At 43.1% G+C, this 143646-nt stretch overlaps 6 protein-coding genes, 5 non-coding genes and 1 pseudogene across 16 annotated transcripts; 8 read left to right on the forward strand and 4 right to left on the reverse strand.

The window, feature by feature from the left end:
- Positions 1-1530: 1530 nt before the first annotated feature.
- LOC121570895 lies at positions 1531-1649 on the forward strand. Its single transcript, XR_006001631.2, has one exon. It is a non-coding gene; the product is annotated as a 5S ribosomal RNA (ribosomal RNA).
- Positions 1650-3345: 1696 nt separating this feature from the next.
- LOC121570896 lies at positions 3346-3464 on the forward strand. Its single transcript, XR_006001632.2, has one exon. It is a non-coding gene; the product is annotated as a 5S ribosomal RNA (ribosomal RNA).
- Positions 3465-12504: 9040 nt separating this feature from the next.
- On the forward strand, positions 12505-12623 carry LOC121570768. The gene has a single exon (XR_006658256.1). It is a non-coding gene; the product is annotated as a 5S ribosomal RNA (ribosomal RNA).
- Positions 12624-14325: 1702 nt separating this feature from the next.
- Positions 14326-14444, forward strand: LOC121570762. Its single transcript, XR_006001522.2, has one exon. It is a non-coding gene; the product is annotated as a 5S ribosomal RNA (ribosomal RNA).
- Positions 14445-16142: 1698 nt separating this feature from the next.
- On the forward strand, positions 16143-16261 carry LOC121570876. The gene has a single exon (XR_006001613.1). It is a non-coding gene; the product is annotated as a 5S ribosomal RNA (ribosomal RNA).
- A 1694-nt stretch (positions 16262-17955) lies between these two features.
- LOC121570771 lies at positions 17956-18064 on the forward strand (annotated as a pseudogene).
- A 6231-nt stretch (positions 18065-24295) lies between these two features.
- On the reverse strand, positions 24296-37778 carry LOC121568837 (cerebellar degeneration-related protein 2-like). The gene is made up of 7 exons (XM_041879284.2): positions 37477-37778; positions 35617-35729; positions 31266-31414; positions 30925-31101; positions 26169-26474; positions 25809-26085; positions 24296-25573 (listed from the first exon to the last, which is right to left on the reverse strand). The coding sequence occupies exons 1-7, from the start codon at positions 37556-37558 to the stop codon at positions 25304-25306; spliced, it is 1374 nt and encodes a 457-aa protein (XP_041735218.1). The 5' UTR covers positions 37559-37778; the 3' UTR covers positions 24296-25303.
- Positions 37779-37875: 97 nt separating this feature from the next.
- On the forward strand, positions 37876-43303 carry LOC121568836 (transmembrane protein 180-like). The gene is made up of 8 exons (XM_041879283.2): positions 37876-38422; positions 38858-39172; positions 39298-39594; positions 39753-39875; positions 40085-40239; positions 40486-40569; positions 41104-41247; positions 42567-43303. Exons 1-8 carry the CDS (start codon positions 38210-38212, stop codon positions 42706-42708), a joined length of 1473 nt encoding a protein of 490 aa, XP_041735217.1. The 5' UTR covers positions 37876-38209; the 3' UTR covers positions 42709-43303.
- LOC121568839 (immunoglobulin superfamily member 6) lies at positions 42985-49245 on the reverse strand. Of its 3 annotated transcripts, none has more exons than XM_041879287.2 (6): positions 48365-49245; positions 44970-45311; positions 44708-44796; positions 44499-44549; positions 44040-44150; positions 42985-43795 (listed from the first exon to the last, which is right to left on the reverse strand). In XM_041879287.2, exons 2-6 carry the CDS (start codon positions 45304-45306, stop codon positions 43745-43747), a joined length of 639 nt encoding a protein of 212 aa, XP_041735221.1. In that variant the 5' UTR covers positions 45307-45311; positions 48365-49245; the 3' UTR covers positions 42985-43744. The 3 variants fall into 3 exon arrangements, with proteins under 3 accessions (XP_041735221.1, XP_041735222.1, XP_041735220.1); XM_041879288.1 differs by lacking the exon at positions 48365-49245 and adding an exon at positions 47311-47391; XM_041879286.2 differs by lacking the exon at positions 48365-49245 and adding an exon at positions 45550-45656.
- LOC121568838 (ER lumen protein-retaining receptor 2-like) lies at positions 47438-54575 on the forward strand. The gene is made up of 5 exons (XM_041879285.2): positions 47438-47681; positions 49295-49395; positions 52489-52647; positions 52789-53041; positions 53312-54575. Exons 1-5 carry the CDS (start codon positions 47591-47593, stop codon positions 53344-53346), a joined length of 639 nt encoding a protein of 212 aa, XP_041735219.1. The 5' UTR covers positions 47438-47590; the 3' UTR covers positions 53347-54575.
- Positions 54576-56667: 2092 nt separating this feature from the next.
- Positions 56668-61434, reverse strand: LOC121570371 (lipid droplet assembly factor 1-like). The gene is made up of 5 exons (XM_041881831.1): positions 61317-61434; positions 58689-58857; positions 58362-58500; positions 58200-58265; positions 56668-58068 (listed from the first exon to the last, which is right to left on the reverse strand). Exons 1-5 carry the CDS (start codon positions 61410-61412, stop codon positions 57996-57998), a joined length of 543 nt encoding a protein of 180 aa, XP_041737765.1. The 5' UTR covers positions 61413-61434; the 3' UTR covers positions 56668-57995.
- A 25312-nt stretch (positions 61435-86746) lies between these two features.
- On the reverse strand, positions 86747-93338 carry LOC121568835. 4 transcript variants are annotated; one of them, XM_041879278.2, is made up of 11 exons: positions 93133-93338; positions 92105-92191; positions 91725-91760; positions 91349-91482; positions 90796-90932; positions 90609-90702; positions 90393-90492; positions 89380-89639; positions 89049-89235; positions 88640-88767; positions 86747-88482 (listed from the first exon to the last, which is right to left on the reverse strand). In XM_041879278.2, exons 1-11 carry the CDS (start codon positions 93146-93148, stop codon positions 88165-88167), a joined length of 1497 nt encoding a protein of 498 aa, XP_041735212.2. In that variant the 5' UTR covers positions 93149-93338; the 3' UTR covers positions 86747-88164. The 4 variants fall into 4 exon arrangements, with proteins under 4 accessions (XP_041735212.2, XP_041735214.2, XP_041735213.2 ...); XM_041879280.2 differs by lacking the exon at positions 92105-92191 and having other exon boundaries at positions 93133-93337; XM_041879279.2 differs by lacking the exon at positions 91725-91760 and having other exon boundaries at positions 93133-93337.
- Positions 93339-143646: the final 50308 nt, after the last annotated feature.

Consider the following 143646-nt stretch of genomic DNA (forward strand, 5'->3'; position numbering starts at 1 on the left):
CATTCAGCCTTTGTTTTTAGTCTAGGAGACTGTCAATGTCTGTAGTCCCATTAGGGCACTATAAAATCCCTTCGATATTTTGCCTGATTCCGTTTTTTCCCCAAGTTCCCTTTTCTCCTTTTAGATTTCCCCGTTGACCGCTTGTCCCTGTTTTTGCAGGTTTCCGCTCTCAAAAGTACACATTTTTAATAGAAAAACAGCACAATTGGATGTTCTATGTCCACAACAATGTTTAAACCCTATCAGGAGGCCATTTTTGAGGTCTGGGAAAAAAGGAAGACATTTAGATTTTGGGGTGTAGTTACCTTTAAATGCAAGCGTGCACCAGGAAGAGACCTTTAATATGCGGAGGCAGTGAAGAAAGTAGACGAAGAGGGGTCATTGGGGGGAGTGGTGAGAGTAGGAGATATGTACCAGTACAGAGGGATAGGCAAGAAAGTGATATATGTTTCTGTAAGATTGGATTTTTAGCGTTTATAGCAATGGTTATTAATTGTACTGCAGGGATGGAACGCAAGTTGAAGAAAATGGAGGTTGTGGTGGCAGCTGCAGAGAGGTATTTGGGTGTGCGAGACTTGACATCAGAAGAGTTACAGGGAGTGTTAAGTGGTGATGTCCCATCATTTCAGGTTGAGGGCATGAGGTAGGAGTAAATATATTTAAATAGTGGAGAAGGGTGGGGGTTAATTATTAGTAATAATGTTGAATTCGTGAGTGTAGTGTTAGATGGTAGGTTGTTTTATTTTTCAAGAAAAAGATAAGGGAGTTGTACTCCAGTCTAGTAGGTGGCGGTAATGCAACAAATTGGATGCCAACCGCAGTTAAACGTCATTGAAGAAGAAGCAGAAGAAGAAGCAGAAGAGACTTTTGTTTGGTTAAGCGGTGTTGCTGTAGCGCTCATGTGATTGCAGAGTTTGCCAGACAAATGGCCACTGGATTGATGTATATTATCACTGTATAATTTTGCCAGGCAGACATAGGCTGCTTTGAAGTTAACATTTACTTGAGAAGGTTTTGGGGAAAGCCATTCCTTCCCTACCAGAAGAAGGTTATCATTAGCATCATCGCTAACGGCTACACAAAGTGTAGACATGCGCGCCACCGCACACATGCACACAGACAGGGGCATTCCTGTGCCGTTTCAGAAAGTTTTATGGAAATACGAATCCCTGATGCATTTTGTTCATGTCTTATGATTCACTTAGGCAAATGAATGCGTTTTCTAACAAGTTGAATAGATTTAGTTGATTTCCTACTAAGTTCAATACATTTTTGAATATTGTTGAATTTCGGTTGAATGTCTGGATTCCGTCCGCAACGCCTATTTTATAGGGCCCTAGTCCATGAACTTGTCATAAGTCAACATAAGACATGCCCTCTTTCCCCCCCACAAGACTCAAAAATATAGACTGGAAATGTAAGCAAGGTTAGAGCTTCTTCAGTGCGTGTCACAGTGTGGATACTTATCTGCGTCCCGTTCAGCGTGAGTGACACATTGACTTTATATAGTGTACCAAGAGTTGTTCCCTAGCTTACGGCCATACCAGCCTGAATACGCCCGATCTCGTCCGATCTCGGAAGCTAAGCAGGGTCGGGCCTGGTTAGTACTTGGATGGGAGACCGCCTGGGAATACCAGGTGCTGTAAGCATTTTGTTCCAGTAGGGTGTACTCTTGTGTCATGGAGCAACTACCTTTTATTTATCACCCTAATAATATCATGTATTTTTATTGGACTAAATGCAGTTTGTATGTGCTGCCCTGCCCTGATCAAATGAAATAATGGACAGTGCGTTTCCCTCAAAATGTAGGCAGTACATTCAGCCTTTGTTTTTAGTCTAGGAGACTGTCAATGTCTGTAGTCCCATTAGGGCACTATAAAATCCCTTCGATATTTTGCCTGATTCCGTTTTTTCCCCAAGTTCCCTTTTCTCCTTTTAGATTTCCCCGTTGACCGCTTGTCCCTGTTTTTGCAGGTTTCCGCTCTCAAAAGTACACATTTTTAATAGAAAAACAGCACAATTGGATGTTCTATGTCCACAACAATGTTTAAACCCTATCAGGAGGCCATTTTTGAGGTCTGGGAAAAAAGGAAGACATTTAGATTTTTGGGGTGTAGTTACCTTTAAATGCAAGCGTGCACCAGGAAGAGACCTTTAATATGCGGAGGCAGTGAAGAAAGTAGACGAAGAGGGGTCATTGGGGGGAGTGGTGAGAGTAGGAGATATGTACCAGTACAGAGGGATAGGCAAGAAAGTGATATATGTTTCTGTAAGATTGGATTTTTAGCGTTTATAGCAATGGTTATTAATTGTACTGCAGGGATGGAACGCAAGTTGAAGAAAATGGAGGTTGTGGTGGCAGCTGCAGAGAGGTATTTGGGTGTGCGAGACTTGACATCAGAAGAGTTACAGGGAGTGTTAAGTGGTGATGTCCCATCATTTCAGGTTGAGGGCATGAGGTAGGAGTAAATATATTTAAATAGTGGAGAAGGGTGGGGTTAATTATTAGTAATAATGTTGAATTCGTGAGTGTAGTGTTAGATGGTAGGTTGTTTTATTTTTCAAGAAAAAGATAAGGGAGTTGTACTCCAGTCTAGTAGGTGGCGGTAATGCAACAAATTGGATGCCAACCGCAGTTAAACGTCATTGAAGAAGAAGCAGAAGAAGAAGCAGAAGAGACTTTTGTTTGGTTAAGCGGTGTTGCTGTAGCGCTCATGTGATTGCAGAGTTTGCCAGACAAATGGCCACTGGATTGATGTATATTATCACTGTATAATTTTGCCAGGCAGACATAGGCTGCTTTGAAGTTAACATTTACTTGAGAAGGTTTTGGGGAAAGCCATTCCTTCCCTACCAGAAGAAGGTTATCATTAGCATCATCGCTAACGGCTACACAAAGTGTAGACATACGCGCGCACCGCACACATGCACACAGACAGGGGCATTCCTGTGCCGTTTCAGAAAGTTTTATGGAAATACGAATCCCTGATGCATTTTGTTCATGTCTTATGATTCACTTAGGCAAATGAATGCGTTTTCTAACAAGTTGAATAGATTTAGTTGATTTCCTACTAAGTTCAATACATTTTGAATATTGTTGAATTTCGGTTGAATGTCTGGATTCCGTCCGCAACGCCTATTTTATAGGGCCCTAGTCCATGAACTTGTCATAAGTCAACATAAGACATGCCCTCTTTCCCCCCCACAAGACTCAAAAATATAGACTGGAAATGTAAGCAAGGTTAGAGCTTCTTCAGTGTGTGTCACAGTGTGGATACTTATCTGCGTCCCGTTCAGCGTGAGTGACACATTGACTTTATATAGTGTACCAAGAGTTGTTCCCTCGCTTACGGCCATACCAGCCTGAATACGCCCGATCTCGTCCGATCTCGGAAGCTAAGCAGGGTCGGGCCTGGTTAGTACTTGGATGGGAGACCGCCTGGGAATACCAGGTGCTGTAAGCATTTTGTTCCAGTAGGGTGTACTCTTGTGTCATGGAGCAACTACCTTTTATTTATCACCCTAATAATATCATGTATTTTTATTGGACTAAATGCAGTTTGTATGTGCTGCCCTGCCCTGATCAAATGAAATAATGGACAGTGCGTTTCCCTCAAAATGTAGGCAGTACATTCAGCCTTTGTTTTTAGTCTAGGAGACTGTCAATGTCTGTAGTCCCATTAGGGCACTATAAAATCCCTTCGATATTTTGCCTGATTCCGTTTTTTCCCCAAGTTCCCTTTTCTCCTTTTAGATTTCCCCGTTGACCGCTTGTCCCTGTTTTTGCAGGTTTCCGCTCTCAAAAGTACACATTTTTAATAGAAAAACAGCACAATTGGATGTTCTATGTCCACAACAATGTTTAAACCCTATCAGGAGGCCATTTTAAAAAAAAGGAAGACATTTAGATTTTGGGGTGTAGTTACCTTTAAATGCAAGCGTGCACCAGGAAGAGACCTTTAATATGCGGAGGCAGTGAAGAAAGTAGACGAAGAGGGGTCATTGGGGGGAGTGGTGAGAGTAGGAGATATGTACCAGTACAGAGGGATAGGCAAGAAAGTGATATATGTTTCTGTAAGATTGGATTTTTAGCGTTTATAGCAATGGTTATTAATTGTACTGCAGGGATGGAACGCAAGTTGAAGAAAATGGAGGTTGTGGTGGCAGCTGCAGAGAGGTATTTGGGTGTGCGAGACTTGACATCAGAAGAGTTACAGGGAGTGTTAAGTGGTGATGTCCCATCATTTCAGGTTGAGGGCATGAGGTAGGAGTAAATATATTTAAATAGTGGAGAAGGGTGGGGTTAATTATTAGTAATAATGTTGAATTCGTGAGTGTAGTGTTAGATGGTAGGTTGTTTTATTTTTCAAGAAAAAGATAAAGGGAGTTGTACTCCAGTCTAGTAGGTGGCGGTAATGCAACAAATTGGATGCCAACCGCAGTTAAACGTCATTGAAGAAGAAGCAGAAGAAGAAGCAGAAGAGACTTTTGTTTGGTTAAGCGGTGTTGCTGTAGCGCTCATGTGATTGCAGAGTTTGCCAGACAAATGGCCACTGGATTGATGTATATTATCACTGTATAATTTTGCCAGGCAGACATAGGCTGCTTTGAAGTTAACATTTACTTGAGAAGGTTTTTGGGGAAAGCCATTCCTTCCCTACCAGAAGAAGGTTATCATTAGCATCATCGCTAACGGCTACACAAAGTGTAGACATACGCGCGCACCGCACACATGCACACAGACAGGGGCATTCCTGTGCCGTTTCAGAAAGTTTTATGGAAATACGAATCCCTGATGCATTTTGTTCATGTCTTATGATTCACTTAGGCAAATGAATGCGTTTTCTAACAAGTTGAATAGATTTAGTTGATTTCCTACTAAGTTCAATACATTTTTGAATATTGTTGAATTTCGGTTGAATGTCTGGATTCCGTCCGCAACGCCTATTTTATAGGGCCCTAGTCCATGAACTTGTCATAAGTCAACATAAGACATGCCCTCTTTCCCCCACAAGACTCAAAAATATAGACTGGAAATGTAAGCAAGGTTAGAGCTTCTTCAGTGTGTGTCACAGTGTGGATACTTATCTGCGTCCCGTTCAGCGTGAGTGACACATTGACTTTATATAGTGTACCAAGAGTTGTTCCCTCGCTTACGGCCATACCAGCCTGAATACGCCCCTTTCGGTAATTGAGGAAGTGGAAACAGGTGCGGTGGTATTGGAGGAGAAGGAGAGGGAATTGGTTGCTGCGTTTTGAAATCTTTTTTTGTTTGGTTATTTATGTGGAATTTGATTTTTGTTTTTGATTTATTAGTAAGAGTTGTTTCTCCCCTAGCAGCTTTTGCTGGGGGGGGAAGGAAAGGAGGGAGAAATACAGATATAATTAGTTAATCGGACGGACAACAATAGATACAACGACCTACGCGATGGAACAGACAAAGAGTACTGGACATGGAGGAAAAGTTCCTGATGCACCATCATCGAGGGAAAAGTCCTATGATAAGACTTGTACGGTGGCGGTGGATATCACTGGGGAAAAGAAATTAACGATGATGGAATTGCTGAGAGGGATAAAGGAGGCGTGTGGAACGGTGATAGGGTGCAGATTTAAAGGTGATCAGAAGTATGAGATTACGATGTCCCATGTCCATGGGAAGGAGAGGTTAATGGATGGACTAAAAATCAAATCGTGCACGGTAATGGCGAGGGACATTTCAGCGGATGAGCTGGTGGTGTCCTTTATGAATTTACCAGTGTATATTAGTGACGATACTATCGTGGCAAAATTGGAAGGATGGGGTGTGAAGGCGGTTTCTGGGATTAAGAGGAGATTATGGCCAGGAACAGAGATCGCTGATGGCACAAGATTCTGTAAAGTTCGGTTTACAGACGTGGTGCGCTCACTACCATATTCTACCAAGTTTGAGACGTTGGAGGGGACTGAGTACTTTCGAGTGATACATGACAGGCAAGTTAAAGTGTGCCGAATTTGTATTCAGTCTGGCCACGTAGTACGGGACTGTCCTGATTTTCTATGTCGGAGATGCGGAGCACAAGGGCACTATGCAAGAGAGTGCGTCGAGAGAGGAGAGACCATGTAATGGATGTGGGGAGAGAAGAATGCGCTGTACGTGTACTGGGCCAACAGATGGTGAAGACATGGAACAACAGGAGGAGGAGATGGAAGAAGAGAGAGTGGAGGAGGGGGACGTGATGGAGGACGGGGAAAAAGGAGACAAGGATGGTGGAGGAGGAGGAGATGGTGAATCTACTGCGACAGAGGGGGATGGAATTGGGGCGAGCATGGATGTCGAATTCCTAGATGACTACTGCACAGATGGAAAGGAGCCTGATGGTGGAGAAGGAGGAGGAGGTGAGCAGGAAACGGAAACATCTGAAGGTGAGGGAGATGAAGATAATGGAGGGGTTGTACCTGACACTATTCCTGAAAGTATGGATGTGAAGGGGGAATCCGCGAAGAGGAAGGACTCTGAGAGTGAAGTGTCCGCGGGTGAAGTCAAAGGGTGAGGGAAGAAGCAAAGGAAAGTAGGAAGAGCAAGATCAAGAAGAAGAAGAAAAAGACTGGGTCTTGATGATGGGAAAAATCAACATATTAATTGTACTTATGGTGAGTGTTGTATCTGTTAATATTAATGGACTAAGGAATATGGGAAAGTTAGAACAGACAGTGAGTCTACTACAGGCTGATATTTTATGCTTCCAAGAGACACACTGGACTGACAGTATGATGGATGGAGTAAGAAAGAGATGGATGGATTTGATTTATTATAATAATGGTGGGGAGAGGACGTGTGGGGTTGCTATATTAATTAAGAGGGATAGTGTACAGAATATTAGGCAAGTGTATGCGGATAAAGAGGGTAGACTTTTGAGTGTTAAATTTGAATTTCTAAATGTGCAATACACTTTATTGAATGTTTATGCACCTAATAATGAGAGTGACCGAGAAGTATTTTTTAAGGCACTTGAGCAACATTGTGTGGGTAACTGTATATTGGTTGGGGATTTTAACGTTAGATTGACAAAACTGGACACGTCAAGGAGTACTTTGTTGCGCTCTGACATGTCTAGGCGAGTATTGTTGGGGATAATGAAGGATCATTGTCTGAGTGATGTATGGAGGGGAATGCATCCAGGTCAGAGAGTTTTTTCAAGGAGGCAGGTTGTTTTGAAGGTTCTCAGGCAAAGCCGCATAGATTATTGTTTAGCGGCGGAAAATATAGTGCAATATATACAAAAGATTAGGTATGATTTTAATACATTAAGTGATCATGCCTCTCTTGGTTTCCTGCTGGGTCCTAGTGTGCCTTCTAGAGGGGGTGGTGTATGGTGTTTGAATGCTGAGCTACTAAAAGAAGGAAAATATATTGATATGATTTCTGATTGTATAAATAGAGAAATATTGAGTGATTTTAAAAGTGTTAATATTGGTTTGTGGTGGGAGGGTCTAAAAGAGAAGATTAGAGGGTTGAGCATTAAATATGCAAGACGAAGGAATTTTCTTTTAAAGAGGGGAGAGGATAGCTTTGAATAAAAGACTAGACATTGAGCTGGGGAAAGTTGATACGGTGGAGGGTTATGATATGGCAGGTTTTATGGAAGCTCAGGCTGCGGTACATAACTTTGAAAAGAGTGCATGTATGGGGGCAATAGTAAGGAGTAGAGTACAGTATGCCATAGAAGGAGAGAAATGTACATCCTTCTTTTTAGGGTTAGAAAAGAAGAAGCAGGCTAGAAACTATATTACAGAAATCGAGAATGAGAGGGGGGAGACAGTGAATGATCTGGTGGGGATTTTAGATACAATAGAATGTTTTTATAGTAATCTTTTTAAAAAAGAATGCAATGATCAAGGATGTATAGAAGAGGTGTTGAGCTATGTAGATGCCAGAATATCAGAGGATGAAAGACTCATGTGTGACACAGACTTGGCGGTCACAGAGATACGGGAGGCGATTTTGTCTGCTCATAGAAATAAGAGCCCTGGCTCTGATGGGCTGACAAGTGAGTTTTACAAAACATTTGTGGATATAATGGCACCTGTTTTATTAGATGTGTACAAATATATGGAGCAATCTCAGGAAGTCTCGGAGTCGATGGCGACTGGCTTAATAACTATAATATATAAAAACAAGGGAAGTAGGAAAAGATTAGAAAATTTTAGGCCATTATCTATTTTAAATGTAGATTATAAGATCTTAACTAAGGTGCTGGCTAACAGAATTAATAAAGTAATGGGAAGTATTATTTCAGAGACACAGGCTTACAGTGTTCCTGGTAGAGAAATAGCAGACATTATTTGCACTTTAAGGGATGTCATAAGACATATGAAGGGTGAGGGAGGTGTAGTATTGAGCATTGATTTAAATAAAGCTTTTGATAGAGTAGAACATTCATTTCTAATGCAGACGCTTAAAACTTTTGGATTTGGGAGCAGAATGGTGGCCTGGATACAGCTGCTATACGGTGCTGCAGTAAGTAGAGTAAAATGTAACGGGTTACTTACTGATGCTTTCCCATTGGAGAGGTCGGTGAGGCAAGGATGTCCATTGTCTGCGGCCTTATATTGTATGTCGGTTGAGCCTCTGGTGGCTCTCCTTAAAGCAGACCACCAGATCCGAGGCGTTTCTATTCCAGGGGGTGGAGTCAGCATTGTGCAGCAATATGCAGATGACACTACAATTACTGTTAGAGATGTGGAAAGTGTAAATAGAGTGATGGAGTGTTTTGAGCTCTTTGGGAAAGCATCAGGTGCTAAGATTAATGTAGAAAAGACTGAGGTTTTGTATGTGGGGCTAGTGAATGATAATGGGTGTAGGTATCATTTTAAAAGAGCTAATGGCTATTTTAAAGCGTTGGGAGTTATTTTGGGTATTGATGAAAAGGAGGCATGTGATAGGACTTGGGCAGGTGTATTGAATAAAATCAAACAAACTATGGCATTTTGGAGATGGAGGAATTTAAAATTGAAAGGAAAGGTAGTGGTAACAAATTCTTTACTAATATCTAAATGTGTATATGTCATGGATGTGCTTCAGATGCCAGAGTGGGTTTTAAAAGAACTTAATTCTATTGTTTCTAACTTCTTGTGGGATGGCAAAGGGGCTAGAATATCTAGGTCTACACTTGCTGCAGAATATAAAGATGGGGGGTCTAAAATTAGTGGACATAGACGTGAAAAGAAAAGCATTAAGAATTAAAATTATACAGAAGTATTTATATGGGGAGGAAGAATATGGGTGGAAGAGGTTCTTTAGGAATTATTTGTATAATAATGGAGGATGTGAAGAGAGTGGGTTATTAATGATATGGAAAAAGCCTATGTATGAACAAGTTCCTCTGTTTTATCAGGAAGTGTTACGTGCATGGGGAGAATTTCTTCCTCGTGTAAAATATGTGTGTGAACATAAGGATATAATACTGAATCAACCTGTGTTTTTAAATCCCAAAATTATGTTCAATGATGAAGTGTTGTATAATCCCCCTTTTTATGAGGGCTGGACTGAGACTTATTAAAGACTTTGTATATGAAGTTATTCCTGGGTTTCTAAGAGGCCAGGCCATTTATGACAATGTGAAGGATGTGGATGATACAGTTTGGAAAGGTACTATATTGAATGGATTTGAACGGGTGAAAAGTAGCATTCCAGCAGAATGGGTTTCTGTCATTAATGGAGATGGAATTTGGGAAGATTTATATGTATTACCGAATTTATATATTGACAATGGGGATAAATGGAAAACATTGGCTAGTGTCAGAACAAATGTTTTTTATAAACAATTACTGGTTACTGACAGGCCTGCTGCTGAGAAGAGGTGGGTAGAACTGTTTCGAAGATGGATCGAAAAGTATTATGGAAAAACTTATACTTACATGGGAATAAATTGGAATGTGAAAATAACGATTTTAAAATAAGACATAATCGGATATACACAAAAGTAGTGCTGCATCAAATAAATAAAGAAATAAAAAGAGAATGTGATATATGTGGTAAGGCACCAGAAAATTTATTACACTTATTTGTAGAATGCGAGGATTTAAAAGATATGTTTTGTAAAGTAAAGGAAATAATATGTAAAAACTGGGGGAGTGGTTTGTTGGAAAAGAATGCGTGGGAGGAATTGGTTTTATTTGGAGTGGGAGATGAATGTAAAGGGGTTAATGTGAGGTTGTTGAATATTGTATTGAGTTTTGTTAGGTATGCTATTTTTTGTGGGAGGAATTATGCTTATTTTGAAGGGAGGAGGGTAAGGGTGTGGGGTATTTTTGTAGCTTTGTTTAAGAAGCACATCGATATGTTTTATAGTTATGGATTGGAAGATTTTGATGAACTTTTTGTAGAGGGGAGTGGGTTAATTGCAAGGGTGGATGGTGGAGGAATCACTTATAATTTTTGAAAGGAATATTTTGATATTTTCTATGTTTATTTTTATTTGACAGGGAGATGCTTTTAAATCTGCCTATTTAATATGTGGAATTTGATATGTCTTAGTCATGTCTGGTTTTTGTATACTAGGTTTTTGTTTTTATTTCTTTGGGTTCTTTGATTTGATAGGGGGTGAATTGTTCGCCTGCCTATGGTAGAATAGTTTCTAGTGTATGGTTTTTTGTATATAACACTGTACATGGTATAATATAAGTGTATTTGATGAATATTTTACAATAAAAAAAAAAAAAAAAAAAATACGCCCGATCTCGTCCGATCTCGGAAGCTAAGCAGGGTCGGGCCTGGTTAGTACTTGGATGGGAGACCGCCTGGGAATACCAGGTGCTGTAAGCATTTTGTTCCAGTAGGGTGTACTCTTGTGTCATGGAGCAATTACCTTTTATTTATCACCCTAATCATATCATGTATTTTTATTGGACTAAATGCAGTTTGTATGTGCTGCCCTGCCCTGATCAAATGAAATAATGGACAGTGCGTTTCCCTCAAAATGTAGGCAGTACATTCAGCCTTTGTTTTTAGTCTAGGAGACTGTCAATGTCTGTAGTCCCATTAGGGCACTATAAAATCCCTTCGATATTTTGCCTGATTCCGTTTTTTCCCCAAGTTCCCTTTTCTCCTTTTAGATTTCCCCGTTGACCGCTTGTCCCTGTTTTTGCAGGTTTCCGCTCTCAAAAGTACACATTTTTAATAGAAAAACAGCACAATTGGATGTTCTATGTCCACAACAATGTTTAAACCCTATCAGGAGGCCATTTTTGAGGTCTGGGAAAAAAGGAAGACATTTAGATTTTGGGGTGTAGTTACCTTTAAATGCAAGCGTGCACCAGGAAGAGACCTTTAATATGCGGAGGCAGTGAAGAAAGTAGACGAAGAGGGGTCATTGGGGGGGAGTGGTGAGAGTAGGAGATATGTACCAGTACAGAGGGATAGGCAAGAAAGTGATATATGTTTCTGTAAGATTGGATTTTTAGCGTTTATAGCAATGGTTATTAATTGTACTGCAGGGATGGAACGCAAGTTGAAGAAAATGGAGGTTGTGGTGGCAGCTGCAGAGAGGTATTTGGGTGTGCGAGACTTGACATCAGAAGAGTTACAGGGAGTGTTAAGTGGTGATGTCCCATCATTTCAGGTTGAGGGCATGAGGTAGGAGTAAATATATTTAAATAGTGGAGAAGGGTGGGGTTAATTATTAGTAATAATGTTGAATTCGTGAGTGTAGTGTTAGATGGTAGGTTGTTTTATTTTTCAAGAAAAAGATAAGGGAGTTGTACTCCAGTCTAGTAGGTGGCGGTAATGCAACAAATTGGATGCCAACCGCAGTTAAACGTCATTGAAGAAGAAGCAGAAGAAGAAGCAGAAGAGACTTTTGTTTGGTTAAGCGGTGTTGCTGTAGCGCTCATGTGATTGCAGAGTTTGCCAGACAAATGGCCACTGGATTGATGTATATTATCACTGTATAATTTTGCCAGGCAGACATAGGCTGCTTTGAAGTTAACATTTACTTGAGAAGGTTTTGGGGAAAGCCATTCCTTCCCTACCAGAAGAAGGTTATCATTAGCATCATCGCTAACGGCTACACAAAGTGTAGACATACGCGCGCACCGCACACATGCACACAGACAGGGGCATTCCTGTGCCGTTTCAGAAAGTTTTATGGAAATACGAATCCCTGATGCATTTTGTTCATGTCTTATGATTCACTTAGGCAAATGAATGCGTTTTCTAACAAGTTGAATAGATTTAGTTGATTTCCTACTAAGTTCAATACATTTTTGAATATTGTTGAATTTCGGTTGAATGTCTGGATTCCGTCCGCAACGCCTATTTTATAGGGCCCTAGTCCATGAACTTGTCATAAGTCAACATAGGACATGCCCTCTTTCAACCCCCCCACAAGACTCAAAAATATAGACTGGAAATGTAAGCAAGGTTAGAGCTTCTTCAGTGTGTGTCACAGTGTGGATACTTATCTGCGTCCCGTTCAGCGTGAGTGACACATTGACTTTATATAGTGTACCAAGAGTTGTTCCCTCGCTTACGGCCATACCAGCCTGAATACGCCCGATCTCGTCCGATCTCGGAAGCTAAGCAGGGTCGGGCCTGGTTAGTACTTGGATGGGAGACCGCCTGGGAATACCAGGTGCTGTAAGCATTTTGTTCCAGTAGGGTGTACTCTTGTGTCATGGAGCAACTACCTTTTATTTATCACCCTAATAATATCATGTATTTTTATTGGACTAAATGCAGTTTGTATGTGCTGCCCTGCCCTGATCAAATGAAATAATGGACAGTGCGTTTCCCTCAAAATGTAGGCAGTACATTCAGCCTTTGTTTTTAGTCTAGGAGACTGTCAATGTCTGTAGTCCCATTAGGGCACTATAAAATCCCTTCGATATTTTGCCTGATTCCGTTTTTTCCCCAAGTTCCCTTTTCTCCTTTTAGATTTCCCCGTTGACCGCTTGTCCCTGTTTTTGCAGGTTTCCGCTCTCAAAAGTACACATTTTTAATAGAAAAACAGCACAATTGGATGTTCTATGTCCACAACAATGTTTAAACCCTATCAGGAGGCCATTTTTGAGGTCTGGGAAAAAAGGAAGACATTTAGATTTTGGGGTGTAGTTACCTTTAAATGCAAGTGTGCACCAGGAAGAGACCTTTAATATGCGGAGGCAGTGAAGAAAGTAGAGGAAGAGGGGTCATGGGGGGGAGTGGTGAGAGTAGGAGATATGTACCAGTACAGAGGGATAGGCAAGAAAGTGATATATGTTTCTGTAAGATTGGATTTTTAGCGTTTATAGCAATGGTTATTAATTGTACTGCAGGGATGGAACGCAAGTTGAAGAAAATGGAGGTTGTGGTGGCAGCTGCAGAGAGGTATTTGGGTGTGCGAGACTTGACATCAGAAGAGTTACAGGGAGTGTTAAGTGGTGATGTCCCATCATTTCAGGTTGAGGGCATGAGGTAGTAGTAAATATATTTAAATAGTGGAGAAGGGTGGGGTTAATTATTAGTAATAATGTTGAATTCGTGAGTGTAGTGTTAGATGGTAGGTTGTTTTATTTTTCAAGAAAAAGATAAAGGGAGTTGTACTCCAGTCTAGTAGGTGGCGGTAATGCAACAAATTGGATGCCAACCGCAGTTAAACGTCATTGAAGAAGAAGCAGAAGAAGAAGCAGAAGAGACTTTTGTTTGGTTAAGCGGTGTTGCTGTAGCGCTCATGTGATTGCAGAGTTTGCCAGACAAATGGCCACTGGATTGATGTATATTATCACTGTATAATTTTGCCAGGCAGACATAGGCTGCTTTGAAGTTAACATTTACTTGAGAAGGTTTTGGGGAAAGCCATTCCTTCCCTACCAGAAGAAGGTTATCATTAGCATCATCGCTAACGGCTACACAAAGTGTAGACATACGCGCGCACCGCACACATGCACACAGACAGGGGCATTCCTGTGCCGTTTCAGAAAGTTTTATGGAAATACGAATCCCTGATGCATTTTGTTCATGTCTTATGATTCACTTAGGCAAATGAATGCGTTTTCTAACAAGTTGAATAGATTTAGTTGATTTCCTACTAAGTTCAATACATTTTTGAATATTGTTGAATTTCGGTTGAATGTCTGGATTCCGTCCGCAACGCCTATTTTATAGGGCCCTAGTCCATGAAGTTGTCATAAGTCAACATAGGACATGCCCTCTTTCCCAACCCCCCCACAAGACTCAAAAATATAGACTGGAAATGTAAGCAAGGTTAGAGCTTCTTCAGTGTGTGTCACAGTGTGGATACTTATCTGTGTCCCGTTCAGAGTGAGTGACACATTGACTTTATATAGTGTACCAAGAGTTGTTCCCTCGCTTACGGCCATACCAGCCTGAATACGCCCGATCTCGTCCGATCTCGGAAGCTAAGCAGGGTCGGGCCTGGTTAGTACTTGGATGGGAGACCGCCTGGGAATACCAGGTGCTGTAAGCATTTTGTTCCAGTAGGGTGTACTCTTGTGTCATGGAGCAACTACCTTTTATTTATCACCCTAATAATATCATGTATTTTTATTGGACTAAATGCAGTTTGTATGTGCTGCCCTGCCCTGATCAAATGAAATAATGGACAGTGCGTTTCCCTCAAAATGTAGGCAGTACATTCAGCCTTTGTTTTTAGTCTAGGAGACTGTCAATGTCTGTAGTCCCATTAGGGCACTATAAAATCCCTTCGATATTTTGCCTGATTCCGTTTTTTCCCCAAGTTCCCTTTTCTCCTTTTAGATTTCCCCGTTGACCGCTTGTCCCTGTTTTTGCAGGTTTCCGCTCTCAAAAGTACACATTTTTAATAGAAAAACAGCACAGTTGGATGTTCTATGTCCACAACAATGTTTAAACCCTATCAGGAGGCCATTTTTGAGGTCTGGGAAAAAAGGAAGACATTTAGATTTTGGGGTGTAGTTACCTTTAAATGCAAGCGTGCACCAGGAAGAGACCTTTAATATGCGGAGGCAGTGAAGAAAGTAGAGGAAGAGGGGTCATTGGGGGGGGAGTGGTGAGAGTAGGAGATATGTACCAGTACAGAGGGATAGGCAAGAAAGTGATATATGTTTCAGTAAGATTGGATTTTTAGCGTTTATAGCAATGGTTATTAATTGTACTGCAGGGATGGAACGCAAGTTGAAGAAAATGGAGGTTGTGGTGGCAGCTGCAGAGAGGTATTTGGGTGTGCGAGACTTGACATCAGAAGAGTTACAGGGAGTGTTAAGTGGTGATGTCCCATCATTTCAGGTTGAGGGCATGAGGTAGGAGTAAATATATTTAAATAGTGGAGAAGGGTGGGGTTAATTATTAGTAATAATGTTGAATTCGTGAGTGTAGTGTTAGATGGTAGGTTGTTTTATTTTTCAAGAAAAAGATAAGGGAGTTGTGCTCCAGTCTAGTAGGTGGCGGTAATGCAACAAATTGGATGCCAACCGCAGTTAAACGTCATTGAAGAAGAAGCAGAAGAAGAAGCAGAAGAGACTTTTGTTTGGTTAAGCGGTGTTGCTGTAGCGCTCATGTGATTGCAGAGTTTGCCAGACAAATGGCCACTGGATTGATGTAAATTATCACTGTATAATTTTGCCAGGCAGACATAGGCTGCTTTGAAGTTAACATTTACTTGAGAAGGTTTTGGGGAAAGCCATTCCTTCCCTACCAGAAGAAGGTTATCATTAGCATCATCGCTAACGGCTACACAAAGTGTAGACATACGCGCGCACCGCACACATGCACACAGACAGGGGCATTCCTGTGCCGTTTCAGAAAGTTTTATGGAAATACGAATCCCTGATGCATTTTGTTCATGTCTTATGATTCACTTAGGCAAATGAATGCGTTTTCTAACAAGTTGAATAGATTTAGTTGATTTCCTACTAAGTTCAATACATTTTTGAATATTGTTGAATTTCGGTTGAATGTCTGGATTCCGTCCGCAACGCCTATTTTATAGGGCCCTAGTCCATGAACTTGTCATAAGTCAACATAGGACATGCCCTCTTTCCCCCCCACAAGACTCAAAAATATAGACTGGAAATGTAAGCAAGGTTAGAGCTTCTTCAGTGTGTGTCACAGTGTGGATACTTATCTGTGTCCCGTTCAGAGTGAGTGACACATTGACTTTATATAGTGTACCAAGAGTTGTTCCCTCGCTTACGGCCATACCAGCCTGAATACGCCCGATCTCGTCCGATCTCGGAAGCTAAGCAGGGTCGGGCCTGGTTAGTACTTGGATGGGAGACCGCCTGGGAATACCAGGTGCTGTAAGCATTTTGTTCCAGTAGGGTGTACTCTTGTGTCATGGAGCAACTACCTTTTATTTATCACCCTAATAATATCATGTATTTTTATTGGACTAAATGCAGTTTGTATGTGCTGCCCTGCCCTGATCAAATGAAATAATGGACAGTGCGTTTCCCTCAAAATGTAGGCAGTACATTCAGCCTTTGTTTTTAGTCTAGGAGACTGTCAATGTCTGTAGTCCCATTAGGGCACTATAAAATCCCTTCGATGTTTTGCCTGATTCCGTTTTTTCCCCAAGTTCCCTTTTCTCCTTTTAGATTTCCCCGTTGACCGCTTGTCCCTGTTTTTGCAGGTTTCCGCTCTCAAAAGTACACATTTTTAATAGAAAAACAGCACAATTGGATGTTCTATGTCCACAACAATGTTTAAACTCTATCAGGAGGCCATTTTTGAGGTCTGGGAAAAAAGGAAGACATTTAGATTTTGGGGTGTAGTTACCTTTAAATGCAAGCGTGCACCAGGAAGAGACCTTTAATATGCGGAGGCAGTGAAGAAAGTAGACGAAGAGGGGTCATTGGGGGGGAGTGGTGAGAGTAGGAGATATGTACCAGTACAGAGGGATAGGCAAGAAAGTGATATATGTTTCAGTAAGATTGGATTTTTAGCGTTTATAGCAATGGTTATTAATTGTACTGCAGGGATGGAACGCAAGTTGAAGAAAATGGAGGTTGTGGTGGCAGCTGCAGAGAGGTATTTGGGTGTGCGAGACTTGACATCAGAAGAGTTACAGGGAGTGTTAAGTGGCGATGTCCCATCATTTCAGGTTGAGGGCATGAGGTAGTAGTAAATATATTTAAATAGTGGAGAAGGGTGGGGTTAATTATTAGTAATAATGTTGAATTCGTGAGTGTAGTGTTAGATGGTAGGTTGTTTTATTTTTCAAGAAAAAGATAAGGGAGTTGTGCTCCAGTCTAGTAGGTGGCGGTAATGCAACAAATTGGATGCCAACCGCAGTTAAACGTCATTGAAGAAGAAGCAGAAGAAGAAGCAGAAGAGACTTTTGTTTGGTTAAGCGGTGTTGCTGTAGCGCTCATGTGATTGCAGAGTTTGCCAGACAAATGGCCACTGGATTGATGTATATTATCACTGTATAATTTTGCCAGGCAGACATAGGCTGCTTTGAAGTTCACATTTACTTGAGAAGGTTTTGGGGAAAGCCATTCCTTCCCTACCAGAAGAAGGTTATCATTAGCATCATCGCTAACGGCTACACAAAGTGTAGACATACGCGCGCACCGCACACATGCACACAGACAGGGGCATTCCTGTGCCGTTTCAGAAAGTTTTATGGAAATACGAATCCCTGATGCATTTTGTTCATGTCTTATGATTCACTTAGGCAAATGAATGCGTTTTCTAACAAGTTGAATAGATTTAGTTGATTTCCTACTAAGTTCAATACATTTTTGAATATTGTTGAATTTCGGTTGAATGTCTGGATTCCGTCCGCAACGCCTATTTTATAGGGCCCTAGTCCATGAAGTTGTCATAAGTCAACATAGGACATGCCCTCTTTCCAACCCCCCCACAAGACTCAAAAATATAGACTGGAAATGTAAGCAAGAGAGCTCAGTGTGTGTCACAGTGTGGATATTTATCTGTGTCCCGTTCAGCGTGAGTGACACATTGACTTTATATAGTGTACCAAGAGTTGTTCCCTCGCTTACGGCCATACCAGCCTGAATACGCCCGATCTCGGAAGCTAAGCAGGGTCGGGCCTGGTTAGTACTTGGATGGGAGACCGCCTGGGAATACCAGGTGCTGTAAGCATTTTGTTCCAGTAGGGTGTACTCTTGTGTCATGGAGCAACTACCTTTTATTTATCACCCTAATAATATCATGTATTTTTATTGGACTAAATGCAGTTTTTATGTGCTGCCCTGCCCTGATCAAATGAAATAATGGACAGTGTGAACCCTTGAATGAGTAGATGTGTCCAAACTTTTGACTTGTACTGATTCCATATCTGTTGTTTCATATTTTTGATGTCTTCACTAGTATTCTACAATTTAGAAAATAGTAAAAATAAAGAAAAACCCTGGAATGAGTAGGTGTGTCAAACATTCGACTGGTACTGTGTATAGGAGTGCCATTGATAGGCTATAGCCTAGCCTACATTTCAGTCTCTTCTTCGTTTGTGTTGCAGGAAAATGTGCATTGAAGTTGTTACAGGACTACAGAGAATCAAATCAAATCTTATTGGTCACATGCGCCGAATACAACAGGTGCAGACATTACAGTGAAATGCTTACTTACAGCCCTTAACCAACAGTGCATTTATTTTATTAAAAATAAAACAACAACAAAAAAAGTGTTGAGAAAAAAAGAGCAGAAGTAAAATAAAATAACAGTAGGGAGGCTATATATACAGGGGGGTACCGGTGCAGAGTCAATGTGCGGGGGCACCGGCTAGTTGAGATAATTGAAGTAATATGTACATGTGGGTAGAGTTAAAGTGACTATGCATAAATAATTAACAGAGTAGCAGCAGTGTAAAAAGGATGGGGTGGTGGGGGCAGTGCAAATAGTCCGGGTAGCCATGATTAGCTGTTCAGGAGTCTTATGGCTTGGGGGTAGAAGCTGTTGAGAAGACTTTTGAACCTAGACTTGGCACTCCGGTACCGCTTGCCGTGCGGTAGCAGGGAGAACAGTCTATGACTAGGGTGGCTGGAGTCTTTGACAATTTTGAGGGCCTTCCTCTGACACCGCCTGGTATAGAGGTCCTGGATGGCAGGAACCTTGGCCCCAGTGATGTACTGGGCCGTACGCACTACCCTCTGTAGTGCCTTGTGGTCGGAGGCCAAGCAGTTGCCATACCAGGCGGTGATGCAACCAGTCAGGATGCTCTCGATGGTGCAGCTGTAGAATTTTTTGAGGATCTTTGGACCCATGCCAAATCTTTTCAGTCTCCTGAGGGGGAATAGGCTTTGTCGTGCCCTCTTCACGACTGTCTTGGTGTGTTTGGACCATGATAGTTCGTTGGTGATGTGGACACCAAGGAACTTGAACCTCTCAACCTGTTCCACTACAGCCCCGTCGATGAGAATGGGGGCGTGCTCAGTCCTCTTTTTTTCCCTGTAGTCCACAATCATCTCCTTTGTCTTGGTCACGTTGAGGGAGAGGTTGTTATCCTGGCACCACACGGCCAGGCCTCTGACCTCCTCCCTATAGGCTGTCTCATCGTTGTCGGTGATCAGACCTACCACTGTTGTGTCGTCGGCAAACTTAATGATGGTGTTGGAGTCGTGCCTGGCCATGCAGTCATGGGTGAACAGAGAGTACAGGAGGGGACTGAGCACGCGCCCCTGAGGGGCCCCCGTGTTGAGGATCAGTGTGGCAGATGTGTTGTTACCTACCCTTACCACCTGGGGGCGGCCCGTCAGGAAGTCCAGGATCCAGTTGCAGAGGGAGGTGTTTAGTCCCAGGATCCTTAGCTTAGTGATGAGCTTTGAGGGCACTATGGTGTTGAATGCTGAGCTGTAGTCAATGAATAGCATTCTCACGTAGGTGTTCCTCTTGTCCAGGTGGGAAAGGGCAGTGTGGAGTGCAATAGAGATTGCATCATCTGTGGATCTGTTGGGGCGGTATGCAAATTGGAGTGGGTCTAGGGTTTCTGGGATAATGCTGTTGATGTGAGCCATGACCAGCCTTTCAAAGCACTTCATGGCTACAGACGTCAGTGCTACGGGTCGGTAGACATTTAGGCAGGTTATCTTAGAGTCCTTGGGCACGGGGACTATGGTGGTCTGCTTGAAACATGTTGGTATTACAGACTCAGTCAGGGACATGTTGAAAATGTCAGTGAAGACACTTGCCAGTTGGTCAGCACATGCCCGGAGTACACGTCCTGGTAATCCGTCTGGCCCTGCGGCCTTGTGAATGTTGACCTGCTTAAAAGTCTTACTCACATCGGCTACGGAGAGCGTGATCACATAGTCATCCGGAACAGCTGGTGCTCTCATGCATGCTTCAGTGTTGCTTGCCTCGAAGCGAGCATAGAAGTGGTTTAGCTCGTCTGGTAGGCTTGTGTCACTGGGCAGCTCGCGGCTGTGCTTCCCTTTGTAGTCTGTAATAGTTTTCAAGCCCTGCCACATCCGACGAGCGTCAGAGCCAGTGTAGTACGATTCAATCTTAGCCCTGTATTGACTCTTTGCCTGTTTGATGGTTTGTCGGAGGGCATAGCAGTTTCTTATAAACGTCCGGGTTAGAGTCCCGTTCCTTGAAAGCGGCAGCTCTACCCTTTAGCTCAGTGCGGATGTTTCCTGTAATCCATGGCTTCTGGTTGGCGTATGTACGTACGGTCACTGTGGGGACGACATCATCGATGCACTTATTGATGAAGCCAGTGACTGATGTGGTGTACTCCTCAATGCTGTCTGAAGAATCCCGGAACATGTTCCAGTACTGAATGTGTTGTAACTGTCCCCAAAATGTGTCGCTTTTCCATTACAATCTTTTATCAGAAATCTATAGCATACGGTCTCCCAACCAAACGTAGGTCTCAATTGCAGGTTGATTTGAAAGCCAACACTAAGTTCTCTCAGTTTCCACAGAGTCCAGAGTGCAGCTTCCAGAGCCTTTGTAAGACAGTCTCTTTATGGCAGAGTTTAGCATGTAATCCCCTTTTGTGGAGGGTTAGTGGATTTGGGGGTTGTTGGGAGTAGTGCAGGAAACTAGCCGTTATGTAAAAGCTATTAGCGGTCTGGAAGACAAAGCCCTATTATTGGCTCGAGAGGCGATCACTGAGTACATTTGGTGACTGAGCTGCTCGTTCAGATTTGCCCCTCGATGATCAAAAATAATAATTTGTTTTATAATACATTATGTAAAGTAGAATATGTAATATACTGTATGATGCAAAAGTTGTCATACCGGCTGTGTTTCTGCCTGATTGAACAGCGAATAGCTCAGATACACATGAAAACATAACATTCAAAATGGGCGAATATTTCCTTTAAGAGGACATTTTAAAATTAGGTCTACGTGTATGACTGTTGTCTACTTTCTACACTTTGGGATGGATTCTCTCACCACTTTTTCACTATAGTTTGTCAGTTCACATGAATATTGAGAGAGATTAACATGCCGTATTTGATACTACAGAGATTAAAACAGGGAAGGAGGGCAGGCTGAGACAGTCCTCCAAGAAACTATGCAGGGACACAATGGTATGAAGCCTACTTTATCTAGCCAACATATAACTCACGTTTGCCTGGGCATGTTCTCCATGAGGCTCTTGTATGGGACTCAGGAAAGACTCATATCATCTCTTGCACAATTCTTTTTTTAATGGTTCACTGTAAGCAAAAGCATGTTTTAGTCATCATGAAGAACACTTGTAATGCCGTTCCAATCACCTTCAGCTGTTAACAGTTGAGATGGGTGCTGGTGATCTATAACCCATCTTACTATAGGCAGCATCTATATATTAATTACAGTTGTATATTACTATGAAATGATTGCCATTTGTAATATTTCTCATTTTCATTATATCAAGTATAGCATTAATAAATAGTTCAGAAAAATAATATAATTTCAAGTTCTGATTTGATGTAAAACACAAAATGGACATCAAGTTTGAGTCTAGGTCCAGGATGAGTAACGTCATAATGGACCCTGGTAGTAGAGGAAGAAAGGGCAGCTTGAAGTTCACCACTGTGGATGTACAGCTGCATTTTGAGCCCAGAGACTGTTACGGGGCTTATTGAAATAGAACAGTCATGGAGCTGATGGAAATCTACACAACATAGAACATAGACCAGGGAATCAGTTAGAACATATAAGATAGCTTCCACTGTTCTGAATAAGCTCCTGAATCAAAGAAGTAGGCTATAACAGGTCATTCCTCAGCTGACCATTTGGCTACTGATCATCTAATCCAGATTGTATATTCATCTAATACACACAACTCCAGTCCTTGAAGGCTGCAGTCCTGCTGCTTTTATGTATCTCCTTGTCAAAATATAATTTATTTATATTCCTAGGTCTGCCCTGAGACGCCAAGTAGCCAAGTATTTTGATAGCATCAAAAAGGAAGCCGATATTGACAGGCTTTGTGTTTCTACTCATTTTACAGTCCATCACAAGTAAGAAACAGTAAACCCATCTGCCAAACCACAGACGCTGAGAAGCATTGGACTTCGGATGGAAAAGACACCGATGTATTGATCTGAACTCTTGTTCTTGGTTATCTGAAGTGTCTCAGTGTCTGTTTGAACGACTCGCCGCAACCTTAATCATATCTTTTTTGTTAACACTTCCGCTTACAAAACGTAAGTTTCACATATTCAATTAAGAAGCACCTTAACATACTTTAAACCTCAGTGTCAGTCAAACTCAAAGCCACTGTACTCCTCTGAATCAGCATTAGCTACAACAACAATCACATTATAGATATGTAACACAGTGACAAATGACAAATATTAGCATAGGAAAATAAATACCATCTCATCGTCCCCCCCAGTGGAAAGTGCAAAGCTGCGATGTGTCCTGTTGGCATAGGTAGCTATAGGCCTAGATATAGGGACACACATCACACAAACAAACATAGAAACAGAGAGAACAGAATGGGCCTTTTCCAGTGTCCACTTATGGTTCTCTGGTATTACAGGCCAATCTATCTCCTGATTATAAGCCAATCTATCAATGTTGACTACTATAGGCCTAACCTCCATAAATACACTACATGGCCAAAGGTATGTGGACACATGCTCATCGAACATCTCATTCCGAATCATGGGCATTCATATGGAGTTGCTCCCCACTTTGCTGCTATAACAGCCTCCACTCTTCTGGGAAGGCTTTCCACTAGATGTTGGAACATTGCTGCGGGGACTTGCTTCCATTCAGCCACAAGAGCATTAGTGGGGCCGGGCACTGATGTTGGGCCTGGCTCGTAGTCGGATTTCCAATTCATCCCAAAGGTGTCGATGGGGTTGAGGTCAGGGCTCTGTGCAGGCCAGTCAAATTCTTCCAGACTGATCTCGACAAACCATTTCTGTATGGACCTTTCTTTGTGCACGGGAGCATTGTCATGCTGAAACAGGAAAGGGCCTTCCCCAAACTGTTGTCACAAAGTTGGAAACACAGAATCGTCTAGAATGTAATTGTATGCTGTAGTGTTAAGATTTCCCTTCACTGGAATTAAGGGGCCTAGCCCGAACCATGAAAAACAGCCCCAGACCATTATTCCTCCTCCTCCAAACTTTACAGTTGGCACTATGCATTGGGGCAGGGACCGTTCTCCTGGCATCCGCCAAACCCAGATGAGTCTGTCGGACTGCCAGATGGTGAAGCGTGATTCATCACACCAGAGAACGCATTTCCACTGAGCCAGAGTCCAATGGCGGCGAGCTTTACACAACTACAGCCGACGCTTGGCATTGCGCATGGTGATCTTACGCTCGGTCATGGAAACCCATTACATGGGTTATTATTTGGGGCGGCAGGTAGCTTAGTGGGTAAGAGCGTTGTGCCAGTAACCGAAAGGTCGCTGGTTCTAATCCCTGAGCCGACTAGGTGAAAAATCTGTCGATGTGCCCTTAAGCAAGGCACTTAACCCTAATTCCTCCTGTAAGTCGCTCTGGATAAGAGCGTCTGCTAAATGACAAAAAAAAAAAATGACGCTCCCGACGAACAGTTATTGTACGGACGTTGCTTCCAGAGGCAGTTTGGAACTCGGTAGTGAGGGTTGCAAGGATAGACTATTTTTACTTGCTTCAGCAGTTCCGTTCTGTGAGCTTGTGTGGCCTACCACTTCGCGGATGAACCGTTGCTGCTCCTAGACGTTTCCACTTCAGAATAACAGCACTTACAGTTGACCGGGGCAGCTCTAGCAGGGCAGAAATTTGACGAACTGACTTGTTGGAAAGGTGGCATCCTATGACGGTGCCACGTTGAAATTCACTGAGCTCTTCAGTAAGGCCATTCTACTGCCAATGTTTGTCTATGGAGATCGCATAGCTGTGTGCTCGATTTTATACACCTGTCAGCAACGGGTGTGGCTGAAATAGCCAAATCCACTAATTTGAAGGGGTATCCACATACTTTTGATATATAGTGTATCTATAAACTACTTATTGAGTCTATAAAGTACTCCATCTAGTCCAGTACTTTTTCGTTGGCATGATAAGGTACACAAATGTAGTTAAATCTATAATCTGGCAATATGTACAGTATGCGCAAAATGTATGGCTCCCCCCACCCCCCCAAAAATAAAATAAAATAAAATAATTGCGACAGACTTAACACTAAACGGATCGGATTGAACACAGACTGCTAGATAGTCTAAGCAAGTTCAAGATCTGTACAATGGTGGTTCTGTACGTGGTATCAGCATACAAACAAACACTTTCTGAGCCCATCTACCTATTGCAGCATAGGCCTACTCATTAAGCTGCAAGACCAAATCTATGGTACATACACATACCATTCTAATTGCTATCATTGCTTGAATTTAGTAGAAAACAAAATAATAGAAAAACCCTGGTTGTTAATATTATTGCACCCATTGACTTCAAGCGAAGAGGGGGTGCCATCTAATTAAGCTAAATGTGGCATAAGAGCAGTCGGATGTTAAGGTGATAGCATCAGGACTCAAACGATCCATATAACAACCCATTTATCAACATCTGAACTGGAAATGTTTGCGCCAAACACAAACTTTTAGATAAGGATGGAAAATAGTCAAAGGGATGTACGGTAGATAAAAAAAAAAAAAAGTGCTTATTGATGAAACCATTGGAGCGTCTCAAGGTGATAGTGTTGACAGGATTGAAGGAGACAACAGGGTACATGTTGTGTAAAAGGTACAGGTGTTACAGTGCGCGCACACACACACACACACAGACAGCACCCTTTGGGATTTCTGCTATGTTAGGCCCTCTCCTATAGCAATATCCTCTTGAGCAGTCTTTTGTCAAACTCAATATCATGACAAAACAAAAAAAGGAGTGCAAACCCCATTCAAAGGTGCAGAAAGAACCAATACTGCCATCACTGTCCACAGAGTCAATGACCCTGACTCGGCCACTTGTTCTCACTTAGGTCCTCTTTGGTCTTCTGGATGCAGGTGAAGATCTCCTGGAAGAGGGCCTTGTACTCGGGCTGCGGCCCGTTGTCTTCGGGGACAGCTGGGAGCCCGATGGAGATGGCCGAGCTTGAGAGGCGCCGTCGGGGGTAACTGACAGTGCCGTGGGAACTGTGGGGTGTCTGCACAGCCTTGTGACTGAGCCCATCTGCCCCCAGCTGGCAGCGCCGCAGAAGCTCCTCGTATTTGACCTGCAGGAGGCAAACGTTCAGTCACTCATTTGCAACTTTCCACACTGTATAACAAACTCATAAATTACTGCATAACAATTTAATTGGCTTCACCTCCTAGACCTTTTGTTTGTCATTCTTATTCATAGGGCACATCGTGGACAAATGGAAATAGTTTCACCCTCTGTTTGTCTTTGTGTTTATTATGCAATAATGATAAACTGTTAATAACAAAAACTTTAATGAAATCCTTTACCTGCAGTGCACTATACTGGGCATCCACCTCATTGAGCAGGGAGATTCCTCTCTGCTTCACCGCCTCCGCTCGTCTGATACATGTACGCTCGTGCCCCCGCTGGATGTCGTCTGCTAGTGTCCCCCTCAGAACACTTTCGCTGTTACACCTCTGCAGGCTGCGCCTTCCCTGCTCACCCACCTCCTTCTCCTCCTCCTCACTTTGGACCAGACTGGGCTTCTCCTCTGGGGCGAAGAAGACTGTGTCGGGCAGCAGTAGCCGGTCAGGTCTCCTGACACTAGTGGAGTAGTGTATTGACTTTATTATACACATACAAACAACATGTACCAAGTATGAATAGAAATAGTGTCATGATCGTACCTGTTGGCGTAGTCGGCCTGCCACAGCTGCCGGAGCTCCTCCACCTCTGCCTCCAGCTCCCTTTGCCTGGCCCGGCAGCCCTCCAGCAGGGCCAGCCGCTGCTCCAGAACCCCGTTCTCCCTGGCCGTCAGCTCAGTCTCCTGTTCCGCTGCCTCCCGCTTCCCCCGCTCAGAGGCCAGAACAGCCTGCAGGGTCTGGATGGAGCGCTGGAGCGCAGAGTTCTCCTCCTCTGGGTTTGGGTCCTGACAGGACTGCTCCCTTGCTGGCCAGGAACGCTCCACACGCAGGCTCTCATAGGCCATGTACCTGGGACAGGGAAAAGGAGTAAGGGTCAACAAGATGGTGAAAGTGGTTATATACACGTCTGTTTTTTATCATGGACAGTACCCGTCAACATTTTGGGCACACCTACTCATTCCAGGGTTTTTCTTTATTTATACTATTTTCTACATTGTAGAATAATAGTGAAGACATCAAAACTATGAAATAACACATATGGAATCATGTAGTAACCAAAAAAGTGTTACACAAATCAAAATATATTTTATATTTGAGATTCTTCAAATAGCCACCCTTTGCCTTGATGACAGCTTTGCACACTCTTGGCATTCTCTCAACCAGCTTCATGAGGTAGTCACCTGGAATGCATTTCAATTAACAGGTGTGCCTTCTTAAAACATTAATTTGTGGAATTTCTTTCCTTCTTAATGCGTTTGAGCCAATCAGTTGTGTTGTGACAAGATGGGGGGGTATACAGAAGATAACCCTATCTGGTGAAAGACCAAGTACATATTATGGCAAGAACAGCTCAAATAAGCAAAGAGAAACGACAGTCCATCATCACTTTAAGACATGAAGGTCAGTCAATACGGACAATTTCAAGAACTTTTAAGGTTTCTTCAAGTGCAGTCGCAAAAACCATCAAGCGCTATGATGAAACTGGCTCTCATGAGGACCGCCACAGTAATGGAACACCCAAAGTTACCTCTGCTGCAGAGGATAAGTTCATTAGAGTTACCAGCCTCAGAAATTGCAGCCCAAATAAATGCTTCACAGAGTTCAAGTAACAGACACATCTCAACACCAACTATTCAGAGGGGACTGTGTGAATCAGGCCTTCATGGTCAAATTGCTGCAAAGAAACCACTACTAAAATGACACCAATAAGAAGAAGAGACCTGCTTGGGCCAAGAAACACGAGCAATGGACATTAGACCGGTGGAAATTTGTCCTTTGGTCTGGAGTCCAAATTGGAGATTTTTGGTTCCAACCGCCGTGTCTTGTGAGACGCGGTGTGGGTGAACGGATGATCTCCGCATGTGTAGTTCTCACCGTAAAGGATAGAGGAGGAGGTGTTATGGTGTGGGGGTGCTTTGCTGGTAACATTGTCTGTGATTTATTTATTATTCAAGGCACGCATAACCAGCATGGCTACCACAGCATTCTACAGCGATACGCCATTCCATCTGGTTTGGGCTTAGTGGGACTATCATTTGTTTTTCAACAGGACAATGACCCAACACACCTCCAGGCTGTGTAAGGGCTATTTGACCAAGAAGGAGAGTGAGGGAGTGCTGCATCAGACGACCTGGCCTCCACAATCCCCCAAACAACCCAATTGAGATGGTTTGGGATGAGTCGGACCGCAGAGTGAAGGAAAAGCAGCCAACAAGTGCTCAGCATATGTGGGAACTCTTTCAAGACAGTTGGAAAAGCATTACCGGTGAAGCTGGTTGAGAGAATGCCAAGAGTGTGCAAAGCTGTCATCAAGGCAAAGGGTGGCTATTTGAAGAATCTCAAATATATTTTGATTTGTTTAACACTTGTTTGTTTACTACATGATTCCATGTGTTATTTCATAGTATTGATGTCTGCACTATTATTCTACAATGTAAAAAATTGAAAAAAAAAATGAAAATCCCTTGAATGAGTAGGTGTGTCCAAACCTTTGATTGGTAGTGTACAGTTGAAGTCGAAAGTTTACACAACACCTTAGCCAAATACATTTAAACTCAGTTTTTCACAATTCCTGACATTTAATCCTGGTAAAAATTCCCTGTCTTAAGTCAGTTAGGATCACCACTTTATTTTAAGAATGTGAAATGTCAGAATAATAATAGAGAGAATGATTTATTTCAGCTTTTATTTCTTTCATCACATTCCCAGTGGGTCAGACGTTTACATACACTCAATTAGTATTTGGTAGCATTGCCTTTAAATTGTTTAACTTGGGTCAAACATTTCTGGTAGCCTTCCACAAGCTTCCCACTATAAGTTGGGTGAATTTTGGCCCATTCCTCCTGACAGAGCTGGTGTAACGAGTCAGGTTTGTAGGCCTCCTTGCTCGCACATGCTTTTTCAGTTCTGCCCACAAATTCTCTTTAGGATTGAGGTCAGGGCTTTGTGATGGCCACTCCAATACCTTGACTTTGTTGTCCTTAAGCCATTTTGCCACAACTTTGGAAGTATGCTTGGGGTCATTGTCCATTTGGAAGACCCATTTGCGACCAAGCTTTAACTTCCTGACTGATGTCTTGAGATGTTGCTTCAATATATCCACATAATTGTCCTTCCTCATGATGCCATCTGTTTTGTGAAGTGCACCAGTCCCTCCTGCAGCAAAGCACCCCCACAGCATGATGCTGCCACCCTCGTGCTTCACGGTTGGGATGGTGTTCTTCAGCTTGCAAGCAACCCCCTTTCTCCTCCAAACATAACGATGGTCATTATGGCCAAACAGTTCTATTTTTGTTTAATCAGACCAGAGGACATTTCTCCAAAAAGTATGATCTTTGTCCCCATGTGCAGTTGCAAACCGTAGTCTGGCTTTTTTATGGTGGTTTTGGAGCAGTGGCTTCTTCCTTGCTGAGCGGCCTTTCAGGTTATGTCGATATAGGACTCATTTTACTGTGGATATAGATACTTTTGTACCGGTTTCCTCCAGCATCTACACAAGGTCCTTTGCTGTTGTTCTGGGATTGATTTGCACTTTTCGCACCAAAGTCATTCATCTTTAGGAGACAGAATGAGTCTCCTTCCTGAGCTGTATGACGGCTGTGTGGTCCCAGGGTGTTTATACTTGTGTACTATGGTTTGTACAGATGAACGTGGTACCTTCAGGCGTTTTGAAACTGCTCCCAAGGATGAACCAAACTTATGGAGGTCTACAATTTTTTTTCTTAGGTCTTGGCTGATTTCTTTTGATTTTCCCATGATGTCAAGCGAAGAGGCACTGAGTTTGAAGGTAGGCCTTGAAATACATCCACAGGTACACCTCCAATTGACTCAAATGATGTCAATTAGCCTATCAGAAGCTTCTAAAGCCATGACATAATTTTCTGGAATTTTCCAAGCTGTTTAAAGGCACAGTCAACTTAGTGTATGTAAACTTCTGACCCACTGGAATTGTGATACAGTGAATTATAAGTGAAATAAACTGTCTGTAAAAAACTGATGGAAAAATTACTTGTGTCATGCACAAAGTAGATGTCCTAACCGACTTGCCAAAACTATAGTTTGTTAACAAGAAATGTGTGGAGTGGTTGAAAAACAAGTTTTAATGACTCCAATCTAAGTGTATGTAAATGTCCGACTTCAACTGTATGTGCTTTATCAGTTGTTTTGTATTGCTTGCTAAGACAGGCTACTAATAATGTGTGTTTGTGTGTGTGTGTACACAGGCTAGACTTAACCCCCACGGAAAGATTTATCTGCAGGGGATTGTATCTGAAAAGCCTTGGCCCAGATTAGGTGGTCTGGGTCTGTGTGACCTGGGGACATCCAGTCAGCACACGGCTGATAATGTTGGTAATACACCAGAGGAGGATCAGGGGTCGTAGGAGTCCGAATAAACAGGTCATTAGACTATGGGCCCATCTCAACAGTCAAAAGTGTCTTTCTCTGCCTCCTTTACTTAATATGCACTGAAAGGGAATACACAGTACGCAGATCACTGTAAGGGGTAGAGATGAAAAGAGGCTCTGTGACTGCTAGTTGGACACCATTGATGATTGGTAATGCAGTTTCTATAAACTTGCAGAAAGACCTGTAACTTGCCCAGACACACAGTTCCTGGAATTATGTCCAAACATTCAGGCTAGCTGAAACCCCACATCTTTAAGGAATACCTGGGATAGGATAAAGTAATCCTTCTACCCCCCCCAAAAAAAAGATATATATATAAAAAATATTGTAAAGTGGCTGTCCCACTGGCTATCATAAGGTGAATGCACCAATTTGTAAGTCGCTCTGGATAAGAGCGTCTGCTAAATGACGAAAATGTAAATGTAAGTAAAACATTCCTCAAGGCACATTCTTTTTACTGTACTTTAAATAACCTTTGAGGTAACTTCCTCTGTTTATCATTTGTTATTGTGTTTGTGTACCATGCAATGTCCTCTCTTAGCATGCACATAATTTCCTAATTGTTTAGTTACTATAATCTGAGTGCAGGAAATGAGTGTTGTGACACACCAAGGTCACAGTGACTGTTCCCACTGCAGAATAAGGCCAGCTCATTTGGTTTCTCAAAGTTGGTCTCTTGTCTCCATCTACTCTCTTCTCAGCCTTGTCTTGGTTTGCATGGTTGAGATGAGAATTAAATTGATCAACATTGATTTGAGCTGAATAAAGCTGAACACATCTGGTGATGTGGTGGAATGGCTGCGTTTTAGAGTGAAAATAACATTAACGGTTTGTTGGCACCAGATTCAATTGCACAGCTGCAGGACACAGACATGCACACACACACACTCACTTGTCTTTCTGCAGGTCATACAGCTCCTTGAGGCAGGACACACTCTGTGCTCCGAGGTTGCGTCTCTGCTCGGCCAGTTCTCTCCTGCTGCGGTCAGACTGGGCTGCACTCAGCTCATCCACCTGGGTCTGCAGGTCCTCCATGTGGGTCTCAAGACTGTCGATCTTCTCTGTCAGGCTGGGAGAGGACGAGCATAGAAGTGGTTCGAATTACTGAGCTTTGTGGAGAAAATTAATTTAGCCAAAACCTTGCCACTTAGCGCCCAAATTTACTAAGTATTTATGCTGGGATTTTTTTTTTTCTCTTTTCAGAAAGGAATCAGATAAAGTCATGAGTCTCACCAGTTGATCCTCTGCTGGGCGACGCGGTTGTCCAGAATCAGCCTGTGGTTGCCCTGCTCCAGGTCTCTGGCCGCCACATCTAGCTGCTCGTATACCTTAGCATGCTGGTCATTCATCTGCCTCAGCAGATCCACCTGCTTGGTCAGGTACTGGGAGGAGAGTAGGTCAAAGGTAAGGGCCATTGAATTAGGATGGATAGAATAGAACACTGTTTTTGGGTCCACTAAAAGGGTCCAGTGTTTGTCAGGTGATACGGAGTTTATACTGTATTGTAAGTATTGATCAAGCATTTAATTATGGTTCCATTATGACTGCTACAGTATGAGAGTTCTCTCATTATTCTCTCAATTCAATTCTCAGAACAATGATACATTACGAAACAGCTCAGTGCGTCCTCTGAAGAGGACCAGAAGCACCGAACACCCTTTTGGACTTGCAAATCACTGTGGCTTTGTGACAGGAATACTCTATGCAAGAGTATTTGAAATACATTTGCATGGAGCTGGGGCATATACCACTTAGCATTATCAGGATGGTTCACTGCCACTTGTTAAAGGACTCCTAAGTGATCCCCCTATGTGCCCTCGAATTTAGGCTTAACCATCATGACTCATTCAAATCATTAGGGTTTGATATTAACTGACTGTCAGACAAGGCTTAGGATAAAGCCCTAACCCACATCACTCAGTGAGCTCCTTCAGAGAGACACGCTTCAGTTGAAAAATACGTCAATGGAACTTTGAACTGGTTCAATTACGTGTGAAATATACTTTACTGATCTTGCAGTCAAAAGTGTACAAAGATCTTAGTCCAAAGTGAAAAAAATAGCAGGGTCACAATACTGACAGATGAGTAACACTGTCACAGTAGTTGCATAGGTGACGATAGTACCTAGAACTTGACATATCTAGCTAACCATTACCTGAAAATAGAGGTTATATTCCTCTGTTTACATTACAAGGAAAGAGGGCAATTCCACAATAACAGAATGATGCCGAGACTCTAGACTTTCCACTTTAAAATGTATGTAAAACAAAAACCAATGATTGCAAAGTAAAAAAAATAAACATACAACTTCATGCACAAGGACTACCTTTAACAATTTCCACAGAAAATTTTACAAAAACACATTTACTTGAAGAGCAGTGCAGATGCAAAGTTTGGTAACAGAATGACGGCACAAACAGCACAGACCATCATTCTGTTACCAAACTTTGCATAATTCTGTTACCGTGGAATAGCCCAAGAGTAGCCTAAGACCAGGTACAGACACCACATATAGAGATGGTCAGATACATGGGATTACAACTCAATAAGCACTGAAGGCACTGACCTCATAATCAGCACTGTAAATAATTTAAGGTCCTTATCTTTGTTGACCTGCTGTCAATTAGATGGTCTCTCCAGTAATTAAAATAGAACGGGACAGTTGGTACGGTCAGTAATAGTCGGATATCCTGGGGTTAAACGTCGAGACATAGGTCTTAGACTAGAGGGCTGAAATCCCCTGTGGTTGGTTGTGTGCTGAACGAACACGTTGCGCCTGAACACCCTTTGAATGTATCACCTGTTTGTTTGAACTTGTTGAGACTGCTCACCGAACACATACTGCTTGTTCCACCATGGTCGCCCAGAGCTAGCACCTGCGCAGTGCACATATTTGCTGATCTTTGTACATATCTGTTGTTCATGCTTATTTGTTTGGAAATGAAGTGATTTACTGTACAAATCAGATCTGTGTGGCATGCCGGCACCTATAGCTCCAGTCGACTCTTGTGAACAAGCAAGGAGTTCATACTGAAGAAGTGGTCACTAGTCAGGATGATGGAAGAAAGGCCGAAAGGTCTGATACGAAAATGTCATGTTGTTTGTACCGCCACCCTAACTGTGAACGTGTGTGAGTATACATCCCGTGAATATAGTGAGGGTACTATTAGGCAACCCCAAAATATTGGTTGTTAAACACACCATCATATATCATGCGGTGCAAGGCAGGAAAGAGTATTTGCACACCAAGTTCTCTTAGGCTACGTTTACACAGGCAGCACAATTCTGATATTGTTTCCACTAATTGGTCTTTTGACCAATCACATCAGATCTTTTCACATCAGATCTTTTTCAGAGCTGATCTGATTGGTCAAAATACCAATTAGTGAAACAAAATATCAGAATTGGGCTGCCTGTCTAAACACAGCCTTAGACACCCTGTGTTGAGAGGCAGGATAACATCAGTAGTAACTATGTGAAAGTTCACTACCTTGACTAAGCCTTTGGCTACTGAAGGGAGCATAAAGCCGTTGGCCACTGCCCTCCTTACAGAGAGGAGGTGAAAGGTGTCCTAAAGGTGCCTTAAAGATAGGAAGACAAATACCTGTCCATGCAATGCACCACGCCAAGGACCAATTAAGTCATGAGCTACTCCAGACGGGCTTTCACTTGATCCCATTTAACGAGAGGAAACTAACAATCAGAAGAGCCTGACAAGAAAAGAGATTTGGAGCAGAGATTTCTCAACGTGGACTTTCGGCTCCCATTGATGGACTTGTTGGTCTGTGCGTAGAGTTGTTTCCTAATGACGTCATACATTTGAGCTAAGCTTCTTATTGCTTCTGAACACCTGAAGTCCTGTTTTTGTTTACAGACAGGACAGGTACAGTGCCTTCGGAAAGTATTCAGACCCCTTGACATTTTCCACATTTTGTTACGTTAAACCCATATTCTAAAATGGATTAAACAAATAAATAATCCTCAGCAATCTGCACACAATACCCCATAATGACAAAGCGAAAACAGGTTTTTAGAAATGTTAGCAAATGTATTAAAATAAAAAAACAAATACCTTATTTACATAAGTATTCAGACCGTTTGCTATGAGACTCGAAATTGAGCTCAGGTGCATCCTGTTTCTGTTGATCATCCTTGAGATGTTTCTACAACTTGGTTGGAGTCCACCTGTGGGAAATTCAATTGATTGGACATGATTTGGAAAGGCACACACCTGTCTATATAAGGTCCCACAGTTGACAGTGCATGTCAGAGCAAAAACAAAGCCATGAGGTCGAAGGAATTGTCCGTAGAGCTCAGAGACCGGATTGTGTCGAGGCACAGATCTGGGGAAGGGTACCAAAAAAATTCTGCAGCATTGAAGGTCCCCAAGAACACAGTGGCCTCCATCATTCTTAAATGGAAGAAGTTTGGAACCACCAAGACTCTTCCTAGAGCTGGCCGCCCGGCCAAACTGAGCAACTCAAATCAGCAAAGAGAAACGACAGTCCATCATTACTTTAAGACATGAAGGCCAGTCAACACAGAACATTGATCGCCGCATGTGTAGTTCCCACCGTAAAGCATGGTGGAGGGGGTATTATGGTGTGGGGGTGCTTTCCTGGTGACACTTATTTAGAATTCAAGGCACACTTAACCAGCATGGCTACCACAGCATTCTGCAGCAATACGCCATCCCATCTGGTTTGGGCTTAGTGGGACAATCATTTGTTTTTCAACAGGACAATGACCCAACACACCTCCAGGCTGTGTAAGGGCTATTTTACCAAGAAGGAGAGTGATGGAGTGCTGCATCAGATGACCTGGCCTCCACAATCCCCCGACCTCAACCCATTTGAGATGGTTTGGGATGAGTCGGACATTAGAGTGAAGGAAAAGCAGCCAACAAGTACTCAGCATATGTGGGAACTCCTTCAAGACTGTTGGAAAAGCATTCCAGGTGAAGCTGGTTGAGAGAATGCCAAGAGTGTGCAACTTTTTGGGTTACTACATGATTCCAAATGTGTTATTTCATAGTTTGATGTCTTCACTATTATTCTACAATGTAGAAAATAGTAAAAATTTATTAAAACCCTTGAATGAGTAGGTGTGTCCAAACTTGACTGGTACTGTATATAAATTAGCAAAAATGTCAAAAAAAACTGTTTTTGCTTTGTCATATGGGGTATTGTGTGTAGATTGATGAGGGGGAAAAAAAATTAATTAATCAATGTTTGAATAAGGCTGTAACCTAACAAAATGTGTAAAAAGTAATGGGGTCTGAATACTTTCCGAAGGACAGGTTAGCTAAGGACAGGTTAGCTAAGACTAAGTCAATTTGTTGAATGAATGTTGGCCTACTCCAGTGGTACAGTATCTGCAAAATGATAATTTATTAACAAGCAATATTCCAGCCATAGTGACCTTCAGAGCAAGGTTTAAAAAGTGATTCATTCATATGACACATTTTGCTGCCGTTCAATATGTTTCCGACTGATCAGTGGAAAAAATGTAACCTACAATGTGGTCGTGTGCGTGTTTGTATTTGCTCTCAGCGGCTTAGTATGATCATATTTAGGCTAGCTACCTCAACCTCCTGCAGCTGCTCCTGGTTGGTGGAGTACATCTGCTGCAGCCCCTGCTCCAACTCATGGTTCCGGTCCAGTAGGGTCTTACCCAGCTGAGCCGCCAAATGGAGATCTGTAAACACATACACGCAAACAAAACACATATTCATTGTATATACACTAAACATGGATCAGTTAACACTTTCACAAATGCGTATACACACACACAGTATGTTAGCCCAATATTGGACTAAAGGAGCCTAACATTACTCCTTATAGTCCAAGGACCTTACATGTTTTGTTTAAAAGTGAATTGGCTCTGGTAGCCAAAACAACCAAATACTACATTAAATGTGAATTGATTCTCAATTGCGGTATGGTTCTAGAAAAATAAATAAATCCCTCTACTTTCATATCACATCAAAATTATTTTAAAAATGCAAAATACACACTCACTGAACACCGTTTTAAGCGGTTTTAACACAGTTGCAGCCGACAGTATTTTTCAGTGACAACATGTTTGTGGCATCTGACTTCTGTTTACACACAGGTGTTCGGAGACGGAGATAGCTAATTAGCACAGGTAGTCCACTCTGTCTTCCATCTGTTTTCCTTAAATAAGCGCTGTAACATGGAAATATGGCCGTGCGGGAATCCAAAACCAAATAAAGGTGTATCAATTTAACCTTTTGTTTTGTATAACGCAAACATCTATCAACCCAAAGGTTGCAAGTTCGAATCTCATCACAGACAACTTTATCATTTTAGCAACTTTTCAACTACTTACTACTTTTTTTAGCTACTTTGCAACTACTTAGCATGTTAGCTAACCCTTCCCTTAACCCTTTTAGCTAACCCTTCCCCTAACCTTAACCCTTTAACCTAACCCCTAGCCTAGCTAACGTTAGCCAGATAGCTAATGTTAGCATCCTAACCACCTAGCTAGAGTTTGTAATATATCATACGTTTTGCGAATTCGTAACATATTGTACGTTTTGCACATTTGTAACATATTGTACATTTTGTAAATTCGTAACATATATTACAAATTGTAATTCGTAACATATCATACGAAATGGGTGATGGACATCCACAAATTAATACATAACATACGAAACGTTATGAATCATACTGAACGTAAATCGGTTTTACATACAGAATTATACAAAAAGCTCTGAGACCAGGTTGCAGTCAGCCAGCCAGCTAATGTAATGGAACTGAGAGTCATGATCAAGGGCTAACAGTATGCCTGCAACAACATACAGGTGCACAATAATAATGCAGTACACAAATACATGCAAATAGTGTCCAAACAAACTACAAAAACTGTAGCCTACACACACACACACACACAAGTCACACACAATACACACACAGGACACAATAATCAACACATGGGAAGTGACAGCCTTAGGATATCTTGGCAACAAGAAGGCTCTCAGTAATTCTCAATGTAGACCCCACTACTACTGACTATGTGTGAGTGTCACAAGAGTGTTACCCTTTACAATAAGATCTGTGTGCGATACAAATCACTCAGATTATTTGTTTAAATTCTAACAAAATATGTTTTTTTTTTTAATGGAATGGATGTGGGTCTATGAAAGGGTATCATGAGGCTTGTGGTTGCAATGTTGGCAATCGCATGTCATCAGCAATAACTGTGAGGCTATTCACTGATTTTGTCTAGGACATTTTAAAATTAAATTGTAATGATTTTCTAATCTGTAATCTCAGATGATCTGATGCATCAATCCAGACTGTAGAATAGTGGAATCGTATTGCAATAAGAGGCTGGTGGTTGTTCTCTCTCAGTTACGGCTGTTTAGGGCGCAACCAAGCTATCCCTCCCTTCAACACCCGCAACACAAATCTCTTACCGTGCTCAAGGTCCTGTTTGCCATACCATGGCTCCTCATCCTTGAGCTCAAACTCTTCCTCCACTATCATATCAGTCAGCATTTTCCCCTGACAATTGTATTCCAATAGAGAGTGCGCGCTCCACCCGGCAGAATCCTAAAACACCGGTGTGATAAACAGCCTGGAGTGACCGGACAATATCCTCCGGTGGCGTAGTCCGGTGTCTGTTTGCGGCAACGTGGCAATCTGTGCAGCCGGAGAACGAACTCAGCCACTAAGGAAAAAGCGACACTACTTTTTTAATGACAGTTCATTGACCAATAATTAGAAAGTAGGTTGGACCAGAGGACCTTTTTGTCCAATGTTTGTTTGTTATGGTTCGGTCACATGGGTTATTGCCCCGCCTATTTCCGCATTTACAGAAACGGGTTTGATATCTGCAAGCGAGGAGAGGAGCATAATTTGTTTTGTATATTAACACATATTTCTAATTGTGTATTCATCAGTGACGTTATTTTAATTTGTATTTGTAAAGTCTGTTTGCTGACCAAGCCGAAATAGTAGAAATCCTGCACGCGACTGCAGAACTTTTTCCATGGAATATGAATAGCTGGAAAGTCAGTTTCTTTAACTCACCTGCTTGTGTAGTCATATAGATTTTTCACTCAAATGACACTCGACTCACTTTGCAAATCTGTGGTAATTAAATGAGATCAAAGTGAGTAGCCTGGAGAAATTAAACCACCACCAGGCATGACCGTGGAGAAACCAGCCGCAGGTGTTCGCACCTTCGGCGGCCTGAACATCCTGAGGCACCTGGCGAGTCTGGGGGCTCACCCTCCCGCCGTGGCTTACTCCATGACCACCCTGGGAGCAGGCATGATGAACAGCATATTTAGCTTCTACTATGTCAAGCTGTTCCTCAACAAGTACAAAATATCAGAGGGAGCTTTCCATCAGTCACAAGTGAGTACTGTACTACAGTAACAGATACTGTAAACTTTCTGGGCATTAGGTAGCCTAGTGGTTAGAGCGTTGGGCCAGTAACTGAACCAAATTATTATTTATTAAACAGCAACTGTAGCCGTAGGGCCCTATGACTATTATGCACTTGCATAATAGTAGGCCTACATTGTACACTGCCCAATAATAGTATGTCAATTCAAAATGGGAATAACTGGCTTGATATGTCAATGCTCAATGATAGTGAGGAAAGTACGCACAATGGTATTCTTGGCCATGCAGCTTGCTCACACTTTTATTAAGTGGAACGAACCACACATGACAGCATATACAGTCCTTAGATGTGTAATTTGGGCAATTGTTCAATATTAGCAACTTCGAGATGCAAACAAGACAATTATTATGTCATCCCTCTTTGTCATCTCTTCATCCTGACAGGTGGTGTACATGGTGTGGAACGCAGTGAACGACCCTCTGTTCGGCTACCTGCAGGATAACTCCCGCGTACCATGCTGCTCTCAACGTCGTCTCTCCATCCTGTATGGTGCTCCCTTCTACGCACTCGCCTTCCTGCTCGCCTGGTTCCCATGGCGAGAGTACGCCCCCGGCGACTGGATGAGCGGCGTCCACCTAATGGTGGCATTGTGTGCGTTCGACGGGATGCTGACGTTTGTGTTGCTGGCGCAGTGCGCCCTCTTTGCAGAGATATCAGGCCACCACCAGAGCAGACTGAGACTCATCAAGTACAACCAGGTAGGAAAGGGAGGTGTTTTGTGAAGTGTTTCTTTTACAAGTTTCATTTTAGCTGCAGTATTTATTTTGTTGTCTGAAGTCAGTAAAGTGTTCTCACGTTTATCTCCTCTTCCCCCTCTCCCCAGGTGGCGTCCCTTATAGGTTCCTCCAGTGTTCTATTCTGCGGCCTCCTCTCCCAGAACATGGATGACTTCCCATCCTTCCAGGGCTTCACTGTCCTGGTGGCTGTTCTGGCCTGTGGCTGCATGATCTACACAGGCCTACACAGTGAGAGCCGCTTCGACACCAAAGAGTCAGCACCGGGGTCAAACGACCAGGGTTCTGGCCAGTTAACTCTTTCCTTCTCCTTGGTGACCTCTATGACCTTGCAGATCCTGACCAATAGGGACTTCCAGCTCTTCGTGCTCATGAACTTCTTCCAGGTCAGAAAAAAGACTGGGATACAGCCGCTCAATGGGGCCACAGAATGTGGGCACATATCACTTGGTTTGTTCTGTTAATGGGGATATGTGTGTGTATATGAGTGTGTACCACATCTGACCATTACATGTATATTTCCTATCCATTGCACTTTTTCCAGGTCTTCATGGTGGCATTCTGTAATAACTTCACTATGATCTTCGCCGAGCATCTGATACCCCCCAACGTGCTGCCATCACTGGCCAAGAGCTTCATGTATGGAGCCGGCTTTATCTGTCCTCAGGTAACATACCGCAGCTCAAAACACTTTATACTGATTGGAGGGAGTCACTAACCTTACTCAGCACCACCAGTGTATTGCATTGAGTGCCTTGCCAAATGCTGACCACACATTACACCACCTATTTTCTAGCATTGCCTTGTTGATTTATTCCCATGGTGTTACTTACTGTACTGTACCTTACTGTCATCTCTGTGGTGTGTCTCTCTCAGTTGGTGGTGCTGAGCAGTCAGAGCCTGCTCCACGGCCTGGGCTACTACAAGATCATCCTGCTCACCTTCTACGTAGAGGCTGGCATGGCTGCCATCATGCTGGTGCTGGGGCCACATCACTACTACATCCTGGCATTCTTCCTGACCGCTAACATGTAAGAAGTTATGTTATCGAATTGTCATTGTAATGTTATTATATCATCTATTTATATGTTATTGTAGCCACTGTCATTAATGACAGTGAATGTCCACATATATCAGTGTCAGTTATGTAATTCAGTAACATGATTTGCTCCATGAGTTGGATATACACCAGTGCCATTTTACAACTGTTTGCTTTATCACACAAACCCTTTCATTGTAAAAATGTTTTAAACAAAAATATCTTTGTCGCCATTAAGGGTCCTTGTCCAGGCAGCCTTCAGTCTGTTTAACCTGCCTCTGGCTGACATTATCGACTCAGACCTTCAGAGACACAAGCGCAGGTAAACCCAGGTCTGCTGTGTCACAGTTATAATAGTGCCACATCAGCACACAGTGAACTCCACCCGCCCAGCCATCCATTATAGATAGACAGTAATAGAACACTACTCCCTCAGGGGTGTTCTGTAGGCTAACACTGAGCTTCATTGGCAGTGCTACAGTACCTAACAGTCTCCCTAACATTACAAAAGTAACTGAGGCTGTATGTACTTTGTAGGGCACATTAAGTATGTATTGATATTAACCCACCAAAGTAAGTGTGGAAGAGGTAAGTTATTTGGACTTCAATTGTAAAATGTTACAATGAATGTGCATCTCTGTAAGTCACGTACAGTACACAGACAGGAATGTAAACACAGTGATGGATGTAAACACTAGCAAGGGTATGACTAAAAGCGCCTTGAGCCCTTGATGGAAAATATAAATCCAATCATTCCAATCCATGATTATTATTGTTATATCCTCCTTATGACATCAATGTAAGTGGATCAAGTATTAAAGCCTTGTTGTGTCCTTTCCCTCTGTGTCCTCTACAGCTCCCCCCTCTCCTCCATGGTGTTTGGGACCAATGCTCTGTTCACTAAACCAGCCCAGTCTCTGGCTCCTATGCTGGTGGTCTCCATCCTAAACCAGTTTGGCTACGAGAACCTGAAGGATGCTGGGAGGGATGCAAAACCCAGGTAAGGGGTGCTGGGAGGGATGCAAAACCCAGGTAAGGGCTGCTGGGAGGGATGCAAAACCCAGGTAAGGGCTGCTGGGCGGGATGCAAAACCCAGGTAAGGGCTGCTGGGAGGGATGCAAAACCCAGGTAAGGGCTGCTGGGAGGGATGCAAAACCCAGGTAAGGGCTGCTGGGAGGGATGCAAAACCCAGGTAAGGGCTGCTGGGAGGGATGCAAAACCCAGGGAAGGGCTGCTGGGAGAGATGCAAAACCCAGGGAAGGGCTGCTGGGAGGGATGCAAAACCCAGGGAAGGGCTGCTGGGAGGGATGCAAAACCCAGGGAAGGGCTGCTGGGAGGGATGCAAAACCCAGGGAAGGGCTGCTGGGAGGGATGCAAACCCCAGGGAAGGGCTGCTGGGAGGGATGTAAAACCCAGGGAAGGGCTGCTGGGAGGGATGCAAACCCCAGGTAAGGGCTGCTGGGAGGGATGCAAAACCCAGGTAAGGGCTGCTGGGAGGGATGCAAAACCCAGGTAAGGGCTGCTGGGAGGGATGCAAACCCCAAGTAAGGGCTGCATCTCAATAGTCTAAAATGGCCTCTCCTTATCTCCTTTTTGCTAATTGTATTATTGTGGTGAGAACTAAACAGGTGAAAGTGAATTCCCTGTAGACATCCATTTTGCTTGTATCTGACCTGTGTCTTCAGATAAGTGAGGAGAGGAAGGCACTTTAGACTATCAAGAACGACCATTTAAGATCCTGTTCAGTGTTTTGCATTATTAGCAATAATCCATGTTTGCGCTGCCAGCATGCAAATTAACTTTAGCCTGACCAAACCAGTCTTACTGTTACGGCCTTGTGTATTTTGGGGCTGTGAGGAATGAGAGTAGGAGTAGGAATGATCTAGGATTGGTTCACTGCCAGCGAGTCACCTGCTGAATTAAAGTAGCATTTGATTCATTTCAGTTGCAGATGTCACACATTGTTATCCGTAGTTGTAGTGTTTGACAACTTGCTGGGGTTATATCTTGAACTCTACTGTTACGCTTACTGAGATAAGACTGCTTACATCCCCTAGTGGTGAAATAACCGCATTGACATGTTACATTAATTGTGTCAGTGAACCAATGTAAAGCAACTGCATTTATTCTACGACATGGTAGTTAATTATACGCTACTTTAATGTGTCTCTGTCGTAGTATTATTAGATGTAATTTTTATAAATTGTCTTGATACACAGACATACTGGTTGAATTCATGACAACACATTTCCAGTAGCTCCTCTATGTCTTGTAACATATCCTGTACTGTCTGAATAATGTCCTACTCCTCCCCTGCAGTGACTTGGAGGCCCTCCACACCACCATGTTCTACCTGGTGTGTGTGGTGCCCATGTGTGTCGCCGCCCTGCAAGTCTTCGCCTGGAGGCCCTTCTCAATACGCAACAGTCACACCGTGGACACCAAGTATATCGACGACTGAGTCACTCAACTTAATCTCTGTGTCTATGCTGACTTTTAAGACTTGACAGGCTGCTGCAGCACTCCTAAAGGGAACATGGTGGTGTAATGGCAGGAGGGTACTGCAGAAGAAAACTCTCCATCTGTATGTGTTTATTATGTTTGTCTGTGAACTTGTCTGGTGGTGATGAAGGGAACGGTACTGACCCTAACTCTGGTATCAGGAGCACAGTACCTGAGCCTGCTATTACGCTATGCACTATGTAATAATATGATGTTAGTTACTGTGAAAACTGTATGACTTAACCAAGTTTATTGAGGGATATATTGTAGCATCAGATTACTTTCAAATAGGTTATTAGTTTGCAGACTTTGTTCTCCAAACAACTTGAATGTAAAACAGATATTGTCTTTGACATAGTGTATACATTGTGTATACTACATACTGGTATCATGGGACCTGAACCATTGTGATGTTGTGCCTTTGTCTAAATAGTTAATACCAATCAAATATGCTATTACTTTTCATTCAAATTATTTGCATTAATTTGTTGGGGAATGTTTTCTACAAGTCTTTTTACACTGTTTCCATTTTAATTAAAAACAATAAGCCTTCATTCAAATAACTTGCACATGTTATTTACGTTTACTTTTTAAACTGAAACATGCGTTGACTTTTTAAACTGAAACATGAACCAAAACAATCTGATATTCAAATAGGCGGACTTCAGATTCAGTACAGGGACTTCTGTTTTTCTTTCTGATTCATTTAAGGTTAATCAAATTGAGATTATTTTTGTCTTGTTACTCTCTCCATATAGCATGTTTTCCATTTTAAGCTGCCTGAAGAGGAAAAGGCTATACGGTCACTCCTGACCTGCAAACCGATTTTCCGAATTTGTTAAATTTAGGTCAGGGTTAAGGGTTTGGTTAAGGTAAGGGTCAGTTTTAGATTTTGGTTAGTTGTTTTTGCAGGTCAGCAGTGTCCTTATAGTCTCTCCCGCCTGAAGATGTGAAGGGAAGTAGCTGTCATTAGCTGTTCTCCTTTTTGTTTTCAGTCACTGGTTTTGGTAAATGTCCTCTGGATGGTTGGAGTGGGGGCTTTCAACCTGCAAGATGATTCAGTTGAGTTTATCAGATGTAGAGTCAACATGGTGTAGATTAGATGTGTTGTTTGAGAAGAGTTTGCTTAAGAACAAGGTATGATAATTTAGCAAATTGAAAACCGGTTGATATAACTGAGTCATAACACATAAACATAACACAAAATCTAAGCACTTTCCCAGCCTCTCTCTTACTTACTAGGAAAGCCAATAAGCCATATTAGGAAAATGCAATCTGACCATCCTGTACCTTGTTTTGAGCAGGGCCACTGTGGTTGGGGTTCTTCTTGTTACTTTGTAAGTTCCTCTTGCCGTACAGCTCTTGCACAACAGCACCAAACTGTACTCTAACTGTATTCTTCTGTTAGAGATAGAACGAACAGCAAACAAATTGGTTACATCGCAGTGGTAAATAACAACAAAAAAGTGTTGTATTTCCTTGTCTTTCTGCAATGTAAACATACATTGAAGTCTCAATATTGTGAGACTGAGGATTATACTAGGAATTTACTGAAGAGGAATACCCCCTCTTACAAAACCATGATTGCAAGGGCTTAGAAATAGAACTGTTCCTTGTTTAAGACATCGGGCTTCCCACAACTTTGTGAAACTAAATATTGTGAACACATTGCACATTGTGGTGGCATCAAGTATTCTTTAAGACATCATGAACAACTTCAGTGAGGCAGTACAAAAGAGAAGACTTCACCTGGATGTCACTCTTCTGTGTGCCTCTGCAAACAGCAATGTCTTTCCCAGTCTAGTGTAGAATGAGCGGGTTAGAATCCAATGTAGACTAGATGATATTATGGTGGTTGCATGATTGGTCAATATATTTTATGCACTGTTACGTCTCAAACAACATCCAATTCATAATGATCATTATATGTATGTATCTAGTGTAATACAATATCTTACCTTCTTACAAATGATCCGAATCAATACCGCCAGACTGTATAGGGCCAACAGGACAAACAGCAGCCACAGCAAAACATGCCAGGTCATCTCTGAAAGCACACAGGAGAACTATCACTTGGTTTTCATATGGTTGTAAAGGCAAAACTTGAGTAGAATTGAAAAGGCCCCTTTGCTACCGCAAACACTCTTACCCATAGAGATACATCAAATGATGAGTAATAATTTCAAATGATACGTGTTCTATTTAATTCTATGCTCTTACCTCTCACCACCAGCGTGGTGCCCTGTCCTATCTCCTGTGCCCCGCTGCATACCACGTTTTTAAACAAGGCAGCACAGTGGTACACCCCGCTGTCATTGGCCTGGAGTGAGTTGATATTCAGGGCGTTTCTCTCCAGGCTGTATTTGTGTTGCTGGGTCATCAGATCGACCGAGTGGTGAGCGTCCTCCTTGAAGACGAACCAGATTAAGTCAATTTCCATATTGGTATCATAAACGATGTTACAGGGGAGAGAGGCTGTCTGACCCCCTATCCGCCAAATGACCTCGTCTGGCTGGTGTAAAGATAACACTTGGAGGCAGTCGGTCTTGTTCCACATGATGTCTGGAGTAAAAAGAGATACAGGTACAATCATAAAGTTGTACTTTCAATCGTTATAAGTGTAACTAATATGGAATCAAAATAGTTTACGCCAAGGAATAAGAGGAGCATTGTGTGCTTTGAGATAATATCAGATTAAAACTGATTAAAAGTTACAGTAATTATACTGGCATAAAGAGACATTTAACTTAGCTTTACTGGTTTAAAAAACATTAACATTTAGTGAAATTGGTGTCCTTACTGGCTGTCGAGATGAATTAGCGTGGTAGAGTAGAACACTGATAAATCCGTTCTGATGAAAACATTACGTTGACACCAGTTGGGTGTGTGAAGAGCGTGCGCGCGCTGTGATCTCATGACTAAGTGTGTAATAGACAGAACAGGAAGATGGATGTTTTGACTTCTCTCACTTTTCCATCCTGTTTACCAACTATCTCATCATTATGTGTTTGGTGTTGTAATCCCAAACTATTTTACTCACGGTCGCACAGTTGTCACTCAAACTGTATTCTCATAGTAATGTTGCAGCATCAGAGAGATGTTGTGAAAATCAATCTGTTCGCCTTTCTTCAAGTTCAAGGCCCTGGCATGACAGTCACATTGCGTATATTATGTTCTAATAACTAACCGAGATATTATAAATGAGAATACAACTAAACAAAACTGTACCCAATATACAGTACCCAAGAAGACTCAAGGCTGTAATTGCTGTCAAAGGTGCTACAACAAAGTCCTGAGTAAAGGGTCTGAATACTTATGTAAATGTGATTTTAAAATGTTTTATATACACTACCAGTCAAAAGTTTGGACACACCTACTCATTCAAGTGTTTTTCTTTATTTTTACTATTTTCTACATTGTAGAATAATAGTGAAGACATCAAAACTATGAAATAACACATATGGAATCATGTAGTAACCAAAAAAGTGTTAAACAAATCAAATAATATTTAATATTTTACATTCTTTAAAGTAGCCACCCTTTGCCTTGATGACAGTTTTGCATACTTGGCATTCTCTCAACCAGCTTCACCTGGAATGCTTTCCCAACAGTCTTGAAGGTGTTCCCACATATGCTGAGCACTTGTTGGCTGCTTTTCCTTCACTCTGCGGTCCAACTCATCCCAAACCATCTCAATTGGGTTGAGGTCAGGTGATTGTGGAGGCCAGGTCATCTGATGCAGCACTCCATCACTCTCCTTCATGGTTAAATAGCCCTTACACAGCCTGGAGGTGTGTTGGGTCATTGTCCTGTTGAAAAACAAAATGATAGTCCCACTAAGCGCAAACCAGATGGGATGGCGTATCTCTGCAGATTGCTGTGGTATCCATGCTGGTTAAGTGTGCCTTGAATTCGAAATAAATCACAGACAGTGTCACCAGCAAAACATCCCCACACCATCACACATCCATGCTTCACGGTGGGAACCACACATGCGAAGATAATCCGTTCACCTACTCTGCATCTCACAAAGACATTGCAGTTGGAACCAAAAATCTCACATTTGGACTCATCAGACCAATAGACAGATTTCCACCGGTCTAATGTTCATTGTTCGTGTTTCTTGGCCCAAGCAAGTCTCTTCTTATTATTGGTGTCCTTTAGTAGTGGTTTCTTTGCAGCAATTCGACCATGAAGGCCTGATTCACGCAGTCTCCTCTGAACAGTTGGTGTTGAGATGTGTCTGTTACTTGAACTCTGTGAAGCATTTATTTGGGCTGCAATTTCTGAGGCTGGTAACTCTAATGAACTTATCCTCTGCAGCAGAGGTAACTCTGGGTCTTCCTTTCCTGTGGCGGTCCTCATGAGAGCCAGTTTCATCATAGTGCTTGATGGTTTTTGATTTGTTTAACACTTTTTGGGGTACTACATGATTCCATATGTGTTATTTCATAGCTTTGATGTCTTCACTATTATTCTACAATATAAATCTGTGAGAATTGGAAGACAGGTAAAGCATTTTAGTTGAGGCTGATATGAAGAAGAAAATGGACATTCTTACCAATGGATGCTGGTGGGCGTGTTTAGCACTGGTGTCACTCAAACTGCTGTATCCAATCCGAACCCAATTTGCTTTGTAATTTAAGTTTTTCTTACGCCCCCTTCCACGTCGACTTGCCCTATCGCCATATTTCAACTCGTTGCCTCAAGAAAGGGATTGTGAAGCCGGTTAAATAAGTTGGCTAGAAAGCTAGTTTAAACCAGAAAAAGTTCTCAACAGTAGACTTTAGGGTCTTAAAAGTCATTTTCACCGGTGTCAAAAGAAGGCATCAGCTCTAGCAATGAACATCTTCAGGTTTACGGGAGACCTCTCTCACTTGGCAGCTATCATCATTCTCCTGCTCAAAATATGGAAAACCAGGTCGTGTGCTGGTGAGTAACGTTATATTAGCTACTAAAATGTAACTTGAAAGTTTTATTTCTTCCAATGACTGTTATTGGCTATGTACTGTCTACATATGTAGTTAGTTAGCCCTATGTCCATATTCCAACCTATCTAGTTAGCTGGCTGTAGTTTAGATCCCTGTAGACCGCTAGCTAGCTAGCTAACATGGATAGTTAACGCGTTAGCTAACTAGCGTTATATTCCTAACCCACTACTAGTTAGCTATGTAGCTGCTAGCTACAGAACAAACAAGTAACGAATGGCATTTAAGTGTTGATCAATATATAATACATCATGAAACAAAAGTATATGCAGATCATGTGTGCACTGACGAGTTCGTTAGCTAGTTAGCTTGAATTGGTTGAACGTTAGCTACTTAACCACAGTAGCATGTCAACTTGCTAACTGTCTTTTCTAGCGCGGCAACTTGGATTGCTTGGATTTGACGTTAACTAGCTAGCTAAACTGATTAATGTTTAATCAAAGCCTTCCTTGAGTATCTGTTTTCCACCTATGACAGGCTATGTAACTGTTAGCTAGCTAACTTGCTATGCAAAACATGTTAGTTACGGTATCTAACTAGCTAGTTACTTGTAACAGCCAAAATAGTCGATGATAAAAATAAAAAAAATCGATTGTTCATAAAGTGATGCAAGTTTGGACACTGTACCTTGTTGTCAGGTGAGGTATTTATGAATAATTACTGTTTAAACATTCTGTCTAGTGTCAACTTTGTTTTCTGCAACAGTCTGGCATGCGAGTACACTCAATGTAGCCTGGCGTTTGATTGTTTGGTCTGGACTCTGACGTGGCATTCAAAGTCCCAGAAATTAACTGGTTAGGTGGCAAGGAATCAATGCATTCTCACTCAAAAGTAGTCGACACTGCTACATTTGTCTCAAATTAGCTGAACACATCCTATATTCTAAACACTCGCACACGTTTCTCTCATCGACCTTGCTTGCATCGGATGCATTGGCATGGCGCCCCTTTGAGGCATTATGATCTTCAGGTTTATAGCATCTTCCCATTCAGTTAATGGATGGGACAGTGTAAGATTGAGACCCTGGGGTTTTGTTAACCTATTCTATTAAAGAAACAAGTGCATGTTGGTCTGATCCTGATAGCACCAACTTTACTGAAGTGAATGCATTATCCCATGCATAAAATTCATAACGTCTTGAGGGGTGTGTCTTTTTCTAATACCAGTCACTCTAATATATGGAATAAATACGATTTCTTGTTAACATTACGATTAGGCCTACATGGAGATAAATTAGTTGCTAGGTGATCACCATAGTCTTGAGATGCTGCTGCATTTCTTGATGTAGTTTCAGCAAACAGATGCAGTTTATTTATCCTCTAGTCAGACATGGGTTTGAATCACTCACATTTCCAACTGCAGTCAGTAAGATACTATCACACTTGCAGCCATGACTGTGCAGGGGCTTGCAAAGGAAGACTATTTCAGAAGTTGTGAAGACCTTGCCTTTCTTCATGAACTTGTTCTTGAAGTGATGCAAAACTAGAAGACTAATTTCTTAATAATTTCCTTCCCGATATTATCCGTCCTACTGTTGTAAAACTGGTTCTCTTCCAGGTATCTCTGGGAAGAGCCAGATCCTGTTTGCTTTGGTCTTCACTACTCGCTACCTGGACCTACTCACCTCCTTTATCTCCCTCTACAACACCACCATGAAGGTAAGAGGATGGCTGGGCCTTAATACTTAGCCTTCCTTTCTTTCTCCATACCTCCAAACCACTGATAGTATTGATTAAGTGTTATAAGTTGGGCCAGGCGGAATCTGTGGAATCCCTTACAGAGTTGTCTGCATAAGCACTTAACAGTCATCACCAAATCTTTCAGGGCTTCAGATAAGTAATCTCTCTGTAGATTTCATCTGGCCCTAGTCCATAGGAGAGATGGTCTAGACCAGGGGTGTCAAACTCATTTTAGCTCAGGGGCCACATGGAGGAAAATCTATTCCCAAGTGGGCCGGACCGGTAAAATCATGGTATATATATATATAACTTAAAAACAACAACTTCAGATTGTTTTCTTTGTTTTAATACTATCAACATAAAACATAAAGCTGGAGCCTGAGGACAGTGTGTCCAAAATAGTACAAGCACAACATCACTATTAATCATAAAACACCTCAAGTTTATTTGAAAATTCTAAAGAAAAAGAACACAAACACACAATGCCTCAGTGATTCACAGAACTGTTTCACAGATCACAGAACTATATCAGGGGGTCATTTCTCAGGCAGAAATGTAGATACAAATAATGAAATCCTGTTCCCCAAACAAGTGCAAGAACCACAGAGTCAAGAATAGGTTAAATATACAAATAAAATAAAATCAATTAAAAACAATAGCACATCAACATAAAAACATATAAACATAAAGCTGGAGCCTGAGGACAGTGTGTCCAAAAGCACAACATCACTATTAATCATAAAACACCAAGTTATTTGAAAGTTCTGAGGACAAAGAACACACAAACACACAATGCCTCAGTGATTCACAGAAGTATATCACAGATCACAGAACTATATCAGGGTGTCTCATGCAGCACTTTAAGTGGGGTTGCATAGTTTATTTGACTCCTGATACCTGGCATCTTTTAGCTTTCACCAGCGCATCAATATCAGGCATCACATCCTGAGTGGCAGCCAACTTCAGGATGTGATTCAAGTGCTTGTGCGTGAGCCTTGAGCGCAGCTTTGTTTTATTTATGCTCATTACAGAGAACTTGCTCACAAAGATATGTGGTTCCAAACATGCACAACAGTTTTGCAGCGAGGGCTGTCAAGTTGGGGGTAACCTGGCAAGAGATTCTGATAAAATGTGTCCAAGCCAGCTGCAGCAAATTTGCCCTTCAAATCCGAGTCACACTGCAAGTCTATTATTTCAAGTTGGATGCTGACGGGCAGATCAGAGGGATTCACGGTGAATGGCGAACAAAAAAACGTTGAAGTCTTTCTCCAGTTCACCAAAAATCTGAAAGCGTTGCTCAAACTCCCTTAACAGTCCCGTTATTTTATCTTTGAACCGCTTCATGTCTGCCACATGTTGGGTCGTGCACACATTTTTCAGACAGGGGCAGTGAGCTGCATCACCACCGGCGAGTTGCGTCTCTCACAATGACAGCTTCAACTTGAAAGAACGTATGCTGTCATAATACTGCGTGGCAACTTTGTTGCGCCCTTGCAGCTGTTTGTTCAAGTTATTCAGGTGCTCTGTAACATCCACCATAAATGCAAGGTCCTGCATCCATTCTGCGGAATGAAATTCTAACACTGGTTTGCCCTTTTCTTCCATGAACTGTTCAATTTCTTCTCGTAAATCAAAGAAACGCCTCAGCACAGCACCTCAGCTTAACCATCTTACCTCGGTGTGGTATGGCAGGCCATAGATGTGGTCTTTCTCTCTGAGAAGGCTGTCAAACTGACGGTGATTCAGGTTTCTGGATCGGATGAAATTAACAGTTTGGATGACCACCTTCATGACGTTATCCATCTTTAATGACTTGCAACACAAAGCCTCCTGGTGCAAAATACAGTGGAAAGTCCAAAAATCACGTCCTCCATTTGCAGATTGCACTTTCTCTCTGAACTTTGTCACAACGCCTGCTTTTTTCCCGATCATTGAGGGCGCACCATCTGTAGCCAGGCTGACAGCGCGGGACCAGTCCACTCCGACCCTGTCCAGCGCGCCGACGAGTGCAGTGAAAATATCAGCTGCTGTCGTTGTATCTGTCATCGGCACCAACTCCACGAACTCCTCGGTGACGGTCAATGTGTCATCAACTCCGCGGATGAAAATGGCCAGTTGTGCAACATCTGTAATGTCCGTGCTTTCATCAATTGCAACCGAAAACGCAATAAATGACTTTACTTTTTGCTTCAACTGGCTGTCCAAAACCACTGAAAGATCGGAAATCCTGTCTGCAACTGTGTTTCTTGTCAGGCTGATATTTGCAAATGCCTGGTGCTTTTCAGGGCACACAATCTCTGCTGCCTTCATCATGCATGTTTTTACAAATTCACCCTCACTAAATGGTTTTGAAGCCACTGCGATTTCATTAGCAATGAGGTAGCTAGCTTTCACTACAGCGTCACTGATGTCTCGGCTGTGAGTAAACACAGACTGCTGTTTCTTCAGACCCACCAACAGTTCATTCACCTTCTCTCTTCTCCGCTGTCCTTGAAAGTTGTCATATTTGTCGGCATGAAGACTCACATAGTGGCGACGAAGGTTATATTCTTTCAGCACTGCAACATGCTGTGAACACACCAAACATACAGCTTTCCCATTGAATTCCGTGAATAAATAGAAGGATGACAATTTTTCTTGGAACACTCTGCAATCTGCGTCCACTTTTCTCTTTTTTGACAGAGACATATTGGGGCAATGAGGGTGCCAAATCACATAATGTTAAAAGTAGAAGCCGTAATAAATATCGCGGGCAAAACAAAGTAGCTCATCCGGACTGGCTGCACTTGCTTGACCTATTTGCTCAGCCCCGGTATAAACAGTTTGCTTGCTTAACACAATTGCTATTGCGCCATCCAGTGGACACAATTGGAACAGCAGTTTATTTTATTGAAAAATTGCAGCTCATTTTTATACAAAATCATCTCGCGGGCCGGATTAAACCCGTTTGCGGGCCTGATCCGGCCCGCGGGCCGGACGTTTGACACCCCTGGTCTAGACTGTGGTACTATTTTCTTCACAGCACCATTAACATGGGATACACTCATTTTCTCCCTCTCCTCTTCCCTGCAGGTGATCTACATTGGTTGTGCCTACGCCACTGTCTACCTGATCTACATTAAGTTCAAGGCCACCTACGATGGGAACCACGACAGCTTCCGGATGGAGTTCCTGGTGGTTCCTGTAGGGGGCCTCGCCTGCCTGGTCAACCATGACTTCTCTTTCCTAGAGGTTAGAGACATTTACGTTACATATGAAGGAGAGACCCCTAGTTGATGGCTACTTAACCTATTCTGCATGGTTAGTTGTGAGAGAGCTGGCGGATGAGATTAATGGCTAATATACAGTGTTGTGTGTTTGTCTTTCTATCAGATCCTGTGGACATTCTCCATCTACCTGGAGTCGGTGACCATCCTGCCACAGCTCTTCATGATCAGTAAGACGGGCGAGGCGGAGACCATCACCACCCACTACCTGTTCTTCCTGGGTCTCTACCGGGCCCTGTACCTCTTCAACTGGATCTGGCGCTTTTACTTCGAGGGTTTCTTTGACATGATTGCCATTGTGGCCGGCGTGGTGCAGACCATCCTCTACTGCGACTTCTTCTACCTTTATGTCACTAAAGGTGAGTGTCCACCTAAATGTCCATCTCTGATTTCTGTTCTGCCATCTGTGTATTCGCCGTTTGACCTTCTGGTATTTTATGTATGCGTAAGTAAGCATTATTGGAGTAATTGATGGTTGAGTTTGTAGGACTACATCATATTCTAAATGAGTTATAATCCATCTATATACAGTTTGAATGTTGTAGTGCACAGGAGTCGGCACATTGCAATGGAAATACATTTGGAAAAAAAATATTGGGCCCTCTGACATGTATCTCTATAATCCTCAGTGCTGAAAGGAAAGAAGCTGAGCCTGCCAGCATGAGAGGTTCAGACGGAGACCCCGTGTCTCCCAGCAGACTCAGGGTGCGTGGAGATGACATCACGGAACCCAGCCGAGCGAGCACAAGATGCCTGAGAGACAGAGCGACTCAAGGGAAAAAACACTAGTCTTCTTCATGAGTAACTTTGAACTTGTAAACAACAAACAGCTCCAGAACTGAATGAGAGGTCATCCCAGGTCTTCACGCGGTCTTCGGATATCTGTGTTTAGCATCTTGCCTTACCTTTTCTCATTGCTGTTCAAAATAGAAAGAAAACATATTTTTTTTTCGACATGTGAGGTGTGCTCTTTATGATGGCTCAACATGCATTGTATCGATTAGGGTTGACTCAATGCAAAGTACCATGCCAAACTTCTTAATGAAATGCACAAATGTAGTCTTTATGATTAAGATGGAAATGATGTGTCAAGGAGTGTTAGGTAATGATGATTTTATGTCTTGCTATTACATTGTTTTTTTACATGACTACGCCCTTGGCCAACTTATTATTCACAAGTACATTTACTTATCTGTTTTGTAGGTGCTCTTTCCTTTGGAGATCCCAGTTTGCACTCCTCTCTTGAAAAAGTTATCCTGCACAGCCCACTTCCTGGTTCTTGTGTTCATAGATCCCTTTGCCCAATTATTTTTTTCAGTTGGCCTTCTTCATCTTGGTGTCCTCCGTTATGTACGTACTTGCCATTCTAAGATGAAGTTCCCATCTTAACATGATAAATATCACCTTTCACATCACCAACCAAAATAAGAGTTTATTGCATTACTTAGGCCTAGCCTCAGCTTGTTCAACATTGGATGATTATAAGTAATTTAGGGGTCCGTATAAGTAAATGTGCTTCCTGATAGGGCTATTTGGTTTGTTTTCAATGCAGTCCTAGACTAAGGTTAATTTGGTATTGATTAAATACTGTAATCGCCTTACATGGTCAGTTGTCTGTTTAGCTGTTTAAATAAAGATCCAGTCATTTGTCACAGAGAAAACACCCATTGAAATGTAAATGATATTCTAGAACAGGGTTGAGGAATGCGTGTGATATATGGTGTTTGGTATGGATTCATTTTAGGTAAATGTTGAGATTTGACCCATTATCCCAGCTAAGTACACCCCCATAGCCTTTTAATTTGAGTCATTCCTATAGCTTCCTTTTTAGTTTTAAGTTGCATGATACCTGGGATACCACCTCACCTCCAATAAACTTTTTATGAAAAAACACTCCGTTTTATGCATCTTCATTAGATTATCAGGCTGTGTGGATGGAGGGCGCCTCTTACCTTATGTTACTGTGATTGTCACCTCTATTTTCTCCTCCCTCTCTGTGGATGACTTCGTCAAACATTTTGAAAAGAAGGTTGACGACATCCGATCCTCATTTATTAAGTCAAATGACACCGCTGGTCCTGCTCACACTGCCCTACCCTATGCTTTGACTTCTTTCTCCCCTCTCCAGATGAAATCTTGCGACTTGTGACGGCCGGCCGCCCAACAACCTGCCCGCTTGACCCTATCACCTCCTCTCTTCTCCAGACCAGTTCCGGAGACCTTCTCCCTTACCTCACCTCGCTCATCAACTCATCCTTGACCGCTGGCTATGTCCCTTCTGTCTTCAAGAGAGCGAGAGTTGCACCCCTCAAAAAACCTACACTCGATCCCTCCGATGTCAACAACTACAGACCGGTATCCCTTCTTTCTTTTCTCTCAAACTCTTGAGCGTGCCGTCTCTAGCCAACTCTGCTATCTCTCTCAGAATGACCTTCTTGATCCAAACCAGTCAGGTTTCAAGACTGGTCATTCAACTGAGACTGCTCTTCTCTGTGTCACGGAGGCTCTCCACACTGCTAAAGCTAACTCTCTCTCTGCTCTTATCCTTCTAGACCTATCCGCTGCCTTTGATACTGTGAACCATCAGATCCTCCTCTCCACCCTCTCCGAGTTGGGCATCTCCGGTGCTGCTCACTCTTTGGATTGCGTCCTACCTGACAGGTCGCTCCTACCAGGTGGCGTGGCGAGAATCTGTCTCCGCACCACGTGCTCTCACCACTGGTGTCCCCCAGGGCTCAGTTCTAGGCCCTCTCCTATTCTCTCTATACACCAAGTCACTTGGCTCTGTCATATCCTCACTTGGTCTCTCCTATCATTGCTACGCAGACGACACACAATTCATTTTATCCTTTCCCCTTCTGATAACCAGGTGGCGAATCGCATCTCTGCATGTCTGGCAGACATATCAGTGTGGATGTCGGATCACCACCTCAAGCTGAACCTTGGCAAGATGGAGCTGCTCTTCCTCCCGGGGAAGGACTGCCCGCTCCATGATCTCGCCATCACGGTTGACAACTCCATTGTGTCCTCCTCCCAGAGTGCAAAGAACCTTGGCGTGACCCTGGACAAAACCCTGTCGTTCTCCGTTAACATCAAAGCGGTGACCCGATCCTGCAGGTTCATGCTCTACAACATTCGCAGAGTACGACCCTACCTTACACAGAAAGCGGCACAGTCTTAATCCAGGCACTTGTCATCTCCCGTCTGGATTACTGCAACTCGCTGTTGGCTGGGCTCCCTGCCTGTGCCATTAAACCCCTACAACTTATCCAGAACGCTGCAGCCCGTCTGGTGTTCAACCTTCCCAAGTTCTCTCATGTCACCCCGCTCCTCCACACACTCCACTGGCTTCCAGTTGAGGCTTGCATCTACTACAAGACCATGGTGCTTGCCTACGCAGCTGTGAGGGGAACGGCACCTCCTTACCTTCAGGCTCTGATCCTACACCCAAACAAGGGCACTACGTTCATCCACCTCTGGCCTGCTAGCTCCCCTACCTCTACAGAAGCACAGTTCCCGCTCAGCCCAGTCAAAGCTATTCGCTGCTCTGGCACCCCAATGGTGGAACAAGCTCACCCACGACGCCAGGACAGCAGAGTCACTGACCACCTTCCGGAGACACTTGAAACCCTACCTCTTTAAGGAATACCTGGAATAGTATAAAGTAATCCTTCTTCCCCCACTCCCCATTAAAAAAAAGAGGTTGTCCCACTGGCTATCATAAGTTGAATGCACCAATTTGTAAGTCGCTCTGGATAAGAGCATCTGCTAAATTATGTAAATGTAAGTACAGACAGCTAGGAAAAAGCTCCGCCAAAACATGGTAAGTACTTGTATTCTATTGGTATTTTATTAGAATCCCCATTAGCTGTTGCTACTCTTCCTGGGGTCCACATTAAACATTACATAATACAGAACATTAAACAAGAACAGCTCAAGGCCAGAACTACAAATCTGTGGTGAAGGGTCAGTCATTACAAATGGGCACACTTTGGTAAATGTATTAGAAAATGTCTTACAAATACACAATATTGAGACACTGGCTTTCAAGAGCAAATCAATTTAGTAGTGCAGTTGAAGTGATTTACTTGTAACATTCCATCAAAGTAACATATCGCCATTAATCTTCAGATATAATAACACAGATTTTTAATTTTTGATAAAAATCATTAGTCACTATCATCTCTGTTAGTGCATACTTTACATTCTGTATATCTGGAGTGTTTCTGGTTTACACAAACTGACATGACCTAAGTCACAGAAACTAGCTCCCACTGTTCAATGGACCACAGATTTTAAACTTAATCAAAAGACTGACCTGTTATTAATCCTCTGTGGATCAAAACTAGAGGAACACATTTAATAAAATCTTTGGCAAATGTACAATATGGATTATAGCATACTGCACACATTGTTTAAAAAACAAAACAGATTATTCTCAAATACAATGTAGCAGTAACAGTCAGGTATATTATTTGCACTGCTACCTGGTAATTTGTTATGTTTTAAATGGGCTTTGTGTAACAACAAATCATTTCTACCATTACAGGTGCTAAGTCCCCTCTCCATTGCAAATTATGAGGACAAATAAAAACCAAGGTACATTCATTGCATGTAACTTCTGACATGCAGACTAGCAACCGATAGCAGCTTGAATTTCAACTGTGTTTATCATGTATAAAATATACATCTTTGTTCTCTTAACCCTTAGAAAGATCAAGAAAATAGAGATCAGTGCAAATGCTATAGTGCAATAAAAGAACAAATCAACAATCAATGTGTCTACATTCAGTCAGGTGAAATCATACAACCTCCAGAATCATATAAAGAAATATTAATACTTGTATCAATGGTGATGATTCCATTGGACTGTTTGGATAATATATTTTTCTAGATAAAGGCCCAGGGCAGTCAAAGATGTGACTTTTCTGTGTTTTATAAATATTTCCACACTGAGGTTGGAATAATACTGAGCTTTTTGAACAGACCTCCTGAAATTTCAGCCTGTTTTGGTGGGCTGAAAATGTGGCCTGCCTGGTGGCAGAGAGTTCCAAACGTCTCTGCCAATAACCGCTAGTTTTCCGTTTTCCCCTCCCCACTTAGACCAACAAAATTATTGCTTGAGAAATTGCTCTTTGCTAAGAAGCTATTTTTGTTTGATATTGAGATAAAAATAGCTGCATTGGGCCTTTAATGAATAGTCAAGCTGAGGTTTTACTCTAGTTCTAGAGTCTAGAGGAACCCCTATCTGCCAGTGAGAGGACTGCAGGGCAGTGATCAGTATATGATTGTGTCTGTAGAAGGCCATCACCATCACTGCAGCTTCTTAAACCTTGGGCTTCCCTTAGGCTTCTTCATCATCATCATCATCTTCTTCTCTGTCAGACTTTAAAGTAGGGGAGAGAACAAAACTTGAGTATTATATTAAAGGGACACTAAACTTATGGGAAACAACATTGTATGATGTATCTAGAAAGCAGTATTTGTTCATCAAATTATGTGTTATGTTGAACACACCTATCTTGTTCCATGACTGTTATATTTGTCGCAGGTGCCAACCTAGTGACTCGGTACCTACTGACACTGGGTGAAAGAGAGAAAGGAAGCGGGAGAGGGAGAGAATGAGAATCTCCAATGAAGGGCCTGTGTGTGTGTGTCATTCAGGCTGCGTGTTGATACCGCTGGCTGTAGTAGAAGTTGAGCACATTGGAAGAGGTAATGTAACAGGCACCGAGGACCAAGGAGACCAGGATGGCGAGGATGGCCAGAGCAGAGAGCACACACAGCAGACTGACCCCTCCCAGGGACAGCAGGAACACTGGAGGGAGAGGGAGGAGGCAGGAAGAATGAGAAAAACAAGAGCGCGAGAAAGGGTTTCAGTATTAGCCACCTTCATTGTCCTTGATAGACAGGCATTCAGGCTAGTTGTTATACTACACAGCTGGGAAGAGTATCAGTACTGTAGTAGTGGACAGTAGGTATAGTAAAGGTAGTGTAGGGACTTACCCTCCAATAAAATGAAACCCACGGTGGCACCAATGAATGTAATGGTGGCAAAGGCCAGGAAAAGCCCAATGGGTACAGTGGCCATGGCGCCAAATACTAACACAGCCAGGGCTAAGAACGGGTGGCCATTGAGGTACTGCCCCATTGATGTGTTCATCAGCTCTGCCACCTAGCGAATGGAGAGAGAAGGGACGTGAACATGCTTCACATTACCTCGTCCTATTAAGAAGTAATAGGTCCCTACATGCCTGTTAATGTTAGACCAAGAGTTCGTAAAAGAAAAGGAAAGCCGCACACTCTAGGAGCTCAGATGCAATAATTTAATATCCTACGTTTCGACAGACAAGCTGTCTTCATCAGGGATTAATGACAAACACAGCGGATCACTAGTTTATTTTTGTACATTTTAGTCATTTTAGCAGACGCTCTTATCCAGAGCGACTTACAGTTAATGAGTGCATACATTATTATAATTGTTTTCATACTGGCCCCCCGTGGGAATCGAACCCACAACCCTGCGCAAAAGCCAGGCTCTACCAACTGAGCTACGTCCCTGCCGGCCATTCCCTCCCCTACCCTGGACGACGCTGGGCCAATTGTGCGCCGCCCCATGGTGTTAAAGGACACACGCGGGTGTCTGCAATCATGGCCGGGTGTGGCCTAATAGTATTGGTTAATTCACAGATAAACAGAACATACAAAAAACATGGATAGCATATGATCATAGATACAAGTTGGCTACATAGGCCCACAAACATTTACAATGAATAGCATAATCACAAGAATGACTTCAAATCAAAGTCTACGTTGAAACCGAAGGGAGCAAGGGTCTTTAAATTAAAGATCCAGGCAGCCTCTCGTTTTACCAATAAGTTGTCGAGGTCACCCCCTCTCCTAGGGATGGTGACATGTTCGATGCCGATATAACGTAGGGACGAAATCGAGTGGTTCACTTCCAAAAAGTTGGCAGCGACTGGGTATGTCGAGTTTTTGCACCTAATGGTGCTACGATGCTCCGAGATTCGTACTTTTAATTCGCGCTTTGTTTTACCCACATAATTTTTACCACAAGGACAAGTTATAAGATAAATAACTGCCTTAGTGGAGCACGTAATAACACATTTGATTGGGATATGTTTCCCTGTTTGGGGGTGTTTAAAGGAGCTACATTTGTAAGTGCCATTGCATTGAGCGCAGCCGTTACACTTGTAGTTTCCATCCGGTAGAGGCGCAAATAGACGACGTGCAGGGATATTTAGGGGTGGTAAAATCCGAGTTTACCAATTGAGCTGAGATTTCTGCCCCGCGAGAATACAACCAAGTGAGGATCCGAAAACACATAACCAATACTGTCATCGGATCTTAGAATGTTCCAATGTTTGTGAACGATTCCCTAAAGTTCTTCAGAGCACTTTGAATAGCGTGTAGTTAGAACGCAAGAATGCTTCTTTTTGCGAGACTGTCCCTGAAAGAGGTCAAGTCTCGATTTGTTTTGAATTTTCTCAATGGCAGTATTAATCTGACCATTTTTGTACCCCCTCTCCTTGAATTTTCTTTGCGTCTCAGCAATATTTCGGTCGAAATCTGATTGTTTTTTTACAGATTATTTTGATTCGACAGAATTGGCTGTAGGGCAAACTGTTTTTCAAAGGAAGCGGGTGACAACTATCAGCCCTCAACAAACTGTTACGGTCAGTAGGTTTCCTGTAAAGATCAGTGTATAGAACATTATCCTCAAAAAAATCAGAAGATCAAGGAAGCTGATTTGACGTGTGTCAGATTGCATAGTAAATCTCAGGTGCTCAGAACAAGAGTTAAGAAAAGCATGGAATGACTGGAGCTGTTTTAAATCACCCCTCCATAGAACAAAAATATCATCAAAGTACCATTTCCAAATAAAAATGTTAGGCAAGAAAACATTTTTGAGATGATTGAAAATTGACTGTTTCTCAATGTAACCCACATACAAATTAGCATAGTTAGGAGCCATAGGGGATCCCATAGCAGTACCCTTCGTCTGAATGAAGAAATCATTTAGAAACATGAAGTAGTTGTGTGTGAGTACTATTTCAGCCAAGGTTATAATGCATGCACTGGAAAGTATTTGATTTGGGTCACGTTGCAGAAGAAAATGTTCCATGGCTTCAATACCGCCCTCGTGTGGAATATTCGTATATAACGACTCAACATCAAAAGTAACTAACAAGGTATTATCAGGGAGAGGATCAAGAGATTCAATAATATAAATCATACTGCTGGTGTCCTTTACAAAGGAGGGGAGCTGTTCTGCGAGAGGTCTAATAAAAAAGTCAACAAAGGTCGATAAAGGGGCTGTTACTGCATCAATGCCTGCTACAATAGGGCGCCCTGGAGGATTTGTAACATTCTTGTGTAATTTCGGCAAAGTATAGAAAGTGGCAATTTTAGGGTGTTGAATAGCCAAAAAATCGTGTTATTTTTGGGTGATTTGACCAGAACTGAAATACCCATCTAGGACAGTAAAGATAGTGTTCTGAAATTGGGAAGTGGGGTCACTTCTGAGTTTCTTGTGAAAGGTGTTGTCAAGCAGAGTTTGAGACCAAGAGTTTGTAACAGTGTTGCTGAAGAGGAGACTGGGTGCACTGTTACCTTGGGGTTATAGTACAGGCTGCTCATCATGCTACTCAAACTGCCCTGAAGTTGCAGTAGCCCTTTGGGGTTAGTTGTCACATTGTTGCACTGCATTGTTTGGTTTCTGTCATGCACAGAAGAAGTGGAAGAAGAGGAGATAAGGGGAGGGGGTGAGGGTTACATTGACAAATAAAAAAAAATGTAGCTATGTCACATAGTTTAGCTACCTCTAATGGCGACAAACATATGAATACCGGGTATCTAGCTAACTCACTTATAAGTCTATTTCGGCAAAGCGCCCTGATGACACATCAGCTAGTAGTAGCTATCTGGGTTTCTTGGTTTGTCTAACGTTAGCCTGGCTGAATAGCTAAAACTATTTCCAACGACTTGCTAGATAAAAAGCAAGCAACACATTGAGTTACTTTACTCCTCAATCTACACGGCTTTCATTTTATCACAGCAAACCATGTAGTTAGCTAATAATCGAAAAGTTTCGCAAAACTGTTCGTTACCTTCTTCTTCTTCTTCTATAATATTATGGCGGTCCGCAAACAAACGTTATCGGTGAATGCCTCCACCTACTGTACTGGAGTGTCTAGTCAATCACAGACTAAAGAACCAAACATTAAGTGAAACTAAACCCTCCTATCTAATCCTGTAGTAGTCTGTTCGTTACCTACCTGTCAGAAAGTGTGCCGACTGCTTTGAAGCTGCGTGTGAACTATCGCGAGGTTAACAAAAAGGTGTGAGATGCATAGAACTAAAATTACTACAACTGAAAAGCACTTCTGACTGATACATAGAAATATAATCTATAGAACAGACAACCCCATTCAAGAAGGTTGCATCCAAATGATCTACCCTTCCCCTCAAGTGTACACAGAGACGAATAGGCAGTGGTCAGTCTAAAAAATATATGCTTACTGGTCATGAAAAACTAAAACAGAAAAGCAACAAAACAAGATGATGAAAGAGAAAATAAACAGAGTTATGATTTTAAATCTGATCTTGTTTAATAAATAAAAAATAAAAGAAAGGGAATGAACAGTAAATAATGGTGGAAACTCCCTCAGCTCATGCTTGCATCAATCCAATGCTTATAAATCCATGGAGAAGGGTAGAAAACTGGGACACTACCCGGGCCTAGTCCTGAAAAACCTAAAGTGCAGTAAGCTAGATAGCACGTGAACTGTTGTCACCACATAAACTGAAACATTTGAAGCTGGGTCAGTCATCTACCAATAGCCTATTTCACGTTATTTGAATACTAATACGAAGCATGTGTGTTTTTCTATTCAGTAAAGGACAACAGTCAGAATCAAGGCATGGACCGGCAACCCTGCAGTCTCGAGGCAAATCCCTTGGACCATAAGCTTCAGACCTCTTGGCAGAGACCATACACCAGGTAATAGCATCAAAGGTCGAAGTGCATGGTGTCACAGATCATATTACATAACTGTTGATGAGAACTGCGGCTGTTTCTGGGAAATCATATAAGAAGTAATATGAAGGTTATTTAAGAGCATAGGCAGCCAATACATAACAACAAAGGAAAATGTATGGCTACTTGCGTAACCCCGGTTCTATGATAATAGGAGTGAGATGTCTCACATTGGGATTTGCTCAGCGTATCACTGGGCACGAAGAACCAATCACACAACGTCTGTTGGATCCAGACAGGTCGAGTGGTAAATGAGGTGAGCCCCTCTCCTCCCTATAAGGTGCCACTCGCCCGCCTACTGGTCATTCTCAAGCATGCCTCTCTTCCTTGCACTCTTGTGAGCAGGGAAACGCAGTGAGACATCTCACTCCTATTATCAAAGAACCAGGGTTATGCAAGTAGCCCTGTTCTATTTCAAATACTCGTTTCGATGTCTCACATTGGGATATGGCCAACTCGCATATCGCAGACATGCTCTCTGAAGCCAGAGTAGTCCCAACAGTATCACCCCTCAAAGGCTCCGACACTGAGAACAGTATATGCCAATGAGTGGTGGCCCAACATGCCACCTCACAAATCTCTTGTAAAGAGACGCCTTTGAACAGAGTTGACGAGAGGACACCCCTTATAGGAGGGCACCCAAGACACAAAAAGTTGGTCACGCTTACATCATGCGCAAAGCACGTACTGGACATAAACAGTGGAGACACTCTTCCTCTGTAGAAGTGAAGGGAGGCAGGTGGAAAGCCATAAGCTCTAAGGCGAGACAATTGTAATTGTTGCTGACCTTAGGCATAAATGCTGGGTTGGGTAACAACGTTACCTTGGATAACCCCGGGGCAAACTGTAGGCACAAATGGTGGACTGACAGTGCGTGGAGCTCACTCATTCGTTTATTTCAGCAAAGCCATCTTGAAGGAGCGATATTTCAACTCCACGTTTTTCAGCGGCTCAAAAGCCCTCTAACCAATTGTACTATTATGTGTGTTTTTCCGCGTTATTTGTAATTTATTTTGTACATAATGTTTCTGCCATCGTCTCTTATAACCAAAAAGAGCTTCTGGATATCAGGACAGCGATTACTCACCTCGTATTGGATGAATAATTTTTCTTCAACGAGGCGGCCGCGAAGGATATCCTACAGACACCCGACTCGGTGAAACATAAGATATTACAGTTTTTAATGTCCCGTTGGTAGGATAACCTTAATCTTAGGTCATCCAATTTATTTTCCAATGATTGAAGATTGGCTAATAGGATTGATGGGAGCGGAAGTTTACTCGCTCGCCGTCGGATCCTTACAAGGTCCCCCGTCATTCGCATGAGGAAGAGACAGAGATATCGTGGACGTATGTCGGGGTGCCTTGTAAGGATCCGACGGCGAGCGAGTAAACTTCCGCTCCCATCAATCCTATTAGCCAATCTTCAATCATTGGAAAATAAATTGGATGACCTAAGATTAAGGTTATCCTACCAACGGGACATTAAAAACTGTAATATCTTATGTTTCACCGAGTCGTGGCTGAACGATGACATGGATAAAATACAGCTAGCGGGCTATACGCTACATCGGCAGGATAGAACGGCTGACTCCGGTAAGACAAGGGGTGGCGGTCTGTGTGTATTTGTAAACCACAGCTGGTGCACAAAATCAAATACTAAGGAAGTCTCGAGGTTTTGCTCGCCTGAGGTAGAGTATCTTATGATAAGCTGTAGAGAGTTTTCATCTATATTTTTCATAGCTGTCTATTTACCACCACAAACCAATGCTGGCATTAAGATTGCACTAAATGAGCTGTATAAGGCCATAAGTCAACAGGAAAACGCTCATCCAGAGGCAGCGCTCCTAGTGGCCGGGGACTTTAATGCAGGGAAACTTAAATCCGTTCTACCTAATTTCTACCAGCATGTTAAATGTGCAACCAGAGGAAAAAAAAACTCTAGACCACCTTTACTCCACACACAGAGACGCATACAAAGCTCTCCCTCTCCCTCCATTTGGCAAATCTGACCATAACTCTATCCTCCTCATTCCTCCTTATAAGCAAAAACTAAAGTAGGAAGCACCAGTGACTCGGTTAATAAAAAAGTGGTCAGATGACGCAGATGCTAAGCTACAGGACTGTTTTGCTAGCACAGACTGGAACATGTTCTGGGATTCTTCAGATAGCATTGACGAGCACACGACATCAGTCACTGGCTTCATCAATAAGTGCATCGATGATGTCGTCCCCACAGTGACCGTACGTACATACCCCAACCAGAAGCCATGGATTACAGGAAACATCCGCACTGAGCTAAAGGGTAGAGCTGCCGCTTTCAAGGAGCGGGACTCTAACCCGGACGCTTATAAGAAATCCCGCTATGCCCTCCGACGAACCATCAAACAGGCAAAGAGTCAATACAGGACTAAGATTGAATCGTACTACACCGGCTCTGACGCTCGTCGGATGTGGCAGGGCTTGAAAACTATTACAGACTACAAAGGGAAGCACAGCCGCGAGCTTCCCAGTGACACATGCCTACCAGACGAGCTAAACCACTTCTATGCTCGCTTCGAGGCAAGCAACACTGAAGCATGCATGAGAGCACCAGCTGTTCCAGATGACTATGTGATCACGCTCTCCATAGCCGATGTGAGTAAGACTTTTAAGCAGGTCAACATTCACAAGGCCGCAGGGCCAGACGGATTACCAGGACGTGTACTCCAAGCATGTGCTGACCAACTGGCAAATGTCTTCACTGACATTTTCAACATGTCCCTGACTGAGTCTGTAATACCAACATGTTTCAAGCAGACCACCATAGTCCCCGTGCCCAAGGACACTAAGATAACCTGCCTAAATGACTACCGACCCGTAGCACTGACGTCTGTAGCCATGAAGTGCTTTGAAAGGCTGGTCATGGCTCACATCAACACCATTATCCAAGAAACCTTAGACCCACTCCAATTTGCATACCGCCCCAACAGATCCACAGATTATGCAATCTCTATTGCACTCCACACTGTCCTTTCCCACCTGGACAAGAGGAACACCTACGTGAGAATGCTATTCATTGACTACAGCTCAGCATTCAACACCATAGTGCCCTCAAAGCTCATCACTAAGCTAAGGATCCTGGGACTAAACACCTCCCTCTGCAACTGGATCCTGGACTTCCTGACGGGCCGCCCCCAGGTGGTAAGGGTAGGTAACAACATATCTGCCACACTGATCCTCAACACGGGGGCCCCTCAGGGGTGCGTGCTCAGTCCCCTCCTGTACTCCCTGTTCACCCATGACTGCATGGCCAGGCACGACTCCAACACCATCATTAAGTTTGCCGACCACACAACAGTGGTAGGCCTGATCACCGACAACGATGAGACAGCCTATAGGGAGGAGGTCAGAGATCTGGCTGTGTGGTGCCAGGATAACAACCTCTCCCTTAACGTGACCAAGACAAAGGAGATGATTGTGGACTACAGGGAAAAAAAGAGGACTGAGCACGCCCCCATTCTCATCGACGGGGCTGTAGTGGAACAGGTTGAGAGCTTCAAGTTCCTTGGTGTCCACATCACCAACGAACTATCATGGTCCAAACACACCAAGACAGTCGTGAAGAGGGCACGACAAAGCCTATTCCCCCTCAGGAGACTGAAAAGATTTGGCATGGGTCCTCAGATCCTCAAAAAAGTATACAGCTGCACCATCGAGAGCATCCTGACTGGTTGTATCACCGCCTGGTATGGCAACTGCTTGGCCTCCGACCGCAAGGCACTACAGAGGGTAGTGCGTACGGCCCAGTACATCACTGGGGCCAAGCTTCCTGCCATCCAGGACCACTATACCAGGCGGTGTCAGAGGAAAGCCCTCAAAATTGTCAAAGACTCCAGCCACCCTAGTCATAGACTGTTCTCTCTGCTACCGCACGGCAAGCGGTACAAAAGTCTAGGTCCAAAAGACTTCTCAACAGCTTCTACCCCCAAGCCATAATACTCCTGAACAGCTAATCATGGCTACCCAGACTATTTGCACTGCCCCCCCACCCCATCTTTTTACGCTGCTGCTACTCTGTTAATTATTTATGCATAGTCACTTTAACTCTACCCACATGTACATATTACTTCAACTACCTCAACTAGCCGGTGCCCCCGCACATTGACTCTGCACCGGTACCCCCCTGTATATATAGCCTCCCTACTGTTATTTTATTTTACTTCTGCTCTTTTCTTCTCAACACTTTTTTGTTGTTGTTTTATTTTACTTTTTTATTAAAAATAAATGCACTGTTGGTTAAGGGCTGTAAGTAAGCATTTCACTGTAATCTCTGCACCTGTTGTATTCGGCGCATGTGGCCAATAACATTTGATTTGATTTGATTTGATTTGAAAAGGTTGCTGTGAAATCACCTCAAGCACAATAGACATATCCCAAGTTGGGGCTAAAGGCTTGGAGACTGGGCGTAAGTGACGCACTCCCTTCATGAAACGACATAACAGAGTGTGTTTCCCTACTATGTTGTTGTTGAACCCTATCGACAGGCCGGCTAGATAGACCTTAACAGTGGAGAAAGCCTTGTCCAAAAGGTCCTGCAAGAAGCATAAAACCTTGGATACAGAGCAATTGGTAAGGAATTATCTGTTTTAGGTCACACCACTTCTCAAAAACGCACCACTTGTTTCCATACAGTAAGCCTGTAGAAGGGGCTCTGGCACTCTGGATAGTCTCAATGACTCTGAGAGGCAAGCCTGTCACCTTTAACCTCTCACGAGCCTGGCCCAGAGGGCCATGGTTTCTGTGTGAGGGTGGAAAATCTCTCCATTTGCTGGGTCAAGAGATCCCTGTGTAGCGCTAGTTGCCAGGGCTCGTTGTAAAGGAGAATCATCTCCACTAACCAGAGCTTCCCTGGCCATCAAGGGGCTACCAAAATGAGAAGTAACCCTACCCACATCTATACCCATACATACAGTCAGAGTCCTGGCCATAGCCTTTTGGGGGCCCTAAAATATGTTTTAGCGTTCATTTCCTGCTATTATACACATTTTGCCATGGGGCATAGAGAAAACGTTGCAGTTTTAAAGCAAGTTTGATGCAATTCTACAAAATTTAGCCATGGGGCAGAGAGAAGATTTTGCAAATGTAGGACTCATTTCATGCAAATCTACTAATTTTGCCATGGGGCGGAGTGAAAATGTAGCACAAAATTCTACACATTTTGCCTTGACTTATGGTATGTTAATATGATATCTGAGTGAGAGTTACTTACCAGAGCTGGCTAGACTAACTTGCTGACATGGGCTAAATTAGTGACTGTCAGTGGCAGACATAACAAGAGAAAATATGCTGATGCACAACCACATTTCAAAATTGCACCTTGTGTATTCTGCTATTCTAACTCTCAACAGTAAATTGAGACCCCGACTGAATTCCTGAATTTGCGGGCTGGGCCGCCAGTTACCCATTTCCTGGCATAGAGCATTACCTTTGGCCAAAGGTGTGCCAGTACATCTCAGTGGTTAATCTCCCGCTATCGCAAAGAACAACGGGCAGTGCGTGTCTTTGTGCGACGCGAAAAGATCTACGGTGGCTAGACCATATCTCTCCCAGTCTTGGTTCACCACCTCTGGACAACAAGTCTGCTCTCACATTCAGTATGCCTGGGACATGAGTCACACGTAGTGAAAGTAGGTGTGCCCTGCTTCACAAAATAATTGACAGCTGGTCTGTGTAGATGCAGAGAGTGAGTACCATCCTGGCAGTTGATGTATGCCACCACAGTCATATTGTCTGTCCCAACAACCTCTTACAGTCTCACTGCAGAATTAAACGTTCATCCACGTTCTCCAAATGTCCAATTTCGAAGTTGCTCCAAACGTCATATTTCGAAGTGTTTTTGTTGCTCCTGCTGTTCTGTATTGTTCCATTTCTCCAAACATCACATTTCGAAGTGATGGGTTAAGTTTAGGCACTCATTACGAAGGGTTAAGGTTTGGGATAGGGTTAAAACCCAAAATAAAAAAACAGTGTCCACAACTGGGATAAGACACGTAACCTTCTGATCCAGAGTCTCAGTCATTCCAATGGGTAAGAGTTAGGGATAGGGTTGAACAGGGAAAGGCACTGTCGGAACAACATGATGCGGCCGTCCGATAGTGTAGCCCGATAAGTGAGAGAATCCAGCTTGATGCCTAAGTATTCTATTCTCTGTGTGGGCATCAAACAGCTATTTTTCTGGTTGATCTTGAACCCTAACTCTTTGAGGTGGGTTACAAGGGAAGTCGTGTCTCGTACCGCTTGCTTGGGTGCTATAGCCCCCTCCACACACTTGCTGAACGTACAGGAAGCTAGGGCTAGCCTGAAGGGAACAGCGAGGTATTCGTAGGCTGTGCCTTCAAAGGCGAACCTGACAAACTTCCTGTGTGCTGGCAGAATACTTATGTGAAAATAAGCATCCTGAGGTCGACTGAAGTAAACCAGTCGCCTCGACGAATAGAGCAAGACAGCCCATTGAGCGTAAGCATATGGAACGTGAACTTCCTCAGGAAGCTGATGAGGGCCCGTAGGTCCAAAAGGGAATCAGGAAATACCGGAAGAAGAAGCCTAGATGGCTCTCTGCCACTGGTATTACTCTGATAGGCCCTTTGCTTAATAGAGAGGAGATTTCCTGCTCTAGCACGCAGGCTGAGTTGCCATTCGCTATCGAAACCAGAACTCAGTTGAAAACGGGTGGCTTCATAGAGAACTGCAGTCTGTACCCCTTTGTGACTGTGGACAAGACCCAGGGCTGGACTGTGCATGCGCACCAGTTCCCTGCTCTTGCGGCAAGTCGCCCACAAGACTGATGACTCTTGCTCATCTGTGATTTGTAGTATTTCTCATCCTCCTTGCCCGCTGTTTCATCTTGATACAGCATATCGAGGACCCCGTATTCCATAACCTCCTCCCAGCAGTGTAGGGTTTGTGGAGTAGCCTCAAGACGAGTCTTGTTTTGGGGCTGCTCTGCGCACTCGACGATAGACGGGCAGTGCCCTACAATGCACACAGTACTCAGGGTTAGCGAGCGGTGCCTTAGCATGCTCGAACCTCAAGCAGACGATGCACATGGGGTCTGTATCCTTGCATAATATCATAGCCCCACATGGCCACGCTGCTAGTTTCTCCCTGTGTAGGGGTAGAGTTCGCCTCACAGCTAATAGACTAGCTAGTTAGCACACTGCTAGCCGGAGAAAGCACATGCTTTCTTTATACATTTACATTTTAGTCATTTAGCGGACGCTCTTATCCAGAGCGACTTACAGTTAGTGCATACATTATTTTTGTTTAATTTTTTACATTAATTTTTTCATACCCCCCGTGGGAATCGAACCCACAACTGAGCTACATCCCCTGCCGGGGCCATTCCCTCCCCTACCCTAGACGACGCTGGGCCAATTGTGCGCCGCCCCATGGGTCTCCTGGTTGCGGCCGGCTACGACAGAGCCAGGATCTCTAGTGGCATAGCTAGCACTGCGATGCAGTGCCTTAGACCACTGCACCACTCGGGAGGGTGGCGCAGTGGTCTATCTCTTTGTGTGGTCTATCTCTTGTGTGGTTAGCTAGCCTTCCATCCTTCCTTGCAGCGAGGGCTAACCAATTCTCAATAGCTAGGCTTGTGAAGCTAGCTACAAATGGAGACTGAGGTGTAGAAAATGAATTATACTCGAAGCAAAACTTTCCTTTCGGTCAGTACTCAACACTACCGATAGGAGCTGAAGTCCTACGTTCGTCAACATTAACCTCACGGTTCGCTTGAGAACAGTTCAGTAGGAAGAAAAGGGATCTAGTTGTGCTGAGGAGCACTTCAGTGACAACTTATAGGGAAGAGAAGAGCTCACCTCATTCGCCACTCGACCTGTCTGTCTCCAACAGACGTTGTGTGATTGGTTCTTCGAGCCTAGTAATCTGTTGAACGAATCACAATGTGATACATCGAAACGAGCATTTGAAATATAACTCTTTGCTTGTGTTTACTGTGTAATTTTTCACCTTCAGAGTGAGAATTAGGGTAGCCTGGACAGAATATCATGTGTGTAGTAAAATGTGTAGTTTGAGAGCTTGTTACTAATTGTCTTTGGAACTACACTGAACAAAAATATACAGTAAACACAACATGTAAAGTGTTGGTCCCATATTTCATGAGCTGAATTCTAGCTAGGTGGCTAGGTGGCTAACGCTAGCTAGCTGGCTAAAGTTAGCTAGGCTAGCGGTTAGGGTTAAGTTTAGGAGTTTGGTTAAAGGGTTAAGGTTAGGGTTAGGGGAAGGGTTAGCTAAAAGGGTTAAGGTTAGGGTTAGGGGAAGGATTAGCTAAAAGGGTTAATGTTAGGGTTAGGGGAAGCATTAGCTAACATGCTAAGTAGTTGCAAAGCTAAAAAGTAGTAAGTAGTTGAAAAGTTGCTAATTAGCTAAAATGCAAAAGTTGTCCGTGATGAGATTTGAACTCGCAACCTTTGGGCTGGGTTGCTAGACATTCACATTATACATCACCCAACCACCCTACTTTTGTTTTTGTCTTAAGTAACCACCTGTGTTATGTAACCATACCAAACTGTCAGGGCGTGCTGTAGGTGCAATGATGGAATCAAACGCAGGACTCAGAACGATATTCCAAAGGCTTGTATTACTGCCCAAACTAAGGCAAAAGGACAACTTTGCCCGAAGGCGAAAAATACGCACGAAGGCGAAAAGTAACAGCACACAAACAGGTGCGACAAAATGTAACTGCGCACAAACAGGTGCGAAAATACTCCAGCGCAGTGGAGAGAAGCTCAACCGAGCAATACACACAACTGACGGAAAATAATTACACACAACACTAGACAAACACAACGAGAAACTTATAGGACACTAATTACGCCAAAACAGAAACAGGTGTGGAAACAAACAGACAAAAGCAAACGAACATGAAACATACAGCGGTGGCAGCTAGAATTCCGGAGACGACGAACGCCGAAACCTGCCCGAACAAGGGAGAGAGGCAGCCTCGGCCGAAACCGTGACAGTACCCCCCCCTTGACGCGCGGCTCCAGACGTGCGCCGACTCCGGCCTCGGGGACGACCAGGAGGACGCGGAGCAGGGCGCGTCGGATGCCCCCGATGGAATTCCGTCAGGAGCGACGGGTCCAAAATGTCTCTCCTCGGCACCCAGCACCGCTCCTCCGGACCGTACCCCTCCCACTCCACTAGATACTGGAGACCCCCCATCCGACGTCTCGAATCCAAAATGGACCTCACGGAGTACGCCGGTGCCCCCTCGATGTCCAATGGGGGCGGAGGAGTCTCCAAGATCTCATCTTCTTGGAGTGGGCCCGCTACCACCGGCCTGAGAAGGGACACATGGAACGAGGGGTTAATACACTTATACTCCACAGGTAGCTGTAATCTATAACATACCTCGTTCAACCTTCTCAGGACTTTAAACGGCCCCACAAACCGCCGACCCAGTTTCCGACAGGGCAGGCGGAGGGGCAGGTTTCTGGTAGAGAGCCAGACTCGATCACCAGGTGCGTACACCGGTCCCTCACTGCGGTGGAGATCAGCGCTCGCCTTCTGACGTCGGAGGGCCCGCTGCAGGTGGACGTGTGCAGCGTTCCACGTCTCCTCCGAGCGCCGCGCCCACTCATCCACCGCAGGAGCCTCGATCTGGCTCTGCTGCCAGGGTGCCAGAACCGGCTGGTAACCCAACACACATTGAAATGGAGTTAGGTTAGTGGAGGAATGGTGTAGGGGAATTCTGGGCCATCTCGGCCCAGGGAACGTACCTTGACCACTCCTCCGGCCGGTCCTGGCAGTATGTTCTGAGAAACCTACCCACATCCTGGTTTACGCGTTCCACCTGCCCATTACTCTCCGGGTGGTAACCCGAGGTGAGGCTCACCGAGACCCCCAACCGCTCCATAAACGCTCTCCAGACTCTGGAGGTGAATTGGGGACCCCGATCAGCCACAATGTCCTCGGGTACCCCGTAGTGCCGGAACACATGGGTAAACAGTGCCTCGGCAGTTTGTAGGGCAGTAGGAAGACCCGGCATGGGGAGCAAACGACAGGCCTTAGAGAACCGGTCCACAACGACCAGGATGGTAGTATTCCCTTGGGAGAGGGGAAGGTCTGTTATAAAGTCCACCGAGAGGTGGGACCATGGTCGTTGTGGAACGGGCAGGGGTAGCAACTTACCCCTAGGTAGATGTCTAGGCGCCTTACACTGGGCGCACACCGAGCAGGAGGAAACATAAACCCTCACATCCCTTGCCAACGTGGGCCACCAGTACTTGGCACTAAGACAGTGCACTGTCCGGCCGATACCCGGATGTCCAGAGGAGGGTGACGTGTGAGCCCAATAGATCAATCGATCCCGAACCTCGAGCGGAACGTACCTCCGACCCTCCGGGCACTGTGGTGGACTAGGGTCGGTGCGTAACGCCCGCTCGAGTTCAGCATCGACCTCCCCACACTACCGGTGCCACCAGACACGACTCAGGCAGTATGGGAGTGGGCTCCACGGACCTCTCCTCCGTGTCATACCGCCGAGACAGCGCATCTGCCTTGCCATTCTGTGACCCAGAGATGTACGTGATCTTAAAAGTAAACCTGGTCAAGAACATACTCCATCTTGCCTGGCGAGGGTTCAGCCTCCTCGCCGCCCGGATGTACTCCAGGTTACGGTGGTCCGTCAAAATGAGGAAAGGGTGTTGAGCCCCCTCAAGCCAGTGCCTCCACACCTTTAGAGCCTGTACCACGGCTAACAGCTCCCTGTCCCCTACGTCATAGTTCCGCTCCGCCGGACTGAGCTTCTTAGAATAAAAAGCACAGGGGCGGAGTTTAGGTGGCGCGCCAGACCGTTGTGAAAGCACGGCTCCTAAACCGGCCTCCGACGCGTCCACCTCTACCTGGAACGGCAAAGAGGGATCCGGATGTGCCAGCACCGGGGCCGAGGTAAACAGGTCCTTCAGCCTCCCAAACGCCCTGTCCGCCTCGGCCGACCACTGCAGACGCACCGGACCCCCCCTTCAACAGAGACGTGATGGGAGCTGCCACCTGTCCAAAACCCCGGATAAACCTCCTGTAGTAATTTGCAAACCCCAAAAACTGCTGCACCTCCTTCACAGTTGTTGGTGTTTGCCGAACTACGCACGGCCGACACCCGGTCTACCTCCATCTTCACCCCTGACGCAGACAACTGATAACCCAAAAAGGAGACCGACTCCTGGAAAAACAGACACTTCTCTGCCTTCACATACAGGTCGTGCTCCACCAGCCTCCGCAACACTCTACGCACCAGGGCCACATGCTCGACACGGGTAGGCGAGTACACGAGAATGTCATCAATGTACACCACCACCCCCTGCCCCTGCATGTCCCTGAAGATCTCATCCACGAATGATTGGAAAACTGACGGAGCGTTCATCAACCCGTATGGCATGACCAGATACTCGTAATGGCCCGAGGTGGTACTAAAGGCTGTTTTCCATTCATCACCCTCCCTGATGCGCACCAAGTTGTACGCGCTCCTGAGATCTAATTTCGTGAAAAAACACGCCCCATGCAACGACTCAGTCATGGTCGCAATCAGCGGGAGTGGATAACTATACTTCACCGTAATCTGATTGAGACCACGGTAATCGATGCACGGGCGCAAACCACCATCCTTTTTCTTCACAAAAAAGAAACTCGAGGACGCAGGGGAAGTGGAAGGCTGTATGTATCCTTGTCTCAGAGATTCGTCTATGTAAATCTCCATAGCTTTCTTCTCCTCCTGAGACAGAGGATACACATGGCTCCGTGGGAGCGCAGCTCCTGCCTGGAGGTCTATCGCACAATCCCCCTGCCTATGGGGTGGCAACCGCGTCGCCCTCGCCTTACTAAACGCAATAGCCAAATCCCCATACTCAGGTGGAACGTGCAATGCGGGCACCTGGTTTGGACTCTCCACCGAGGTAGCCCCTCACGGAAACGCCCAAACATCTACCCACACACTGAGCAGACCACTCCATCAGAGCCCTCTCCTGCCACGAAATAGCTGGGTTATGGGTACTCAACCAGGGCATGCCCAGCACCACCGGATACGCAGGAGAGTCAATCAGGAACAGCTGAATCATCTCCTGATGATCCCCCCTGCGCACACATCCTAAGTGGCGCCGTGACTTCCCTGATTAAGCCCGTACCCAACGGACGACTATCTAGGGCATGAACGGGAAAGGAACATCAACAGGAATAAGGGGAATCCCTAACGCTAAACAAAACTTTTATCAATAAAATTCCCAGCCGCGCCTGAATCTACCAGCGCCTTATGCTGGGAATGAGGTGCTACCTGTGGAAAACTTACAGGCATACAAAAATGGGCAACAGTGAGCTCTGGGTGAGTGGGGCGCCTACTCACCTGGAGGGAATCCCCAGTGCGGGACCTGTCGTCATCTCCCCTAGGAGGCCATCCCCAGCACCTAGCCGCGGTGTGTCCTCCCCGACCACAGTTGGTGCAGTGGATGGACCCCCTAGCCTGCCGACTCCTCCTCTCTCTAGCGCCAGCGCCCGAGCTCCATAGGACACGGCTCGGAGGCGCTGGAGGGTGAAATGGACGGACCCTCCGCAGGACGCCGCGGGTAGCCAGTAGGTTATCCAGCCTGATGGACATGTCGACCAGCTGGTCGAAAGAGAGGCTGGTGTCCCTACAAGCCAGCTCCCGACGGACGTCCTCTCGTAGGCTACATCTGTATAGATCGATGAGGGCCCGATCATTCCACCCTGCATCTGCCGCTAGAGTACGGAATTCGAGAGCGAATTCCTGGGCACTCCTCCTCCCCTGCCGGAGGAAGACCAGACGCTCCCCGCCGCTTTCCCCTCCGGGGATGGTCAAACACCGCCCTGAAGCGGCGGGAGAACTCGTCGTAGGTAATCGTCGTGGCGTCGATCTTCCTCCACTCCGCGTTGGCCCACTCCAACGCTTTTCCGGCCAGGCAGGAGATCAGGGCGGGTACGCTCTCATGCCCCGAAGGTGCCGGGTGCACTGTGGCCAGGTATAGCTCCACCTGGAGTAGGAATCCCTGACACCCAGCCGCGGTTCCGTCGTAGGCCCTCGGGAGAGATAGTCGGACTCCTCGAGGTTCCGGCGCTGGAATGGGCGGGCTGGCCGATGGTGCTGGCAGGGAGGGAGGCGGTGGAGGCGTACCCCAGCCTCGGAGGGTGGAAATCACCTCCTGCAGGGCGGTCCCCATCTGCAGGATCTGATCTTGTTGGTCCCGAACCTGGGCCTCCAGTCTCGTCTGGGCTGCTTCGGCTCCTGCTGATTCCATTGGTGGTGTGTAATTCTGTCAGGGCGTGCTGTAGGTGCAATGATGGAATCAAACGCAGGACTCAGAACGATATTCCAAAGGCTTGTATTACTGCCCAAACTAAGGCAAAAGGACAACTTTGCCCGAAGGCGAAAAATACGCACGAAGGCGAAAAGTAACAGCACACAAACAGGTGCGACAAAATGTAACTGCGCACAAACAGGTGCGAAAATACTCCAGCGCAGTGGAGAGAAGCTCAACCGAGCAATACACACAACTGACGGAAAATAATTACACACAACACTAGACAAACACAACGAGAAACTTATAGGACACTAATTACGCCAAAACAGAAACAGGTGTGGAAACAAACAGACAAAAGCAAACGAACATGAAACATACAGCGGTGGCAGCTAGAATTCCGGAGACGACGAACGCCGAAACCTGCCCGAACAAGGGAGAGAGGCAGCCTCGGCCGAAACCGTGACACAAACGTAACATATCATACTAATTTGAGTGTCCCGGATATAGGTTTACTATTGTTGGATTCTAGCTTATTATGGTAACTTATTCATGTTACCATACTATAACTTATTGATTACTGTATATGCATAAGGGATGTATATGTTAGGGGTCAAGGAAGGGTAAAGAGGAACTTGGTGTGTAGAAAGTTACTGAGTGATATGGAAAGTTACTGAGTGAGAAAAGGGGAAGTGCAGAATGTTAATATTCTGTTCAAATATATTATTGTTGAATATGAATGTTGCTAAGGAGGGAGGCAAAGGGCAACAGTCTAGTTTCAGTTCTTCATAAGGCAGGCCCGTTGCTGCAGAACCAGGACCATGAGGGATGTGGAACTCAACTCGAGACAAGGTCAACAGTTGAAGAGAGAAGATACTGCTGGATTGGGGGCCACAGGGGCCCACATCGAAGAACATCTGATTACAGTCCTGTCTCACACATTCATACTCACTTCCACACCCATGAAAGTTAGCCATGAAAATACCAGTAAGAGGAACCTACTGTGTTTCTACACACTCGCGCTGGTATCAAATTGAAATAAATTGCACTAACTGGACACAAAAATAAAGTTCTAAAACCAAGAAAACAATTTATAATATACCTCCTCTGTCTCCCGTAATTTGAAAAAAACGAATTTGAATTGAATAATTTCAAATAAATGCTCAACTATCACTCTTCACACATAGAACCCCCATAATGCTCTGTGGCACAATCCCAATACAATACACTAGGTTAATTCTCTGATCCTAATTCTATGATTGGATGGACAACATCTCAGTTCATACTGCAAAAGCTTTGATTGGTTGGAGGATGTCCTCCGGAAGTGATCATAATTACCATGTACAGTATGTCTATGGAATGGGGTGAGGCCTACGAGCCTCCTAGGTTTTGTATTGAAGTCAATGTATCCAGAGGAGGGCGGAAGATAACTCTCCTCCGGCTACACCATGGTGCTACCCCAGACAGTGCTGTTGAAGTTACGGTAGACCTTCATTGCAAAACAGTGTATTTTAATCAATTATTTGGTGACATATGAATATATTTAGTATAGTTTGATCTAAAAAGGATAACTTTAATGTTCCACAATTTTTATTTTTATGAAATTTCACTGAGGAGGATGGTCCTCCCCTTCCTCCTCTGAGGAGCCCCCATTGGAATAGAGGATATGTTTTTGTAAACAGTAGCAATGCAGTCCAAAGGATATTAAATGTGGGCTATTCTCACTTCCCACAGCTGTGCATCGCCTCATTATCCCCCACTAATTATGTTCTATTACACATTTCATCATGGCTCATGTAGGCTTCCCACATGTTCCTAGAGAACAGGGACAGCTAGGCCTTGGCAGAAGAACACTTCAAGAACAGCTCCTCGATTACAGATGATGAGATGCTGATCTATCGGCCTCCATCTCCAAATTCACAGAAAAGCCACATCCTGTGCCACAGCCTACTGTCGTTTGTCACTGCTTATCTTGGAGTTCCTTTGAGTCGACCATTGCAAAGTCAGTCCTTAACTCCCACATGGCTGTGAAAGAAATTGCAAAACAAAGCTGCAGTAAAATGTGTCTGTGATGTTAAAGAAAAGGACTAGGGTCGACTGTATCTTAGGCTAGGTTGAGGAGTGATATTGCAATGAGGAGGAGATGAAGACAAGGTTTCCAGTTCAGAGTATTTATTAACTATCTAAAAGGGCATAGTGATAGTACTAATAATACTGATGCTAATAAGAATATGTCCTGATGTGTTATTAGTGTTCCAACACCCATTGACACATACTGTACACTGGCACCCCTGTAATTCAAACATCTAAAATGGACCATGGCCCTCTCCCAGAAGTTCAATTGGTGCATAAAACCTGTGAATCCAGATAAGTAAAAAAGTGTGATGAGTCCGCACTCAAAAGTGGAAGGTAGCCTAGTGGTTAGAGCGTTGGACCAGTAACCGAAAGCTCGCTAGGCCGAATCCCACAGCCGTCAAGGTGAAACATTTGTCGATGTGCCGTTGAGCAAGGCACTTAACCGTAATTGCTCCAGGGTCGCTGTTGATAATGGCAGACCCTGGCCATGACCCCACTCTCCAAGGGTTTCTCAGGGAGGGAAGGATATGCAAAAAAACACATTTCCAACAACCACGTGTATAATACACACTTATACAGTTGAAGTCGGAAGTTTACATACACTTAGGTTGGAGTCATTGAAACTCGTTTTTCAACCACTTCACAAATTTCTTGTTAACAAACTATAGTTTGGCAAGTCGGTTAGGACATCTACTTTGTGCATGACACAAGTAATCTTTCCAACAATTGTTTACATACAGATTATTTCACTTATAATGCACTGTATCACAATTCCAGTGGGTCAAAAGATTACATACACTTAGTTGACTGTGCCTTTAAACAGCTTGGAAAATTCCAGAAAATGATGTCATGGCTTTAGAAGCTTCTGATAGGCTAATTGACAAAATTTGAGTCAATTGGAAGTGTACCTGTGGATGTATTTCAAGACCTACCTTCAAACTCAGTGCCTCTTTGCTTGACATCATGGGAAAATCAAAAGAAATCAGCCAAGACTACAGAAAAAAATGGTAGACCTCCACAAGTCTCGTTCATCCTTGGGAGCAATTTTCAAACGCCTGAATGTACCACGTTCATCTGTACAAACAATAGTACGCAAGTATAAACACCATGGGACCACACAGCTGTCATACCGCTCAGGAAGGAGACGCGTTCTGTCTCCTAGAGATGAACGTACTTTGGTGCGAAAAGTGCAAATCAATCCCAGAACAACAGCAAAGGACCTTGTGAAGACGCTGGAGGAACCAGGTACAAAAGTATCTATATCCACAGTAAAACGAGTCCTATATCGACATAACCTGAAAGGCCGCTCAGCAAGGAAGAAGCCACTGCTCCAAAACTGCCATAAAAAAGCCAGACTACGGTTTGCAACTGTACATGGGGACAAAGATCGTACTTTTTGGAGAAATGTCCTCTGGTCTGATGAAACAAAAATAGAACTGTTTGGCCATAATGAATGTTTGGAGGAAAAAGGGGGTCGCTTGCAAGCCGATGAACACCATCCCAACCGTGAAGCACGGGGGTGGCAGCATCATGCTGTGGGGGTGCTTTGCCGCAGGAGGGACTGGTGCACTTCACAAAATAGATGGCATCATGAGGAAGGAAAATGATGTGGATATATTGAAGCAACATCTCAAGACATCAGTCAGGAAGTTAAAGCTTGGTCGCAAATGGGTCTTCCAAATGGACAATGACCCCAAGCATAGTTGTGGCAAAATGGCTTAAGGACAACAAAGTCAAGGTATTGGAGTGGCCATCACAAAGCCCTGACCTCAATCCTATAGAAAATGTGTGGGCAGAACTGAAAAAACGTGTGCGAGCAAGGAGGCCTACAAACCTGACTCAGTTACACCAGCTCTGTCAGGAGGAATGGGCCAAAATTCCCCCAAATGATTGTGGGAAGCTTGTGGAAGGCTACCTGAAACGTTTGTAAACTTCTGACCCACTGGGAATGTGATGAAAGAAATAAAACCTGAAATAAATAATTCTCTCTACTTTTATTCTGACATTTCACATTCTTAAAATAAAGTGGTGATCCTAACTGACCTAAGACAGGAAACTTTTACTAGGATTACATTTCAGGAATTGTGAAAAACTGAGTTTAAATGTATTTGGCTAAGGTGTATGTAAACATCCGACTTCAACTGTACATGACAAATATAAGCAGCCACCAAATTATTATAATAAAATGATGATGTGTAAAGATCTGTTGGACTACTTTACGTGACTGGAACATTGTCCTCTATATCTAACCCAGTGTACAGTTTACTGTGGAAGAAGTATCAGTTATGCAGCTGTTTCCTCTGTCCATCCAGCTCTGGTGTCTGTGTTGGCTGATTTTACCATGGGTTCAAGGTTCACCACAACAGTAAGTCATTAGTACAATATTAGGTTAATGGTAGCATTAAGGGTGTAAGTCAACTCAAAGAATTGTGATAAATTAATTTACATTTCATTCATAAATTGAAAAAAAAATCATACAATTTTCCTGGACCCATGTTAGATCACATATCATCTCTGGTGGACAGACTACGTGTAACTTACTGTGAGAGGTGTTGTAACGTCTAACGAGCAACAGTTGTTTACAGGGAACAGGTTTTTCGTCAGTGGTTATTTGAACAAATCACAATTTAGGGAATGTGCGGGTCCTTCGAAATTCTGAAGGGGAAGAACATTTGTCCCATAGACTTCACTTAACGATGGCCTTTTCTCACTTGGATTTCATTAACTCCTCCCATCCTCTCCTTGATGCCTTTTGAAAAAATCAGAGAGGAGTGAGAAGAGGAAATGCACTTGTAAGAAATGAGACTCTCCTTCTCCACTAGCACGTTATCAGGCAAATTGTTTACAGCAGGGTTGGGCTCAATTCAGAATTTTGAAATTGACTCCCGTTCAACTCATGAGTTAAAATTCAAATTGAATTGGCTACACAGGAAGTAGAATTTAATTCAGTGCAATTCAAAGAAATTACTCGGTCATAGAACATTTTCATTGAATCTGGCAGGTCACACTTCCAGATACCAAAGAATATATAACTTTCCTCTGGAAACAATGTTCATATACTCTTTTAACCAGGGGTGAAAGTAAGGCAGTACGGTCTGGTATGGCGTCCTGGCAAAATAAATAGTTGGGGTACACCATAGCGGTAAAACGTGAGCCTATCACTATTAATACAACATGCCCAAAAACCTATTACACCATTATTTAACATTACTGCATGTCAGCTGCATGAAAAATGTGTGAATTGACTGGAAACCGGGTGGTATACTGCTCCAAATTGTGTTGTGGTTTGAGGAGAACACTTACATTTTGTGAAGGAGGAGATGAGTGGCAGAGATGCTCACTGACAAGGCTGAGACCGAGGCGGCATGGACAACAGTGGATGAATCAATTCAGGCTACAAGTGTAGGCCTAATGACAATCGCAGAATGTCATTACAATACACGTAAGTGTTTTGTAACAGATGTCTCTTTCCATTCATCAAATTGCGGGTGCACAGTGCACTGTTGGGGTTTGGATGCTGAAGTTATTTTGTGAGTGGACGAACGTGCGCGGGTAGCCTACAGGAGCACCTTTGTTAAGTGATTGTTTGACAATCAGATGAAAACATCATGACTGGTTGTGTTTATGCCACATTAAAATGCATAGGCGTCGTGTCCATAAGACTAGGGGAAGCTAAGCTTTCCCTAAAGTAAATTGAATTAAATTGCCAAAATGATATAGCCTAGTTAGTTTACTCCTGTCTATACAGAAATAAATACAATAATTCAGAATAGGCTACTACATCATAAAGCATGATTTGGCCACAGAGGAACATTAGATAAAAACATTGTTTTGAATTGCATAGCTTACAATTTGGTCAGTAGGTGCTGCAACTACCAAATAGATGATTGTTGAGTTGCTAATGTCAGTGAAAAGCAGAGAGACCCAGCCAGGCATATAGCAATATTTAAAAATACAATCGTAAAAAAACTGTTTGGAAAGCAAATTACTATTGCTGTAAAGAGATGACAATGGAAACACTCCAATCTGTCTTTTAGTTATCAAAATTGTTAACTGAATTGTGCGAACAGTAAGTAGCTTATCATATTGGCACTAGCGGAGAACATCGGCCATATCCCCGGTGAGTGTGCATATTCACTGTCTTTGTCATTGGGTCAGTGCCACTTTTGTTTGTTTTTGGTTAATAATTTCCTCCTCCAGGTTAGATGGACGTCATATTGTATTTGTGTCTCCCCTTTTTGAAGGCCAATTATATGAATCAGACATCGTTTTTATTGATATGTTTGTCAGTGTCAGCAGAGTAGGCTACCCTGTAATTTTTGTAGTATAAAAAATAAATATGTGCGAGCACTTCGGTGTCCAGTACCTGTAAGAAATTAGATCTACTTTCACCCCTGATTTAAACCTGTTCCTTATAACAAGTTTGATGTTATATTGCTCCGTTCACGTGCTGGTCGGAACTCGGAAACTCTGAAATTTCGACATGCTAAGTGGTTGTAGTTATTATACAACCATAGGAGGTTGGTGGCACCTTAATTGGGGAGGACGGCTTGTGGTAATGGCTGGAGTGGAATAAGTGGAATGATATCAAATACATCAAACACATGCTTTGATGCCATTCCATTCGCTTTATTATGAGTCGTTCTCCCCTCAGCAGCCTACACTGTTATACACGTGCTGTATTCAACCAGCTAGCAAGTCGGAAATGTCAGAGTTTCCTATTTTCGAATAGCATGTGAACGCGGCATATGTACAAGATGTATATTTGTATTGACTACACCTAATATAGAATAGAAGAGGCATTTGAATTTCACAGAATTCAATTCTATTTCCTTTAATTCAAATTTGAATTGCAATGCTGTATCCTGTTTACTACATGTGTAAAGTGATACAAATAAATGTAGCTAGTTGTGGTAGACATTTTATAGATAAAAGGATAAGTAGCGTATCGTTTTGAAATGTATGCATGCCTTTCTCAGAGAAAACAAAAGCTGTTTGAAAGCGGGTGTGGCTGATTTTAAAACTCTTCCGCTGGTAGGATACACCTGAGTGTCCTCTGTCGGAGGAGGCAATCAAGATGAGGAAGAAACTCCTCTGTTCACCTATTAACCAATTGACACTCTCCTACATACTACTTATCGATTTCCGGGTCACTGAGGAGAGGAAGACGTAGGAGGCGAGGAGATGATGAACTTTGACCTAATTGAGAAAAGGCCCGAAACTTGCAGAGCGAGGGGGTGGAGCTACCGCCCTACTTCCATTTTCTTGTTCTAGTATCTTTTCTCGTCTATCTCCCCCAGAACTTCGTCAAGTATCTGACGCAATTAAGCAAGATTTTTGTTCTGTGTTTCTGAGATTAGATAACTTATTATTGCTCAAAATACATTTGTTTGAATATCTACTTGAAAGTGAAAAAAGCTTTATAAAATAAAAGTTAGATTAAGACTTTTTATTTTATTTTAGTACAAAACCCACAACATTGAAAATGAAAAGACTGGGTCAAATATGCCCTTTGTCTTTAATGATGTCATTGGTTTGGAGAAAGGGAGTGGCAAAGGAGTACATGAAGATGATATCATCAAAGCACTGAAGGGACATGTAAAAGAGGGGTACAAGGTAAAATAAATCTTACCCATTTCTATTTGAATATACATTTTTTAAATAGTGAACACTATAAAAAGTTTGTTTAAAAAAAATAGAAATCTAAGTTACCCTGCTGTGTTAAAATGTGTTATATTATGTCAACTCAGGAAATCAAGTGACATTTTAGATTATCTAAAGTTGTAACAACTGAACATTTTAAGTCAGCAGGGTAACTCATCTTTATAAGTTGAAACACTATACTTTTTAAAAACAGTCTAATAATGTAGAGTGAGGCCATTTTCGCATATAAGAATTGTAATTTATCTTCAGTTGATTAAGGGAACTAAATATGATTTAATTTTGTCTGTGGCTAGTTCAACATGAATTATCCATTATCAGAGGAGGATAATGGATACAAGAAGTCTCCCAGTTCTAGTGACAGAGCCCACTGTCTAGTCAGTCCGATTCCAGCAGATACATTTACTCTCATGGATGATGATGTAATCAAGAAAATGAGGGCCATCAGATTAGTGGCTAGTGACATGGGTAAGTGGCCAGTTTCTTTTACTTCATTATAATGTTAAAGGGTCAGACAATCTACACGCTCTTTAAAGGGATAGTCTACTCAAATTAGAACAAAACATGGAATGCTGTGTGAATTGGCCATAACAGGATTTCAGGACTGTCAGGTTGTTTAAAAAATAAGAATTGTGGAAAATGGAATTGACCAAATACAGAGATTCTTTGTAATTATCAGTAGAATCTGACAAAACATTACCATGGACTCTTTTGCAGGGATCCCCCAAGTGGTCATCCTCACCCATGTGGATATGGCTTGCCCAATGGGGAATAAAAACCTGAGAAACGGGTATAAAAGCAAGTATATATAAGGAGAAGGTGAGGCATGCTCCTGACCTTAAAAGTTAAGCCTAAGATTAAAGTTAGTTAGACCACCAAAGAGGTCTAAAGTTGATGTGAATCTACATTCCATGTCATTTGTTGTGTAGAGACCGCATGCATTAGAATAAATCTGCAGGTCCCTTTGAGGCCTGCAGATTTCTGCATACACCTAGATATAACAGATGGTTTGACACATGGATTCAACTAAACTAAAGACAACTTGTATGAAAATAGTTTATTTTGTAAAAACTATAATATTGTACATTTCTACTTTCCTATAGTGGATTTAGTCAGTTGACTCAAGCTGTAGTGAAATGTGTAATTAGCTACCATTCTACTATTTCTGTACCGTGAAACAAAGTGCTAACACTCATTTTATGCTTTCGTTGAAGATGGAGGAGTGCAGGGCAAGACTGGGAGTCCCAGTGAACTGCATCCTGCACAGTAAATTTTGAAGTGTTAAAGTAACACTTAAAGAGTTAAATTTAACACTATTTCTGAGTGTATATGGTCCCACCCTGAAATAGTGTTAATTTGACTCTTTTCATAGTGTTAACATTTTAGAGTTAAATTAACTCTAAATAGAGTAAAAATTTAACACTCGCTTACACTGAATAGTGTTATTTTAATTTTACACTAAAGGTTAAATAACACTGGAGAGTGTAAATATTACCCTTGGAAGAGTTAATCATTTACTCTTCTAAAATAACAAATCAACTCTGATTGAGTTTGATTCCAGTCCAGTTTAACACTGCATGGAGTTGACACTCAAGGTTAAAATAACTCTGATAAGTGTTGATGTTACACACTATTGTGTTGATAATTGACTATCTTGCAGTGAAAAACAAGCTCAAATAGAGTCAAATTCTAACACCGTATAGTGTCACGGAAATAAATCTCAGCAGTATTCATTTTACACTTTTTTAGTGTCAAATTACACCAAATACTCCATTAAGTGAGTAAAAATCACAACTTACCACAAAATAATGCATTTCAAATTTTTATTAACAGCTCAACTATGTCAGGCTAAAATATATTAAGAATACAAATCCCTTTTAAAACATTGACCTTAGGTTTCCATAAAATGGCAATAGGGAACAACATACAAGGAGGAATCTGTCGTTCCATACTTCATTTGAACATCAAAAGGTTTAAAGTAACACAGTTCAGTAATGTTGATCACCTTTTGAACCCTGTCTGGATGCATCCTGACCTTAAAGGCATAGTAATGGTAATCAAAACACACTGTTTCCATCAGTTTTCCACAGAGCAATACACAGTCATCTTTCACAGCAATAATTTTGATTTTACAAAATACAGGCATCTCAAATGCTACCTCAGTACAGATAATGAAGTCACGGCGGTACTCTGTACCATGATGTTTGATCCACTTGGCAGAAAACACACTGGTAGACAATACAGACCCACATTTTAAAGCAATCTCGGACCTTCTTTGAGCTCACTAAGTGTTACCATCTTCCCCGAACCTAAAGTTAATCTTTCCTTGCTAAAGGACTCTCGATACATTGCCATACAACTTTGGTGCTTTTTGGCTAATGTTTTTGTTACATTTTTAAAGCTTTTTAATTGCTTCTTAAAAAAATTATGTTTAGCTTCATAACGCATGCACCACATGTGCAGAACTGGGCCGATGTTTTTATATTACGAGGGTAATGAATCATGAAGTGATGCTTTGGTAAGAGATTGATTGCAGGAAACAACTGCTTGAAGAGCTGATGATGATCAATGATTAAATGTTTGAGGTAAATGGTCATGCCTTCTGTAAGGACTGGGGAAAATACAATGTTAACAATGTGTAGAAGCAAAAGTAGAAGATGCCAGTGCTGGTCATCTGACTGTATTAAATCACCAAATAGCAAAGGCATATTACGTAATAAGCACCAAGACTGTATAGCATTCAACCCCAAATCATTACTTCCATCAAACAACTTTACTCTAGGTGGACGGTTTCGCTGCTGATTGTATCCATAGTCAAAAGCATGTATTCTACCAGCCAGTTGTTCAGCATTTAGGAAGTTTTCCTTAATGTACTGCAGGACAAGTTTGACTTCAAACTGAGCAACTCCTTCTAAAATATCGTGCATTATATCTACAGAAAAATTGTTGGCTGTATTAAAAATACTGTAGTGAATTCAGCAGACAAATGCGTTTGACACCATAGATATGAGGTAGTGTAGGATCTGTTTGTAAAGTTTGACAGTGCAGTTTGTGCATCTCGATAGTTCGTAGTACAACTTTTGGATCATCTTCACAGAACACAGTTTGAAAACAATCTTTCTCAAGGAGACAGAAACGACAACAATACCTTGCCCCAAATGACTCCACAAAGCCAAATAAACCATGCAACCCAAGATTATCACCAGTGACCTGAACTATGGTACCGTGAATCACATCTTTCAATCTGGGAACTTTAAGTCCCTCTGTCTCGAGTACTTTAAGATCACTGACAAGTGGCTCAAGTATCAAATTAAAACCATAACGCTTGATGTCCTGCGCATGGAAAAGAGCACCCAAATGAATATTTATCAATGATGAATTAAAGATTGGGGGAAAATTCCTTAATGTAAAGTATATAGCACCTAATTTGTGTATACCCTTTTTAGACCCCAAGGGGTTTGCTGTTTCAAAGTCGTCATAAAATAGCTGGATCTGTATGGCATCTTTTTCTATAGAGAATAAGGGACTTTTTTTAAAATAGGCGGCATCTCTCAAGTCTGCATACACACCTTCCTTTGGGCATGTGCCTGGGCTTGAACATGTCTGCAAGTTCTGGGTTTTGAAAAATGGCCTTTAGTGTTTCTAAAATAGGAATATATGCAAACTTGTCAGTTACAACGACCTGATCGTATGTCCCAGTTGTTTTGTTTCTTCTGCTGTCAAATCTTGTGCCAAGCACATTTTCAACAGGTTCTACGATTCCCCATTTCTCTTTGAAGTGTTTATTTCGTTTAGCTTCTGAATTTAAGGGTGTGAAAGGGTTTTCCAACTTTTGCAAAGATTGTTCTATTCTGTTCTTATTTTCAGTTTCCTGTGGAGATAAGCACTGCAAAGCTGCATCTGTAGCTTGACTTTGAATCTCAAAAAACACTTCTTCCATGGAGGAAACAAAACTATTTACAGTAGATTGACTTAATCCAGCTGCTTTTAGTTGTGCAACAGCAGAGGCACACATATCTAGAGTGCTCCTGTTGGACTTTTTCAACAGAGTAGATGTGGCTACCTCGTGTTCATTAACTGTCCGTGACGTTGTAGCTGTCTCCTCTACATTAGTGGTCACTGCCTCTCCAATGCTGCTTAAATAAACATCAGGGTCAACCTGTTGGTCAATATACTCAGTGTGTTTTGTGTTTAAATGTTTCCTAAAACCAGAAAACGTACCAAACGCACAGCCACATCCAGTCTGAGCACATTTAAGCCGGAGATTTTTTCCAGGCAAGTAACCGTGAACTAATCGTAAATGCCTAACAAGCATATTTGAACTCGATAACTCAGCCTGACAAACAAAACACTTCATGTTCGAGGAGAAACTTCAAGCACTAATGAAGTAACCTCGCCCTGATTTCAGCAACACGAGGGCTCTCTTTGACCTTGCCAGCATCGATGCTGTACACTGTAGTTTGGATGAAAGTGTACATGTTGTGGAGCATGGTGTTGTAGGATGTGCCAAACACAAAATGTGCCTTAAATAGTTCGTCAAAAGCAACAAGAGAAGAGGTTGACCTGCAAGGTATGGCATTCTTGTCGATAATGATGAAGAACTGGTGGATTGCATTCTTCTTAACTCCAACAGCTAGGAGATAGGGCTGAGCGCTAGTAGTGATGGCATCGAGATGCTCTTGAATGTTTGTTCCGGTCTGCGAAGACAAATGAGGGAAAACTGTAGTTAATGGCCAAGTAGTTGTAGAATATGCAGAAAGAGCCAATACACTACTCTTATTGAATATGAATATTGAATGAATACTTGTAGCCTAATATTAGGTGTTCATACCACAAATTAGAAAAAATACAAACCTTCTTGAATACCACAAGATGTTTCTCTGCTTGGGATGCGGAAACCTTTCCTGGTCTCTTCCGACCCTGAGCGGAGGGTGGAATCAGGTGTATAAGCAGTAAAACCGATGACAGATCACTGTCCCAACCTGTAACAACACAAGTTCAATGTTAACACACTTCAGTTACGTTGTTTTCTTTACAAAAGACCCCCAGACAGACAGCAGTTCTACATCACAAGAAGTTCTCTAACTAAAACATCCACAGGGCTGAGTCAAATCTCAAAAGTTTTGTTCAATATACTGCTACAGAACGTACTCAGTAAATCTTTCACAGATCCAGCTTCTTAGTATTATGTTGATATTTAAATGTTTACACATAATGTTGATATTGCAATACAACACAAAAGGTAGGCTTACAAGCATCTTACCAAAGTCAACATCCAATTCAGTGCCATCCTCAGGAGGATCAGCTGCCAGCAAGAGTTCTTCAAGCTCACTTGTGGATGGAAGCTTTCTGCATTGTTTGATGATCTTTTTCTTGAACGTGACCGGCCACCTTTCCAGAAGCTTGCTTGAGGTATCCTCTCCGAACATTAGAACAAAATCCTGTTCAACCTGGAGTGGGGTGGTGTTGGTGACAATTTCAGTTATTTGACAGCCAATCAAATTGTATTGCGTGCTAGTTTAGCTAGCTAGTATCACTACAATGTCTTACAAAACAATTCACTTGTCATAGTATTTTCAAAATAACATAATTACCAAGCTTTTGACGTCTTTAAAACGTGGAAACTCAGACAGTATGTTGCTTGACTGCTGGGGGTCGAGGATCATTTTGCGGCGATACACAAACGCCAGTTCCATTTTCTTCTTGATTGTGTCTGCATCAGCAGAATGTTTCATCAGTGAGATTGCTTTGTTGCACTCATCATCAGTCAGGGCAGTCTCTGGAACAAACTGGGATTCTCGTCTGACAGTCGGTCCTCCAGACATGTCTTCACCAGTTGATCCTTTGGCTGATTCTACACAACACGGGAAAATTTCAATCATGTCAAAAGTTTTAGTAGCCTGGCTAACTTTTAAAGGAAGTACTCCACTGTAAAATATACTTTTTGAGCTGTAAACTAAATGATATGAATGATATGTTTGATGCTAGGGAGTGTGGCAAGCTGGTTTAGCCAAGGCCAAATGGGAAGAAGGCCAAATTACAGGTGTTGGCCATCTGAGGGGCAGAGGACAGCAAAGGGGGGTGGTTACATGATATATATGAATGTATATGGAGCGTGATAAAAAGGTGACCTTGAAATTGTGGCGTTAATGGCGACGCAAGGAAAAAATTTGGGTGCACCTACATTTTGTGCTGGTGCACCTAAATAAAAGTTAGGCGCACAAGTGCAACCAAGACAAAAAGTTAGTGTGGAGCCCTGCATCAATGCTGGTGTTAATATTGACATTATTTCTTCACAATTTATGAAATCTGCAGTTTGTGGGTTGAAAAATGTATGAAAATGCCATCTACTGGTTTAAATCACCCTAAAGTTTGCAAGGCCAGTTTGCCAGGGGTTGCCTCGACCAGTCAGTGTCGAGGCAACCCCCCTTATGTCACAGTCCTTTGTAGGTCTCTGATGCATATTTTCTTTAAATTTGCTAAGAGGGAGGGAGCTAGCAGAATTGAAGGATGTAGTTACACATTATACTATATGTCTGAGAAATAGTGCAACAAATGCAATTATTGATCTAGCAACTGTTTTGTTCCATACATTTTCCAGTATTACCTCCGAATGATGATCGCCTGTCTTTGGCGGTGCCTCTCTGAATAGTTTTAATCCTCCAGGCCAAGTACCCAGTTCCACTCTCGCCATCATAATAATGCTCCTTGAAGGATGAAAGGATAACAAAAATGGATACTTCATTGAAAACAACATGGTCTGGTAGGATTCAAAAACTTCCAATAATATTTAACATTACAACTATTACTGTGTGCAACTCACATAGCCATTCTTAGAGAATGGGTCACTGAGGTACGGGAATAAGGTCACTATTCCTTTGGCATACATTTCTTTCACCTGTCTGGGTGGAGATGTACTGCAAAATTGAAGAAAGGATTGTGCAGTCATATTCACTTAGATTCAGATTTAGATTTACAGATTGAGAACACAAGGACTATTAACAAATTACCCATTCATTTCTGTCATGTCAGCTGCCAGCATGTTCACCATTTTGCGTCTTGTTTCATCCGTCAAGGACTTGGTTCGGTTGTATTCATTTATTATACGTTCCCCACCGGTTTTGTTGGTAAGAGCTGATTCCACCAACTTAAAACAAAATGCATAACAATTCTGCATGTTATGTCCACTGCAAATAAACTGGAAATAAACTAATATGATGTCAGAGGATGTCCCGATCCAATCTCAAAGATTGCAAGTGCTACAAAATCCAATGAAAAAGCCAATAATGGTAAGAAACTCCCTCCAGACAGCGACAATAACTTGAATGTACTCAAGTGTGCACTGTATTATCAATAAATAAATAAAAGTATCTGATCAGGACTCAATATCAGCAGATACTTTTTTTAATCGGATAGGGCGCTTTAAAAAACTTGATCGGGACATCCCTAATCAGGACTTCAAAAATGTTTTGAAACCATGTAATTTACAATGTATATTAATGTAATTTTAATTCTCTGAGAACAGATTCAAGAACAGAATTTAAAATGTCAGAATTGTCTTACTTGCTTGGCTTCTGTATCCAGCCTCTGGCGTTTTCTGGAGGGGCTATCTGAAATAATGACTGTATCCTCAGAGTCCAAGGTATCAAGGGATGATGGTTGGGATTGCTCAGAAGAGGCCACCATGGAGACAGATTCTAACCATGATTTTTAGAAGAAAAAGAATTATATATAGTTCCCTCATAATCTAAGACACTTATTTAATAGACACCATGAACTTCATAAAACAAAGAAATAACGTATTCATTAATTAGTCTAATTAACTGAAACAAACTTGAGTCATATTTGATGGTTAGCACCCCAGTTGAGGGATCCTTTATAATATCCTCAAAAACATCATCATCCAATTCAGTCCCTGAACTGTCAACAATTTTCACACCTTCTGTTACAGCTGGGACACCAAACTTTGCAAATGCTAGAAAAAACAGGGATAAAAGCTTGTGTAAACAAAAGTAAATCATTATTTATATAATAATTTCACTGTGTACACCTACCTTACCCTATAAAATAGGTTTTAAACAAACACTATTAAGTGATTAAAATGTTTTTTTTGTAGCATCATAACTATACCTTAAGCAATGCATCCACAATTAAAGTGTAGTTACCAAGGGCAAAACAGAAGAAATTTAGACGTACAAAAATGGACCAGTTCCAAAAACCTGAGAACTTAACATGTCCCATCATTTTAGGAATATTCCAGTATATCAATTTTAAACAGCTAAATTCAGACAGTTATTACTAACATTGTCAAATTCTTACCTGCAATCAAAAAGTCTTTCAGATTTGGCTCAGTTATTCTGACAAATTTTTGGACATCTCCAAGTTTAGCTTTAAGCAGCATGCTCCCTGCAAATAGTATCAGTACAATTTCTCACAGTTAAAAAGTTGATGGTCTTATTTTAGCAGTATTTCCTCAAATATAAGAAAAAATATTGTTTCAAGCCACCAAAGTGCTGAGAAATGATCAGCACTTTTGCAGAAATGGCCAGTTAAATTGAAGTTACTGTCAAACACATTAAAAAGGATAACGTCTGATTTTCATCCTTGTAACATTAATGTTACCGCCTTGCCCGCACAATTACTGCAATTGTTGGGTCTTGGTATATTATAGAGTGTGGTCTAGACCTACTCTGTCTGTAAAGTGTCTTGAGATAACTCTTGTTATGATTTGACAATATAAATAACATTGAATTGAATAATGTTAGCTAAACGTTACACCATAAGTGTGTGCTAAGATAGTGCTTAAGTATTTTAACAGTACTGCTGCTGCTTTGAAACCCGAAAGTCATTTTGTATAATATCCAGGGAAAAAAATAAAGGCACACCGCTTAAGCAGTGTCCAAGGTTAATGTCTACCCGCCGTTAACATAATAAATCCATGCCACCCGCACATAGTTAGCCAGTCAAGCTAACGTAGCTAACTGTAGCTAGTTTAGCCAACTCCCCTTAGTCTTTGCTATGTTCCTGTAATATCTGAACGTTAACAAGAAGTACACAATCCCCCTCCACGTTGTATTAACATAACTTACAATAAATCGGGCTGACATTGTCTAGTTTGAACGTTATGTTCGTCAGTTAATGTTAATTAACGTTAGCTTAATACTGCTGGCACATGGACTGGACAGAAGTCAGTCACAACATGTTAACGTTAGCCTTTTTAAAATTCGACATTTTAAGACCTAAAACCAACTAGAGTGCACTGTTAGCAACGATATAAAGTAATTCTTAAATGCTGCTTCTGTTAAAATGACAAATAATGTGTGTATAGTCACTTAGGAGAAACTTACCGCAGTCATTCCACATGAAGAAAATGGCGCCGTGAAAATGTGTGGTCCGTTTGAGACGAGTCGTAGGTGGGCGGAGCTTTCCAGAGTACGTCTGACACTGCGTCTTTTAACAACGTACTTTTTCACCAACACTGGGCGGTATCTTACTCCAACTGTTGTAGTAATAACTCTGTAAGAGTCAATGTACTTTGACACTGCATATTTAACACTATGGAATTTACTGTGTGCCTGTGAAGAACTACCATGAGGAGACCGACTTGAATGATGACATTGATGTTCTGCTGTTGGGAGCACTTGAGCAGATAGTGGATTTTGCGGATGAATTCTCAAAGGACATCCCACTATCTGGTGCCATGGCTGTGCTGGTCCCTCTGGGTCACTAACTTTCGGTGTTTTTCAAGTTCTGTGAACTAATCATCAGAGGAGCCTACAGGCTACTGAGAGATTTAAACGCTGAACGGAACCCTGTACCAGCACAAGAACGTGCTCAGAATCAATAGAATCAAACTGGATTTTACAGTGATCCTGAGCATGGTTTGGTCCATTACATTGTTGATGTTGTACAATCAATGTACATTTGAGATTGTTATGCAGAGCTGATCCTGTATAGGTCAAAGCATGACCCTGAACCCATTTGAAACAAAGATGTTAGATTGTATGTGCAGTTTCTAAAAGCATCTTCAAACCAATTGTTTTGTTGAATGACCTTTCCCCGCTATTTAATATTTTGACTTGTATTCCTTCCTTTGAAAAGATAATTGCAAACTGTTGTTGTAAATAGGGAGCTTGACTTGTATCAGTGACAACAAGGTACTGTATGTAATCCTTTAACATGCTTAGTTTGGGAAAAAAAGATGGGTTGTTACTATCGTCTGGACATTAGTCTTATAAGTCTTATCACATCAAATGACAGGCTGCTTTTAGACAGGCAGCCCAATTCTGATATTTTTTTTCACTAATTGGTCTTTTGACCAATCAAAGATCTGATGTGAAAAGATCTGTGATTGCTCAAAAGACCAATTAGTGTAAAAAAAAATATCAGCATTGGGCTGCCTGTGTAAACGCAGCCAAAGTGTCAAATGGGGATCAAATTCCTTCAATAGGAGCAGCACCTACTTTTATCAGTTTGATGTGACACAAGTGAAAGTAAGATAGCATACTGTGATTATACAAGTTTGTCTCATGACCTCTTCTGACTTTCAACATTATGATAAAAATATCACTCAAGTAGGTCTTGCCCAAATCAATTACTTTAAATGTTAGAATGAAAAATATCAAATTCCTCCCATGGGAGCAGAGAGGTTTTCCTTGAGTTGGCCTGACAAATTTGAGATCAAATGTATGTTATTGTGTGGTAGAATAAAATATTTACAATAAGTAATGCACTCTTTATTAAAACATATACTAAAATATAAACGCAACATGCAACAATTTCAACGATTTTACAGAGTTACAGTTCATACAGTGCCTTGCAAAAGTATTACATGGATTTTTTGTAATGGACATACACAAAATAGTCCAAATTGGTGAAGTGAAATGAAAAAAATAAAAATTTTCTAAAAATTCTAACAAATAAATAACAGAAAAGTGGTGCGTGCATATGTATTCAACCCCTTTGATATGAAGCCCCTAAATAAGATCTGGTGCAACCAATTACCTTCAGAAGTCACATAATTAGTTAAATAAAGTCCACCTGTGTGCAATCTAAGTGTCACATGATCTCAATATACAGTGGGGAAAAAAAGTATTTAGTCAGCCACCAATTGTGCAAGTTCTCCCACTTAAAAAGATGAGAGAGGCCTGTAATTTTCATCATAGGTACACGTCAACTATGACAGACAAATTGAGATTTTTTTTCTCCAGAAAATCACATTGTAGGATTTTTAATGAATTTATTTGCAAATTATGGTGGAAAATAAGTATTTGGTCACCTACAAACAAGCAAGATTTCTGGCTCTCACAGACTTGTAACTTCTTCTTTAAGAGGCTCCTCTGTCCTCCACTCGTTACCTGTATTAATGGCACCTGTTTGAACTTGTTATCAGTATAAAAGATACCTGTCCACAACCTCAGTCACACTCCAAACTCCACTATGGCCAAGACCAAAGAGCTGTCAAAGGACACCAGAAACAAAATTGTAGGCCTGCACCAGGCTGGGAAGACTGAATCTGCAATAGGTAAGCAGCTTGGTTTGAAGAAATCAACTGTGGGAGCAATTATTAGGAAATGGAAGACATACAAGACCACTGATAATCTCCCTCGATCTGGGGCTCCACGCAAGATCTCACCCCGTGGGGTCAAAATGATCACAAGAACGGTGAGCAAAAATCCCAGAACCACACGGGGGAACCTTTTTTTTTGTGGCTTATTTCTGGTTTGTTTCACATAAAGAAATATTTTGCATCTTCAAAGTGGTAGGCATATTGTGTAAATCAAATGATACAAACCCCCCCAAAATCCAACAAAATAGGAAAAATGCCGGGGGGGGGTGAATACTTTCGCAAGCCACTGTATAAGGAAATCAGTCAATTGAAATAAATTCATTAGGCACTAATCTATGGATTTCACATGACCTGGCAGGGGCGGAACCATGGGTGGGCCTGGGAGGGCATAGGCCCACCACTTGAGAGCCAATCAGAATTAGGTTTTCCCCACAAAAGGACTTTATTATAGACAGAAATACTCCTCAGTTTCATCAGCTGTCCGGGTGGCTGGTCTCAGGTGAAGAAACCAGATGTGGAGGTCTTGGGCTGGCGTAGTTACAAGTGGTCTGCGGTTGTGAGGCCGGTTGGACGTACTGCCAAATTCTTATGGTAGAGAATTGAACATTTAATTATCTGGCAGCAGCTCTCGTGGACATTCCTGCAGTCAGCATGAGAATTGCAAAGCTCCCTCAAAACTTGAGACATCTGTGGCATTGTGTTGTGTGACAAAACTGCACATTTTAGAGTGGCCTTTTATTCTCCACAGCACAAGGTGCACCTGTGTAATGACCATGCTGTTTAATCAGCTTCTTGATATGCCACACCTGTCAGGTGGACGGATTATCTTGGTAAAGGAGAAATGTTCACTAACAGGGATGTAAATAAATTTGTGCACCAAATTTGAGAGAAAAACGCTTTTTCTGCATATGGAAAATTTCTGGGATCTTTTATTTCAGCTCATGAAACATGGGACCAACACTTTAAATGTTGCGTTTACATTTTTGTTCAGTAGATATTCCCATACAGGTCAAAATGTAAGCTCCTTAGTAGTTGGCACATCCTGAATGTTTGCCTAATTATCCTCACACAGGATAATTTAAGAAATGGAACACTAGTCACTTTAATAATGTTTACAGTCACTTTAATAATGTTTACATATCTTGCACTACTCATCTCATATGTATATACTGCCGTCTATTCTATAATATTCTACTGTATCTTAGTCCATGCCGCTCTGTCATTGCTTGTCCATTCCTTACTAGTTTTGTGTGTATTGGGTATATGTTGTGACATTTTTAGATATTATTTGTTAGATAGTACCGCACTGTCGGAGCTAGAAGCACAAGCATTTCGCTACACCCGCTATAACATCTGCTAAACACGTGTATGTGACAAATAACATTTGATTTTATTTGAAATGATAGCCTTGAACTCCAAACTGAATCATACTACATTCCACTACTGTTTAATTTCACTAATAGAAGTTAGATATCATATTGTTGCCCTTCATTCACATAGAAAATAACAGAAGGGAGAGAGACTGAAACAACATTTGTCACGCCCTGGCTCTGGGGACTCTTATATGTTGAGCCAGGGTGTTAGTTTCTATGTTTAGTGTTCTATGTTCATGTTCTAGTTCATGTGTTTCTATGTTGGCCGGGGTGGTTCCCAATCAGAGGCAGCTGTGGCTTGTTGTCTCTGATTGGGAACCATACTTAGGCAGCCTTTTTGCACTTGTCATTTGTGGGATCTTGTTCCGGAGAGGTTTGTGTTTTGTTAACCTTAGGACTTCACGTATCGTATTGTCATTAAGTACTCATTAAAAGATGTACGCATATCACGCTGCGCCTTGGTCCGTCTCTTATAATGATCGTGACAACATTGAAGTGATTTTTATTTATTTGCTTTTATTCATTCCATTCTCTTAAACATTGTCCAATTGGACAGTATCTAAATACATATTTGCTAACTGCTCATGGAAAGGGAATGGACTGTAAGAAAAATGATCGAGACTCCCTCAGCTCATTCTTCCACCAATCCAATGCTTTTAAATCCATTATACAGAGGGTAGAAAATTGGGACACCACCCTTGTCCTGAGTGCAGTAGGCTAGGCTAGATAGCACATAAACTGAGCTTTTGTTACCAAACAAACTGAACGTTTTTTAAGCTTGGTCATACTGTATACCAACAGCTTATATTTCATGTTGCTTGAACATAGGCTAAAACTAAGCAGGTGTGTTTTTCTATTCAGTAGTTACTGGACAACAGCCAGAATCAAGATATGGACCGGCAACCCTGCAGTTTCTAGTGGCAAGTGCATCACTCTTGGACTATAAACAGGGGTTCCCAAACTTATTTGGCCCACGACCCCATTTTGTTATCTGAAAATTCTGGCAACCCCAACCATGTGAAAAAAAATCTGTAATTAACAGCCATTGTTTACTTTTTAAATTGGGGGCTATTGCGGTCAATTGCAAAACATTCTAACAGTATTTCTCTAATCTCACCACCACTAATGAGATGGGTGTGCTTGATGAATGTCGCGTCAGAGTTTCTTAAAGTCAGAGGGCGTGGTCGACAATGCGCACCTCATCTCTCTTATATAGGCTACAGTGCCTTTCGGAAAGTATTCAGACCCCTTGACTTTTTCCACAATTTGTTAGGTTATAGCCTTATTCTAATATTGATTAAATCGTTTTTTGCCTCACTCATCAATCTACATACAATACCCCATAACGACAAAGCAAAAACAGGTTTTTAGAAATGTTTGCTAATTTATATATACATAAAAAAAGAAATATCACATTTACATATGTATTCAGTCCCTTTACTCAGTACTTTGTTGAAACACCTTTGGCAGCGATTACAGCCTCGAGTCTTCTTGGTATGACGCTACAAGCTTAGCACCCCTCTATTTGGGGAGTTTCTCCAATTCTTCTCTATTTTCAAGTCTCTCCAGAGATGTTCGATCGGGTTCAAGTCCGGGTTCTGGCTGGGCCACTCAAAGACATTCAGAGACTTGTCCCAAAGCCACTCCTGCGTTGTCTTTGCTGTGTGCTTAGGGTCATTGTCCTGTTGGAAGGTGAACCTTCGCCCCAGTCTGTGGTCCTGAGCGCTCTGGAGCAGGTTTTCATCAAGGATCTCTCTGTACTTTGCTCCGTTAATCTTTGCCTCGATCCTGACTAGTCTCCCAGTCCTTGCCACTGAAAAACATCCCCACAGTATGATGCTGCCTCCGCCATGCTTCCCCGTAGGGATGGTGCCAAGTTTCCTCCAGACATGACGCTTGGCATTCAGGCCAAAGAGTTCAATCTTGGTTTCATCAGACCAGAGAATCTTGTTTCTCATGGTCTGAGAGTTTTAGGTGCCTTTTAGCAAACTCCAAGCGGGCTGTCATGTGCCTTTTACTGAGGAGTGGCTTCCGTCTGGCCATTCTACCATAAAGGCCTGATTGGTGGAGTGCTGCGGAGATGGTTGTCCTTCTGGAAGGTTCTCCCATCTCCACAGAGGAACTCCAGAGCTCTGTCAGAGTGACCATCGGGTTCTTGGTCACCTCCCTGACCAAGGGTCTTCTCCCCTGATTGTTCAGTTTGGCTGGGCGGCCAGCTCTAGGAAGAGTCTTGGTGGTTCCAAACTTCTTTCATTTAAGAATGATGGAGGCCACTGTGTTCTTTCATCACATTCCCAATGGGTCAGAAGTTTACATACACTCAATTAGTATTTGGTAGCATTGCCTTTAAATTGTTTAACTTGGGTAAAACGTTTCAGGTAGCCTTCCACAAGCTTCCCACAATAAGTTGGGTGAATTTTGACCCATTCCTCCTGACAGAGCTGGTGTAACTGAGTCAGGTTTGTAGGCCTCCTTGCTCGCACACGCTTTTTCAGTAGTCTGGCTTTTTTATGGCGGTTTTGGAGCAGTGGCTTCTTCCTTGCTGAGCGGCCTTTCAGGTTATGTCGATATAGGACTCGTTTACTTTGGATATAGAAACTTTTGTACCCGTTTCCTCCAGCATCTTCACAAGGTCCTTTGCTGTTTTCTGGGATTGATTTGCACTTTTCGCACCAAAGTACGTTCATCTCTAGGAGACAGAACGCGTCTCCTTCCTGAGCGGTATGACGGCTGCGTGATCCCATGGTGTTTATACTTGTGTAGTATTGTTTGTACAGATGAACATGGTACCTTCAGCCATTTGGAAATTGCTCCCAAGGATGAACGAGACTTGCGGGCATTGCAGGATTTCAGTCCTTCACGGCGTAGTGTGTTACCAATTGTTTTCTTGGTGACTATGGTCCCAGCTGCCTTGAGATCATTGACAAGATCCTCCCGTGTAGTTCTGGGCTGATTCCTCACCGTTCTCATGATCATTGCAACTCCACGAGGTGAGATCTTGCATGGAGCCCCAGGCCGAGGGAGATTGACAGTTATTTTGTGTTTCCCGCGAGTAAATCGCACCAACTGTTGTCACCTTCTCACCAAGCTGCTTGGCGATGGTCTTGTTGCCCATTCCAGCCTTATGTAGGTCTATAATCTTGTCCCTGACATCCTTGGAGAGCTCTTTGGTCTTGGCCATGGTGGAGAGTTTGGAATCTGATTGATTGATTGCTTCTGTGGACAGGTGTATTTTATACAGGTAACAAGCTGAGATAGATTTTTTTGTTGTTATTTTGTCTCTCACTGTTCAAATAAACCTACCATTAAAATTACAGACTGATCATTTCTTTGTCAGTGGGCAAACATAGAAAATCAGCAGGGGATCAAATACTTTTTTCCCTCACTGTAAAAGCTGGAATAAATCATTCTCTCTACTATTATTCTGACATTTCACATTCTTAAAATAAAGTGGTGATCCTAACTGACCTAAAACAGGGAATTTTTACTAGGATTAAATGTCAGGAATTGTGAAAAACTGAGTTTAAATGTATTTGGCTAAGGTGTATGTAAACTACCGACTTCAACTGTGTGTATATATATATATATATATATATATACAGTGGGGAGAACAAGTATTTGATACACTGCCGATTTTGCAGGTTTTCCTACTTACAAAGCATGTAGAGGTCTGTAATTTTTATCATAGGTACTGTGAGAGACGGAATCTTGTGAGAGACGGAATCAACTGTGAGAGACGGAATCTAAAACAAAAATCCAGAAAATCACATTGTATGATTTTTAAGTAATTAATTTGCATTTTATTGCATGACATAAGTATTTGATCACCTACCAACCAGTAAGAATTCCGTCTCTCACAGACCTGTTCGTTTTTCTTTAAGAAGCCCTCCTGTTCTCCACTCATTACCTGTATTAACTGCACCTGTTTGAACTTGTTACCTGTATAAAAGACACCTGTCCACACATTCAATCAAACAGACTCCAACCTCTCCACAATGACCAAGACCAGAGAGCTGTGTAAGGACATCAGGGATAAAATTGTAGACCTGCACAAGGCTGGGATGGGCCACAGGACAATAGGCAAGCAGCTTGGTGAGAAGGCAACAACTGTTGGCACAATTATTAGAAAATGGAAGAAGTTCAAGATGACGGTCAATAACCCTCTGTCTGGGGCTCCATGCAAGATCTCACCTCGTGGGGCATCAATGATCATGAGGAAGGTGAGGGATCAGCCCAGAACTACACGGCAGGACCTGGTCAATGACCTGAAGAGAGCTGGGACCACAGTCTCAAAGAAAACCATTAGTAACACACTACGCCGTCATGGATTAAAATCCTGCAGCGCACGCAAGGTCCCCCTGCTCAAGCCAGCGCATGTCCAGGCCTGTCTGAAGTTTGCCAATGACCATCTGGATGGTCCAGAGGAGGAATGGGAGAAGGTCATGTGGTCTGATGAGACAAAAATAGAGCTTTTTGGTCTAAACTCCACTCGCCGTGTTTGGAGGAAGAAGAAGGATGAGTACAACCCCAAGAACACCATCCCAACCATGAAGCATGGAGGTGGAAACATCATTCTTTGGGGATGCTTTTCTGCAAAGGGGACAGGACGACTGCACCGTATTGAGGGGAGGATGGATGGGGCCATGTATCGCGAGATCTTGGCCAACAACCTCCTTCCCTCAGTAAGAACATTGAAGATGGGTCGTGGCTGGGTCTTCCAGCATGACAACGACCCGAAACACACAGCCAGGGCAACTAAGGAGTGGCTCCATAAGAAGCATCTCAAGGTCCTGGAGTGGCCTAGCCAGTCTCCAGACCTGAACCCAATAGAAAATCTTTGGAGGGAGCTGAAAGTCCGTATTGCCCAGCGACAGCCCCGAAACCTGAAGGATCTGGAGAAGGTCTGTATGGAGGATGGGGCGGCGCACAATTACCCATTACCCATGGGGCGGCGCACAATTGGCCCAGCGTCGTCCAGGGTAGGGGAGGGAATGGCCGGCAGGGGATGTAGCTCAGTTGGTAGAGCATGGCGTTTGCAACGCCAGGGTTGTGGGTTCGATAAAAATAATGTATGTGCTAACTGTAAGTCGCTCTGGATAAGAGCGTCTGCTAAATGACGTAAATGTAAATGTAAATGTAAATGAGGAGTGGGCCAAAATCCCTGCTTCAGTGTGTGCAAACCTGGTCAAGACCTACAGGAAACATATTATCTCTGTAATTGCAAACAAAGGTTTCTGTACCAAATATTAAGTTCTGCTTTTCTGATGTATCAAATACTTATGTCATGCAATAAAATGCAAATTAATTACTTAAAAATCATACAATGTGATTTTCTGGATTTTTGTTTTAGATTCCATCTCTCACAGTTGTTGTGTACCTATGATAAAAACGACATACCTCTACATGCTTTGTAAGCAGGAAAACCTGCAAAATTGGCAGTGTATCAAATACTTGTTCTCCCCACTGTATATTCAACAGGACAATGATCCAACACTCCTCCTGGCTGTGTAAGGGCTATTTTACCAAGAAGGAGGGTGATGGAGTGCTGCATCAGATGAGCTGGCCTCCACAATCCCCCGACCTCAACCAAATTGAGATGGTTTAGGATGAGTCGGACCGCAGAGTGAAGGAAAAGCAGCCATCAAGTGCTCAGCATATGTTGGAACTCCTTCAAGACTGTTGGAAAAGCATTCCAGGTGTAGCTGGTTGAGAGAATGCCGAGAGTGTGCAAAGCCATCATCAAGGCAAAGGGTGGCTATTTGAAGAATCTCAAATATAAAATATATTTTGATTTGTTTAACACTTTTTTGGTTACTACATGATTCCATATGTGTTATTTCATAGTTTTGATGTCTTCACTATTATTCTACAATGTAGAAAATAGTACAAATAAAGAAAAACCCTTGAATGAGTAGGTGTTCTAAAACTCTTGACCGGCAGTGTATGTCCCCCCACTTCTAAAACCAAAGTTGCGACCCTGTATAGTACACAATAGAGAACCTCAATTATGGGCAAACATCTAAATATTGCTCCCAGTGTTGATCAAAGCTAAGAATGCTTATATTCTTGATATGACTCAGTTCTAATTGCGCCTGCCTCTTTGCGAACGAGTGGAATCATGAACATTCCTCTGATTTTCATCCCAGATTTGTCTTTTTAGCAGCACATTTACCATTCGCTCAAACGGCTATCTCCTCCCTCTCGCTGCACAGGCCGAGTGCGAAACAAATTACCCCAGCTCACAGCTCAAGTAGGCAACTTGAGACGCAGCTGACAGTTTGTTTGCGAGATGCCGGACAAAAGATAATTTTAAAACCGTCTTGTGACTGTGTTTACACACACCGCCCAAACAAACAAAAAACGACTCTCGGAGAACGAGTGCACAACTGGTAAATAGTCGCTTATAAATAATAATAATAATAATATGCCATTTAGCAGACGCTTTTATCCAAATCAACTTACAGTCATGCGTGCATACATTTTTTTGTGTATGGGTGGTCCCGGGGATCGAACCCACTACCTTGGCGTTACAAGCGCCGTGCTCTACCAGCTGAGCTACAGAGGACCACAGTCAAAGTTCCAATTAATCCCAAAGGTGTTCGATGGGGTTGAGGTCAGGGCTCTGTGCAGGCCAGTCAAGTTCTTCCAAACCGATCTCTACAAACCATTTCTGTATGGACCTCGTTTGTGCACGTGGGAATTGTCATGCTGAAATAGGAAAGGGCATTCCACAAACTGTTGCCACAAAATACACTATATATACAAAAGTATGTGGCACAGAGCCATGCAATCTCCATAGACAAACATTGTTAATAGAATGGCCTTACCGAAGAGCTCAGTGACTTTCAACATGGCACAGTCATAGGATACCACCTTTCCAACAGGTCAGTTTGTCAAATTTCTGCCCTGCTAGAGCTTAAGTGCTGTTATTGTGGAGTGGAAACGTCTAGAAGCAACAATGATGATTCTGTGTTTCCAATTTTGTGGCAACAGTTTGTGGAATGCCCTTTCCTATTTCAGCATGACAATTCCCACGTGCACAAACGAGGTCCATACAGAAATGGTTTGTAGAGATCGGTTTGGAAGAACTTGACTGGCCTGCACAGAGCCCTGACCTCAACCCCATCGAACACCTTTGGGATTAATTGGAACTTTGACTGTGAGCCAGGCCTAATCGCCCAACATCAGTGCCCAACCTCACTAATGCTCTTGTGGCTGAATGGAAACAAGTCCCCGCAGTACTGTTCCGACATCTAGTGGAAAGCCTTCCCAGAAGAGTGGAGGCTGTTATAGCAGCAAAGGGGGGAGCAACTCCATATGAATGCCCATGATTTTGGAATGAGATGTTCAACGAGAAGGTGTCCACATACTCTTTTTCAGTTAGTCAGCTGGCTATCTGCCGGCAGAGATTTTTATTTATTTATTTTGTGAATTTAACTGAATACATTTTGAATTCCGATTCAAATCTTAAATTGGAATTATAATTGTCTGTACCGTAAAATCAACTGCTATCCAATCTACTTACCTATGTGCCTCTACTCTGGGAATGGTCTGTTGAAGTCTGTCTGTTATTTAGTGTTGTTAGGCCATTAATTTAACAATAGTGTCAGTCTTCCTTTACCTATCATAAGGTTCAAAGTGAACTTTTTTTTTTGTTAACTTTTTAATAAAACACATAGGGTGTGTGTATATATGGATAAATACACGTTTAAAAATTTCGACCAGTCGATTGGTAGAAAGAACAGACGATTCTTGGTCGACCAATATATTTTTGGGTCGGGGAAAGCCCTAATACATATCCAGGGTCATTAGCCTACCTACACTTTGTATTATAATACAACTGAAGTGGGTCTGTTATACAGCCACATATAACCCACGGAATATCTTCTTATTAAAGCTTTCCTTTCACATTGTTTGCTTATAACTGAAACCCTGATCTCTTGAGTGCTCTAGGAAAGTGCATTTTATACTTTTTTTTGAATGGCCTTCAAGCGCAGAACTCACAAAAAACTGAAAAAGCAATCGAAATCCTTCAGAAAAGGCATTGGGTAGAAGTAAATTAATCTACTAATATGAATATAGTTTCATATATACACTACATGACCAAAAGTATGTGGACACCTTCTTGTTGAACATCTCATTCCAAAATCATGGGCATCAATATGGAGTTGGTCCCCTCTTTGCTGTTATAACAGCTTCCACTCTTCTGGAAAGGCTTTTCACTAGATGTTGGAACATTGCTGCGGGGACTTGCTTCCATTCAGCAACAAGAGCTGCATATTGTGCATATCTTAATTTATTCCCACAATTGACGAATAATATGTTTAATAATATAAGCACTTCTACGAAGGATTGTTACCATAACAAGGGCTGGCAGTAGGAATTTTTACATTTTTGTCAACAGATGTTGGATGCATATACTCACTCACCAAATTGAGCAGGAATGGGAAGATTTGATTGACCAATATCTATTCCTAGCTGATGGAGCTCAGATACCCCTCTTCCCCTCAGCATCCACACAAGGTGGTCCCCCGTTGAGGGTTGGTGCATTGTTGAATCAGGTGCTTCAGAACTTAAAGGAAAACTCCACCCAACAACTATATTTTGGTATTTGTTTAATTAGGGACTGTACATTATTTATAATGAGGGACACCTGGAGAAAATCGGACCTCTCTGAAATGAAAACGGATGGCCCTCCCTTCAGTAAAATATATTTGACCTGTCGTTTGCCTGCCCCTGTTTTTGTTACTTCAACACAGTCTGAATCTGGGTCTTCTCCTGAAACGTGATATACTGTTTAACCATTATTTTACCAGAAAAATATCGCTGACCAGAATAAAAAACCCTGTGTGGTTCTTCAAATGGATCTACAAAAAACCTTTCAGATTGGGAAAGGTTCTTTATAGAACCATTCTCCATAAAGGTTGTAACCATAGCGGACCCCTTTTTGGTGCTATATTTAAGCAATAAGGCCAGCATTCAGGGCTCGACCCACCCGGTTTGTAAATAACCTTTAATGGAATCTTGTTTCTTATGGTCTGAGAGTCCTTTAGGTGCCTTTTGGCAAACTCCAAGCAGGCTGTCATGTGCCTTTTACTGCCATAAAGGCCTGATTGGTGGAGTGCTGCAGAGATGGTTGTCCTTCTGGAAGGTTCTCCCATCTCCACAGAGGAACTCTGGAGCTCTGTCAGAGTGACCATTGGGTTCTTGGTCACCTCCCTGACCAAGGCCCTTCTCCCCCGATTGCTCAGTTTGGCCGGGCAGCCAGCTGTAGGAAGAATCTTGGTGGTTCCAAACTTCTTCCATTGAATAATGATGGAGGCCACTGTGTTCTTGGGGACCTTCAGTGCTGCATAAATGTTTTTGTACCCTTCCCCAGATCTGTGCCTCGACACAATCCTGTCTCGGAGCTCTACGGACAATTCCTTCGACCTCATGGCTTTGTTTTTGCTCTGACATGCACTGTCAACTGTGGGAACTTATATAGACAGGTGTGTGCCTTTCCAAATCATGTCCAATCAACTGAATTTACCACAGGTGGACTCCAATCAAGTTGTAGAAACCTCAAGGATGATCAATGGAAACAGGATACACCTGAGCTCAATTTCGAGTCTCATTGCAAAGGATCTGAATACTTATGTAAATAAGGTATTTCTGTTTTATATTCTTTATAAATTTACACATATCTAGAAACCTGTTTTCGCTTTGTCATTATGGGGTATTGTGTGTAGATTGATGAGATTTTTAATTTTTAAAAAATCCATTTTAGAATAAGGCTTTAACGTAACAAAATGTGGAAAAAGTAAAGGTGTCAGAGCGTCAGTGAATGCGGTAGGCGAAGTCAAACGCAGGACACAGAGCTACTGGAAACATACTTTACTCGAAAGTAACCAGAGTATAAACAACCTCCACACAGGGAGGAAAATAACCCGCACACTAACTACTGCCGATGACGAAATCAATCACACACAACACACAATGACAGACAGAGGGTTATATAGGGAAGACAATACAACATAATGGGAAACAGGTGTACACAATAAAGACCAAACAAGTCAAACACAGAAACATAGATCGGTAGCAGCTAGTACTCCGGGGACGACGAACGCCGAAGCCTGCCCGAGCAAGGAGGAGGGGCAGCCTCGGCTGAATCCGTGACAGTACCCCCCATCTTGACGCGCAGCCCCAGCCGTGTGCCGACCCCGGCCTCGGGGATGGCCAGGAGGACGTGGAGCAGGGCGAGTCGGATGATTCTGATGGAAATCCCTCAACATGGAGGGATCTAGGATGTCCCTCCTAGGGACCCAGCACCGTTCCTCCGGACCGTACCCCTCCCACTCCACGAGATACTGCAGGCCCCGCACCCGACGCCTCGAATCCAAGATGGAACGGACTGAGTACGCCGGAACCCCCTCGATGTCCAGTGGAGGCGGAGGAACCTCTCGTACCTCAGAGTCCTGGAGTGGACCAGCTGCTACTGGCCTGAGGAGAGACACATGGAACAAGGGGTTAATACAGTAATTAATGGAAAGTTGTAACCTATAACAAACCTCGTTCAATCTCCTCAGGACTTTAAATGGCCCCACAAACCTCCGACCCAGCCTCCGGCAGGGCAGGCAAAGGGGCAGGTTTCGGGTCGAGAGCCAGACCCGATCTCCCGGTGCATACACAGGAGCCTCACTGCGGTGGCGATCGGCGCTCGCCTTTTGTCGCCTGATAGCCCGCTGCAGGTGGACATGCGCAGCGTTCCAGGTCTCTTCTGAGCGCCGAAACCACTCGTCCACCGCAGGAGCTTCGATCTGGCTCTGATGCCAAGGTGCCAGGACCGGCTGATAACCTAACACACACTAAAAAGGCTTAAGGTTAGTTGAGGAGTGGCGAAGTGAGTTTTGGGCTATCTCTTCCCAGGGGATATATTCCGACCACTCCCCCTGCTGGTCCTGGAAATAGGAGCTCAGAAACCTACCCACATCCTGGTTCACTCTCTCCACCTGCCCATTACTCTCGGGGTGAAAACCTGAGGTAAGGCTAATCAAGACCCCCAGACGTTCCATAAACGCCCTCCAGACTCTAGAGGTGAATTGGGGACCACGATCAGACACTATATCCTCAGGTACCTCGTAGTGCCGGAAGACGTGCGTAAACAGGGCGTCAGCAGTTTGTAGGGAGACCTGGCATGGGAATGAGATGGCAGGCCTTCGAAAACCAATCCACAACGACCAAGATCGTAGTGTTCCCCTGTGAGGGGGGAAGGTCCGTGACAAAGTCCACCGATAAATGAGACCACGGCCGTTGTGGAACGGGTAGGGGTTGTAAATTCCCTCTGGGCAGGTGTCTAGGCGCCTTACACTGGGCTCACACCGAGCAGGAGGAAACATAAACCCTCACGTCCTTAGCTAAAGTGGGACACCAGTACTTCCCACTAAGGCAGTGCACTGTCCGACCGATACCAGGATGACCAGAGGAGGGTGACGTGTGAGCCCAATATATCAATCGATTACGAACCTCGAGCGGCACGTACATCCGACCCTCTGGACACTGGGGGGGAGTAGGATCGGTGCGTAATGCCCGCTCGATGTCCGCATCAACCTCCCACACCAGTGTCTCCAGAAGTATGGGAGTGGGCTCAATGGACCTCTCCTCTGTGTCATATAGTTGGGACAGGGCGTCTGCCTTAGCGTTCTGGGAACCTGGTCTGTAGGTGAACGTAAACACAAATCGAGTGAAAAACATAGCCCACCTTGCCTGACGCGGGTTCAACCTCCTCGCCGCCCGGATGTACTCCAGGTCACGATGGTCAGTCAAAATGAGAAAAGGGTGTTTAGCCCCCTCAAGCCAATGCCTCCACACCTTCATGGCTAGAACCACAGCTAACAGCTCCCTGTCCCCCACATCATAATTGCGCTCCGCCGGACTGAGCTTCTTAGAAAAGAAAGCACAGGGACAGAGTTTTGGTGGCGTACCCGAGCGCTGAGACAGTACAGCACCGATCCCAGCCTCGGACGTGTCCACCTCAACTTGGAATGCCAAAGAGGGATCCGGATGTGCCAGCACCGGAGCCGAGGTAAACAGGTCCTTCAGATGCCTAAAAGCCCTGTCCGCCTCAGCCGACCACTGCAGACGCACCGGCCCTCCCTTTAGCAGGGAGGTAATGGGAGCTTCTACCTGCCCAAAGCCCCGGATAAACCTCCGGTAGTAATTGGCAAAACCCAAGAACCGCTGCACCTCCTTCACCGTGGTGGGAGTCTGCCAATTGCGCACGGCCGAAACGCGGTCAATCTCCATCTCCACACCTGACGCGGACAAACGGTGTCCCAGGAAGGAGATGGACTCTTGGAAGAACAGACATTTCTCCGCCTTCACATACAGGTCATGCTCCAACAGTCTACCAAGCACCCGCCGAAACAGGGACACATGCTCGGCTCGTGTAGCGGAGTATATTAGAATGTCATCGATATACACCACTACACCCTGTCCATGCAAGTCCCGGAAAATCTCATCCACAAACGATTGGAAGACTGAAGGAGCATTCATCAAACCGTATGGCATGACGAGGTACTCATAGTGGCCCGAGGTGGTACTAAATGCTGTCTTCCACTCATCTCCCTTCCTAATACGCACCAGGTTGTACACGCTCCTGAGATCCAATTTTGTGAAGAAGCGTGCCCCGTGTAATGACTCCGTCATACTAGCAATCAGAGGGAGTGGATAGCTGTATTTGATTGTGATCTGATTGAGACCACAGTAGTCAATGCACGGGCGTAAACCACCATCTTTCTTCTTCACAAAAAAGAAACTCAATGACGCAGGGGAAGTGGACGGCCGTATGTATCCCTGTCTCAGAGATTCGGTGACATATGTCTCCATAGCCGCCGTCTCCTCCTGAGATAGAGGATACACATGACTTCGGGGAAGCGCAGCGCCTACTTGGAGGTTTATCGCACAATCCCCCTGTCGATGGGGTGGTAATTGAGTCGCCTTCTTTTTACAGAAGGCGAAAGCCAAATCGGCATATTCAGGCGGAATGTGCATGGTGGGAACTTGGTTCGGACTTTCCACCGTCGTTGCCCCTACGGAAACACCTACACACCTCCCCAAGCACTGATCAGACCATCCCTCGAGAGCCCTCTGTTGCCATGAAATGTTGGGGTCATGAGAAGTTAACCAGGGAAGCCCCAACACCACGGGAAACGCAGGAGAATCAATCAGATACAATCTAATTATCTCCTCATGGCCCTCCTGCGTTTTCATCCTGAGAGGCGCTGTGACCTCCCTAATCAACCCTGACCCCAAGGGGCGGCTATCTAGGGCATGGATAGGGAAGGGCACATCAACTGGAACAATAGGAATCCCTAACTTATAGGTAAACTGACGATCTATAAAATTCCCAGCTGCGCCTGAATCGACTAGCGCCTTATGCTGGGAATGAGGAGAATCCTCGGGAAACACAACATTAATACACATATGCGCAACAGGGAGCTCTGGGTGAGTTGGGTGCCTACTCACCTGGAATGGCTCATCAATGCGCTGCCTACCATCTCGACTCCTGGGAGACCCTCCCCAGCACCGACCAGCAGTGTGTCCTCTGCGGCCACAGTTGGTGCAGGGTACGGCCCCTCTCCTGGTCTCCCTCATACCAGCACCTCCGAGCTCCATAGGGGTCGGCTCAGAAGTGCTGGGGGATGGAATGGACGGCCCCGGATCCGGACGTCCGCGGGTAGCCAACAGGGTATCCAGGCGAATCGAAATGTCCACCAGTTGGTCCAGGCTTAGGTTGGTGTCCCTGCAGGCCAATTCCCGACGCACGTCCTCCCTCAAGCTACATCAGTAGTGGTCGATGAGGGCCCTCTCATTCCATCCCGCGTTGGCAGCCAGAGTCCTAAAGTCCAGTGCGAATTCCTGCGCGCTCCTCCTCCCCTGTCTGAGGTGGAATAGACGCTCACCCACCACTTTCCCTTCTGGTGGATGATCGAATACCACCTTAAAGCGGCGGGTAAACTCCGCATAGTTGACAGTAGCGGCATCTATTCCCCCCCCTCGGCGTTGGCCCACTCCAGCGCCTTGCCGTACAGACAGGAGATGAGGGCAGACACGCTCTCGTATCCCGAGGGGACCGGGTGGATGGTTGCCAGGTAGAGTTTGACCTGGAGCAGGAAACCCTGACACCCGGCAACTGTGCTATCATAAGCCCTCGGGAGCGAGAGCCGAATCCCACTGGACCCCGGAGGTGAAACAATGGGTATCGATGATGGTGGGGGTGTAATCGGAGGAGGTGTAGGCAGACCTCCTCTCTCCCATCGCTCCATGGTGTTCACTACACGTTCCATGGCGGTGCTGAGAGCCTGGATCATGGCCGCTTGTTGTTGTACGCGTTCTTCCATTGATCCTGCTGGCACCGCTGCTACTGCTGACTCCATGTCGGGTGTGTGATTCTGTCAGAGCGTCAGTGAATGCGGTAGGCGAAGTCAAACGCAGGACACAGAGCTACTGGAAACGTACTTTACTCGAAAGTAACCAGAGTATAAACAACCTCCACACAGGGAGGAAAATAACCCGCACACTAACTACTGCCGATGACGAAATCAATCACACACAACACACAATGAAAGACATAGGGTTATATAGGGAAGACAATACAACATACACAATAAAGACCAAAACAAGTCAAACACAGAAACATAGATCGGTAGCAGCTAGTACTCCGGGGACGACGAACGCCGAAGCCTGCCCGAGCAAGGAGGAGGGGCAGCCTTGGCTGAATCCGTGACAAAAGGGGTCTGAATACTTTCCGAATGCACTGCATGAGGGGTTAGAGTTGCTGAATTGAAACGTTTTCTCAGGAACTAAGCAGTGCAAAACAACTACAGAAAGAGACCCCACTGTAATTTGCATAATAGGCTTATTGGGTTGAAACAGCGCATAGACATTAACATATGACAAAACATTGGTCCAGCGTGTGTTCCTTCGCACTTTACATCAAGGGTTCAGTGTCAAACGTGCAAACATCAGAAGTGATTTAAAAGCATATGTATCTGATCTTAAGGTGAAAGATGATGTCCTCCTAGATCTAATCACTGAGTCAGCAAGGGAGGATGCAGAAATCCAAAAGCGCATTGGGGCGCTCAGTAGTTGCTAATGTATTACAGCAAAGTGAGGGGGATGAAAGTGTGACAGAATAAAACCCTAACCTAGGTCACATACAAAGAGATGTACAGGCAAACAGAGTAGCCATCCAAGAGTTAATTACTCAAGTCATAACCCTCGCAAAGAACCTAGAAAAAATGATTAGACCAATAAGTGAGAGTGGGTGGTGTCCTGACTCTATTGTAGCAAACACAGCAGTGTCTCTGAAGGAGGAGGATAAGGGCAAATGTGAAACAAGTTAAAGAGAAATGTATCCATTGCTTCCGCTGTGGACAGGCTGGCCACCGAGAAGTGGGTTGTCTGCTGGAAGAACAGAGACCAGGAAACTGGAGGAGATCACAGGGCGGGGATGACCAGTGACCTCAAACATGGGAATGTCCTCTCCTGAGGTATCTACTGGCCAAACTGACACTACAACCATGTCTACTGACAGAGACTTATTCTCACTTTATTCAGAAGATTGACAATACGATGATGGGCAGAACACAAAATACATAGCACAGTTAATTGGGGGCAAGTGTCTACTCTCATGTCTCATGAATGGAGTGTCATGTCAGGCACTATTAGACACAGGCGCACAGGTCAGCATAGTGGGAAAAAATGGATTGAGAAGACACTGCCCACCATTGACATTCAACCCATTGACACATTACTTGGAGATAAAGGACACCTCAATGTGACAGCAGCAAATGGAACCAGGGTACCCTTCGAGAGGTGGATTGAGGGGCTGGTGGAAATCAAAAGTACCAAATATGGACGGTTGGCTATAGAGGTTCCCATTCTAGTGAGCCAGATCTCTGTTGACTTCCCATCTGTAGGCTTTAATGTTATTGAGGAGCTCATAAAATGTGTTTGACTTGAGTGCTCTTCTTGGAGAAGCTATGAACGTGAGGAAGAACACAGCTGACACAGTGTTTAACACAGTGAACTCTATGGCCACCAACTGCACAGATGAGACAGACTAGCTGCACAGTTAAGTCAGGAAAATCAGGATTCACAATACCAGGTGGGCACGGAGGTGAAATGTAGAGTCAGAGGCTGGCAAAAGGGGGGTGTAATGATGTTTGAACCAAGTGTTATGTCTCACCAACCAGAAGGACTTGATGTCTACCCCAGCATTGTAGAGTTGCCAGAAGGGGAGTCAACATTTATGAAAATCAAAGTGAAAAATTCATCACAACATGATATCTGGCTTGCACCAAGAACATGTCTGGGCAGTATTGAGTCAGTAGTTGATATTGTCCCTGTGCCCGTTTACCTTACCCCTCAGGGAGACAAGAAGGCTGCACTCTTTACCATGCAGACAGACCCAGCAGCAAGTGATGGCACCAATGACAAATCCAACAGACCCCAAATGCAACGTGAGAAATGGCACCCCCCAGTGAACTTAAGTAATCTATATTTAACAAAAACATAAATGCAAAATGCGACAATTTCAAAGATTTTACTGAGTTACAGTTCATATAAGGAAATCAGTTCATTAGGCCCTAATCTATGGATTTCACATGACTGGGCAAGGACGTAGCCATGGGTGGGCCTGGGAGGGCATAGGCCCACCCACTTGGGAGCCAAGCCCACCCACTGGGGAGCCAGGTCAAGCCAATCAGAATGAATTTTTCCCCACAATTACAGACAGAAATACGACTCGGCACCCCCTCAGAAGATCCCACAGGTGAAGAAGCCGGATGCGGAGGTCTTGGGCTGGCGTGGTTACATGTGGTCTGCAGTTGTGAGGCCGGTTGGATGTTGGACATACTGCAAAATTATCTAAAACGACATTAGAGGCAGTTTATAGTAGAGAAACGAACATTCAATTCTCTGGCAACAGCTCTGGTGGACATTCCTGCAGTCAAAACTGCACATTTTAGAGTGGCCTTTTATTGTCCCCAGCACAAGGTGCACCTGCGTAATGATCATGCTGTTTAATCAGCTTCTTGATATGCCACACTTGTCAATGGATGGATTATCTTGGCAAAGGAGAAATGCTCACTAACAACGATGTAAACCAATTTGTGCCAAAAAATTGAGCTCATGAAACTTGGGACCAACACTTTACATGTTGCTTTTATATTTTTGTTCAGGCAGGAGGAAAGAGTGAGACAAATGTTGTTCGAGGAATCAGATGTGTTTGCTGAGAATTATTGAGATACAGTGGGGAAAAAAAGTATTTAGTCAGCCACCAATTGTGCAAGTTCTCCCACTTAAAAAGATGAGACCTGTAATTTTCATCATAGGTACATGTCAACTATGACAGACAAATTAAGAATTTATTTTCCAGAAAATCACATTGTAGGATTTTTTATGAATTTATTTGCAAATTATGGTGGAAAATAAGTATTTGGTCACCTACAAACAAGCAAGATTTCTGGCTCTCACAGACCTGTAACTTCTTCTTTAAGAGGCTCCTCTGTCCTCCACTCGTTACCTGTATTAATGGCACCTGTTTGAACTTGTTATCAGTATAAAAGACACCTGTCCCCAACCTCAAACAGTCACACTCCAAACTCCACTATGGCCAAGACCAAAGAGCTGTCAAAGGACACCAGAAACAAAATTGTAGACATGCACCAGGCTGGGAAGACTGAATCTGCAATAGGTAAGCAGCTTGGTTTGAAGAAATCAACTGTGGGAGCAATTATTAGGAAATGGAAGACATACAAGACCACTGATAATCTTCCTCGATCTGGGGCTCCACACAAGATCTCACCTCGTGGGGTCAAAATGATCACAAGAACGGTGAGCAAAAATCCCAGAACCACACGGGGACCTAGTGAATGACCTGCAGAGAGCTGGGACCAAAGTAACAAAGCCTACCATCAGTAACAAACTACACCGCCAGGGACTCAAATCCTGCAGTGCCAGACGTGTCCCCCTGCTTAAGCCAGTACATGTCCAGGCCCGTCTGAAGTTTGCTATAGTGCATTTGGATGATCCAGAAGAGGATCGGGAGAATGTCATATGGTCAGATGAAACCAAAATAGAACTTTTTGGTAAAAACTCAACTCGTCGTGTTTGGAGGACAAAGAATGCTGAGTTGCATCCAAAGAACACCATACCTACTGTGAAGCATGGGGGTGGAAACATCATGCTTTGGGGCTGTTTTTCTGCAAAGGGACCAGGACGACTGATCTGTGTAAAGGAAAAAATGAATGGGGCCATGTATCGTGAGATTTTGAGTGAAAACCTCCTTCCATCAGCAAGGGCATTGAAGATGAAACGTGGCTGGGTCTTTCAGCATGACAATGATCCCAAACACACCGCCCGGGCAACGAAGGAGTGGCTTCGTAAGAAGCATTTCAAGGTCCTGGAGTGGCCTAGCCAGTCTCCAGATCTCAACCCCATAGAAAATCTTTGGAGGGAGTTGAAAGTCCGTGTTGCCCAGCGACAGCCCCAAAACATCACTGCTCTAGAGGAGATCTGCATGGAGGAATGGGCCAAAATACCAGCAAGTGTGTGTGAAAACCTTGTGAAGACTTAGAGAAAACGTTTGACCTGTGTCATTGCCAACAAAGGGTATATAACAAAGTATTGAGAAACTTTTGTTATTGACCAAATACTTTTTTTCCACCATAATTTGCAAATAAATTCATAAAAAATCCTACAATGTGATTTTCTGGTTTTTCTTTTCTCATTTTGTCTGTCATAGTTGACGTGTACCTACGATGAAAATTACAGGCCTCTCTCATCTTTTTAAGTGGGAGAACTTGCACAATTGGTGGCTGACTAAATACTTTTTTCCCCCACTGTATAGGTTGTGTGCCAGAATTAAACTTGAAAATTAACCTACATGATGACGCACCTGTACAGAAATCATACAACTCCATTCCAAAACAATTGTACAAGGAAGTGAAGGAGTATGAAGCACGCACTGCTTGAAAGAGGGTGGAAAAGAAAGTCCAAGTCATCATACTCATCACCTGTTGTTTGTGTGAGACAAACATATAAAGTCTCAGGCTGTGCATTGATATCAGAGGACTGAACAAGAAAACAATTCCCGACAGACACCCACTACAAAGAATTCAAGACTTGCTTGATAAATTGGGAGGTTTCTCATGGTTCTCTATCCTTGACCAAGGCTCTGCATATCATCAAGAATTTGTGGCAGAAGTGTCAAGGCACCTCACAGAATTCAATACACCATGGGCCTTGTATGAATGGGTCAGGATCCCATTTGGCTTGATGTAGCTCAGTTGGTAGAGCATGGCGTTTGCAACGCCAGGGTTGTGGCTTCGATTCCCACGGGGGGCCAGTATGAAAAAATAAAAAAAATAATGTATGCACTCACTAACTGTAAGTCGCTCTGGATAAGAGCGTTTGCTAAATGACTAAAATGTAAAATGTAATGAATGCCCCAGCGGCATTTCAGAGGTGCATGGAAGAGACACTTGAGTGAATTAGAGATGAATGCTGCTCACCCTATCTGGATGATGTGTTTTATTACTCCAAATCCTTTGAAGAGCATGTGGAAGACATAAGAAAAGTCCTCAAACTGATGCGTGAACATGGAATCAATCATAGGCCTGTGTGAGCTCTTCAAAAAGGAAGTGAGATACATTGGCCGCATGGGCGGCAGGTAGCTTAGTGGGTAAGAGCGTTGTGCCAGTAACCGAAAGGTCGCTGGTTCTAATCCCCGAGCCGACTAGGTGAAAAATCTGTCGATGTGCCCTTAAGCAAGGCACTTAACCCTAATTGCTCCTGTAAGTCGCTCTGGATAAGAGCGTCTGCTAAATGACTAAAATGTAAATGTAATGGTTTCCGGTGAGGGAGTACGTATCGATCCAAAGGACCTGGAGGCATTGCAGGTGTTTAAGGAAAGACCCCCAGCACAGTGGGAGAGGTGAGGTCTCTTCTCGGATTTCTAGGTTACTATAGGTCCTTCATGCAAGATTTCTCGAGACTCGCAAAACCATTGTATGAACTGCTCCAGACCGACAGAGAAAATACAGTGGAAAACAAAATGTTCAAAAGAACATCGAAATCGAAAGGAAAGCCAAAAACAAAATGTTCAGGTCAATTGCCATCAAAAATTCCAGTAGAATGGACAGTAGCCCACCAGGCCATCGCAGACAGGTTAGTGGATGCAGTTACCCAACCCCCAGTTCTGGCATACCCACATTTTGACCAACCATTCACCCTACATACAGACTCCTCCAACGAAGGTCTTGGTGCAGTGCTCTACTAGAGGCAGCAGGGAAAGCTACGAGTGATAAGTTATGGTTCGAGGACTTTGTCTCCAGCTGAAAATAACTATCATCTAAACTCCAGAAAGCTTGAATTCCTGGCTCTAAATGGGCTGTATTTGACAAGTTCCGTGAATATCTCTACTACGCCCTATCTTTTACAATATACACAGATAACAATCTTCTTACATATGTGATGAGTACTACCAGGCTTAACGCTGTAGGGCACAGATGGGTGGGTGAACTAGTAAACTTCAATTCTTACATTAAGTACCGCCCAGGGAAAGTCAATATTGACGCAGACACGCTATCCAGAAAGCCACTTGACCTCCAACAGGGGTAACACGAGTTCACCAACAACATGACTCAAGATGTCATTACTGCCATCTGGCAGGGAAGCAAAGCGGTCAAAGAAAAGGAGGCCGTATGGGCAACTGCACTGTCAATCAGTCTTCCAGCTCCTGGCAACACTAAGGTCTGGAAAGATGTGATACGTTAACCGTTGAGGACATCCAAGCTGCCCAAGAGGATGATCAGGGCATTAAGGAAGTGATGACCTTCAAGTTAAAGGGGCGACAACCAACAAACACAGAGAAAAGGCAACTGTGTGTGAGAGCCAAATGCTTGCTGCATGAGTGGACAAAACTGCAGACAGAGGATGGAATCCTTTACAGAATGGTTGGTGACAGGAAGCAGTTAGTCATCCCTGAAAAATTCAAGGCCACTGTTTTGAAACACCTACTGTACATAATGACATGGGGCATGTGGGTGCATAAGGTCACTCACTTGGTCAGAGTGCAATTTTATTGGCCATTTATGCAACAAAAAGTTGAGGACTATGTCACAAAGAAATGTAGTTGCATCAAGCAGAAAATGCCAAATGTGGCACAGAAAGCTCCAATCGGCAAGCTCACATCAAGTGCTCCCTTTGAGTTAGTCTCAGTGGACTTTTTGCACATAGAACCTAGTAGGGGGGGTTATGAATACATCTTAGTATTAGTTTATCATTTCACTAGGTTTACCCATCTTCGGATAGCCTCAGAGGCTCCACCAAGCTCAGCTGGCAGGGGTCGGCTACTCTCGCACAACGCCATATCATCCTCAGGGAAACCCAGTGGAACCTAGTGAATTGTATGCTGCTACAGATTCTTCGCACCTTTTGTCACGAGAATTTCTATCTCTAATACTCAAGCTTTGAATAATTCTCAGAAGTTGTAAGGCTCTAGTTAATTAAGAGTTAAACAAATTCTCCAGTCTGCAATGGATCAGCAATTTTATTCAGAGAGCGCTCTGGCGCTAAAAACACACAGCCTTTTTATATGCCTTCACACAAAGGAACTTTGCTCCGCCCACCTTTAGACGGCCTGTGACTTTCCACAGTATGGAATGTTTTAGTTCAGCAATTTCTAGGTCCCCTTACTATGGAATGCTCGTCTCCAACAGTTTCTAACATCTTCCCTGTTAGTGGTTCTATTTTCTTATAACTCTAACACAGTTTACACATTTATACAGTATTGGGGTGAAATCCTTTAGTCATTACCTTAAAAATACAACTTCATCTATTAATCCACCCTTTGACTAAATGTTCTCACCCTCAGGATAAATGTATTTACAAGCATGATTAACCTCAGAGATTAGTTCTATTAACTACTTTCCAATCATAGGTCTTCTTTTTGAGATTTTCCCTATGACCTTCACACGTCAGAACCAATAAAAGTTGTATCTAATTGCAGGTTATCAGGGTCAAAGTCCTCATTATCCACCAAGCCTGGAGGATCGTTTTTCACATTCCACTGGTCAGAGTCCGGAGTCCGTCCATATCTCACCATCTGTTGAGACACTGCATTCTCCATCGCCTTACTCACCAACCCTCGGACACAGGGAATAAGACAACAACCACATAATACAAGCATACCCATCCACGTGATGGCAGGCCCCAAGATGGTGGCTGCTATGGTTTTCCATTTACCAAACATTTCATCAAACCACCCTATCAAAGATCAAAGTGGGCCTCCTGTAGCTCAGTTGGAAGAGCATGGCGCTTGCAACGCCAGGGTTGTGGGTTTGATTCCCAAGGGGGGGCAGTATGAAAAATATATGCACTAACTGTACGTCGCTCTGGATAAGAGCGTCTGACTAAATGACTAAATGTAAAATTTATTAACTCCTGAGTTCTCAGCCCATTCTTCACTTAGAGCAGTCAATCCTGCAAGAGCTCTGGTGACCGTCCCATGCGGTGTTGTTAGGGATAAATGTGCAACAATGGCCCCCCACCATTCTATTTTGCCAAGTCATGAGCGAGGTGGCGGATAATTGATCTGAGATTCCCCTCACTGCATTTCTAGCCTGGTTCACAAATCGTTGTTGGCTGTAATATATACACTGCTCAAAAAAATAAAGGGAACACTAAAATAACACATCCTAGATCTGAATGAATGAAATTATCTTATTAAATACTTTTTTCTTTACATAGTTGAATGTGCTGAATTGATAAATCAAATGTATCAACCCATGGAGGTCTGGATTTGGAGTCACCCTCAAAATTAAAGTGGAAAACCACACTACAGGCTGATCCAACTTTGATGTAATGTCCTTAAAACAAGTCAAAATGAGGCTCAGTAGTGTGTGTGGCCTCCACGTGCCTGTATGACCTCCCTACAATGCCTGGGCATGCTCCTGATGAGGTGGTGGATGGTCTCCTGAGGGATCTCCTCCCAGACCTGGACTAAAGCATCCGCCAACTCCTGGACAGTCTGTGGTGCAACGTGGCGTTGGTGGATGGAGCGAGACATGATGTCCTAGATGTGCTCAATTGGATTCAGGTCTGGGGAACGGGCGGGCCAGTCCATAGCATCAATGCCTTCCTCTTGCAGGAATTGCTGACACACTCCAGCCACATGAGGTCTAGCATTGTCTTGCATTAGCAGGAACCCAGGGCCAACCGCACCAGCATATGGTCTCACAAGGGGTCTGAGGATCTCATCTCGGTACCTAATGGCAGTCAGGCTACCTCTGGCGAGCACATGGAGGGCTGTGCGGCCCCCCCAAAGAAATGCCACCCCACACCATGACTGACCCACCGCCAAACCGGTCATGCTGGAGGATGTTGCAGGCAGCAGAACGTTCTCCACGGCGTCTCCAGACTCTGTCACGTCTGTCACATGTGCTCAGTGTGAACCTGCTTTCATCTGTGAAGAGCACAGGGCGTCAGTGGCGAATTTGCCAATCTTGGTGTTCTCTGGCAAATGCCAAACGTCCTGCATGGTGTTGGGCTGTAAGCACAACCCCCACCTGTGGACGTCGGGCCCTCATACCACCCTCATGCAGTCTGTTTCTGACCGTTTGAGCAGACACATGCACATTTGTGGCCTGCTGGAGGTCATTTTGCAGGGCTCTGGCAGTGCTCCTCCTGCTCCTCCTTGCACAAAGGCGGAGGTAGCAGTCCTGCTGCTGGGTTGTTGCCCTCCTACGGCCTCCTCCACGTCTCCTGATGTACTGGCCTGTCTCCTGGTAGCGCCTCCATGCTCTGGAAACTACGCTGACAGACACAGCAAACTTTATTGCAACAGCACGCATTGATGTGCCATCCTGGATGAGCTGCACTACCTGAGCCACTTGTGTCGGTTGTAGACTCCGTCTCATGCTACCACTAGAGTGAAAGCACTGCCAGCATTCAAAAGTGACCAAAACATCAGCCAGGAAGCATAGGAACTGAGAAGTGGTCTGTGGTCACCACCTGCAAAACCAGTCCTTTATTGGGGGTGTCTTGCTAATTGCCTATAATTTCCACCTGTTGTCTATTCCATTTGCACAACAGCATGTGCAATTTATTGTCAATCAGTGTTGCTTCCTAAGTGGACAGTTTGATTTCACAGAAGTGTGATTGACTTGTAGTTACATTGTGTTGTTTATGTGTTCCCTTTATTTTTTTGAGCAGTGTACTTGTTTGCAAGCTAATTCTATCCAACAGTTGCCAACCATTATTGAGTGTCACTCCTCACCACAATAGGATCACCCTATATGGTATCGTGTAAAACCCTAGTCAGGATATTCCATCACGTAGTCCTTCTAAGATTAGCACCAGTGGCCCCCCAGCTATCTTGGCATGCCTACCTTCTGGCACCCACCAGTGACAGAAATAAATACATGGAATGTCCTCCAAATACTATACTTTTTTATTTATCACAATTTTCTTTAACCAATTATGTTCTTTAATGCAGGGCCGACAGACAAGTTCCTTACTTTTTCCCCCTTCCACTTTCCTCTTCCATTTTTGCGGTAATGCTGCAATTATTTGGTTGTAATTTTGGGTAGAGCAGACATTTCCATATGTTTTTGTTAGCTGCATGTGTGACATAACTCCACCAGTCCTACCTATGATATCATTTATGAAGATTATACCTTTTTGTAAATATTTTTTCCAAAAAGAATGGTTTTTTATCAATTAGTATATTTGAGTTTAACCGCAATATTTGTTGCATTATTTGTTTTGTCGTTTCTGGAGGATTAAATTGAAATTGCAACCAACTTTCTATGGCTTGTTTTAGAAATAGTAATATTTGGGCGATGATTTCCTTTTCAAATAACTGAAAGTGAGAGGTTGTAATCTGAATAAAGGGAAAAAGGCCATTCTTGAACATTGGGTGAGACAATCTTACTAATTTTCTAGAGAACCAGTTCGGATTTAAGTATAACTTTTGTATGACTGAAGCTTTTAGTGATAGGTCTAATGCTTTAATATTTAATCATTTCTGTCCTCCGAATTCATATTCATTATATAAATAGGCCCGTTTAATTTTGTCTGGCTTGCCGTTCCAAATAAAATGGAATATTTTTTTCTCATATAATTAAAAAAACTGTTCGCTAGGCGTAGGCAAGACCATAAGCAAATAGGTAAACTGGGATAATACTAAAGAGTTAATCAGAGTGATTTTTCCACAAATTGACAGGTATTTACCTTTCCATGGTAACAAGATCTTATCGATTTTTGCTAACTTTCTATTAAAATGTATTGGCGTGAGATCATTTATTTCATTTGGGATATGTATTCACAAGTATATCCACATCACCATCAGATCATTTTATTGGCAAACTACATGGTAATGTAAACATTTTGTTTTTTTTGTGATCCAACACGTAATATAGTACATTTATCATAATTTGGTTGTAATCCAGAGAGGTTTGAAAATGTATCTAGATCCTGTATGAGGCTGTGGAGGGATTCAAGTTGTGGATTTAAAAGAAAACATGAATCATCAGCGTACAATGACACCTTTGTTTTTAAGCCCTGGATTTCTAATCCCTTGATATTATTGTTGGATCTGATTTTAATAGCTAACATTTCAATGGCCATAATAAATAGATATGCCTTGTTTCACTCCTCTTGACAGTTTAAAACTTTCAGAGAAATAGCCATTATGTACTATTTTACACATAGGGTTACTATACATGACTTTAACCCATTTTATAAGAGATTCTCCAAAATTGAAATGCTCCAGGCATTTATATATCAACCCCAGTCATACTTTATCAAATGCCTTTTCAAAGTCTGCTATGAATAGCAGGCCTGGTTTCCCAGATTTTTCATAGTGTTCTATTTTTTCCAGTACTTGCCTTATATTATCTCCAATGTATCGTCCATGTAAAAAACCTGTCTGATTCGAATGAATAATGTCCGCCAATACTTTTTTAATTCTATGCGCTATACATTTTGCTACAATTTTAGCATCACAACACTGAAGTGTAAGGGGCCTCCAATTTTTTTTATGGACTGGATCTTTATATTTTTCACTTGTATCCTGTTTCAGTAATAATGAAATCAGACCTTCTTCTTGAGTGTCTGATAATCTACCATTTACATAGGAGTGGTTAAAACATGGTAATAACGGTCCTCTGAGAATATCAAAAAAGGTTTGGTATACCTCGACTGGTATGCCATCCAACCCTGGAGTTTTCCCGGACTTGAAGTCTTTAATTGCATCCAGAAGTTCCTTCTCTGTAATTTCACCTTCACATGAGTCTTTCTGTATGGCTGTTAATTTTACATCATCAATAGAGACAAATGATCTACAATTAGCTTCAGTTAGAGGAGATGGAGGTGACTGAAATGAAAACATATGCTTAAAGTACTTTGCTTCCTCCTTCAAAATATAATTTGGTGAATCATGGGTGACTCCGTCATTTGTCACCAGTTTCAGTAAATTATTTTTGGCAGCATTTCTATGTTGAAGATTAAAAAATAATTTGGTGCATTTTTTCCCATATTCCACCAGTTTGCTTTATTTTTATAATATATTACACTTGATCTTTCTTGAATAAGTTTCTCCATTTCTTTTTGTTTTTCCTCTAATTTATTCTGAGCCTCTATGTTACAGTTTTTATTGCTCTCTATCTGTTCTGTTAGACCTTCTATTTCCTTTGTTAGTATGGATTCTTTTGACCTAAATTGCTTTTGTTTTCGAGATGAGTACTGAATTGCATGGCCTCTAAAGGCACATTTTAAAGTGTCCCATACAATATGGGGATTTGCTGTACCTATGTTGGAAAAAATCTGTTATAAATTCCTAGTTAAAAACAAGTTATCATCCAATAGGCTTTGATTACATTTCCAACATCCTCGCCCACGTGGAAATTCAGTAAGAGTAATGTATATGCCAATTATATGATGGACCGACCGCATTCTGTCCCCTATCAACACTTTTTAAACTTTTGGTGCCAACGAGAATGACATAAGAAAGAAGTCAAGACGACTAGCTTGATTGAGCCATGTATGTCTCACTAGATCAGGATATTTAAGCCTCCATATATCTACTAGTTCTAATGTATCCATGACATTCACGATTTCCTTAAGAGCATGAGGGTGATAGTTTGTAGTGTGATTTCCTTTACGGTCCATTGAGCTATTTAAAACAGTATTATAATCTCCCACCATAAAAATAGAGTATTGTATTGCTTGCAGGGTTGATAATTTATTATATATATTGTCAAAGAAGTGTGGATCATCATTATTTGGTCCGTAAAGCTTAATGAGCCATATCTGTTACATCTAGCTACATACTGAACTTCCATCCTCTCAGGCCAGGGACACCATGTATACATTTATGATCAGAGTCGCTGTTATAATCATTGGCCAGTACAGAGAATTAAGTCAAACCACTTGTCCAAATCCCTATCTCAATCCATGGCAAATTTAGGAATGGGACGATTTTAACTAGCTAGCTAGCCACCAGAGGACAACACAATGAGATGCAACAATTCAATTATTTTCTGTCAATGACGTTTGCATTCTGGGGATATGATTGGTGTGAAGCCAAATCCAAACTGGCTTCCCTAGACAATTTTTTTTGGTGCGCCAGTACCATTCACAGCTGAGCTCACTCAGTTTCGCTCAACACTGATTGGTTATTATTATTATTTATTTTTATCAAGGGAGGCCAAATGCTGTCTGGCTTCCCTTGCATTTAATGCTACGGGTGGCAACAATGTCATACTCTTTTTGACCAGACAGCATCAGATACAGTGGGGAGAACAAGTATTTGATACACTGCCGATTTTGCAGGTTTTCCTACTTACAAAGCATGTAGAGGTCTGTAATTTTTATCATAGGTACACTTCAACTGTGAGAGACAGAATCTAAAACAAAAATCCAGAAAATCACATTGTATGATTTTTAAGTAATTAATTTGCATTTTATTGCATGACATAAGTATTTTATACATCAGAAAAGCAGAACTTAATATTTGGTACAGACACCTTTGTTTGCAATTACAGAGATCATACGTTTCCTGTAGGTCTTGACCAGGTTTGCACACACTGCAGCAGGGATTTTGGCCCACTCCTCCATACAGACCTTCTCCAGATCCTTCAGGTTTCGGGGCTGTCGCTGGGCAATACGGACTTTCAGCTCCCTCCAAAGATGTTCTATTGGGATCAGGTCTGGAGACTGGCTAGGCCACTCCAGGACCTTGAGATGCTTCTTACAGAGCCACTCCTTAGTTGCCCTGGCTGTGTGTTTCGGGTCGTTGTCATGCTGGAAGACCCAGCAACGACCCATGTTCAATGCTCTTACTGAGGGAAGGAGGTTGTTGGCCAAGATCTCGCGATACATGGCCCCATCCATCCTCCCCTCAATACGGTGCAGTCGTCCTGTCCCCTTTGCAGAAAAGCATCCCCAAAGAATTATGTTTCCACCTCCATGCTTCACAGTTGGGATGGTGTTCTTGGGGTTGTACTCATTCTTCTTCTTCCTCCAAACACGGCGAGTGGAGTTTAGACCAAAAAGCTCTATTTTGTCTCATCAGACCACATGACCTTCTCCCATTCCTCCTCTGGATCATCCAGATGGTCATTGGCAAACTTCAGACGGGCCTGGACATGCGCTGGCTTGAGCAGGGGGACCTTGCGTGCGCTGCAGGATTTTAATCCATGACGGCGTAGTGTGTTACTAATGTTTTTCTTTGAGACTGTGGTCCCAGCTCTCTTCAGGTCATTGACCAGGTCCTGCCATGTAGTTCTGGTCTGATCCCTCACCTTCCTCATGATCATTGATGCCCCACGAGGTGAGATCTTGCATGGAGCCCCAGACCGAGGGTGATTGACCGTCATCTTGAACTTCTTCCATTTTCTAATAATTGCGCCAACAGTTGTTGCCTTCTCACCAAGCTGCTTGCCTATTGTCCTGTAGCCCATCCCAGCCTTGTGCAGGTCTACAATTTTATCCCTGATGTCCTTACACAGCTCTCTGGTCTTGGCCATTGTGGAGAGGTTGGAGTCTGTTTGATTGAGTGTGTGGACAGGTGTCTTTTATACAGGTAACAAGTTCAAACAGGTGCAGTTAATACAGGTAATGAGTGGAGAACAGGAGGGCTTCTTAAAGAAAAACGAACAGGTCTGTGAGAGCCGGAATTCTTACTGGTTGGTAGGTGATCAAATACTTATGTCATGCAATAAAATGCAAATTAATTACTTAAAAATCATACAATGTGATTTTCTGGATTTTTGTTTTAGATTCCATCTCTCACAGTTGAAGTGTACCTATGATAAAAATTACAGACCTCTACATGCTTTGTAAGTAAGAAAACCTGCAAAATCGGCAGTGTATCAAATACTTGTTCTCCCCACTGTAGTTGCGCTGTTTCATTTGCTCGGATGCTTTCTCCATTGAGATACATTCAACCTCTTGCGAATTGAAGGAAATGTATGAAATGCAGAGAGATGAAAGATACATTATTTTGTATGTTTTCTTAATTTTTTCTCGGTCAATTCTGGCATCCATGAATACACACTACTGAGCATCACTCACTCACTCACTCACTCACTCACTCACTCACTCACTCACTCACTCACTCACTCACTCACTCACTCACTCACTCACTCACTCACTCACTCACTCACTCACTCACTCAAGGACTAAGAAGCTATGTCTATGCTCATATATATATATATTTTTTTAAAGTGACACAATTACTGAAATTGCGGATATGTGTACTCCTGTTTAAATGACTGAACATTTACAGACTATAAATAAAGACATTCGGTATTCCAGTGTCATGCATATCGTTCCATGTACAGTCTATTATAGTGTATTGAATTGGTGACTATTGAGTGGGTGGAGTGAAACTCCGGTACAACACAGCTATGGGGATTGCGCTGTAGCGCCCTCTACTGAAGACCTTTCAGAAGCACGCCTGACAAGGCCAGAATGACACCGTGCCTCACCGGAAGCCCGGTCTTCCCAGGTAATATAACCTGAGGCATGGGGTCACTCGTTCAATTCCGTACCACTCTTCACCAAGCGCAGAACCGGGCGGCAAGGTCCAAACAGGTGTTGTACCTTGTTTCCCTCCTTCAGGAAACTGTAGTTATATATATAACTGTACGTTCCCTTTCAGTCAGGAAACTCCGGTACAACACAGCTATGGGGATAGGAATTCACGCCCCAAGCCGACCCCAGTGGACACCGAATGAACTGGCCCACCGCAGACCACCCAAAGTGAAAACCGGACAGGAAACCTGCAGCACCTGGGTATGGTGCAAAAAATGTGCGCTGCCTTTCAGTGACTCTCTCCTGTCCCAGCTGCAAGCACGCTATGGGCTACGCTGGGGGCCATGACATCCAAGCAATAAAACCTCACAAAAGTATGAGGAGATGCCCAACTCACCGCAGCACAACTATTTCCCACAGGCAATCCCTTAAACAACACCCATTATGCCGGCAAACCTCCACTGGAGTGGGCGCGTACCCTGCTAGGACACTCCTGCCCATTGCTGTCCCATGCCAGGGAGATGGCCTCCACAATCCAATGGGAGAAATGCTGCTTAGCATCAGACAAAAAGCTGGTCACACACACACACGGATATCCCTGGTCTGCTCAATGTACATGCGTAAGGCAAATACCGGACACAGAGCATGCAGCCTCCGTTGCTCCTCAGAGGCAAACAGAGGGGGCAGGAAGGAAAATACAGCTCAAAAGCCTGAAACCTGTAGGATATAGTCATAACCTTATGGGCGAAGGCCGCATTAGGACGTAGCGTCACTTTAGAGTCGCCCAAGGCGAACTTAATACAGGAGGAGTGCACAGATAACGCGTAGAGATTACCAACACGTTTAGCCGAGGCCATAGGAGAGGATCCTCAGATCCACTGACTCCAGTGGTTCGAAGGGTGCCTCACATGTACATCCAAAACCAAAGCTAAATCCCAAGTGGGTGCCCTAGGTTTGGAAACCGTCCAGAGACTGCGCACACCTTTCAAAAACCGCACCACCAGGGGATGAGCCCCTAGACAACCCAAATGGCATGATGAAATAGCTGCCATATAGACCTTCCGAGTGGAAAAAGACAGTCCCTGCTCGAAAAGCTCCTGCAGTCACATCAACATGTCCACCAGAGAGCACTGAAATGGAAAAACTCCTTTACTTTGGCACCTAAGTTTGAACGCCCGCCACTTACACCCATACAATCCTCTAGTTGATGGGGCCCTTCCAGACTGTATAATAGCAATCGCATTTGGGGGTAACCCCCTAGCCATCAGATTTGACCTTTTCATGGGCCAGCCCCACATATCCCAAATCTCCGGCCATGGGTGCCAGACCTGCCCGTGCGCCTGGGACAGCAGGTCGTTTGAGCCATCGGGGAGCCACAATGATCAACGACAAGACCTCCAGATGCAATTTAAGTTGAATCAGGTCCACCGGGGGAAATGCTTAAAGGAGGAGGTTCTGAGGCTACTGGTGCACGAGAGCACCATTCCCAAAGGAGCACTCAGGTTCCTCAACGAGAAAAACAGACGACAATGCGTAAAGATCTATGTCGGCCCTGCCGAACATTCCCAATATCTGGGAGACCATGCAGGGGTGTAGCCTCCACTCCCGAGAGCGAGGACCCCACCTGGACAGCAGATCCGCACCCAGGTTGAGGCACCTAGGGAGATGCATTGCTCGGAGCGAGAGGAGATGCGCACTGTTTGACAGCAGTAAGGAGCGAGCCAAGGATAGGAGGGGACGTGACCGCACCCCTCCCTGTCTGTTGATATTTACCACCACTGTCCCGCTGTCTGTCCAACAACAGGAGAACACGCATGAGTGCTATGCACACTGTCAGAAGCTCCAGTTAATTGATGTGCAGCACACTCTGCGGCACTTTTATTTAATTTATTTATTTAACCTTTATTTAACCAGGTAAGCCAGTTGAGAACAAGTTCTCCTTTACAACTGGGTCCTGGCCAAGATAAAGCAAAGCAGTGCAATAAAAACAACAACAACACAGAGTTACATATGGGACAAACACAACGTACAGTCAATAACACAATAAAACATCTATATACAGTGTGTGCAAATGTAGTAAGTTATGGAGGTAAGGCAATAAATAGGCCATAGTGCAAAATAATTACAATTTAGTATTAACACTGGAATGATAGATGTGCAGAAGATGATGTGCAAATAGAGATACTGGGGTGCAAATTAGCAAAATAAATAACAATATGGGGATGAGGTAGTTGGGTGGGCTAATTACAGATGGGCGGTGAACAGGTGCAGTGATCGGTAAGGTGCTCTGACAACTGATGCTTAAAGTTAGTGAGGGAGATAAGAGTCTCCAGCTTCAGAGATTTTTGCAGTTCGTTCCAATCATTGGCAGCAGAGAACTGGAAGCAATGGCGGCCAAAGGAGGTGTTGGCTTTGGGGATGACCAGTGAGATATACCTGCTGGAGCGCAGACTACGGGTGGGTGTTGCTATGGTGACCAATGAGCTAAGATAAGGCAGGGAGTTGCCTAGCAGTGATTTATAGATGACCTGGAGCCAGTGGGTTTGGCGACTAATATGTAGTGAGGGCCAGCCAACGAGAGCGTACAGGTCACAATGGTGGGTAGTATTTGGGGCTTTGGTGACAAAGCGGATGGCACTGTGATAGACTACATCCAATTTGCTGAGTAGAGTGTTGGAGGCTATTTTGTAAATTACATTGCCGAAGTCAAGAATCGGTAGGATACTCAGTTTTACGAGGGCATGTTTGGCAGCATGAGTGAAGGAGGCTTTGTTGCGAAATAGGAAGCTGATTCTAGATGTAACTTTTGATTGGAGATGCTCAATGTGAGTCTGGAAGGAGAGTTTACGGTATAACCAGACACCTAGGTATTTGTAGTTGTCCACATATTCTAAGTCAGACCCGCCGAGAGTAGTGATTCTAGTCGGGCAGGCGGGTGCAACAGCGTTCGATTGAAGAGCATGCATTTAGTTTTACTAGCGTTTAAGAGCAGTTGGAAGCTACAGAAGGAGTGCTGTATGGCATTGAAGCTCGTTTGGAGGTTTCTTAACACAGTGTCCAATGAAGGGCCAGATGTATACCAAATGGTGTCATCTGCGTAGAGGTGGATCTGAGAGTCACCAGCAGCAAGAGCGACATCATTGATATACACAGAGAATAGAGTCGGCCCGAGAATTGAACCCTGTGGCATCCCCATAGAGCCTGCCAGAGGTCCAGACAACAGGCCCTCCGATTTGACACATTGAACTCTATCTGAGAAGTAGTTGGTGAACCAGGCGCGGCAGTCATTTGAGAAACCAAGGCTATTTAGCCAATAAGGTGATTGACGGAGTCGAAAGCCTTGGCCGGGTCGATGAAGACGGCTGCACAGTACTGTCTATAATATCTTTTAGGACCTTGAGCGTGGCTAAGGTGCACCCATGACCAGCTCGGAAACCAGATTGCATGGCGGAGAAGGTACGGTGGGATTCGAAATGGTCGGTGATCTGTTTGTTAACTTGGCTTTCAAATACTTTCGAAAGGCAGGGCAGGATGGATATAGGTCTGTAACAGTTTGGATCTAGAGTGTCACCCCCTTTGAAGAGGGGGATGACTGCGGCAGCTTTCCAATCTCTGGGGATCTCAGACGATAAGAAAGAGGGGTTGAACAGGCTAGTAATAGGGATTGCGACAATTTTGGTGGCTAATTTTAGAAAGAAAGGATCCAGATTGTCTAGCCCAGCTGATTTGTAGGGGTCCAGATTTTGCAGCTCTTTCAGAACATATGCTATCTGAATTTGGGTGAAGGAGAAGTGGGGGTGCATGGGCAAGTTGCAGTGGAGGGTGCAGAGCTGGTGGCCGTGATAGGGTTAGCCAGGTGGAAAGCTTTTAGAAATGTTTGATTATCGTAGATTTATCGGTGGTGATGGTAGTGTCCCAAAACTTTTTGGAGTTAGTGCTACAGGATGCACATTTCTGTTTGAAAAAGCTAGCCTTTGCTTTCCTAACTGATTGTGTATATTGGTTCCTGACTTCCAAAAAAGTTGCATATCACGGGGGCTGTTCGATGCTAATGCAGTACGCCACAGGATGTTTTTGTGCTGGTCAAGGGCAGTCAAGTCTGGGGTGAACCAGGGGCTATATCTGTTCTTAGTTCTGAATTTTTTGAATGGGGCATGCTTATTTAAGATGGAGAGGAAAGCACTTTTAAAGAACAACCAGGCATCCTCTACTGACGGAATGAGGTCAATATCCATCCAGGATACCCGGGCCAAGTCAAATAGAAAGGCCTGATCGCTGAAGTGTTTTAGGGAGAGTTTGACAGTGATGAGGGATGGTCGTTTGACCGCGGACCCATTACGGACGCAGGCAATGAGGCAGTGATCGCTGAGATCCTGGTTGAAGATAGAAGAGGTGTATTTAGAGGGTAAATTAGTCAGGAAGATATCTATGAGGGTGCCGATGTTAACGGATTTAGGGTTGTACCTGGTAGGTTCCTTGATAATTTGTATGAGATTGAGGGCATCTAGTTTAGTTTGTAGGACGGCCGAGGTGTTAAGCATATCCCAGTTTAGGTCACCAAGCAATACGAACTCTGAGGATAGATGGGGGGCAATCCATTCACATATGGTGTCCAGGGCACAGTTGGGGGCTGAGGGGGGTCTGTAGCAAGCGGCAACAGTGAGAGACTTTCTGGAAAGGTGGATTTATAGAAGTAGAAGCTCAAACTGTTTGGACATAGACCTGGATAGTATGATAGAGCTCTGCAGGCTATCTCTACAGTAGATTGCAACTCCGCCACCTTTGGCAGTTCTATTTAGACGGAAAATGTTGTAGTTGGGAATGGAAATTTCTGATACCCGTAGTGACCGGTTCAAGTGGCGAGACGTGTCCTGGCGAGTGGCTAATAACCACAGCTGGAAAGGTCGCATGAACAACAACCCGAGAGGAACCATGGCTATCATAGAAGCCATCGCTCCCAACAGGCGCAGGCACTGGTGCGTTTCACTAGTTTTTTGGTAAGGTAAATAATGAATTGGTATGGGGGTTTTAAGGCAAGTGGTACGCTGTTCAGCTATAATTGTGTAAACATCTTTAATCAACATGATTACATTTGACATGATCACTTCTTGCTGACTTTTCAATATGACCTGGGATTTGAACTCACAACCTCTAGATTTGAGGTACGCTGATCTTTCTGCTGTGCAATAAAGTCTGTAGCATTCTCAGAAGTCCCATACAGATTCATTGCCTATAATACATCTCTGCACTTCGCTAAATAGTGCCATCTGCACTGCTATTTTAGTTATCAGTTAATCTGACTGTTCTCTCATCATTGATTTGATTTACATATTTCAGCAATTTGAGGGTTTTCTGTATACAGTAGTTGTCTAATGTTGGTGGGGCATATTATTCTGTTTTAATGTTACTGCTGAATCACTATGATAATTATAATAGTTTTTCTTTAGTGTAATTTTAACAAAGCTGAGATTTACTTTGAAGTCTAAAGTGTAGGAATACAGGTCAAATCAGTTATTGACACAGACATGGTAGCATAGCAGGAGTATCTGAATACTGTGAACCAAGAGGTTGTGAATTCAAATCCCAAGTGAGGAAATGTTGAATAATAATTACTGTATAAATAAACATACACAATGTAATCAAGTGTGTCAAATATTTAAGTTGAAAACACTGCAACTGTGTAACGTTCCGGAGACATCCTAACAACTAATATTTGTTTGCAGGGCATCACCTCTGAAATCTCATGCGAGAAATATCCACATGTGAAACTTCATGTGAAATATCATCTCGTGAAGTGTTCCAAAACCACATAGTTTCACATTATTTCACGTTTCACATGTTCTCAAAATGACATACTTTAGAAATAAAAATGAATGCAATGAATACGATACAATTCTAAAGAATAGAGTAATGACGAACATTGCTATATTATATTAAACTGCTTTTTAATACATATCATAATTACCAAATATAGCCTACTAACAGCTGCATATAGAGAGAAAGCATGCCAACCTATAGGCCCTGCATGACCCCAATGCATTTAAAATACACCACTAGTAGATTTTGGGCTAACTCCCAGTCAGAGAAAAAGTTAACGTTGGACCCTGTCATAGCCTACGAACAGGACACAGAGTTTTACCTGACCAGGTCATGAGATCAGACACAAACAAATTTTGCCACACCCCTATTGAACCTGTGGTGCCACCTCTGCCACCATGAGAGGCAAGAATCGCCAGTTGCAGTACGTCAGCTAGCTCGCCTTGATGAGTCAGCTAACATTGCTAGCACGCTATGCAGCGCTGTTTAGCTAGCCTGATCACGTCCACATAAGACTGGACCATCGACCAAATCTGGGAAGGAAGGTAAACGGTGTCTGACCGAGGCAGGCACAGGCGACAGGGAATGCCCACCAAACCGGCCGTCCTCTCCCTTCAAGTCGCCTCCCTCAGCCGGCGACAGAGAGCACAGCAACTGGGTTGAGCTAGGGCAGCTTCCGCATACCTCAGCCCAGGCAGACAATACATTTGATCTGACCAATGCCCAGTAGTGGTGAGTGGGTAAAATCACTGGTGAAGGCAAGCCAGGAAAAAAGCCATATTACAACCTATGTGTTGTGATAATTGTGTTGTTTGCTCTATAACCTGTTAGTTCATATGCCTTGACACTGTAAAATATAGGCCTAAGGCCAAGACAATAAGAAGACACAATGGCAGAATACATTCAACCACACCTTTTGTTTCATCACAAAACCGGAGAGCAACATCTGTCCGGTGAAGTCCACAAAACATATTGCATGTAACTAACAGTTACATGACCTACAGCATGGTCAAGCAAGTTAATGTTTCCGACATTTTTGGACTACTAAACAACTATTGATTTAGAACCATGGAGAGTTACCGCAAGTCGCAAAGAAAACAGGCGCTGCCTCCACTGATCCAGCACCATTTCAACTTCAACATTTCAACATCATCTAATCACCTATATTTAGTCTAATACAGTGACAACCTAAGAGATACCAAAAACGATTTAGTCCAATCAAAGTAAGCTAAATACGATATGGCTGTCCATTGTACTGATTTCTGTGTGTGTGTGTGTGTGTGTGTGTGTGTGTGCGTGCAAGTAGAAAAAACATCTTGACTCACCCTACTTGTAGAGAAACGCCAATGCCATCCTCTTTCATGTTGCCTAAACGGTCTATGACTCTGTCATGATACAGTACACGCTTTTAGTTTTTGTTGTCCTAGGCTACCTGGCTAAAATGCCAGGCCAGCTAGATAACATTAGCCTACTACATCTAGCTACGTGTTGAACTTCCATCCTTTCAGGTCAGAGGCACAATGTATGAATTTATGGTTGGATCAGAATCGCTGTTATAATCATAGGCCAGTACAGAGAATTAAGTAAAATCACAAGGCCAAATCCCTATCTCCATCCATGGCTAATGTAGGAAAGGGCCAATTTTAGCTAGCTAACTATACTGAACAAAAATATAAATGCAACTTGCAACAATTTCAAGATTTTACTGAGTTACAGTTCATATGAGGAAATCAGTCAATTGAAATAAATGCATTAGGCCCTAATCCATGGATTTCACAAGACTGGGAATGCAGATATGCATCTGTTGGTCACAGATACCTTACAAAAACGGGCCTCACAATGGGCCTCAGGATCTCGTCACGGTATTTCTATGCATTGAAATTGCCATTGATAAAATGCAATTGTGTTTGTTGTCCGTAGCTTATGCCTGCCCATACCATAACCCCACAGCCACCATGGGGCACTCTGTTCACAACGTTGACATCAGCAAACCGCTCGCCCACACGACATCATACACGTGGTCTGCGGTTGTGAGACCGGTTGGACGTACTGCCAAATTCTCTAAAACAATGTTGGAGGCGACTTATGGTAGAGAAATTAACATTAAATTCTCTGGCAACAGCTCTGGTGGACATTCCTGCAGTCAGCATGCCAATTGCACGCTCCCTCAAAACTTGAGACATCTGTGGCATTGTGTTGTGTGACAAAACTGCACATTTTAGAGTGGCCTTTTATTGTCCCCAGCACAAGGGGCACCTGTGTAATGGTCATGCTGTTTAATCAGCTTCTTGATATGCCACACCTGTCAGGTGGATGGATTATTTTGGCAACGGAGAAATGCTCACTATTTGTGCACAACATTTGAGAGAAATACGTTTTTTGTGCTTATGGAAACTTTCTGGGATCTTTTATTTCAGCTCATGAAGACAACAACAAAACGAGATGCAACAATTCACTTTTTTTTTCTGTAAATGACATTTACATTACATTTTACATTTTAGTCATTTAGCAGACGCTCTTATCCAGAGCGACTTACAGTTAGTGAATACATTTTTTATTTTATTTTTTTATACTGGCCCCCCATGGGAAACGAACCCACAACCCTGGCGTTGCAAACGCCATGCTCTATCAACTGAGCTACATCCCTGCCGGCCATTCCCTCCCCTACCCTGGACGACGCTGGGCCAATTGTGCGCCGCCCATGAGTCTCCCGGTCGCGGCCGGCTGCGACAGAGCCTGGATTCGAACCAGGATCTCTAGTAGCACAGTTAGCACTGCGATGCAGTGCCTTAGACCACTGCGCCACTCAGGAGCTAACTCAGTGACGTTTGGCTTTTGGGGTGATGTGATTGGTCTGAAGCCAAATCCAAACTGGCTTCCCTTTACACTTTTGTTTTTGGTGAGCTCACTCAATTTAGCTGATGCTGATTGGCTATAATCTTGTATTTTTTTATCAAGGGAGGCCAAATGCTCACTGGCTTCCCTTGTATTCAATGCAATGGGCAGCAACAGTATCATATTACTTTTGACCAGACAGCATCAGATAGATGGACTTCACATACAGAGACAGACGCTGTTTTGCTCACTCAGATGCTTTCTCCGCTCTTGCAAATCGAAGGAAAATTAGGAAGCACAAAGAGACAAAAGATACATTATTTTATGTTTTTTTCTTTGTCCAGTTTTTTGGAGAAGCCCGGCTTCCCTTGGCAGACATGAATACACATCACTGCCAACGGCCCAATTCATCCCCGGGTCAAGGAAACCTGCACACGCCATGGACTAGGGGAACAGTGCCAGCCGAGGACAAGCCACTGTCCTGACATCGTCCCTTCATCCCACACAAAAGCTGACCCTAGTGGGGGCAGCTGGAGCATACCCCGCACTGAGACATACCAGACAACAAAACGTGAGCATCTTTTATTTTATTTGGGCATGGTCTTTAACCCTAACCCGGCTTGCCTGCCTTTCTCGAATCGCTCGTAGGCTAATAGCCATCTTACTTACTGTTAGCTCAGCGTAACAGGCAGAAGAATAACTAGCAAACCTAATTTGTTTGGAAACCTCACAAAATCAACTACCAAACTTTAACACACAAAATCCAAAAGGGTGAGCACGCTCCCCTTAAGTGGAACAGTTAAATCAGCGTAAAGCTTGATATACTTCGTGTTCCAATGTTTGTCAGAGAAAATGTGTGAATCATTCCGATCAGCACGAGGTGAAGAGTAGAATAATTGAAGGAATGACCTCATCCATGCCTCAGGTTATATTATATGGAAGGAGGGGCTTCCGGTGAGGCACGTGGTCGTTCTAGCCTTGTCAGGCATGATTCTAAAGTTATTGAGTAGAGGGCGCTAGAGCGCAATCCCCATAGCTTTGTTGTAAAGGAGTTTCTTGACTGAATTAAACCAGCAGCACTTCGTTCTCCACCCCCTCCATAGCCCCCAATGCAATACTGTACATGGGATACATATTGGGTTGTAGAGAGATAACCATTCTACCTGTCTCAGCTAAAGTGGGGTGGGAAATGCTCAATAGGGTCTCTACTAATCAAATAGGTTTAGTTTTTGAGTGGCTGTGTCGTATATATCCAGCAGCACTTCGTTCTCCACCCCCTCCATAGCCCCCAATGCAATACAGTGTGTTACAGTGTATTGCATTGGGGCCTATGGAGGGGGTGGAGTGAAAAGCCAGCAGCAGGCCGTGCGACACAGTCCCCCTCAAAAACTAACCATATTTGGTTAGTAAAGACCTGATTTCCCACCCCAGATGATGAGACAGGTAGTAAAGTTTTCTCTCTATAACCAAAGATGTATACCATTTACAGTGATTTCCATTGGATGGGGCAGAGTGAAAAGCTAGGACTAAGCACTCTGTATTAAACCTGTTGCCCAGCACACGAGACCATTTCAAGTTTTCCAGACTCTTTTGAGTAATTCCAATAACATATATTTGTATTTTATTTTGTGTATTTCTTTAAATATAGCCTGCACAATAGCTTCAACATTTGTGTACACTTTCAAAAGAAATGCTGGTATAAATAATATAATATGTATATATAATTATCCATTTATTATTTCAAAGGTGGTTGCAATCCTGTGAAACAGTTTCCTGTTTCCATCAGGCCTGTCGTGACATTTTTTATCCAACATGTACTTTACATAAAAAGGTGGATGGAAACCTGGTTACTGACTTCCCCTAATTTCACTGTGCTCTTTTAGTAAATCACATGACTTCTTTAGAACTCACACTCCTTAGATAGACATGTCTAACCTCAGAGAGACATTTCTAACCTGTTCTTCCTGTTCCCATGAACATGTGATCAAGCTAGTAATGTCTTTAAAAAAAAAGATAAATACCAATGAAGGTCAATAGACTGAAACGTGGAATAAACAGATTAATAAAACCATAAATTATGCTATCGGAGCATACCTGATAGAGTATATTCTCTGAAATAACTGAAATAATGGATAACCCAAAAATTATATGATTACAATAGCACTAGGTTAACCAGTAAATGCTTGCCTAACAACAGTGGCCCGGATACTGTGGCTAGACTACACTGATGTAAGTAGGGCCTCTAACTTTTACTTTCACTTTTGTCATGCCTGAAGCTGATAGGGAAATTGATTGATCTAATTGGTAAGAACAGGTTATGTCCTTTTTGAAAGTACCAAACAATCCATCAATTTTTTGTGTTCCACGTGACCATGTTGTCTTAGTGTTTTGTCTTAGATGATATCACTATTTGAAAACACAATTTCTAGACACACTATTTAAACCTAGTCTGTTTCTGTGTCCTCAGAGGTGTGTTGACGTTGCATAGCACCATATCTGCAATAGAGAGAGTTAATTTACACTTAATTTAGGAAACACATTTATAGGAGTCATGCCACTGGAATGCACATTTTCAACGATGTCAGGTTAGAGAGGCGAGCCAGCAACCAGAGGGTTGCCAGTTCGAGTCCCGGGTCCGACTGGAAAAATCTGGGGGGAAGTGAGCTGGTAACCGGAGGGTTGCTGGTGTCAATTCCCAAATGTCATTGCCTCCCGTTGTGCCCTTGAGCAAGTCACTTAACCCCCCCCCACAACAACAGTTCCCAGGGCACCCAGTGTGGCAGGCTCCCACCCCTCTCCAAAACCTGAATGTGTATGTATGTGTGTCTTTCAGAGAGGTTGGGTTAGAAGCGGAATTTAACATTTTGGTTGGACCTTGTGTGCAATTGACCAACAAAGTGATCTTAATCTTAATCTATAGTCTGTAAATGTACAGTAAATCATCCAGGACTACAAATAACAGGAATTTCAACAATTATGACACTCAGTTTATAAAATATGAGCATAGACATGGATGCTTAGTCCTTTCATACGGTCACAAGTTCACTTTGAACCTTATGATAGGTAAAGGAGGACTGACACTATTGTTTAATGAATGCCCTACCAACACTAAATAACAGACAGACTTCAACAGACCATTCCCAGAGTAGAGGCACATAGGTAAGTAGATTGGGTAGCAGTTGATTTTACAGTACAGACAATTATAATTCAAACTCAAGAATTGAATGAAATTCTAAATGTATTCTCAGTTCAGTTCAGAAATGATGCCAACCCTTTTGTGGACGCACTGGACCATAGTTGGAGAGTAATCAGATCATGGTGATTGGATCACAAAAGTCAGGTGTAAATACCAGGTGTGAACAGGGCTTCTTTAGATGGAGGTATTATACAGTGACACGCTGTAGATAGAGTACTGTATATCCATCAGTCAGCTTGTGATAGCTTGAAGCCCTCTGCAAAGTCCACCATCTGCTTCAGTGATCTCAATAGATTTCCTCGTGGTAGTTCTTAAACAGGCATAATGCAGCCTACTGGTACTCCCAGTTCATTACTACACTGCTCCATCTGCAATAAAGAATATAGTTGGAATTCAATCAGATGAGTAGAATAATACATTTGGACATGTATCTCCCAGGGAGACGAGAAAGCACAAATTAAAGTCCTCCCTCAAACCATTTATTTCATACTGTAGGCCAGGGCCTATGGTCCAGGAGTGCATATCTTGGCAACCCAGAACCAGTCCAGGATATGAAACTAATGAAAACTGTGAAATCGTACATGATTAATCCAAATAGCCAGTAACACAAAACCAGCACACCAAAATAATTGTTCCACATTATTAGTCCTATGACACAGTCTCCCGACAGATATAACATGTAAATGTTTTCCTCATCAAGTGAGACTATGGAGCGCCAAATCTGCAAATACTTGCATTTCTAGCAAAACGTAAAAAATATAATTAACTTACCTTCTTCTTTATATACTTTCTCAGATAGACCTTTCTCAGGTCTTTCCTCACCAATGGACAGGCTTCATCCACTTTGGTGAGAATAACCATTTGGGGAATCCCTGCCAAATACATGGAAACCAATTGAATTTTGTGTCTCTTCCATCTTATTACTACTAAAGGTTTAAAGTATCATGTCAGTTTGTGTATGTATTAAGTAATTTGTTTATTTTACATGAAAATATACTGTATTATTTGTGAAAAAACACATATTTAAAACTGAGTTCAAGACCAGGGCAACATTCATTTTCCAAACGTTGTTGAATTTTGCAGATAGAATTGCCATGAATAGAGCGGACATGATTCCATGGTCTATAGGTCGGAGAGGCATGTTTGTTCTACACAACATATTTCTATCTGAACATTCCAAAACGTTGTGTCCTGCTGAACGCGCCCAAGGGTTCAAACTCTGCTCTGATATGGGCTGATATGCACCGACTAGTCAATTGTATGATGAGACCCTGCCGCCAACATTATATATTATAAACAATGTTCCATAAAAACGTGTTACCTATGTAACTTGCTGCTAGTCTGATGGCTCTCATCTTCTTGAAGACATCATTCTTCTCATCATTCTTGTTGGCATTGATCATAGGTAGTTTATCAGCTGGTATTGCACTAACTAGGCAGTGAACTGTGTCAGATAGAGTGGGGGCCTTCACATAGTACTTATTCCCCTCTGTTAAAGGTGATACGGGATTAAACTGGTGAAAAAGAGTGAAAAACAAGAATGTTTATTATACACTACCAGTCAAAAGTTTGGACACACCTACTCAGTCAAGGGTTTTTCTTTATTTGTACTATTTTCTACATTGTAGAATAATAGTGAAGACATCAAAACTATGAAATAACACATATGGAATCATGTAGTAACCTAAGAAGTGTTTAACAAATCAAAATATATTGGAGATTTTTCAAATAGCCACCCTTTGCCTTGATGACAGCTTTGCACACTCTTGGCATTCTCTCAACCAGCTTCATGAGGTAGTCACCTGGAATGCATTTCAACTAACAGGTATGCATTCTTAAAGTTAATTTGTGGCATTTCTTTCCTTCTTGATGCGTTTGAGCCAATCATTTGTGTTGTGACATGGTATACAGAAGATAGCCCTATTTGGTAAAAGACCAAGTCCATATTATGGCAAGAACAGCTCAAATAAGCAAAGAGAAACGACAGTCCATCATTACTTTAAGACATGAAGGTCAGTCAATACGGAATATTTCAAGAACTTTTAAAGTTTCTTCAAGTGCAGTCGCAAAAACCATCAAGCGCTATGATGAAACTGGCTCTCATGAGGACCACCACAGGAATGGTAGACCCAGAGTTACCTCTGCTGCAGAGGATAAGTTCATTAGAGTTACCAGCTTCAGAAATTGCAGCCCAAATAAATGCTTCACAGAGTTCAAGTCACAGACACATCTCAACATCAACTGTTCAGAGGGGACTGTGTGAATCAGGCCTTCATGGTCGAATTGCTGCAAAGAAACCACTACTAAAGGACACCAATAAGAAGAAGAGACCTGCTTGGGCCAAGAAACACAAGCAATGGACATTAGACCGGTGGAAATTTGTCCTTTGGTCTGATGAGTCCAAATTGGAGATTTTTGGTTCCAACCGCCGTGTCTTTGTGAGACGCAGTGTGGGTGAACGGATGTTTGGAGGTTTGTTAACACAGTGTCCAATGAAGGGCCAGATGTATACAAAATGGTGTCGTCTGCGTAGAGGTGGATCTGAGAGTCACCAGCAGCAAGAGCGACATCATTGATATACACGTATATGCAGGTTGCCATGGATATCACCACCAAGTATTGCCATAAGGAGATGGAGAGCTATGGGCAGTGTGTGGCCTCCCACCCATCTACATGACAACGGCACTGTCAAGACCTGAAGATGAAGGTGGCACAGTGTACCTCTTCACACCCTGTGATCCAGAAGATCCGGACAGACTGTTCCAAAGTTCACAGAGTTTGGACGCTGCTTACTAGAGAACCAGAACTCACCTACCTCCTGTTCAGCACACGTAGCACGCTTCCTCGGCTGTGCCGAGACAGTGGACCTTTCCGGAGTGGCAGTGAACCCAGTTCCTCAGCCCTGTTAGGACACAGCAGTGACCATCATCCATCCCTCTCAGAGAAGATATCTCCTTCCTGCAATACTGACGCCGGACTGCTCTATCAATCATGGATAAATCAATACCCATGGCATTTTGATAACATCCTGACTTTGTACATGGATAAAGTGGACTCTTGTCCATGGCTACTTTAGGATTTGTCAAGAGAACTCGGAATACTAGACATTTACAAGTTACTGGGACTGATTTCTGATTAATTTTAAAAAATAAAAATAAAACATGTGCACTCACTAACTGTAAGTCGCTCTGGATAAGAGCGTCTGCTAAATGACTAAAATGTAATGTAAATTTAATGATCTCTGCATGTGTATTTCCCACCGTAAAGCATGAAGGAGGAGGTGTTACGGTGTGTAAGTGCTATTTTACCAAGAAGGAGAGTGATGGAGTGCTGCATCAGGTGACCTGGCCTCCACAATCCCCCGACCTCAACCCAATTGAGATGGTTTGGGATGAGTCAGACGTTAGAGTGAAGGAAAAGCAGCCAACAAGTGCTAAGCATATGTGGGAACTCCTTCAAGACTGTTGGAAAAGCATTCCAGGTGAAGCTGGTTGAGAGAATGCCAAGAGTGTGCAGAGCTGTCATCAAGGCAAAGAGTGGCTATTTGAAGAATCTCAAATATAAAATATATTTAGATTTGTTTAACACTTTTTTGGTTACTACATGATTCCATATGTGTTATTTCATAGTTTTGATGTCTTCACTATTATTCTACAATGTAGAAAATAGTAAAAATAAAGAAAAACCCTTCAGGGCCTTGATAATGTCCGCCTCATCAACTCCATTGTCAATACCATTCTCCAGGCCCATGACATCATAAAAGAGGAAGGGGTAGTAGGTTCCAGGTTTTTCTTACACAATTTTGTGGGTTTCATACTGTAAAAATACATTGCAAAATTACAGCTACGTACTGTATCAAAACCATACTGCATTAATTCAATACTCATTTCAATTGTCTACCTTCTAGACCAGTGGTCGGCAACAGGCGGCCAGCGGGTCAAAACCGTCCCGCAAGTAATTTTTTTTGTAACAAATATTTAAAAATCACCAGGAATTCAGCAAAATATGCATTTAATTAAGACCGTCTGTTCCCAAGTACTACCACAAATAAAATAAGAGATATGTGATCGTGTCTCTGTAATCAAGGTATGAAATTATTATTTTCAAATACTATCTCTTTTTGGACTTAGATGTGGTCAATTTGCAGTGTACAAATTATTATAATTATGTTCCGGCCCACCGACCATACACTCCGACAAAAATCGGCCTGCGGCTGAATCTAGATGCCTAACCCTGTTCTAGACCATACAGTTACAGTATGTTAGATATAGGTTACAAATATATATATATTGTTCTGAACAATTGCTACTTTGAATGTGTCACATACAGTGCCTTGCAAAAGTATTCATCCCCCTTGCCAATTTTCCCATTTTGTTGCATTACAACCTGTAATTTAAATTGATTTTTATTTGGATTTCATGTAATGGACATACACAAAATAGTCCAAATTGGTGAAGTGAAATGAAAAAAATTACTTGTTTCAAAAAATTATATAAAAAATAAATAACGGAAAAGTGGTGTGTGCATATGTATTCACCCCCTTTGCTATGAAGCCCCTAAATAAGATCTGGTGCAACCAATTACCTTCAGAAGTAACATAATTAGTTAAATAAAGTCCACCTGTGTGCAATCTAAGTTTGACATGATCTGTCACATCATCTCAGTATATATACACCTGTTCCGAAAGGCCCCAGAGTCTGCAACACCAGTAAGCAAGGGGCACCACCAAGCAAGCGACACCATGAAGACCAAGGAGCTCTCCAAACAGGTCAGGGACAAAGTTGTGGAGAAGTACAGATCAGGGTTGGGTTATAAAAAAATATCAGAAACTTTGAACATCCCACGGAGCACCATTAAATCCATTATTAAAAAATTGAAAGAATATGGCACCACAACAAACCTGCGAGGAGAGGGCCGCCCACCAAAACTCACGGACCAGGCAAGAAGGGCATTAATCAGAGAGGCAACAAAGAGACCAAATATA

Source organism: Coregonus clupeaformis, unplaced genomic scaffold, assembly GCF_020615455.1.
Source record: "Coregonus clupeaformis isolate EN_2021a unplaced genomic scaffold, ASM2061545v1 scaf0119, whole genome shotgun sequence".
Classification (NCBI taxonomy): Eukaryota; Metazoa; Chordata; class Actinopteri; order Salmoniformes; family Salmonidae; genus Coregonus; species Coregonus clupeaformis.

What these genes read in the sequence shown, in the direction of transcription:
- LOC121568837 (XM_041879284.2), bottom strand. Translation starts at nt 37,558, where the DNA reads ATGCTGACTGATATGATAGTGGAGGAAGAGTTTGAGCTCAAGGATGAG. An exon ending in CAAACAGGACCTTGAGCACG is followed by an intron (nt 35,730 to 37,476) that starts GTAAGAGATTTG and finishes ATGTGTTTACAG; the next exon opens with ATCTCCATTTGGCGGCTCAG. An exon ending in CCCAGTATAGTGCACTGCAG is followed by an intron (nt 25,574 to 25,808) that starts GTAAAGGATTTC and finishes TGCCTCCTGCAG; the next exon opens with GTCAAATACGAGGAGCTTCT.
- LOC121568836 (XM_041879283.2), top strand. Translation starts at nt 38,210, where the DNA reads ATGACCGTGGAGAAACCAGCCGCAGGTGTTCGCACCTTCGGCGGCCTG. An exon ending in GAGCTTTCCATCAGTCACAA is followed by an intron (nt 38,423 to 38,857) that starts GTGAGTACTGTA and finishes TCATCCTGACAG; the next exon opens with GTGGTGTACATGGTGTGGAA. An exon ending in CTTCAGAGACACAAGCGCAG is followed by an intron (nt 40,570 to 41,103) that starts GTAAACCCAGGT and finishes TGTCCTCTACAG; the next exon opens with CTCCCCCCTCTCCTCCATGG.
- LOC121568839 (XM_041879287.2), bottom strand. Translation starts at nt 45,306, where the DNA reads ATGTGGAACAAGACCGACTGCCTCCAAGTGTTATCTTTACACCAGCCA. An exon ending in TTCGGATCATTTGTAAGAAG is followed by an intron (nt 44,550 to 44,707) that starts GTAAGATATTGT and finishes ATTCTACACTAG; the next exon opens with ACTGGGAAAGACATTGCTGT. An exon ending in CACAGAAGAGTGACATCCAG is followed by an intron (nt 44,151 to 44,498) that starts GTGAAGTCTTCT and finishes TATCTCTAACAG; the next exon opens with AAGAATACAGTTAGAGTACA.
- LOC121568838 (XM_041879285.2), top strand. Translation starts at nt 47,591, where the DNA reads ATGAACATCTTCAGGTTTACGGGAGACCTCTCTCACTTGGCAGCTATC. An exon ending in GAAAACCAGGTCGTGTGCTG is followed by an intron (nt 47,682 to 49,294) that starts GTGAGTAACGTT and finishes GTTCTCTTCCAG; the next exon opens with GTATCTCTGGGAAGAGCCAG. An exon ending in ATGACTTCTCTTTCCTAGAG is followed by an intron (nt 52,648 to 52,788) that starts GTTAGAGACATT and finishes TCTTTCTATCAG; the next exon opens with ATCCTGTGGACATTCTCCAT.
- LOC121570371 (XM_041881831.1), bottom strand. Translation starts at nt 61,412, where the DNA reads ATGCAGTGCAACAATGTGACAACTAACCCCAAAGGGCTACTGCAACTT. An exon ending in GCCTGTACTATAACCCCAAG is followed by an intron (nt 58,858 to 61,316) that starts GTAACAGTGCAC and finishes TCCATTCGCTAG; the next exon opens with GTGGCAGAGCTGATGAACAC. An exon ending in AACTTCTACTACAGCCAGCG is followed by an intron (nt 58,266 to 58,361) that starts GTATCAACACGC and finishes TCTTTCACCCAG; the next exon opens with TGTCAGTAGGTACCGAGTCA.
- LOC121568835 (XM_041879278.2), bottom strand. An exon ending in GAAAGACTTTTTGATTGCAG is followed by an intron (nt 91,761 to 92,104) that starts GTAAGAATTTGA and finishes TGTTTTTTCTAG; the next exon opens with CATTTGCAAAGTTTGGTGTC. An exon ending in CAGGCGATCATCATTCGGAG is followed by an intron (nt 89,640 to 90,392) that starts GTAATACTGGAA and finishes CGTGTTGTGTAG; the next exon opens with AATCAGCCAAAGGATCAACT.